Here is a 142,423-nt window from a genome sequence, read left to right on the forward strand (position 1 = left end):
AAGCTCTGCTTAAACTAAACTTACTTAATGGAGGGTTTGATTGTAATGGCAGAGGCCGTGTCAGGCTTTTGCTATATAACAGGGATAACAGGTCCTAAATGGTAAAGTTGGGGTGCTACTTTACTGGTATCCAACTGGTAAACTTTAGTACTTGAAATCTTCAGCAGTGACTTGGATCAGATCAGCTCCTCTTTTACTGACTTCAGTGAAAATTTAACCATGGATTCAGGGAGCAAAGCAAGGCGAACATTTGGAGAAGTAGCCACCCAACTTGTGTGCAAACCCAACACAAAATCAGTGCCCTGAAACAAAATACTAATATGTTTGTCACGTGCCACTTCAGACTGAATTTAACATCAGCTGCTCCAGCGTTAGGAAAATGGATTGTAAACACTTCAAGCCAGAACTTATTTTTCAAATTGTACTGTGAAGTATCCAGCATTTCTGAGGGTGCTGTAAAACAGAAATGGTATGCTTTTAGGAATGCTATTGTCCGACCGCCTGGACAAACATGAAGGGCTTTGAAATAATACATTCTTCCCTGCACACTTTGAAGGTTCATACCAAACCTATCTTTCCTTCTGTATTGAAATATACTTGCAGCCTCAATGCGGTCCTCTGGGACAGTTGTGTTCTGTTACAGCATGTTCAGGTTGTGGGAGAGCAGCGTGTTCTGTGAGGTTAAATACATTTATCTTCCTTAGGACTGGGCCACACAGTCCACTTGAATCTGGAATAATTGTTTATGGGGTGAGGCATCTGTAGAGCAAGGAAAAAGAAAAGCCAAGTGTACAGTGAGTTTTCATTAAAGAAGAAACAAGGTGATGTCAGTGTCAGAGAAATGTAGACAGTCTCTCTAAACTTAAAACAGAAAATGGAAGAAAGTCACATAAATGTAACTGAAACATAGATTTAGAAATCTACTGTGTTGAGCAATGGCACCATGTTTTCTCCGTGTTGTTACTGTCATCACACCTACTGCAGTTTTAAGACAGACAGTTACATCACGTGATGTCCTCAGAATCAGTCAAATGTGTGTTTCAAGAAGAAATCTGCCCAACCGCCTCTTACACTTTCTGTTTACAAAAGGCGGAAGTGGTGATACAGGATAAACCCACCGAGGTTTCCACTCGTGTGGCTTTATGTACAGCTGGAGGGCACCTGAAAAGTTCATGGCACTGCAATTTTGTTTGGTTGCAATAATCACTATCCCCTATCTCTGGATGTACTCAAAGCTCAAAAAATATTAAACACCGGTGCTCTTTGTGCTCTGTAAACTGTAGTACAGTTTGAAGCTTGCAAGAGCTGCAATAAATTATTCACAGTTTATAGGAGTTAAATTCCAGAGCAGGGAGAGGAGATGAACACAGATTGTGAGATGCGGCAAGCTGTGCCGTGCCATTCTTGACATTAACCACCATCCTCCGCCTGTTTCACAAAACAAAGGCCCCCTACAACGCTGCGTGAAGGAAAAAGCAAAGAAGCTGGAGATTTCTTGGCTCCCCTGTGGGACTCCAGGTTCCTCGCAGGGCTGTTTACAGAACAGGCAGCTTCCCAGCCAGAGCGCTGGGTCCCGCCTCGGGCAGGCTGCTGCGTCCCCCCAGTCCCTCCTCTGCTGTCTGGCGCTGCTGTGGCACACCACGCTCCCCAGAGCGGTCTTCAGCCCGTCACCACTGTCCGCCGGGAAGCTGCTTAGGACTGTGAACTCTAGCACCCAAGATGATGATTTTATATATATATATATATAAAAATATATTAAAAATCTCATATATATACACACATTATAGATAGAAAATATATACATTGTATATATATAATCATATATTTAAAAAAATCAAATACATATATATGCATGTGAGAGCTGATGACTCTTTGTCACACGCTGCAAACAGGAATACGAAAAGTCAGAACCTGTCCGGGTCGGTTACCAGCGCCAGCGTGAACTACCCAAACTCCTCAAATGAGATCACAAACAGATAAAAAGCAGGTAAGTCTAACGTGAGGCCACTGTCCTCCCCAGCCCCCACGCTCCTGCCAGCCCCTCCCCCCCAAAGTGGTCATACCCCCCCCTCCCCCCCCGCCGCGGGGCTTGCAAGGCGCGGAACGGGGGGGGGGGGAGGAGGGGAAGCGTTTCCCGCGCATGCGCTATGCGCCGCCGCGCTTCCTGAGGCCGCTGACACCGAGTTACCTTTCACCTACTTCGCTGCGGCGCGTCCCGGCGGGGTAACTGCCGGTCAAGCGGCGGCGCTCAGCGCGCCTGCGCGGCACTCCCCTCGACGAGACCCGCGCTCCGCCGTGGGGCTGGCGGCGTGGCCGGGCTTCCCCCCCCCCCCCCCCCCCCGTTCTTTGGAACACGGACCCCCAAACCTGCCTGTTCCCCGAGTTTCCCCCCCCCCCCCCAAAAAAAAAAACCACCCAACGCAGCCCCCTTCTGAGCCGGAGCGCGGCATGGAGCTCAGCCTTCCCCCGGGGAAGTTAGGCGACACACGCCCCACGCCGGTAGCAGTGTCCCTCGGTAGGGCGCGTAGGCTCTCGCCCCGCAGCCCAAAGTGGGTGCGTGCTATATCTGTCAGCTCACCTCCCCCTCCCACCACCGCCGCTTAATTCGCAGCCAAAAGGTTACGCGCCCGCAGGGCTCGCGCCGCGGATAACCCCGCCGTTGCTCATCCCGCGCGCTGGCGCGCGGTGGGGAGGGGGGAGAGCGCGTGTTTTTTCCCGGCGGGGCTCCCTGTGGCGGCGCGCGGGCGCGGGGTTACTGCCGGTCACGGCCGGAGGGCGTCTCGCGCGCCATCCCTGTGGGGGGAGGGGAGGAGAGAGGAGGGTGCCGGTGCCTCCGATCCTTCAAAGAGAAGTTTTGTTTTCCCTTCGAAGGCTGCTGGCGGAGCGGCGGCGCGAGCCCCTGCTGCCCCGCGACCACCTCCCACGGGCGTCTTTGCGCCGTCCCCGCGGCGCGCGGCGTGAACGGGCCTTCTGTTGGGCGCGGAGTTTACGGCAGCGCTGCGCGGATCGCGGGCGTGAAGGGATTACTCCGAGTGAGAATTTTGATCTCGGATCAAGCCCCAGTGCCCAAAAGGGACTTGAGAAGGCTGTAGGCCAACTCCAAACCATTCTTTCTGGAGGTGGCGGTATGTGGTGGAGAAAAAGAGCGGAAAAAGAAAAATACACAAATTTCCTGCAGCCTTTTCTAGGAGCAAATTGAAGTGCTCACTCACTCTCCAAGAGCTGGGTATCCCTGTGGCGTTAAAACCATAGCGGTGAGGTACGCGTGGCAGTTTTTAAAAGAACAAAAATAAGTATGTTGTCGATGTGTTATACTGAGACCAGATGTGAATCCTGCAGCTGGGCTGAACTTTGCCCTCGGAGGGGCTAAATACATACTCTTCCTTTTCCTATGTATTTTCCCAGTCTTAATTTGGCCTCTTGTATTTATCCCCAATCTTGTATTTATCCCCATGTCGTGAAAATCGGGTGGGGAGTTGACCTCTTTGTAGCTACAGCTCCACCGTTCCTGTGCTTCAAGGGCACTGCTGTAAACGATGGCGAGCACAGCCGTAGCTGGCCCGGCAACCGAAGGCTTGGGTTATCCTTGGGTTTTTTTAGCTCAGTTTCAGGAATGTTTGTAGATATTCCTGACACTGTAATCACATTTTAACGGTCTTAACAGCAGGATAGGCTGTCAAAGCACTACCCAGCAGTCCTCCCTTGGACTAGAAGAGACCAAAATTGAAGGAAACTTAACGCTGCAAGAATTTGTAACATGATACGCGTTCCCAATTTCTGTATACAACTGCGTAAAAGCAACTTAAGAACAGTTTTAACTGTCATTAAATAGCTACAAAAGAGATGAATGAATATTATTTTTTTTTCTTCTTTCACGAACTGCAGATCGCTCCTGTGTAGCTACTTCAGCTGCAGCATACACTCACGCAAACTACACGGTATTGCGCAGCTATGTAAAATTAAGCAGTAAAGAATTTAGGAAGAATGTTTCTTTACTCTTCAAAGCAGCTTCACGATTTGCTGTAGAGTTAAATGCTTCCATTGTTCCTCCCCCCCCCCCCCCCTTGTGTTTTTTGGTGGTTTTTTTTTCACCGCAATCCCACCCGTTGTCCCCCTGATGACTTTCTTTCCATTTCTAAAGCAGTGATTCTCTCTCTTCTAGTACTCTGTTGTTACCCGGTTGCTGAGCAATGTTGTTTACTGGTCATCCCTATGTTGTACAAAGGCACAGATAAATTGGGGGGAAATATTTAGATTTGCTATGCTAAATGGGCTGCTGCTGGTGGTAGGAAATCAACCATTTTATCATTTTTACAGCCTTTGAAGTTATTTCCCCCCTCCCCATCCGCCCCGGTTTCACTGCCCACACCTGTTGATGTAGATTTTCCACCTGCGTTTGTGATCTGTCACTTCGGGGATATTTAAGGGAAACTGCACAATTGCTGTTTACTAAGTACTGAACTGTCTGAGGGCTCATTATACATACCAGTGAATCTTCTGACTTCCTCATGAATACAAAGTTTGCCAAAGCTATAATTTTTCTTTCACTAGTGGGATAATGAGGACATCTTATTTACATTTATTCACACAACTTTATTGTCTCCTGAGTTTTGTAGTAGCTGTGGACTTGGGTACGTGCCAGTGAAGAAACAGTTTTTATACCTTAAAGATAAAAGACGTGTCAACATGCTTGGGAGGACAGGATAATGAGCTTATAATGGGTCTAGGTAAAATGATCTTTTGAAGACTGGCATATCAGACCTAGTATTGCAGTGCCTTCCAAAAGACTCTGCCTTGCATGGATTGTCTTCTGGATCTGTTCTTGTGAGTACTTGCGCTTTCTGTGCTTCCTTTCTCTTCTACCTTGCCATCGGTTGTCACCCTACAGGCCTTTGCCCTTCCATGTGTGACTTCAGTGGCGACTCAGAGTTGCAGCCAGCAATACCAGACTACAGCAGCGGTCTGAAGCATGTTGTGCTTCAGGCAAAGAGCATCTCTGCTCGTCTGTCTCACAGTGATTGTGTTTGAAAAGCAGATAGACACATGCACAGTGTTTTCAAGGAGCATTCCTGTCCTGCTGTATTTCAAGATGGTTTTACATTCCAATCTGGGCAGCTTAAGCTGTAAAAGAGCTAGCTGTTCTTGAAAATGGTGTTTTTTACCCAGGAGTAGAAAGCTCATACTTCTACAGTGTTTCTAACAAGACTGGACATGTCTCCTCAGCTCGGAAACTAAGCCAGTTAGCTGGAATTTTATTGTAAATGGGATTGTTTTTAAAAATAGCACGGATTTCCAATTCAGTTTCCTTGGAAGTGTAATTGGAGCCTCGTTTAATGGAATATTAATTATCTGGCCTACAAAGGCAAGAAGTCCAATTATACCTCATGTTGGGACACTCTCACAAGTGCTGTATGGTAAACACACCAGTGAGGATCTTTTAAGTGTTCATTTTCAGCTTTGCTTATAGAATTAGGAATTTAGAATTAGGAAGTAAAATGACACTCTCATCTCAAATGCGGGAGTTTTTTCCCCGCTAGCAGGAGTATTGTTAGCCTCCTTAGGCCTAGGTTAACACTTCAGTCATGGAACTGGGCTTTCATAGGTAGGTTTTGGAAATGATTTAATGAAATCATGTGTGTGATAAATGAGGCCAGGTATGGAACTAACAGGACTTAATTTTTTGCAAGATGTTCACAGTCTGCAAATACAGTGCTCCGGGTACATGAGAAATGTTTATATGCTGCAACAACTGTCTTCATAGTTGGTGTTTACACAGTACCTGATTACTGGCTGGAAGTCTTGTGCATTACTGCAGTACAAACAATAAAATGCGGGAATTATCATTTGTAATAAATGATAACGGTAGTAAGTACTTTTGCATCAGGCTGGAGGTAAAATCATAAAGCAAAATATCATGAAGAATGAAAAGTCAAAAAGAGGATAAGTGGAAGTGAATTGTTGTAGCATAAGCTTTCCTTTCCAAGAAAAATTGAGTTCTCAGTTCCTTTGTTTTCAAATGGATGTGCAGCATATGATTAAAATAAATGGCTATTATTTCTCTCTATGTGGGAGAAATCTGGGTGTTTTTCTCAACTGAGCTCCCTTTAAATTTTCTTTAAATTCTCAGACTGTGTACCACAGTGTATACACAGGTACCAACAGGCTGACAGACTCACAAGCATACATCCACTTGCATTTGATTGCAAGAGTAGACTTTTCAAGCAATCTCTTTTAGTCCTGCCCAGCTGCTATTTGGGGCTTTTCAGTACAGTGATTGGCACTGTACAGGTCTGAAATAACAGTGAACTGCAGAAGCTTTACTCTGAAATTGTTCTACCGTTTAAATAATTATTCTATTAATGCTGTGCAGCTTTTTCATGCCAAAATGGTAACACACACTGATGAGCACAATGAACAAGCTAAATTCTCTGGCACTAACTGTTCCCTACAGCTTACAGATCTACGCAGTGTCTAAACAGCCTTGTGCTCTGAACAAAAGCCTTCCTATTGGAGAAGTAACTCCCTTTGACTTCGAGAACTGCGCTGAACTCAATAATCTCTTCCTGTTCTATGGCTCAGGAACTGAGAGATTTAATATTGAAAGAAAACAAACAAAAAAATATCTCTGCAGTATGGCAGTTTAAAAACACTTAGTTAGTTCAGTATTGAAACAAATATGGAGCCCAGCCCTCTACCTAGGGAAGCAAGCGTGTTGATTTTTATTACGGTAAGAGCAGGATTATTGCTTTACATCTTATGCAGCTTATTATATTTTCCCTTCAGAGCATGTAGCAAGCTCTGGGCACTATGTAAATAACGATTCTTTCTGTGCAAAAGAAGCGCTGTTCTCTTTTCATATGTAATTACCTGTTAGCAACAACTTAAAGCCTCTGCCGGTGTCTGAGACCTGCCTTTACAACCCCAGCTGGTTGAAGAGACTAATTAGTATACAGACAATAAATGCAGCTATCTAGGAGTTAGAAACACTTGGGTTATGCCCGGGATTTTTCTTTCCTATAAAGATAATATTGTCCTGATAATTCGTCTGATTGCCATTAAAAAATACAAATTGGACATTTTAGTGTTGAACTGAAAAAAATTCTGAATCATATGGCTGAATCCCTGCTCTTTGAATTCATGCCAGAGCCTGCATACAATATAGACTGGATCGAGCAGTCTCAAGCGTCCCCTTTGTTTCCCTGATTACAGTCATTGTGGCACTGGTCTGAAGTTATCACGTATCTTACCAGGGGCTGTATTAGTTCAGCTATTCCCAAAAGAAATACTGGATAGGTGAAATGGAGGTAGAATGCCCGTGCCACAGACACACTATTTGAATTTTTAAGATTTATGCGTTTAATGCATCTTCCTCATTTTTCTATTCAGTTGTCATGGTGGTGGTGGGGAGAATACACATTATTCCAGCCTTTACATTATCTCATTATACAGCATATGAATCCTAAGTGTGGTGCTTGATATAGTCCAGATGCAGGACATGGGTCTTGGCTAGGAGTGCTGTTTTATGTGCTAATGTCAGTGCCATTAAAAGAAGGGTGCCGATATATACATTTTTCCAGAACTGATATTAACAATGACGAAGATATGAACCCCTGTGCAAATGGGTGGCAAGAAACCTGGATTTGGCTGCTGAACTGCAGACGCTTGTGATCCTATTTAATCAACAAAGTAGAGATGCTCTAATCATGAGTAATTTTTGGCATTCTTGGCTTATTACCTAAGCAGTTCTCTGAATTGGCCTCTAACATACTAGGAAGAGTTACAGTAAAGTACACAAGCAGCCTCCCTAATTGTGTCCCCCTTGGGCTCACCTGGAGCTTTGCAGAATGCGAGGCAAAATCCTTTTCCTGAAAAGAAAAAGAGGAGGGTTTTGTTGGAGGTCTTTTGGTGCCAGCAAAACTTGTCTCACCTGAACATGCCTGAAGGAGGAAACTGATGCGGTTTTTTGTGATTCCTGCTTATAAAGGATATTGACTTCTGGTTGGGGGTATGGGTAATATCGGTTACAAAGGTTGTCTGTCAGAATGATTCTTCAATGCCAGAAGGTTTTATTTCTGTGTTAGTAGTAGCCATGCACACTTCGAAAGAGAAGTTCAGTCCAGTTTTAGGTCATAGGGGCACCTTGAATTAAGTGAAGCCCAAACCTTTGGTGGCAGTTATGTTTTGCATTTTACAGTTTGACATTTTTTGTTCCATACGTACACCAAGCAAAAGCAATTAACTCACTTTGCTTTGCATGTCTCTGCCCGTCCTAGGAAGCATTCAACTCACTTTTGTTCAGGCACCGTCAGAATAACAACAAAAAAAGGCTGTTAAAAATAACCAAAAAACCCCTCCCAAGAACAGCAAGATCCAAAACACCTTTGACCTTGACTGGGATGTTGAAGCCTGTGCTGCACTCTGGGTACTGTAGTGCATCAGCACATGAAATCCCTGTGAGAAGGGGACAGTGACTTACAGCTCCAAACCCCAACCACATCTCTCGACCTTCAAAAACAGTGGCCTTGCCCAAGGCTTTAAAAGGGCATGGGCAGATTAGGTAAAAAGGACAGATGTTCTTTCATATCTTTCTGTAAGTTATTTGGAAGTTTCTCTTCACATTAGTTTTAAATTTCTGTTGTGTAGCCTGGGCAAGGTGTTTTTTGTCTGGAGTAAGGGTGTAGGGGAGTGAGGTGTGGGACACCTCGGCTGGTCTGAGGGATCAGAATGCAAGTTTAACGTTGACCTTGAGCAGATACCCATGTACCCTTGAAGAGACTAGGAGAGTCCTGAGAAGAGCTGAAGCAAACAAAATAAGGGTGGCAATGTTTGTCTGGCTTTGACCAGAGCATGAACGGCGCGTGATCAACAATTGTATTGGCTGGCTGGCGTGTGATGTGAGAACGGATTGGGCAAAAGTAGAATGGTAGAGTATATGCATAGATAAGCATCCGGGTAAAAGGATATAAAAGAGCACTGCTTGTAAAATAAAGTACAATTGCTGCAACTTGATGTTCAGTGTCCTGTCCGTCCCTACAACGACATTGAGGCTTTTTGTAAAGGAGAGACCTAAACCTATCTTGTTTTACGCAGTGTTGAAGGATCTGCGCTATATGCATGGAGCTCGACCTGTACATAGCTTTCGTGGGAGAAGAAATCAGATGTTGCTCGTACTAATTTATACCAGGCAGTTTCTTCTGTCTTCTTGCATCTAACTGCATGTGAAAATCCCAGAATCACAGGAGCTCAGCCTGGGACCCTTTTAAGAGTTTGTTCTAGTCACAGTGTAGTTTTGGCAAGGGAGTTCAAGCTGAATCTCCTATTGCTTGCAGATCACTTAGAAAGGCAGCCCCATGTATAATTGCTTATGAAATCTGAGTCTACATACTTTGAAGCTGTCAGACAATTGCCCTCGTGATTCCAAACTTCTATTTGAAAAAGTAATTATTGAGGCTCATATATATATTAAAATAGGATTAATGTAACTAGAAGTGTTTTTTATCTATCAAGTCGACCATCTCAGCAGTTTAGCTAGGAATGCAACTAGATTATTCACTTGTGATGGGTGTGCTGTAACCAAACAAGTGATGCCAAAGGTTTGCTAATTTAACATATCCATGGTCTAGTCTTGTGTGTGTTTCTCTGGGTGAGAATGAGAACTTCTCTGTAGCTGATACTAGTGGAAGTGGGATATTTTCAGACTATGCTGTCATGTCTGGAAATGATCACCTTCCCATTGAGTACAGGTCTTGCTTTGTAGCCTTGTTTCAGGAAGGTTTAACTGCCTTACATAGTTAGCGTTAAGTCAGAAAGGATGGGACAAGAAGTAGCAAAGAAAGAATGGTATGTCAAATTGGACAGAGAAAAGAAGACCTGATGGGTAGAACAGCTAAGCTGAAAATAGAGGAAGAAGAGCCAGACTGGTAAGAAGAGGTTGGTTGAAAAAGAACTCTTGAGGTGAGTTTTAGGAAAAAGAAGGATATAAGGCCAGAGGGTTTTGCAGCACAGCACAGAAGAGGACATGAAGCATCAGGAAAGCTTCAATTTCCCTTTGAAAATGTAATAATTCTGTTAATAGCTGCCTGACCAACAGGAGAACCCACCTCATGTGTGCATGTGTGTGTGTTATAGTGAGAGCCTTTGCTGAGGCTGTTTAGGGCGTTAAGCTTCCAGCAGTTAACCTACCATCTATTTGGCAAGCTACAGAGGCATATCAAGAATGGAGTACTATGAGTAATAACCATAATTTTGCAGAAAAGCTATGGGTTTCGACTTTTGTTTTGTTTGGGTTTTTTTTTTGGGTCACTGGTTCTTACTGTGTATTTCAGCGTATTCAGCGTATTCGTCTTCACTGAGTCTCACAAGGCTGATCTGCATTGCACTGGACGGCATTGTCTTCCAGGAGTAATTCCTGGGCCAATATTCACTCAAAGCTTGACCAAACAGTAGTTTCCTTTGTGCACACTGAATGTGTCCACAGAAGAAGAATAGTGCTCAGCTGTAAATTCACTTTCTTCTTTACTAAGAAGTAGCTTCCTTGTGTGGATAAGCTCGAAGTCGGTTTGTGTTTAAACTAGCAATATAATGGTCCACGGAGATGGAGGAATGCCTTCCAGTCATTAGACATATTTGCAGCGTGTCCCAGCAGTTCAGCAATTTGCTGACCTGAAAAATCAAACTCTCCACTTGTACGAGCCAGGCTTTCACGCTGGTCTGCGATGGTGTAGTGTAACGGAGGGCATTGGATGCACCTGGTTTATCTTGTCACAGAGTCCGGCTCTGTGGGCTGCTGTTAACTAGCCAGGGATGTTTGTACAGGCCAGGGATAGGGAGAAGTAAAGGAAGTCTTTTTTCAAGGGAAGAAGGTAGGAGAAGAGTACAAGGGAGGATGAGGTCTGAACTGGCATAGGCACTAAATGCATTAGTTATTCCCTGGAGATAATTCCCTCTGTCCTGTGTGGAAGCTTGTTGATATTTGGTTTTGTAGTACATTTTTCCTCAGGGTAAATATGGATTATATGGTTTAGAAACCAGTCTTGTCAAAGAGAAAAGAGATAAAACAGTGTAGTCCAAGTAGATTCTCACCCGTGTATAGTTTCATAGTTGCATTAACACCAACAGATGAGGATTCATCCACTTATTTAAAGCTCATTAAACATGTGAGTAATTAATTAAGCTTGTAAGAATTTGAAAAGCACAAGCTTTGCTATGAGAGACTCCGTTTTAACCATCTCTAATGTCTTGCAGCTGGCCATAGACATGCAGGATTTGGATGTCATTTGTATGTGGCAGAAGGAAGCTTTTCACATAGGTTCGTTTGACAGAAGAGTTTGAAATGGTTATTCCGTTAATATGTGCACGTTAGGCGTACATTCTCTAATGCAGTTCCATATAAATCAGTAGTAGTATTGTAGCCGCTGAAACAGTAATCCCTAACTAGCAGCAAATACTGCCATCTTGATCCACGAATATTGGAAAGTCTGAAAAGAAGTTTACCAGCAGTTTACCAAATGGACTTGAACTGATTTTGTAGGAAAGGTAAGGGCTGATTTTGTCCTGTCCGTGACTGGGGACTCTCCTTTATATTTTGTTTATAGCACAACTCAGCTGTGGCTGTAGCTGGTCTCCACAGATACAAAATAATCACTCCTCTGATCCAGAGCAGCAGGGAGGAACTTGGCTCAAAGGTGAGTGACAGTGATTTGTGGAAGTGTCAGAAGTGGGGTCATGTAGTGCATTGCTTCACAGCCCCTCTCTCCTATACCATTATCTGGATGTACTGTTGCATTCAGTCTCTACTTCATGGCCATACGTGGCTCCAAGTCGGTTGGTGCATGTTAAAGAAAGGAGAAAGGCCAGCCATCTGCTCTGTACTGCTGCTGCCAAAACTCCACAGAATACTAACATCAAGACAAAGCTTAGCTGCCGACATTCTCCATCTAGGAAGCGCCAGGGAGTGCAAGTGAAAAGATGCAAATACAAAAACTGGCTGTCTGCAATTCAGTCCCAGGAACAAAAAGCTGGAAGAGCCAGGGTTTTGAGAGTCTCAGGAAAGTATGGGTAAAATAAATGCGTGTAAGATTTGCATACAGTTGTGAACTCAATGTAAGGGAACATGTAGTTAAGTGCAAAGTATGTTGCTGTTGATATTTGAAGGCAGTCCAAAACTAGAGTTTAGTCACTGTTTTTCATAAAAGCAGCCTTGCTTTTTCTTTCATTATCTCCACCAGAGTTTTCCTCAGCAAATGATTTAGGCATGCAGGCCCACACATTCTCAGATCTTAGCACATGCCAGAAAATTGGTCAATGAGGATGTTCTCCACTAAAATTGCAATATAAGTGGCGAAGGGGCGTGTTCAACTTCTGTTACTTGCTAATACCAAAACAGTAAATTCCATACATCAAACAATTTTTTGTGCGTGGCAGGTAAACTGTCAAACAGGGAGGGCATCTATGAACAGCAGTGGGCCATTCAAGTCTTCAGAATCAGTTCCAGTTGGTAGGGGAGCCAACAACTCCTGTACCGCTGGAAGGTTTTGAAACCTGAAATGCAGAGGCTTGCATAAAGCTCTGGTAGCTGTGACAGTACAGGCAGTAGATTTACATTGACATTCCTAAGGTGGCTGATACTGTGCAAAAAAAGGATGTGCTTCAAAACTCCTGACTGCTTGTCCTCCTCTAAGCAGTTACAGCATAGCGGTATTTTTTTATTGTATGTTTTCCTCTGAAAACAGGGCTTCCAGCCACGGTGCTGTAGTTGGTTTGACACCTCCTTTGGCTCCCCTGTGGCAGTGTGTGCAGCTGAGCGTGTTTGTGATGCAGCCGTATGCAGGTGGGTTTTTTTAGTTATGCTCTGTTCCTTTGTAAGGAGAGAGCATCTCCTTACTCTTTGTAAGGAGAGTAGTGTGGAAAAACAGGATGGGAAGATCCCTTAAGAGGTAATTTTCTCCACCATCTTTTTCCAAGGTAGGATCAACTAAACTTAAACTTTTCCTAACAGAATAGCTGGCCAAATTTCCCCAGAGTACTGTGTGAAAAAGTGCCATGGGTTGACACAGTGAAGGAATTAAAGATATATATCAGCGTAAAGATAATAGTGTAAATCAAGATGGATTCCTGCTTCTTGCCATCATTCAGTAGTAGGTTGCAGTCAGTTTTTCAGAATGGCAGTATGTAAGAGGCGTTATACTCCAGCTGTAGCCTTTAGGGACACTCCTGCTCTGGGGCAAGAGCAGCTAAGCTGCTTAATGCATAGAGGATGCTCAATTCTCCTTGAAAAATCATCCGAAGAAACCCCTGAAAGAAAGAACATTTATTTTTCTCTCGGGAAGGAGTTTGTTCTTGTGTGGGCAGGATCATAATGCATCCACAAATCACTGCTGGTTTTGTTTGTACACATGCGGTAGGCTAATGAAGAACAAGCTAATCAGACAGAACTGATAAAAACATTGATAATTATTTTCTGAAAGCTCTGAATAGTGGTTGATACAAAACTGAAAAGTTTGGGGTTTTTAGGGGCATTTCCTGTTTGTTTGCTGTCTTGCACTTTTTTCTACTTCTTCCTAGCTTTTCTTCTTGGTTGTTGGTGGTTTTTTGGTTGGTTTTGGTTTTGTTTTTTTTTTTTTTTTTAACTTCCACTAGAAATGGTGGCAGCAAGGACAAGGGAAAGAAATAACAAAGAAGGTGGAGTCCTTTTATGCTTGTGGTTAGGATAAGAAAAGATTTTTTTTTTTCTGTAGACAGCTGATATTTTTTCATTCTTACTTTGCTAGAAAACCCATCTCCCATTTTTAAAGGCCAATTCTGGGGACAGAAAAGCTTCAGTAATTTCCCAGTTAGCTCTACAACCTTAGTTCCATCTATGCAGCCTGAGATTTCCCAACTGTAATACCCTACAGCTCACATTGCTACATATGATCTCGTATGCAGGAATCCATTCAGGGCACAGTATTACCTTATGTGTGCAATGTTACGTGCTTATATGTCTAAAATGTAATTGCACAGGGAGGAGTTTTGCATAAGCTTTCTGCCGTCAGAGGTTTATTTATCATTAATACTGGAGCATGTGTAAACAGATCACTAATATTACCTTTAAACAGTACCCTAATCATTGTATGTAATGTTTAGAAGAGGAAAACAGGAAAGACATTGTGGCTCCACAGCTGTCACTCCAGAATGTCCCAAAGAAATTCTAGGGATTGTTGGCAGCTTTGAAGGTACTCATTGGTGAGAGGCTGACTCAATCTTTCATTAAAAATTAAAACAACCTAGGAAAATTAAACCTGAATGTCCAAACTCAAAAATTTCTAAAGCAGTCTTGGAGAGCAAGAGTGAAATTCTGAACCTATTGCTTTGAGTGGATTCTTTAAAGTTGCTTCAGAAATTGGGACAACTGCTTCCCATTTAATCGAGGACCAAAATCGCTGGGCAGCTTTTAAAATCTAGCTTTAATTTACTTTTCAGAGTCAGTGAACTGCTTTACCTTGATGCGGTAAAGGGACTGCCAAACATGCAGATGGACGGCACAGAATCTGTCTGTCCCTGAGAGAAACGCACTAAGCCCGATCAGTAGCAGGTTAAATCTGAAGATTGCTGGGAATCATTTTCGCTTCTTTCTGGTAGGCTACAATGATTCACTAGCCCACACATCACTGAAGAGGAGTCCTGGAAATCTCAGTCAAAAAACTTGTCCCTGATTGTAACTTCCTTTAGAAAGATATGAAAGTCAACACTGATGAGCAGCTTAGGGAGGAAACCTGGACAGAGATCACAGGATACAGCAATTGTAATAAAATTCTTTCCTGAATGTTCAATGGAGCAGACAGCTAATAAGAGAAATAAGAAGCCCCAGAATTATTAGTTTTTATGGAAAATCTGGCTAGCATGACCAGGAGCAAGTGCAGTAAGACAGAATGAGGACAGAGAAATGGAGGGGTTTTGTGTTGTCCTTCTCCAAAAGTAGAGTGCCTCCAAAGTGTTGCGTTATTCTTGCTACAGGGGCAGGTGGGAATGTGCTGAAGCAGAAGCATCAGAGTGAGAAGAAGGCCCTCTAAGCTGAGGAGAAACAGAAAGAACGTCTTCCGAAGGAGAAGGAGGATCTGGATACTGAAGTCTGTGAGTTTTGATGCTAGACAATAAAGAGACAGTATTTCACACTTGGGCATGCCACGTGGGGATAAAGACGAAAACTGGCCAGGAATGATAAGAAAGGACATAGCTTAGTTACTGGAGCCTCTGTGGGAATGTACAATAGATTGTCAGTCCATTGAATCCCCAGGAAGATTGTTGATAACCTGACCAGTGGCTGCACAGTCTCTGGCACCAACACTGGAGGCAAGTTAAAGGCAGCATTTGCAGCAGTGGGATTAGTCTCTCCAACTGCCTGATGAGACCACACAGTAGTGGATGGGGCGAATGGAGGGGCACCACAGAAGGTTAAACTCGACTATGTCCTCTCACTGCAGATGCTGTGGAGATAATTAACAGGCACAGGGAGATACCGGTTCTTCAGATTAGGACAAAATGAGCAGAAGCAGGAACCGGCCCATCTCAGAACCAAGAAGGAGACTGTGTCTGCAGAGCAAGCTGGCTACACCCTAGATCCAGCCCCGGATGCCTGCAAGTAGCTGGAGAATGTAGAGGTCAAACCTGCTGCCTTGATAAAAGAGCTGGAAACATTCAGAAAGCGAAGTTATTTCAGCAGGGTAAAATGTAACAGCTGGCAGAACTCAAAAGCTCCCTGGGTTTTTTTATGCAAACCCCAAACTGAACAACCTAGTGAGAGGAGAAGTTAGGGTCTACAGAGCAGACTGCAGCGTCCGTAAGTGTGGAAGTTGGCTGGCAATTCTAAGCAGCTCTGGAAAGATTTGGGTTTGAATAGAGATTTCTGCAGTGTGAGTTTATCTTGATGTGTGGGGAAACTCAAGATTTGAAAAGACACCTTTAAAGCTTGGGTGCAGAAGGTGCTTTTCCAGCTGTATGAAGCAAAACCTAGTCTCAATCCTGTCTCTGGAAAAGTCAGTCTTGGAAAAGGAGGTGTAAAAGAGGTCTTTCTTGCGACCTGGAAAACAAGCATGGCATGGACACTGAAAAGCGCAGTAATGTGGGGTACCCATAAGCTGAGTACAGGCTGGGGATGGGAAGAGAAGGAAATGGTTCTGACAAAATAAAGATAAAAAAAAGTATTACTCTTTCTTTATGGGCACTGTAGTTCCTGGCAGACAAGAGTCCTGTATCCTCCCTTGTCAGAGACATGGAGATGCTGTCAGGAGGAGGGCTGAGGTAATCTTCCAGCTCCATGCTGGAGGATTCACGGGTACAGAGTGAGCAGGAGGAAGCTGCTGTGAGGCTGGAGAGCCTAAAAGCAGACCTTTGCTTGGGTGGAGGCCAAGGGGCTTGCTGGCCTGTATATTGCAGAGTCTAGGTAAACAAAACCTTCCAGGGCCTGAGGGTGGCTTGCTTGCAGTGTAACTCTTTTGTTAAGATTGGAGGTGAGGGACAGCGGACTTTCCTCCACGGCCATCCTGGTGCTGAAGCAGGCTATACAGTTATGGAATAGTCCCCTCCTCCCTTTCCTTCTGGTTCACAGGCTGGTGTTGAACACTTGATGGTGCATTTCCTTCCCTTCTTGATTGTCGCTATCTAGTGAAGGAAAAACATCACTTCCTAAGACTGGTCCCCATGACACTAAGATTTGCACTGAATGCTGTTGTCTACAGCTTTAGAACTGTGAGTAAAAGAAGATTTGTTAATAAGGGACTGACTTTATCTACAGTTAAGATTTAGAAGTGGCACTGCCAGCCTATGCAGTCAAATTTCCAAGCGCACATCTCCACTGATTTAAGGGAGCTACACTAATATATGTTCCCTGTGTAAATGTCTGAAGCTTTAGTAGTAACGAGCCCACCATAGGAGTCCTTCAGGCAAAAGTTCCTCTGAGTTTCATGAGAACTGATTGAGTAAGGATTTTAAACAGCCAAATTTTGATCTCTGTAAGAAACTAGAGTACTGCAACTGATGTGAAATGGCATTTGGGAATTCACCATCTTAACTTACATCTCAAGGTCTAAGTTGGTGAAGTTTACATCCTGGTTGGTCTGTTTTACGCCAGTGAAGATTTGTCCATCAGTACCGAAACTGAAGTTAGATAAAACCACGTTGCATCCTTTTACTTGGCTTACTTTGTGTTTGATCAGGTTCTGTGTCTGCTAGGCTTCACTTTTGTTTTGTGATGAATTTTTGCTTCCTAGTTCCATGCACAAGGATGTTATTAGCATGAACATTTTTCATGGGAGATGAAGCGCATCTTTTTAAAGCATGGGCTTTGTTCACATTGAACTTTTACATTCTGCATAGCTATCCATCCAATCACATTGCTTGGACAGAACCCCTGGCTCATGCAGGCCAGTCTATCCCTATAAAAGTGGTCTGGCAATGCACATGTAACACACACTGAAATATTTCTGAAGGAGTTCTGGTTTGGGCTAATTTTTAAAAGACAGACAATTGTACAGAGGAAGGTTGAAACGTTAACACACAAATACATACATGCTGGATGCCGTTATAAAGTATACCTCAGGAGAATCTGAGAAAGGAAGAAACTTAATATAAAAATAAAATTGCTACCTTACACAAACTTCCAGTATTTTAGTTGGCAACTCTACATATTTTCTTTGCTCTTCAAACTATAGTTTAGATCCATGGTTGGGAAAATCAGCTTATTTCTGGCAAAGTCAAAGAATTGTTACCACCTAAGTATTTGGCTGCATGGTTTTTTTTACATCCAAAACGTAGTAATTTTGTTAACAGTGAGCCTCTCAGAACCTTGCTGTATATAGATATCTGCAGATGTAATTTGGCTTATATTTAATGTTAAGTATTTGTGAGAAATGACAAGGCTATGCTTGTGGCAATGGGCTTCTTAAAATAACAGCAGTCATTTGGCAACTAAACCTCACAAGAGATGGCTTTTAAATCACCTTTCTTAAACAAGAGATACGTTACTTAAGAATATGTTACCCATAACTGCTTAAATTGTGGTTTGCTCATATCTGACCTTCAATATATTTATGTTTTATTTAAAAAACTTAGAAGCATCTTATTAACGACTGGAGGCAGTTTGAAATCTATGTTTATATTGAAAGATGAAGAGGACGAGAGCAAGCTGTTTTGCCCCCAGCAGGCACTGGGATAGGCCTGCGATGTTCTTTGTCCGGGGGGGAATAACTTCCCAGATTTGCTGCTTCACATGGCACAGATAAGCGCTGCAAAGCTTTCCCGCTGCAGGGCACAGTGGAGGATGTAGGGGTCATTAAACCTTAGCTAGTGAGTCTGTTTCTCTCCGGTTGGAACAACTAAACAGGAACTATCTGTTACCTGTTTTTTGTACATAGAAGGATGGGAAGAAAAGTGAGCATAGAAGGTTGCAGTAAACAGCATGATGCAGTCACTTGTACTCACAGGGCTGTAAACCAGGCTGGAGTGACTAACTCCCGTGTTAGGAAATATAAATTGAAGCTAGGATGCTCAGCGAGAGTTTATGTTGCTATAAAATAATAACAATGCAATTATTTCTTATTAAAAGTTAGGAAGCTCCTTCCAGGAAGACCTTATGAAAACTGTCACCATCCACTGACTCAGATACTGCAAATCAAGGGAGAGAGTAAAGCAAGACAGAGGAGATGCTTGAAATGCAGATTAACCTTCAGTTTGTACCCCAAAATACAATAGTGAGGAATCTTGAAGCTATAGTTGTGCTACAAAACTGTCAAGTGATAGACAAGAGGTGAGCAAATCTCTTTGAAAAGTAATTTTCTGAATAGAAGATCTGCTATCTTTCCTGCTTCCTGAACTTAACCCAAACTAGGTCATCTAGGGCTAAAAAGAGCTTGGATTTCCAGATGAAATATTTCAACAGCTGACTGCAAAAGGTGCATTAATCTGTGGCTTGCTTTATTGCTGAAATCTGTCTTAGACCTCTTCAGTTTATACTAAGGCATTTCTTGATGTGATTGACTAAGCCCGCAGTCTTCTCCAGTATCCTGACGTTAGGAGCCATCAGTCTTGCAGGATCAACAATGGTGTGTTTTGCCTTGTAGAAGTTACAAGTATGAGGAAACAACTTCCTCCTCAGCAAGAACACAGTGTGTTTTCCTATTTTCAGTTCCACCCCTTCATTCCACTATATAATGTCTTTTCCACGAGCAGCAATTTACATGTTCTCTGACCTCTCAGTATCTGGAGTAGCTACAGTCCATTTGCAGCTCTGTAGCTCTTCCCTTGTATCCAGCCTTGGACCCTAGTGTGAGTGGCTTGTTCGTACTTGCAAAAGGACATTGTAGTGAGGGAATAGGCTGAAGGAGAAGACTAGCCTTTGGAAAAGAAGAAAGGATCAGGTCTAATCAGAAAGTGCATGTAATGGGAACTGTGTATGGGGCGTAACTGGCAGGCATTTAGTAGCAGGGGGCTGCAAGGGAGGAGGCCATGGACTCCTCTGTGCCAGTCACAGCTGCTTTCAGCCATCTTTGAAAAGGGTGAAAACAACCCACTGTATGCCCAAACCTCAACTAATGAGGGCAGCACATGGCACCTCGGCATTTAAGAAAGAGCAGCAGCCTCTAGGGCAGGAGGCACTGGAGGAGATGTGGGAAGATCTGTGAGGAGATGTAGGAGGTGGAAGTGGAAGAGACACACGGAAGGGAGGGACACAGTCTTGGAAGGAGACACTCCATGCCAGAGCAGGGACGCTCTGGAGGGAACTGTGGCCCATGGAGGACTCATGACAGAATAGGTCATCCCCGGAGGGACTGTGGCCCATGGAGGACCCACTGTGAAGCAGAGGAACAATAAGATGCAAGGAGCAATGGAAGAAAATTAATAAGAAGCAAGGAACAGCAGCAAGAAACCATTACACACTGGATGTCAACTTCCCACATTGCCCAGTGCCTCACAGAAGGAACTGGGAGGGACTGAGCATAGCGTCTATTGAAAGCAAGGGATGTTGAGACTAGGAATAGGGTAGAAGAGGTTCTTAACTGGAGCTGACTTGGGGAGAGTGGAGAAAAGGTATTTCCCTAAGTGTTTAATTGCTTATGTCTTCTTTTTTCCCCTTCAATATGTGAATCAGTGGTTGAAATTTTGTGTTAGTTGGCAAAAAAATTAAATTAAGCAGAATTCCCTGACTGAGACTGCTTTGTCTGCAAAGACCTGTCACACCTTCCACAGGATGCAAAAGCCAACATAATGTTTGCTGTGGCTGTAAGACTTGGGAGGTACAAACACTTCTGAGAAATCTATAGGAGCCGCATGTGTTCATGCACTCTGAAAACTCAAGCCACCCAAATATAAGTATAATCAGTGGAGGAGATTGTTATTCTTGGAAACTATTCCCAGCATGACTATTGACTTTGTGTTTGTACAGCCTAGCCACTAGATCTAACCGTGCCCCCTTCTCTTGTCATCGTTCTTGTACCATTTGTCAGGGCTTGTCTCTCAGTGACCTAACACCACTGTCGTGCAATCAGGAGACTGCAAAAGCAGAGAAACGCTATCCAGTGGTGCTCAAAGATGCCTTCCCACCATCCTACAGGTATTTTAACAGAGCAAACTAAATTAAATGCTCCATTTACTTCTCATGAACAGCTGTATATTAGCTGCTTTGTTGGAAAATGTTGTCCAGATGCTTTAACTGTTGGCACAGATACCAATTCCAGATTTAAAAAATCCAGCTTTCTGACGATATTGAAAAAACCCACACTTCCCTTAGAAGGAACTGGTTTAAGGAAACACCAGTAACAGGACAATTATCAGCTCTTTAGTATCGGTGTAGTGCTGCTTCCAGTGATGTCAGGTCACTAATTCTTTTGAAAACCCTATCCAGTATACCCCCCTCTCTTTCAAACTCTTTGCTATGTGGAGTGAGCCCTAACACTCTGCTGATAGTAAACTAAATGTACTCTTTGTCCTCGTGTTCTGAGTAAACATGCTGAAGCTATTAATTTTACAATTTAAAATTACAATCCAGTAAATGTTTGGAAATGTGAAAAGATGGGAAGCTTTAGTATATGTTGAAAACCACACAGCTGCATTTATACATTAAAGACCCAATTTTTATTTTACTTTTACAACCAGATGAAGGTACAACCTGAGCGAATCCGTTTAAGTCAGTGAAGTCTTATTTTGTCTAGTCCTGAGCCTCTGTGAGATGGTGACCAAGGGAAGGAGCTTGGGCCCCTGCCAAAATGAACGTGTCAGCTTTTATTCAGTGTAGAAGGGTCTGTGTTATTAATTTGAATATTTACTGCAATCTATGAGATAGCATAGTTCATAGTATTGTTTCAGATCATAATCAGTCTGAGCTCTCTGGATTTTGCTTTCAGGTATTTGTATTTCTGTGCCACTCAAAGAAATACAATGGTGGTAGGCTCAGCATCGAAATACAAGTCAGGAAACTTGAAGGTACAGTTCCCTCAGTAACCGTGTATCATCCAGATTGCTCATAATAAGGCAAAGCATTAACAGCAAGCACAATAACATCAACCACTTCACTGCAGAAGAGCAATGGCAGTGCATTATTTCTGTAAAGGGAACTATAATTTAAAGTTGCCTGCCTTTTGTGCATTGCTTGTTTTCATTCACAGAGTATTTTATGCGTTGAAAATGCACTGCTACACTTTTGCAGGTTGGACTGCGGGGATTTTAAGTGTTCCTGCTGTGTACCAAGCAAAAAATTCGGATGGGGTTGCATGATAGCTGATGTTTCTAGGGGAGGAGCCCTTTTGGGAGGACAAGGAACTGTGACACCCTCAGCCATTTGAGAATTTAATAATTGCTAAGATCAATAACACAGGCCATTTCTTGGGTAGCTAAAGCATGCCATCATTTATAGATTTTGTGTTTGGAGCAAGTAAAGTTGGTCACTATGAACCTTTAAAAATAAATTGAGTGGGGTTTTTTTATTAAAGTTTGTCAATTTCTCCAAGAACTGACTCAACTGAATTCATCCTTATTTAAGGTAAGTATCAAAGCATTAGCTGTCGCAGTTCCTTGCCTTTTCCTTCCCCGTAAGTGACACGGAGGACAAATTCTGGTCCTGTCGAAGTGGGCTGCTACTGATTGATTCCTGCCAGGCCAGCGCTCTTGCTACGCTCTGTAGCTGGACAGCTGAGGATGTACCTGCGCCCAGCTCGTCCCGGCTCAGCTCTGAAGGTGCAAGGGCCGGAGCAGGCGTGGAGCTGAGGGCAGTGGGAGCACAGTGACCTCGCAGGTGACTCCGTGCCCGGGGTTCTGCTCTTTCTGCCCGCGGTCCCCAAGAAGGGCCGGCCGTGGGGCAGGCGTGGGAGCCTGATGCGAGGGGCTGGCACGCTCCTCACGCACCGGAGAGCGCGGAGTTCCGCAGAAAGCAAGGCAGCTAGCCCACGCCACCCGTGTCCCGCCGAGGAGTGGAGGGGGAGCCGAGGAGGACATACACAGGCCCGCAGCTTGTTTTGGGCTGCAACGTGCACGCCCACATGCAAATCGCTGCGTCCCCGCCCCCCTAAAACAACAGCCGCTGCGGAGGGGAAAAGGGAAAAAAAAAAAAAAAAGAGGGGGAGAAGAGAAAGGGACAGAGGAAAAAGAAAAAGGGAAAGAGGAAAAAGAGAAGACAAAAAGGAGAGAGGACGCCAGAGGAAAGGGGAAGGGGAGAAGAAGGCTCCTGGGCGGCCCCGTCCGTGGGAGGGGCGGGCGCCCCCACCGCGGGCAGCTCCACGCCGCCCTATAAGAGGCGCTGCGGGGCGCGGGCGGCGGCAGTGGCAGTGGGGGCCGGCGCGGGGGCCGGCAGCGGAGCGGGGAGCAGAGAGAGTAGAGCCCGGCGCGGAGCGGGGAAGAAGCGGCGGGGCGGCTCGGCTCGGCTCCCCGCGGGACCTACGGTGGCGGCCGGCCGGGGAGGTAGGCGCGGCGGGGAAGAGGCGCCGCGGGTAGCCGTCGGGGGAGGCTTCCCGGCTTGTCCCCGCTCCGCCCGGAGCAGGCGGCATAAAGCGGGGGGGGGGGGGGAAGAAAAGCAAATAAGTGTGGTTTTTTTTGTTTTGTTTTTCGTTTTCCGGCGTGGTGCCGCTCGCTGTGCCCAGCGTGTTAGGAGCGTGGCTCGGAGGATGGCTTACGGGGTATAGGGGTATCAGGGGCTAATAGCGGGGGATTTTGTGTGTGTTATTTTTATTTTTTTTTTCCCAATTATTTTATTTTAGCTTATCCTGATCGAGGCGACTCTGACTTGGCAGCGCTCGCGTAGGGTGGCTCACCTTACCGCCGCCTCTTCCAGCCCTGGTGGGTGCTAGAAGATAACGGGAGGGTTTTCATCTCCTTCACTCCTACGTGAATCCTTATAGTCGTGGGGGAAGAGGGGAGGGGGGAGGGTCTTGGGATGAGGGGGAGTGTAAAAATAAAAAGACCGATCCGGCCGCTTTTGTGATGTGCAGGAGGTTCGGTTGCATGCAACAAATCTTGCTTCTGCGTGCCAGACTGTTGTTACGTCTGGACGGCTACATTACAACCTATCATCAGCCTGTTACAAAATAGTGCTGCTTCGTTCTGGAGGTGCACGACTGCCCAGATGCTTAAAATGTATCAGGAAATATTCTCGATTCTATATTAAAAGTTGGTATTAAACAGTATTTTTGCCTGCTTTTAACATAAACCAGGAGTTCCCCCTCCCTCTGGCTGTTGGAGATTTTAAGGTTGTAGAAATAACTTATTTGGAGGATCAGCTTTGATCTTTAGTGTGTTGGAATAGACCTTACTGAAGCCAGGGGGATGTAAACATGCGCTTACATGCTTGTAAACACGTGCTAAGTTGAAGCCAAAAGATGAGTTGTATTTTCTCGAAAGTTATTGATACAGATTAACACATAAATATTCATTTTGGTGGTGCCTTTGAAAATGAGTTGGTGCTTGCGCTGCAGAGCAGCCATGTCTTGGGGATGTTCCATTACCAACAGATGGCTAAGCTTGCTGTCGAAAGTCTTTTGTAATGCAGCAGTCTCAGTTTTGGAAGAGGGTCATAGTAGTAAACATTCAGTGCAAATGCTTTTTGTGCTTGGCCCTTGAGGCACCAGCTTGCCTCCCTAACAAGTGGGTCTGGCGGTGTGTGCCGAGACTTCTCCTGTAACACAGAGCAATTACAGATGTAACAGATACAGATTCTGCTGGTGGGTCTTCACAACTCATTTTTCAAATTTGAATTTTAATTTAGGTAAGATTGATTTGGTTGTAAGGTTGAAGGAGGATGGAGCCAGGCTCTTTTCAATGGTTCCAAGTGACAGGATGAGGGGTAATGGGCACAAGTAAGAACACAGGAAGTTCCGTTCAAATACACAGAAAAACTTCTTTACGGTGAGGGTGACAGAGCACTGGCACAGGCTGCCCAGGGAGGTTGTGGAGTCCCCTTCCCTGGAGATTTTCAAGACCCGCCTGGATGCAGTCCTGAGTAATGTGCTCTAGGCAATCCTGCTTTGGCTGGGGAGTTGGGCTAGATGATCTCTAGAGGTCCCTTCCAACTCTGAAAATTCTGTGATTGATTGATTGATGTGATCCAGTCTGTATTTAGTGTGGTCTGGACAAGTAAGGGCGGGAGTCTGATGCCTTTACTCATGACATGGAGCACCTTGTTTCTCATGTAACCATAATCTGGTAGGGCTGATTATGGTAAGAATTAGAAGTCAACTCTTAACAAAGTGTGGCTAAAAGTTTGGTAGCATGGAACACAAGAGCTGTATGGTAGAACTTAGTCGCACTTTTAAAGTTGAGAATGTCTAGCTTTTAAAAATATAACAAGTTATGCTTTTTTATGCTCACTGTAGGTGTTCTGAGGAGATACCTGCTGGCCTCTGGGCTGCAAGAGATCACAAATTGGTGTCATCTAGCATAAGAGTGTAATAATCAAGCAGCTAGCTCCAGCTGTTTGCAGTAACTTTCCCCTGAGAAGTTGCTGCTGAAGTACACAGCCATATGATATTTATGTGAAACAAGCACCTTGGGTGCAGCTATATGTAAGATTTTGGAATATGCAGCTGTCATGGTAATCTTTTGGATATTGGTTCCAAATTTCCTCTCGATATAGCTGCATAGCAGTGCAAGCGGGTATGTTGAAAGTTTTAGTGATCTCTTCACCCTGTGAGATTGAGGCATGTTTATAAATCGGTTTGCCACAAGCAGCTGCCAGCAAACCTTTTTTGTAATGCTAAATTTGTTGCCAAAACCAAGTGTAGTTAATGCTACTGGTGTGAGCAGAGACTTGGTCTGGCACCAAATTCAACATCTACCATTATGGTGTAGGTAAAGAGTGGCTCCTGGTGAAATGCTGAACTACAAAAGATGAAACGCTGTAAGTTTAAAAAAAGCTCAGTGAAGTTCCTTAGGCTGAACTTCTCCCTGGCTGTGCAAAGGTAAAACAGTCTGCTGGGATTCAGGAATAAGAGCCTCAGTGACTTGAGGAAAGCAGCTGTGGATCTCCTGTGCAGATTCTGGGTTCGGAGCATTCTCATGGTTGATCAAGTGTAATATACACAATTCAGAAAGCAAGTCCTCCCTTGCCTTCATCTCTGCAAGCCTGTTGTATCACCAGTGAGTTCACCTGGCAGAGTTAGACCCACAAAGACAGAGCAGCAGGAGGATCGGTACTGAACTCATCCATCTGTGGCCAAACATGATCAGCTCTGCTAGTGTTTATCACATGCGTTGCACCATGCAGGCGCAGTGTTTCTTAGGGTGTGGTTTCTTCAGAACTTTAATCCAGTGTAATTGAAGGTTGCTAGTGAGCTAGTAAAGGACCTGCTTCATTTTCCCCGACTGCCCGTTCTCTTTTCCTCTCCCCGGCCATTTCATCCTCAGTGCTGGCACTGGAGTTCACCAACCCAGGGTGAGTAACTGAGAACAAACTCTTATCTTTTTGTTTGGTGATTATTTTTTTTTTTTTTCCAGCATCCTGTGTTCACAGTCTTCTCATGGCTTTGTGAGCACTGGTGCCAGCACAAAGATGATGACAGGAGCAGAGCAGAAAGGGAACCAGATTACCACTTTGTTTAAGTAACCTCAGAGCAAGCACCCTTGGTGTTTATATAGATCTCTTAGGCTGGGCAACACACCAAATCCTGAAATAAGTCCGGAGGCCATGGCTGACCAAACACTGGTGTGTTTCTATTAGGCTGGTAATTCTTGATGACCTCTGCTGTGAGAGGGGCTAGTCAGGACCTACTATTCAGTAAAACATGTTTTATACATTCGACATTTTCCTTGTTCATCTGAGGCCGCTAGGGACTTTATGCTCTTTCTCTAGCTCCGACATGGTGAAAATTCACTCTGTCTGAGATTGTCTCATATTTATGCCATCTGAGGATGTGAATCCTGAATACTTGAAAGTTTTCTGTGTAGTTAATGAGCACGCACATCTGCAGCTACTGATATTAAGAGTATTGATAAAAAAAATACCATGGTAAGACTACTTGTAGTGTTCAAAAGATGATCACCACAAAAAAGTTAAAATATTTCGAATTCTGTAGCTACATGTCTTGTATTGCTATTTGTCGTACAAAAGTCATACAGAACAACTCGGAAGAATTACCTTGATATCAACTACTGACTGGAGCACCCTGTTCTCTATTTTTTTTTTTTTTTGGTCTGTTTCTTTAAAGTAGGTGGCAGCAAAACTAGTCCTGTCTCTTACAGCATTTGTCACTGGGGGGCGGGGGGGGGGCATACGAGCTCTCCTCAAGGACTGAGCGCGAGACAGAGTAGGATGAAAAACTGTTGATGCAGCTTTCCTGACACAACAGGCTTACACTGTAGGGAAAAATGGGAGCATTCAGATCTTTATTCATTGGGTTATTAGTGAAAAAGCTTGATCATAGATAATAAGAATGTACATCAGTTTGAATGGCATAAATATCCACATACAAGCTGACCTTTTCCCTCTTCTGTTATTTTCTGGAGGAGTGTTGCTTAGCAGAGCTCTACCTAATGCAATGAGATCAGTGTGTGTGATGCTGACTTTGTTAGGGAACAATTGGTATAAGACAGAAAAAGAAGAGCAAAAGAGCCTTTCCAAGACTGTTCTGGTTTGGACTAGATAGCAAGGTCATTCTCTGGGAAAGAACAAACAAAGTCAGAGCCTCTGGCCACACAGTTCAGAGATCATTCTAGAGGTCTGGTTTCCTTTTTAGCAAATAGCAGGCAGGGCTGCCTCAAAGATAGAGGTGGCTAAAACCTGTTACCACCCTACTTGCTTGGCTCCCTGAAACAATCTGCAGTTTTACTAGCCCACTTCCAAGTGAATGGCTCCTACGGGGAGCAGGCAAGGAAACTGTGCAACTAATATTCATTGGCATTCTTGGTTGTTAGCTTAGTAAAAGCCAAAATTAAGCCATGTGGAAGGTCTCAGAGCAGCAGTAGTGGTGTAGGTGACAAGAGTAGGACTAGTGACCAGGAGAACCTGCTTCCCAGCACCTGTACCCATCTTCTTGTGATGACTTGCCCCCGTTTCCTTTTATCTGCGTTCACTGTTGTTATAACAATGACATGGCAAAAGTTTATACTCTTTATGGTAGAAGTGAAAGTGTGTTTTTTCTCACCTGCAGCAGGTAGCACATCTTTCTAAAGACTGTGTTGCTAGTGTCAGCGACCTAGGTTTAAGTCCCAGGTTTTCAGATGCAGCATCTGCTTTTCCAGTTGAATTTATGTGCCTTGAAAAGAAACAAGCAAATTATCAGACATGCTCTTTTGTCTGAGAGGTGTATTCACGGAGATTATATTGATATGTTAGGGATCTACTGATGGCTCTTTTTCCTTTTCCCTGTATTGTAATTATGTTTCCATAACAAGAGTTTGGCTATGGCTGCTGATAAGAGCAGATGTAGGACCAAATTTGAATGGATTAAAAAAGCATGAAACTCCTCATCCAAACAATAAAGCAGCACTGACCTTTTCTGAGTGCAGACACACGGGTGCTTCATTCTGGTAGAAGTACAGGAGTCAAAATTCAAAATCTACTCCTCCCCTAAATGAAATGTTACTGTTTAATAAACTGAATTGATCCTGTACTTGTATTTTTGTTCTACTAATGGGCAATGTGCTTTTTATCTGATTTCTTTGTTTTAACATATTTTTGATAATTATTCTCTATTAAATCAGAGTAGCAATTCTAACTGCTTTGTTTTTCCCAAACCATTTTGTTTTTTCTCAAACCTATATTTAAATATTCATCCTAAAGTAAGCAATAGGAGTACTCCTACCGTCCTTGGAGAGATCTGGACTCACAAACTGATGCCATCACCTGTATACCATCTGTTTTCAGATTTCTTCAGATCTGATTTTTCCCAGCCTATTTTTTTTGTTCTCCTGATTGCCATATCTTCCAGACCTTCATTCCCAGTTCTTGTGACATGCTTTTGATATTTCACACCACTACGGCTCTATTCCCAATTGTGTTTATCTGTAAAATTGGATATAATTACAGTCAACTGGATTGTCTGTGGGAGTATGCTTTGACTCTAGTGAAACTTTATCAGCACCATTAAGGATATCCTAAGCTCAGCAAAAACAATGTATGTTTTGGATCCTATATCCATTAAAAACTTGCAAAACTTTTGTTTACATTTCTCTTGCAAGTGTATTGCTTTTCCTTTTGTCATTTCATGCCACTTCTGTGCTTACCTGAAGCGTTTTCTGTTCTGAGTCATTTGGTTGAAATTGAGTAGACCACAGCTCTTCACTTCTGTGCATGGTCCCTTGAAACTACTGGAGCAAACTAACAAAGCTCTGTCCTGAATCCTTTTGCATCATGAGATGTAGCTGATGACGTGGACAAATCCTGTCATCCCTCTCTCTTAGATCTATCTGTGCATGATGTTAAAATACGCATATGTTAGCCTCCTTTGCACATCTGTTAACTGTCATGTTGATCCTAAGGATTGAAGCTTCAGCAGTAGGGGTATGGGGTTGTACAGCTGGAGCTAGAGAATATAAACGATTTCCTCTGTGGGTTGGGCAAAATGGGGAAGATTAGCACGCACTTTCTGGCAGTGCTCCCAGCTAGCTGTCCTGTGCCACACCTGCCACAGCAGGCTCGTGGGCTTCCTCCTTATCGTGTGTGCCAATTATTTTCATATTCCTCTATGAATAGCTTTAGAGATAAGTGGTTATCAAACTCCTTATCGTTTGCCAAGATTGATCAGAAAATCATTCCTCTTCATAACAGATAGTCACTTGCTTTCAAAAGTACTTGGACATCTGTTATATCACTTTAGTGAATTACTATCTTCCAAATCTGTAGTTAGATGGTGGCCGTGTGGCAGCAGAGGTTGTCTTGTGGCCCGGTCTGTTGCAGGCTTTAAAGGATCAAACTCTGCTCAAGCTGACAATGGCTGCTGCTAAGTGCTGCCTCTGCCAGTTTATTGCTTTTTTTGACCATGTCATTTCCTTTCATTGTGCTAGAGGCTTTTTCTTGGCTGATGTTTTTCTGCATAGTTCAGGGGTATTTTTGTTTCATCTGCTGTTACTTATACCTGTGCCACAGATAACCAGTGCAGTTGTGTAGATACCGAGCTTAACAGCTTCTCATATGTTTCTACGTTGTGCTCTGCTCTGTAACTGAACACACACACACTGGTTTATGGCATGATGGTCCCAAATGGCAAAAATAAAGAGGAAAATAACAGTAAAGTTTCTTTTGAAGTTACAAGGCAGGCATACACCTCAAATTGTCGTTTAATCTTGTGCTGGGCACAGTCTGTATCCTTGTCTTCTCCCAAGATGAAGAGCAAGGTACAAAACCAAGATGTAGGATAAGACACTCCTTTCCAAAAAAAATTCCTTATGAACGTGATGGCAAAGCTGCAAGGCTTGGTAACTTTGCTCAACAGAAGATTCAAGCGTGCCAGTGATGCTTCAGCCACTCTGCACTAGTATGGCGGAGCACCTATGGGCATTACGCTTTGTTAAACCAGATCTACAGCTACTTTGTCTAAAGCAATGCAGTGCCCAGGATGTGCTGTGGAACAGGTGGTGGTCAAAAGTTTTCTATCCTAACACCCTCTTGTGGGTTTCTTTTCCTGAAAGTTGATGAGGCTGATGATGTTCTTGGGGGAGCTCTAGCTCTGTCTTCCTCGTCCCCCTCAATGTTGCTGCCAAGCAGAAAAGTACCTTTTGCAATGTGAAATGTTTCACCCTTTTTCCTAGTTGCAAAGATAACGTCCTTAAACAGGATGCGTCATCAGCTGGAAAAAGTGACTGAGGCTGTGTAACACAGCTTTTTGCAGACTGTGTACTGATGATACTTATAGTTGTTCAGAGATCAAAGCTTAATGGCATGAATTGAGCTCAAATGTCGCAATTATTATTTTAGCAGGATGTTCTATTATTTCTAGATTCTACTAGACAGGAGCTCATTCTTTGAGAGCCAAAAAAAAAAATCTGCTAATATGGACTATGGATTTTTGGACATTGGCCGTGATAAAGCAAATCAGCTTTTGTGTTTGTTTTTGCCAAAGAGTGGACTAGATTTTGGCTTTTTTTTTTTTGCGGGGGAAAGTAGGGGACGTTCAGTGTACTGTTGAAAGTTGAAATGCTTCACGTATTTCACAACCTTCCAGTGGAAGCTGCTTTTTTTTTATTATTATTTTATAAAATAGATGACTGTGTTTAATCTTGAGTGTTATACTTGACATTTAAGCAATTCCTCTTGCCTAAGTGCATGCCACAGTCTCTTGCATGTGCTCTCCTTTGGCTCAGTCCAGCTGTGGTGCATGCAAGCTTAACATCTTCCATTGCATTGGAGCTGTACTTGTTTTCACCAACGAGCCTTTTGAGCATGCTAGAAGTAATGAGAACCAGTTGTTGTGGTCATTCTGGTAGGCAGACATTGCTTCCCTGTGACAGGTTTTCAAAACAGCTTGGTACGTTGTGTCACAAGGGAAGCTTATAAAAACAAAAACAAAAAACCAAACCACCACCTACTTCTGAAAATGTGGCGTGCTGTAAATGTCTAAGGAGGCACTGAGGGCTTTGGAAAATGTAGTCCAGTTTGTATTATGGAGTACTTTGTAAGCTAGTGCTTGACTCTCTGGGAAACTGTCCCCTGTGGTTTATTTCTGATTGGTAGGGATGAGCCCACCTGTGGCCCAGAAATACACCTTAGGAGTTTGGCTTTGACAGAAGAAGGAAGACATACTCTGAAGAGTTTAGGGCCAGGGATTTCAGGGCTTGTTATGTCAATTCTGGGCCAGGTCTTTCAAAATTATCATCTCCTCAGGTGTTCATAGCACAGCATTCAGAAAAGCTCAGCACATAATATACTGAAAAATCCATTTGCTCAGTCCCAGTGCCGAGGCTGAATACCTTTAGAAACCTCTTGCCATTTTGCCTTAATAGTTGGGAAGCCAGATTTCTGCCGCTAACATGACATTTTACTAGTTTCAACTTCTGCCAGAGCGAGATCCAGGCTCCTTTCTCTGTGTAGTACCTAGTGCAGCAAGCAGAATTGAGTATTGGGCTCAGATTATGTCACTGGTATTTTTAATAGCAGCAGTTAAAGCAGGTTGCGAATAGGTATTTTATTGTCAGGCTGTGCTAAAAGGAGGAGCCCTTTTCCACTGGTTGCCTCCAGTCTTCTGTGAGGTTGGCCCCCCTTAGATAACAAAGGGAAGTAATTTATTCAGTGTTTTGTAGCTGTTGTGTGTGCTGCCTTAAGGATTCTGTGGATGAGTGAGATGCCATGTGCCTCAGTTTTGTCTGGACCAGGGGTGGCAGATGGCTCAAGGGATTCCATGAGACTGTTTCATCAGCTTCCTGACGTTTTGGCAGTATCCTTTAATATTAGTTTTACAAAAATTGACATGCATGTCAGGGAGGGAAAATGAGTTAATCTGGTTGTAGATTATCATGAAGGTGGATCTTAAAGTGTCGGTCATACACGTGATTGTTATTTGGGGGCAGATGGATGGCCACATTGAAAGCAATGTACTAGTTGCTAGAGAACAAAGCCAAAACCTATTTACTACCCAACCTAAGGCCAGGTAGTCAGTGTGTGTAAAGTGATGTAAACTAGTAGAGGATCTTGCCAAGAATTGCCACCCAAATGTTGTTGTTTGTGGTCCTAATTAAATTTGTGCCTGCTGACCCAGAAGCTCTCCAGTCACACTGTTAGCAACAAGGAGTCAATGTAAACCCTGTGACATGACCTGGGTGACTTTGAAGAGGAAAGCACTTCTCACTGAATGACTTTTTAGATGGAATAGGAAACTTGGTGTCCAATATTCATTTGGCAAATGGGAGAGAAATACCTCCTGTGGGGAGGTTATGAAAGACCTGCTTTCGGTGTCTGTGTGGCTCCACTGATAATGATACTCTGTCCCAGGCAGCAGGCTGTAGGTTCAAAGCTCAGACCTCCACTGCTGATCCTGCATTGCGTGTGATTGCTACAGAGTCTAGCAGTGCTTAAACGAGGAGACAGACGTGTGGGATCTGGTGGTTATACACTCATCTCTGCTTTTGCTTTGCTTGTGGCCTCAGGTGAGTTCTTTGAACTCTGTGCTGCTAACAGTTTTCATGGCACCTTTTTGTAAATTAGTTCAGGTTCTTTGGGTTAAAAGATTACTTTAAAAGATCAATACTGTTATTCCTATAAAATTGTCATTGTTTGGGTGGCAGTTTCCCTTCTTTCCTAGAGCTCCAGTAGATGTCATAAGTTTTTTGACTTCTTGAAAGCTTTAGAGATGATAATGTCAGATTTGCTCCTGTGGGTTTTGCAAGCTTTGTGTGAGTTGTTTTTATCACAGAATGGACATTACTTCTGATCCTTTATGCACTGTCTGTTTCTGCTGTGGATATTATCTCCAATTAGATCTCTAGCAGCAGGATAAAGAATTGCTTGCATTTGTCCACAGCTGCTCTTTATCTAGCCTAATCTCAACAGAATTGGGATTAATGCTGGTTTTCCTCCTCCTTTAGTCTCATTTCAAGTTGCATAGATACAAAGTGCTTTTTGCTTTCTGGGAACTGTGGAATACTTGTGCTTTCAGAGCTTCTTAGGACCTTGCGCATTCATAGGTTGTACAAAATGGATGTGGTTGTATAAGAGTAAGTCTCTTGGTTGTAGCTAAACTTCTATGCTGGAAGAAGTGAAATCCTGGCGCTCTGCAGAGAAGTGGTCAAGGTGCTAGACCTTGATTTGGGAGATATGGATTAATTCTGGACTCTTGACTTAATCTGCACCTCTGTTACCCAAATGCCCATCCAGGTCACTACTTCTCTTGATAGTTTGTCTATTTGAGTCAAAATGTCAGTTCACAAGGCAGGCACTTCTGTCATGCCTTGGTGTTCACAGCCCTTATGGGGACCTGCTGTCAACTAATAGCACTGGACAACTATGGAGCACTGGGGGACTTTGGCCTTGGCGCTGGGCTCTGCAGAGTTGACATGGCTGATGATAGTGCTTGCTCCACAAAATGCAGCCAGACACTGCCTAAAGGAAATGAAATGTTAAGACATTTCACAGCATTCCCAAAGAGGACTGCATTTCTGCAGAATTTTGGTGTTTGTGCTTTAGTTGCCCCTTTTCTTCGCAAGTGGGTCTTGTTTGACTTGATAGGTATGTAGGCAAAAGCTGTTGGAGTTAAGCAGATGTACAACTTTTTGTCTGAGGCAGAGAGTGTAAAGTGCTATGCCATGTCTGCTTGTGGGAGAGGAGCAGCACTGGCTTTAGTATCTCAAACCTGTGCTGTGTCCAGCAAATAATGCCCTGCTTTCCCTCATAACCTTATCTCTAATACTACACTGGTACTTTCTATGGCTGCTTGGTCTGTGGAGAGCCACCAGTGGTGGTAGCTTTTGTGATGTGGAATATCTGACTTGGAGAACAGGACAGACGCTGCTACGTGATTTCATGGATGCCACTGAACCTTCATCAACTAGTAAAAGCTCTTACTGCTGACCAGGACTGGGTTTAAGTCATTGTGGGAGACATAAAGGGTCTATAGCTTCTTGCCAGAATCCTGAAATGTTCCAGTCTCATAAGGTTTGGTAAGTTCACTTTGTTCCCTGTCTAAATAGTGATTTCTTCTCTAGGGGAAAGGTTTTTTCGCCCCCAAAAGAAAGCAAACAGCTGCATTGTTTGCAGAAAGCTGCTTTTGAAGGCTGTTTTATGTTTACTTAGTACAGACACCAGGCATGGGGGTTGGGAATTGATTCTCTGCCACTTGAGCTTTTTTCATCTTTAAATCTACAGCTGGTAAAATGCATTGCTTTATATTTAAGATGGATTGGGTCTGGAAACTCTTGGCATGCCAGCTAATGGAGTTTTCAACAGCCATTCTACTTCCTAAGTAGTGGGTAGCACTGATCCAGAAAGAAAGGGCTGGTCAAAGTATGTGTTTCACTGTCACCATTTTCAGAGGTTGCCCTGTAGCCTAACTTTCTCTTAAGAGTAATTTTCTGAATTGCGCACTGAGATGGAATTGCAGCCCTGTAGGTCTGGAGGCCATGTGGGGTTTCTGCAGCAGAGGGAAATGTCACATGCAGGGAGTCTTCTGCAAAGGCAGACTATGGGGCACACATGTGGACCCTGGGCTTTAGTTGTGCTGATGGGTGTTGTGACTGCTGATCTGGGCAAGTAGAGGAGGTCCTAACCTGGTGTTAGAACTCTGGGAAGAGCAAAGTAGGAACCACAGGCCAGATCAGAAGGTACGTGCAGCTTGCTCTGCACCTCCTGCCCATCCTCTGGTGTCCACCGATTATGCAGGCTAAACAAGCCCTTTTGTAATTGTAAGGGTAAGCTTTTCCCTAGAAAGAGATTAGGGGGAAATCTGTCAGAAGATCTAGGGAATTATTTGGATGTCCTGTACTTGATCCCATATGTGTGTTTTTTGTCAGGAATCGGGGAGGGGGGGGGGGACTTAAGACACCTGACAGCTTATTAAGTGTGCACAAGTCTGACTGGCATGTTGGTAGAGCATGCAGGGACCTCTTGATACTGGATCTCCACCATTTATTTGCTGGCTAAATACAAAATGGCTTCTTAATCCTTACTTTCTTTTTGGCTGGCTGGTTAACTGCATGGTCATTGCTGTATCTGTGTGTTGCATAGGGCGTATGCCTGGACTCAGGATGTTATTCCAAATGTGCATTACTTGTTTCAATTATCAGACAGCCCCTTCTAATGATAGCTATTTATTTGCGGTGAGGCAGCAGTCTGAGTTTGCACCTGAGTTACTAGACAGCTGTTAGGTGTACCCTGAAGTTGTAGGCAGTATGTGTCTCCCCTGATATGCTCCATGTAGTCTAAATTTTGTGCTTGTTTTGTGTATGTTGGTGAAGAGGTGTAGAAATGCTGAATGCTAGACAAAAATAGATTTCTGGGTGACGAAGAGAAGTAAGCCTGATGCCTCTAGGCTTAAAATTGCTGCATATTGGTATATACCTCTACTGGAAAACTTGCAGTGTACACAATGAAAAGATTGGATGTCTTACACAATAATCTCTCCGTGACTTTGTTGAACTATTTGTTGCAGTTGAGGGAATTCTTTCTACTTTCATGGAGTAAGTGCTTTATTAAAAGCAAGAGATTGTGCTTTAAAGAGGATGGATCCAGTACTGTAAGCTATAAATCCCCATTCTAATCAGCATAGCTGTGATACTTTACATCACAGAAAACTTACGCTATGGTGATGAATTTTTGCAGCTTTTCTTAATCTAGACAGAAACGGCATGGCTGCTTTAGACAGTTCCAGGTAGGTGCCAGGAGTGATCACTGATACCTCCTCTTGGCTCACTGTTTTACCTAGGTGAGGCACAAAAGCCTGCATTGGAAACTAGGTGGTATTTGTGTGTTTTGGCACTGCAGTGCTAAATGGCAAGTTGGATTTCCCAGCTATGTTGAACTTAGCAGACTAGTCTGAAGTGGAGATACAGATGGACTTCAGCTCCTAAAGAGCTGGGAGTGTTTGGTCTATCAGTTTTCTGCATCTCTGGCTGACAGTTCTTGCCTATTGTCAGCTGGAAGAAGATCTGAAAGGGTGCTAACCCATTTTCCTCCGAGATTCTTAGTTTGCAGAGCTTTTTCTGATGCATTAGTAATTCAAGTGGACCTAGTTAACTTGTATCAGCAGTGAACCAAATATGTCAGCCTCTGCGGATCAAAATCAGAGACAGCTGTAGGCATCAACAGACCTGTTACAGATGCTGTGGCAGAGTATGTCTTTGAAGCTGTTACCCAGCGTGGCTGGAAGAACCGGGCATGGTTCAGGTTTTGTGCTCTTGGGTGATCAGCCTAGTGTTAGACCCTGTCCCCTACTTTAATGTTGGGCCTTAGCTGATAGTGCTTGCATCTGGGTCAGGTTTCCCAGTCTTCAGTCTTTACAAATTGGTATTTTTTGCTTCATTTGAAACTTGTATGCAGGCAAACTGACCTTATTTGAAGGCCAGAGCATTTGCTTTGTTCCCAATAAAGTTTAGCTGGAGTTCAAGCCGACAGCCACAGCTGAGTCTTCCTAGCTGCACAGGCTTCTGATGATCAGCTGAGATGTGTTAAATGATCAAATATGTGCCCTTATCTCACTACAGTTTGCTAGTGCAATGTGAACCCTACAAACTTCATAATGCAGTATTTCTGTGTTCTGGATCCTGCGGACAGGCTGCAATTGGGAGGGACCAATGTCTGGATTTTGGCTGACATGGATTAAACTAGCTACCCTGTGATTAGCTCAGGCATCCCACAGACTGCTTCAGATTTTACCCTGAGCAGAGGCAGAATGTTAAGGCATAGGAGTTGGGTGTATTTCCATTGACGAGAACGCCAAATGTCTCTGGCTGTCCCTGGGATCCTTTGTGCACAATTCCTGTGGCACTTTATACTGTGGATTTTGGTATGAGGCTGTAATTGCTGGAAGGCATTGAAAAGTAGTTTGTTGCCAAGAGTTGACAGTATTGTAGATGGGGGAATATAGTGGGTACTCTGAACACCCTTCTGAAGATAAAATCTGTTGTGATTGTAGAAGGCTGTGCCGTCTCTTCCTGTCCTCTACTTCCATATGCTGAACTTGTCCAGTGGCTGCAGGATTGGACTTGGACAGAAAGGCTTACTATGTTTTGTGGCATGATGGAGAACACAGCAAAGCAAATGGTGGTCTGTCCATAGACTAGTATTCTTGCGGAAAAATGCTTGAAAAGAGCAATTTTCCTAGTGTTCTGTGAAAGATTTTTGCACCAAGTTAGTGGTCACAGAGTGTCTGTGCACTACGTGAGTAGCAATCCAGGTTGCTTAGTAGGGCGAGTAAAAGCATTGTTGCCGAATCCACTGAATCCTGGGCAGAAACAGGTCAATGGAGAAAGTAGAAGACAAGGGTGATCATATTCCCTACTTAGTTTTGTCTCTGGGTTACATGTTAGTTGTAGCTTTAAATGTGTAATACTGACAGGCAGAGGAGGTGCTGCCCCTGTATCCAAGCCTGTAAGCAAAGGTGTGCTTTGGGTCCATGAGCATGCCTGCACAGTCCTCAGCAGCCAGGTCCTCTGAGGTTGTCCACAAAGGGCAGTTTTTTTCCCTGCTGTGCTTGTGTTATTAGCCTGTCAAGTCCCTCACTCTGAATGTGTCTGGGAATTCACTACCTACCAGCCAGATGTGCATGTGTTAGTGTCAGGGCGCTCCAACCAGCAGGAAGCACTGGGCAAAGGTGTCCTGTCAGATCAGTTGGGCATCCCTTTGTGAAGGAGCATCTGTAGAGGTCATGCCAGTGAATTACAGCAGTACCTAGCAGAAGTTAATGAGCCCGCGGTGACTGTACACTCAGCTGCCTGCATGCTGACATGAGGTGCAATTTGTAGGGTTTTGTAGGCGTCTGTTATTGTTCTTTGCTGTACTGGCACTAAGCAGCACTGTTGTCCTGTTGTGATACTACAGTGTAATTATCTGTAGAACTCAGCATAATGGGTTTAATTGTTTTTGTTAGTCATGTTAGGGAAATTTTTTTGTAGCACAGACCTATATTATTAGAGACAAGTTTTTAATCTGCAAGTCATTGTAATAATGGAATTTACTTTTGGATGAGATTTAAAGGCCACAAATGTTCATTAACCGAAAGCTCATATCCAGAATTGCCATTTATCATCTAGTCCTATTCCATTGTAGGGGTGGTCAGAGCATTTCCTGAGGAAGTCCTGTGTTTCTAGCACGTTTATGGATTCTTGGGAACGTTTTTGATGCAGTTTGCAATCAGGCATGCGACTCAGAATCATAGGACTAGGGTACTGGTATGTGGGACACTAGAATCAAAAGCATGTGTGTTCCCAGTTTCACAGATGTTGGAGGGAATGGTTCTCTCACTGTGTGTTTGGATTGGCTGCTAGCTGTCCTGTTAAAACTGGGCCTGTCAACAGAGTGCATTCATGTACATAAATCAGAATTAATTTGATGTGGATTAAACTAAATTCCTGTGTGGACACTTACTCAGAATGAAACAATCTAAAGTGGCCTTAAACTCAAAAGTAAATTAAGCTATGCCAAATTAATTCTGGAAAAAAAGCTTTAATGAAGTCTATGTGCTATAAGCTCACCTTTCCATTTGATTGAGTCTTCCTGGGAGTCTCTTTGTACCAAGCCCATACCATGCTATTATTATTAATAACCACCAAAGAGATGAATATGTTTTTAACCCTTTATACTTTCTCATACTCTCACAAGGTGCATACTGAATGAACCCAATTCACAACAGTGTTGGAGGCCAAGTGCTTACAGGACCTGAACACTGATTCAATGGCAATTTTCCATTCACTTTATCCAAATATGAATGGCTTCAGGGTCATTCTTAGTCACTTACCTTCAAGGAAATGGACATTTCTCCCTTGCCTCTTAAGTGCATAACATTTTCTCCTACAAGTGGTGATGTTGACTGGACTTCAAAATGAAGGCTTTCCTAATTTGGCAGAAGGCTTTTCGCCATTATAAAAGTAAATATGGAAAGAATATTTTTTTTTTAAAAAAGGTTGAATTTTATGGTTCAGTCTCATTCAGAGGGGTGTCTAATTCAGCTTTCAAACCTATATTTTTTTTTTTTCTTGTTCTGAGCTTTCTTGCTCTCGGAATTTTGGGCAGGAAGGAAGAAAATTGTTGTCCTGAGGGTATTACATTCTTTTGTGCCTTGGAGCTCTGAGGTAAGCGACAGTGAGTCTGAATTTGAGCTTACTGAGACCCATGAGTCTTGGCTGGAGTACGTGGTGTAAGAAGGCAGTGGTGGGGAGTGCCATGGGGTGCTGTAGGGTTACATGGGGTCACAGAGTGCAGCCTCTGCCTTTCCCTGTCTTGTTGCCTTTTCTGTTCTGACTGACACAGCTTTTCCCTTTCAACTCTTCCCCCTGCCAGTTAATGCCCAGCCACGACATCTCTGCTGTATACTGCCACTGCTGCTGCACAAAGGGAGCTCCTGGGCTTTGCTGAAGGAAGATGGCTTTCTGGACGCAGCTGGGATTGCTGCTGTGGAAGAACTTCACCTACAGAAGAAGACAGACTGTAAGTATTAGCCAAAGGGGTTTTTTGAGGTCTACATTGTAGCCTTGTAGCTTACTTTTCAAGGAAAACAGGGAGACATCCTGTATCTTAATGTTTTGCCTCTAATGGCCTCTGGTAGAGCAACTGGTATGCCTTTGGAAAGAGCTGATTCAAACTGGAGAGTTATAGGTGAACAGAAACTAGAAGGCTTGAAAGTGCTCAAGACTTCTGTCCTGAATCCCAGTGTGAGAGTGTTGGAGTACTGAAACACTCATGTCAGACCAGGCAGAGAGAGCACATGACTGCTGCGTGCAGCAAGGAAGATGTAAAATGAAAATCTGTGCTATGACCTGCTCTGCAGGTGGAGCATTGCCAGGCTGCAGGGATGTGTGCTTGAGTCTAAAACTTTTGAATACTGCAAGCTGCAACAACAGCAACAAAATTCTGCCATTTCCTAATGGCAGAAGTGGTGGAGGCAGTAGCAGCCATTTTCAGTCTCTTTAATCAGGGAGAGAAAACTATACCTCCTGTTTTGAAGTTACACAACAGACTTAAGTTAAGTGACTGGTGTGAGACATGTTCTTACATTGGCATGGAGACAAATCCAGACAACTGATATTTTTCTACCAAGGTGTGTTTTGATAAATTTAAGGACTGACCTCACCATCTGTTAGTAGTATGGGAACCTACCCATTCAGACAAAAACACAGGAGCATGAATCCAGTATAATGGTGTTAAAATTCTTTTGTATTTGCATTAATGAGACCTCACAGGATGCTCTAACTCCTGCAGACAGCTAAAAGCCAGAGAAAACTCGCTATTTCCCCTCCAGGGATTTAAGGGATAATGGTGTTGGACAACGGCATGTCCTGTACAACAGGCTTGTGCAGAGGATCTGTCCTGTTACATCTGACCTTGAGGAGGTATGAGTAGGGAATGTGAAGGGAACATGAGTTACTGAGGTGGTGAGTGGAAAGTGGTCTCTCTGATAAGCTTTTTCTGCACCCTGCAAATGTCAGGGTTCCTGCCAGCTGATCGGGGCTGGGTTGTTTTAGAAACTCCGAGTCACAAGGGGAGTGAAGGCTATCATATTCATCACTGGAGATGGAGACAGTTTCTGAAGTCTTTGCTCAGGTGTCTGAGGCTTGTTTTCATAGGAGTCGTGTCCAGTGAATTCAGAGCTGGAATCAGTCCATTCTCAAATAAAACCGGACAAAGGGGACTTGTGGCATCGTTGACTTTTCCTGTATACCTCTGTGGTTACAGAGCTGCTGGTGATGGCAGGAATTTCTGTGATTTGCATGATTTTGTCCTTAACACGGGTGCCTTGATCTCCCAGGAGAGGACTGCCCAGCTGAGAGGCTGTGGGCTGTGTCAGCTGCAAGGAGTGAGGCTGTCTGCTCTCTGGACATATGGGGCAGCGTCCTGACCGTGTAAATAGCCTCATAATTTAGAAGAATGTTGCAATGGAGCAGGGGAAGGTAGTCTCAAAACTGGCTACAGCTCCTAAAAAGATAGGCTGTTCTCAGAGATTGCCCATGTAACCTAGGCTCTTAGGGGAATTCTGGGACATTAATGGATCCTCTGGAGCCATGCTTAAACTGGTTAAACCAGGAGCAGATTTCAGAGGAGTTAAGTTTTACACTGAGGCTGATGGCTTTCTTTTCTCAGGGTCTTCTGGAAATAATGCATCAGGTTTGAAGGCTACTTAAAGATGTCTGAGTCTAGCATGCATGTCCTGTCAAGGAAGCTGTATGCTAGCCTGCTGGGCAGCAGATATGCATTTGTATCCTTTGGCAATGCCACAAAAACATGGTAGGCTAAGTGTGTGTCAGTGAAAAAGACCTTCCTGCTTGTAGTTTTGTAATGCTCTTGGATCTGCTCAGCTGTTTCTCGGTACCTTCTGGCAGCTTCTGTATTGTTTCCCATCAAGCAGCCCATAGAGTATGAAACTACTCATAGTCACTGTTCAACACTGATAATAGTCAATTCACAATGAAGGCCTGAGACTGCTTGTTTTTGTGGGGTTCCTGTATCTGTGGGGTTTTTCCTCTTTAATGGTTCCCGTTTGGGCTTTACCTGAAGATGTCAGGGAGGGAAGGCCACTTAACAGAAAATGGCAGAAAAGTAGCAGAATATCTGTTCTCACCATGCTGTTATCATGGCTGCGCAGTCATTTGTCTATTTGCTTTGCTCTTAAGAGACCAGTGTCCTTGAGCTGGGTGTGCTGGTGATGGCACTCTCCCATTTGTACTTACTGAAGATGTAGCCCAGAAACAGTTTGATCCTTACCCTTCTTCCCACTAGAAGTGTAGGCTAGCCTTTGCTTCCCACTGAACCCTCTCCTTGGCTGCTGTGAGTTTGGGCTGCGTTGCGAAAGCTGGGTTCAAAGCTCAGCCTGACGTGTGCAATTTAAGCATTACTTTGTACTGGATAACTTCCAACAGCACCAACAGAGTGTGGGGGGAAGGAGTTTACAGGGGGAGAGGAGGAAAGAAAAAGCACGTTCAGGGGTCACTGCGTAAAACCACTGCTTTCTCTCTGCTCTCTTACATATGAGACACCTCAAATTTGCGTGGAGAGACTGGTCAGCTGCTGGTAGCTCCCTGCATTGAACCTGGACTATAACGGTTGGGGAGGGTGGTTGACAGCGATATGATCGTTTAGTTAGTTCTTGCACAACAGATTTCCTGTTGACACAGTGTAGACTTCAATATTTAATGGTATCCTGCATCATCAGCCAACTGGTATAAATTGGGCACGCTTCAGGGACCAGCCTCAGTAAAATTAGGAGCAGTTTTTTTCTTGGCCAGGTGCTGCCTCTGAAGTTCAACTACTGTGTGCAAATGGGATGTTTATCCTTCAACTCCAGATGGAGCAGTGGTGGCAGAGTGGCTGGAGGTTTGAAGATTCATTTCACTATTTACCAGGCTGGTCTAGTAGTTGCAGCACAAAAGTGGGTGAGGAGACTTGATCTTTCAGTATCTACTTATTATGAACCTGAGTGAGACATGTCCCCTTTAGTGTCTCTGTGTCCTCCTCTGCAAACGCCGCAGTGGATGAAAAGTGCTGTCACGGGAAGGTCAGGAAGCAGTAGGGGAAGGAACCTACTGACCTTCAGGAGCAAAAGGAAGAGAATTTGTTTTTTGTTGAACAGCACAAGAGGCTGGCCAGGGGGTCCAAACTCTATTGAAATGCTACTGACACATGGAGCCTGACCCCGTGCGAGCCTCTGGTGCAGCAGTTGCCAGCTGCCTCTAAGTAGCATTTCGCTGGCTGCTGTGATGCAGCAGTCTTCAGCTGTGAAGGTGCAACTTGGTCAGCCCAAGTTCTACCCCTCCTTTCTCTGTCCTCCCCGAGCCTGTGAATCTGCAAAGTTAGACATGTTGTGTGTGCAGAAGCATACAGTGCTGTGCACGCAGCCCACGTTTGGTTACCTTCATGATTGTGTAATTAACCATAATCAGGCATGTGGAAGAGGAGCTATGTGTGCAGGTGGCCAGGCTCCCCCTTCAACAACAGGGCCACTTGGGCACTACTGTCCACCCCAGCATGATGTGGCTGGGGCTGATATGTCTCTGAGCAAGCTAGGGCTTGATCTCAAGGGCAGCATTTTCTTGCTGGTTTTGTAGCCATTTTAGGGCTGCTAGAGGCTATCGGGCCACATTGGTCACCCTGAGAAGCCTCCACAAGCCCAGCTGACGCTGCTTTTCCCTAGTGGCAGTCATTTGAGGTGCATGCTCCTTGCCTACTGGCAGGGTGCCAGAGGGCTGTGATGTGTGCCAGAGGGCTGTGATGTGTGCCAGAGGGCTGTGATGTGTGCCAGAGGATGGCCATCGATGCTGGCGGAAGGAATGGTTTGTCCTGGTTTAATAGCCACCTTTCTGTCCAGAGGAAGAAAAGTCCTGCTATGCCATGCTGGCACCAGCTGGCAGGGAATCCTGAAAAGGGAAGGAGTAGACGATTTGTTGGTGTCCTGGCTCTAAGCATCTCTGACCTCTGGGAGCCAGACCACTGTTTAATGCAGAAGGAAGAAGGCTGTCACTGTTAATAGCTGTGTGTGTGCTTCCACTGCATTGTTTATTGTAAAAACAGAGACCAAAGATACTGAGGCATCTTCCTGGCGTCTTTGTTAGCATTGTCTCAGTGGTGTTTCTTACCTAGTAGTCATACAGTATACAAACTATATCCCAAACTCATCATGCAGAGCCTGGCACTGTTACCAGGAGTGCCTGGGAGACTCTAATGCTCAATTTTTGTCTTTTGGTTAGGGTTGCCATTTGGTTGGGTGTCAGCCATTAAGAGTATCTGTGAAGAGCCATCCTAGATGGTTTCCGCTGCTGGATCAAGTGGCATTTGTTTTACTGCATGTTTTAATGCATTGTTTTTACAGTATGAGGTTATTTTGAGGTACAGTAGTCGCCTAGAAGTCTCACCTAAAAGTTTGCATGGAGTGCCTTGTGCTGAGTGTCAAGAGCCTAATTTTAGGTGTTAATGGTGTAACACAGGAAAACACATTTGCATGTGGGGATTTTCTCTCCCACTGGGGTGCAGGTCTTATCCTATCTGGCTTGTAATAAGAATGGTGCAGATATCTTATTAGAAAAGGCAGGGTTTTCCAGGAAAGAAGGGGAAAAGATTTCTCTTTATTTGACTGAGAAATCACTCTGGTTTCCCTCTCGCAATGGAGGAAGAATGTAAGAATAGCAGTATAAAAAGCTTCCCGTTTTTCCTTGTTTCATGGCTTACCTGAAATGCATGTTCAGGCAGCCTTTCTGGAGTGGGAAAGGAGGGGTGTGGCTGGTGAAGCTCAAGCCTGGGAAACCTCAGCTTGTGTCTCAAGGTCTAGGCTGAAGTGTTGCTTTGCCCACATGTTTCTGTGGGACATCTCAGTGAATTTTTTCTGTGCTTCAATTTCCTGCCTAAAAAATGCTCCGCATTTAATAGCGGGCCTTCCTTATGTTCTTTTCTAGTCCCTCTAAATTCTTTATATCTTTACCTGACGCTCACTGTCTATCTGTAGGTACCCTGAGCCAACGGGTGCCTACCTTTGGGAACAAACATGAATTAAAACAAACAATAACTAGGTATGAGCTTAATCTTAGTAGCTCTGCTTTCCTGATACCATCTTCTGCAGCACTGAAATGTAAAGGTTTGGCATAGCTGTGCTCAGGCACAATGTGTTAGGGTAGAAGCTCAATGGTGTACTGTGAGAATGGGATGCAAGTACTTCCCACTACCTCTAAAACACGAGGCAAAAAATTCAGCTCATTGCTGGGAAGATTCATTGGGAGGTTTCTTTCAGTCAGGGGACAAAAAGAACTATAAAAAGAAGCCAAAAATAGCCCTTAAGCGCATCCAGTTTAGTCCCATAACTGGCACATATCAATGAGAAAAGCCTGTAATTATTTGCAGATTATCCTCTGAAGCTGGAAGAACAAACTTCTTGGTCCTGGAATGCATAGACAAAGCCAAGTGAGGCATAGCTTGCAAAACTGTCCTGTCTTGCAAGTGGATTGTCCTGGAACCTCTGTTCTGTCCTATATTTTGAATATGACGTCTTAATTTAATACTTTGTCTTTATTGTTTCCAGTTCCAGTTGCTGATCGAAGTTGCCTGGCCTCTGTTTATCTTCTTCATCTTGATCTCTGTAAGGCTTTCATATCCGCCCTACGAGCAGCATGAATGTAAGTACCAAACACAGCAGCTGCACCCAGAATGGTTGGTTGTTGTTTCGTGGTTAGAAGGTAATAATGCAGCTGGCAAGATACAGGAGCAGTGGTTGCATACTTCAGTCAGAAATCTTCAGAGAAGTTTTTATGGCTCCTTTCCTTCCACCTTGGGAACTGCAGCGTGTTCTGGCATGTTAATGTCGCTCCAGGACTGTACGCTGCTGCTGTTTTTCTTGCTGTTTCTATTTTTTTTTTGCATTTATAATGTATTAACTGAGAATTTGCTGTAGAACTGTGACAAGTCTGCAAAACCCACACAGAACCCAAGTCTCATTTCTCATTGTTGATCTATATGTGACATAGCATAAAAAGAAAGCAGTGTTCAGTTCTGTAAGAAAGCAATCTCATTTGCAGGCAGTAATGTGGGTTAATGCATCACGTTAAAGAGCACAAGACCAATTCCATTCTTTCTAACCATTAGACTGTCAACTCTGTATTCAGTAGGTTCAGCAGCCACACATTTGTGGGGAAAAACTGTTCTACTTTTCTCTTTACATCCTTAATGGGCACATTTGTGCTTTTCTTTCAAAGAAAGCTTATTCTCGGTCTGCAAATGACAATCTTTAGGTCTCTGGTTGCCATTTGATTTAGGAAGCATGACTTGTTTATTAGCAACATGCTTTGTCTTACTGATTGGTGACAGCCTTTACTGCAATTAGCTGACTGTGGAAGAGCTCTTTGTTTATCTTTCCTTTGCCTGATTACTGCAAGGTAAGGTTTAAGGGTCAGCACAACATGATTCTGGAGGTCACTCTGAAGTGTTTCATTCTTAAAATGGGTAAAGAACTACCTCTCACAGCGCTTACCCTGTGGTTCTTTGCAGTGGCTGGGCCATTTTATGCTGCTTGCTAGGCTTTCAAGCTAGCAAGGATCCTTTCAAAGCTGAACTGTTAATGTTTGCAGTTTCCCATTACACTTTGGACACTGCTGGTCCCATGCAGTGCCTAACAGGGTAATTGAAGCTTCCCTAAATTAAATCTCATACTTTGCTGCATGACATTTGAATTGCCTTTTCTGACTGAATGTCCCAGTGGCATTAGGAGAGATACCTGTAATGTGAACATGAAGCTAAAGAGAAGCAATAAGCAGTCTGCTCAGCTGGTGTAAATAACTAGCAGCCTCAATGGTAATTTGTCTCAGCTGTGGAAGTGCTGTGTATAAACTTAAACCTAGCAAGAGCTGCCTTTTCATAGAGCTGTTTAGATTGGGCTTGTTAGTCATTAGCCTCCTTGTAAATCCTTTGCTCTGGCACCCTGGTGTCACAAGAAGAGTTTTGAGTCTTTCCCCTGCAGCCCTTTTTCCTTCCCACTTATGTTGACTGATGTTGTTTTGTCTGCCTTATCCCTATGTTGTCATCAGCAATTGTAAAGTGTTGGGCATAAGGTAACTTTTTAATTCACTTTTTATGGTTAACTCCTCTCCATTTTTTCTAAAAGCTGCTGAGAACAAGTAACTATACTTCACTTAAGTCTGGATTGGTTTCATTGAACATTCACTCGTATGCGGACAGATATGGATGTGTTGTATAGTGGAACAATTTTTTGCTGAACTGTAAGCAGAGATAGAAAGAAAGAAACCTTGAGTTCATGGTGAACTCTGTGGCAGCCCTGTGGATGCCTTAAGGGAAACAGGATTGTTATCTGTAGTGGCAGTACTGTATGCTGTTATGAAATCACTTGCAGGTAATGCTTGATGATAGCAGTAACAGAGCTGCATGCAAGTGCTTTGTAGACTCCAGATAGCCTTAGTATTTTAATAATATAGTCTTTTTCAACAAACATATAAGACTTTCAGTTCTCTTTTTTCCTGTTTGAGGAGAAGAACAACCAAGGATTGGGCTGTTTCTGTGGTCATACTTTCCAATCAGGATTTCTTTTTCTAGCAGCTTGGCTTAGTGTGAGGAACCTTTTTGTGAAAACACAGGGGAAAATTGTGCTAGCTTTTAAGTGATAGTTACATGGCTTTCACCAGACCAGCCAGAGAAGACATCTTAGATGCTACTGAGCAAGATTGCTGACTTTTGTCTTGTAGAGCTTGACTTTTTTGTTTCTGTGACCCTTTAAGGTATTCAAAATGAACTTCATTTGGGGGAAAAAATATCAGGCAAAAAGTGACTTTAATCTTTACTGAAAAACTAGATGTTTGCAGCAATGTCATTGAAAACGGTCTGCTGTTACGCTGTCTTCTGTGCAACTTAGCTGACTTAAAACTGGCAGATTTCTGCTTTACTCTCTGAGAAATAGCTGTTACGTTCATCACTGTATGTAAAAAAAATCACCATGAATTCCTGTGAGTCCTTCCACTTTTCATATTGCTTTCAATAGTTTTTTTTTGAGTTCTTAGCCATGAAAATTAAAAGGCCTGGAGAGAGAGAGGGTGATTCTCCGGGAAATTTTACAAAACGAATCTGAAAATCTTAGCATTTTTCCTCTCCCCTTCCAAGCCCCTCCCTCAGCCAATAAGAACAAAAATGCAAAATGAAAAAAAAAAAAAAAAGGCAGAGAGCTCAGGTGAATAGCTTTTCTATTTTAAACAGAACTGGGAACAAACAGTCCCCTGGGTACTGGAAACAATGAACCTTCGGTTCCTTCACCTTTCTCCTGGACAGAGTCCTTGGCTTTCTCCAGGGAGGACTGATAAGCTCTCGGTCTTCTTTCAGCCACTTACATTAACCAACCTTGCTGTAATTCAGGAGCTTTAACCTTTCTTCCTTCTGGGGCTTTGATACCTCCATTATGGCTGTGGAGGTAGGGAGCCAACCCCCTGTGTGATTGCAGGCACACTGTGAAGATGAGGTGGGCACCAGAGGGGAGAATGTGCATCATGTCAAAGCCTTGAATAGCTGTAAGAGATACTGTGGAAGAGGCATAACCTTCCTCTGCACTCCCTTCCCTAGCGTGGGGGTGGGAAAGTGAGTTGGTTTGCACAAAGCAGCCTGACAGCTCATCTAAGGTGCAGGATTATAACAAAGGAAGCCTATCTTCCTGTCCTTGGAGGGTAAGGAATTCACAAGTGCCTGAATGGCATACTGGTGGAGATCTGCTACAAGTATTTTTTTACTACTTTAACTCTTGACCAGAATGCAGAACATAAACAGGACATAAACTCCGGGCTATACCTGAAGTAGGTCTTCAGTAGCAAGAAGAGTTAAACTTCAGCAAAAAGATTTGAAATATGGCAGGCAGGTGCCTAAATGTTACAGGAGCTCTGAAGGGAGCCAATGTAGGCACCCACCCCACAATTGCTGACCCTTTGCTTGGTGTTTACAGTGTGTGTAATTAGGTGAGTGGATTTTGAAAAGTAAAAGGACTGAATGGAGACATTATGGGTCTTCAGAACCAAGACCCTGACTGGGGCTGTCTGTGTGGCCTCAAGTCAAATCCTTGTGTTAGTTAAGCATGCAAATCCAGAGAAGCACAGCTGGTTAGGAAGCATGTGTGTGCATGTGCTCATCGTTGCCAGGCTTTGGAGTTGCCTGCTGTTGGGCATTCCTCAGCAAGAAGTACTATATCCCTGTCAGCATGGCCAAAAACAATGAGGCAATGATGAGAGTAGCAGAGAGCTTCTACAGGCTTAACAAGGTGTAGTTTTTCAGTGGAGGAGGCCAGAGCTGTTTGGGGAACCTAACATTAGCTCAGCCCTTCTTAGTGTTGGCCGTTCTTCTCTCTCATAAGCAATTCGGGGCAGTAACCAGTGCAGGATTAGCATTACGTTTCAAATGCAGTGCTGGGTAGTTGTGACTTCTGTCCTGTGTTTCTATCTCCTAACTCTTGTGTTTTCTGTTCTAGGTCACTTCCCAAACAAAGCTATGCCTTCAGCAGGAACATTGCCATGGATACAGGGGATCATCTGCAATGCCAATAACCCTTGTTTCCGCTACCCAACTCCTGGGGAATCCCCTGGTATTGTTGGAAACTTCAATGCTTCCATGTGAGTCTGCCTGCTTTTTCCTTATCTCTGTTCTTGGGGGAACATGTGGGAAAGGGATATTTGGAAGTTGCCAGCTAGCTGTGTAACTCTACACTATCGAGGGTTTTGCTACTTCTGCTGCCACTGAAGTACCAAGCTTGCTACCTACCAAGGTCAGAGGGGCTAGCAGAGAGCTGGTAGATGTGTGGTATCTCTGAGTCCAAGCAGCTGAAGCTCTTGGTGAATGAAGAGCTCTGCCTGGGTGAGGACTGAGTCAGTTCTCTTTTTGGTTGCTCAGTATTTGGCCCATAAAAAGGCAAGGCATAAGCTCTTTTTTCAGAGCACCTCTTTCCCTGGTTAATGAACCTCTGAGTAGGGTGTAGAGGAGGGGCAGTTGAAGACCAGGTTTGGGGGATACTCCTGACATTTGTCATTTATTATTGGCTAATGTGTTGCAGAAAGCTCAGTTTATGGCCAGCTTCCTTATACCCTGCCGTGCTTGCTGCATTCATACTGTTTGGCCAGTTAGGCTTCATGCAGAGTAAAATGCATCTGCAACCTGGAAAAGCATTTGAAAAGGAGCAAGGACATACTTAAATTATTGTGCTTCTATGAGGAAGTAGCTTACAGGCAGCAGGAGGCCCTCTCCATCCCAGTCCTAAATAAATGCTTTCAAATGCCTGGAGGTTCTCAATGTAACTTTGTTTGACTTTGCATTAGCAGTCATCTTTTATTAGGCTCCTTGGATTGTCCCAGGGTGGTCACTGAAGAAAGGGCTTATTGTACTGGAGAGGGCAGTGGCATAACTGAAAGGGACTGAAGCTTGGAATTGGGATGTAAAACTCTATCTGTGGATGCTGTCTCACAGAGCTGATGACTGCTGGTTGTTCTTGTGTTTTCCGGTCACCAGTGTTTCACGCCTGTTCTCAGATGCCAAGAGGTTACTCTTGTACAGCCAAAAGGACACAAGCATAAAGGATGTCCAGAAGGTCCTGGGAAAACTGCACAAGTTGGGGAACTCCTCTGGCTCAGGTAACAGCATGGTAGAAGGAGCCATCTATATCTGGTACTTCTGATCTGGTTAATTCTGCATGGGTGTAACTTTTTGAAATGTACCATAATGGGAATGTGCATGGTTATCATATACAGCTCATCAAACCCTTTCCAGTCCTGCAGAAGTACCTTAAGCCTCCCCTATGTCAGAGCTTTGTGTGCTCTTTAGCTTCTTTGGTGGAAAAGGGATGGTCTGTAATGCCAAGAATAGCAGCTGTTTTGGATGTGAAATTACAATCCTCAGCCCACTGAAGTCAGTTGAAATGCTGACTTTCTCCAAGGAGTCCAAGTAGTGTGTCTTTTTGGAAAACACTAGTTATTTTGCTGTGTTGTCAGTGAAGCAGTGAATGCATTATAGCTACAACTACCCAAGCTCCAGAGGGAAGTGTGCTGGAAGAACGCAGATGAGGAAAAGCTGATGTTGGCCTCCAGTTTAATCAGCTTTGAGTTTGTATTATCTGACAATGAATTCTCTATTTCCCTTCTTGTTTTCTTTTTTTTTTTTGTTCCTGTATGACTGTTTGGTGTAGGATACTTCATTCTTTGCTATTGTTTGGCAGGATTTTGAATGCCAGGGTCCAAAAGAAAATTCTTTGTTTTAGGGGCTCACACAGCCCCATTTGCCATGAAAAATGAGAATCCTTCCATTTTTAGTTTGCATGAGAAGGTCTGGTGTGCCTTCCTGTCCTGTGCAGATGAATAAGTGATTAGTGTGAGATCACACAGGAAGCTTGCAGCAGAGCTGGGACACGGAACAGCTCTGCCCAGTCCCGGGAAGCATGGCACGTCTTTTGTTATTGCCAGGTCTCTCTGACATGGCAAATTGTTAGAGTTTTTCTGGGTTCTCTTCTGTGAAAGAGTGTTTCTCTTGGCTGCTGTGTTAGTGCTGCATGTGTCTATTGGAAGTGATGGAAAGTAGTGGCTTAGAAAGAAATACAGTAGGGAAATAGAGTAGGGAATAGAGCCATCAACTGTCTTCACCTACAGCCTCCATCCAGGTGGTATTTTAGTGTTTTGTGAAAGTTGTCCCTGGTTTTACAAGCTGTGGTTCTTCCTAGCTCTCTTCATTTGAATGCGACTTAGGCAGGCTCCAGGAAGAAAAATATCTGACCTGGTGTGGTGTGAATACTTTCATGTCTGATGTGTTGTGAGCACACTTTTAAAGCAGATATGGGTGTTTTTACATCCTTTCCTGTGTTGCTCAGTACATTGCAGGTCACTTTGAAATAATCTATATTGTTAGTGACAGGTTGGCAGATGTGTGCTGACTGTATGTACAGGCACAAACTGTGCAAGGGATTTGTCTTGGATAGATAAGTCTCCTCTCGCCCCTTCAGGAGTGTGCAGAATTCTGATGTGATCAGATCTGCAGGTGATACTGCAGACATGACTACGTGGTCTACTGAGTCTTTGAGCATCAGTTGATACTTTTACTTATACATGAGGGACACCCTTCCTTGCTGGTCTCAATATCTGTACCGCCAGGCTCCCCTCTTCTTGTTCTGAGAACTGGTAAGTGGCATCATCATGCTTTTACCTAAATCTGCAGCAATTTTAATGAGGAGAGGATGTGGAGTGAACCCTTTACGCAGAGATGGACACATAATGAACACAGTCAAAATGAGCTAAGATGACTATTTCCCAAGGAGAGGTTTAATACTCTTTTTCATGGACCCTTGGTTTGACTTGGTGGTCTTGTGGGGACAAGCTCTCTCTGTGAAGACAACAGATGTTGTTGTTACTGGGTTTTACACTTTGTGCCCATGGTAGTATCTGCAAGTTAACTCTTCCAAAGAGAGTAGATACTGGTGTTTTGTATTGAAACATGCAGTGAACGTCAGACGTGGACATTTACAAGAAAACTATCAAAACCGTAAGCTGAAACTCTTACTGCTGGGAAGGTTTGAGAGGGAGGAGTGATTCCAAGAAGAAGCATTTTGCCTGGGGAGTATTGTACAAGTTGAAAGTCAGAAGGCTCATGTTCTCTATACTATAAAGACTAGTGGGCTGACTGCAAAAATAGCCTCAGACTAGTCATCAAAGATCATATTTCTATAATAAAATATTTCAAATGTGTAATAAAAAATATCAAGCCTCTGTGTCATTAGAATGACAGACTGCCCATTGTTGGTAAGGCTTACAGGGAACAAAGCCTGTTTGTCCTTCTCATGATATGCTCATTTACAAAGCCTCCAACCTGGGGGTCCCTGCTGCCCACTCCTTGGCTGCCTGATTCATTCTCTGTCAGCATGTGTAAAACAGCATCCTCCGGTCTTACAAGTATTTGTGTATTACGCTTAGCAGTGCTTAGATTGCTGTGCAAAGAAGGGAACTACAGGTCAACCCTTCAGCTGCTGTTGACAGTGAGGTGTGAGAGATGCTTAAATCCTTTCCTCTCTGGGGCATTTCCTCCTGTGACCCTGGGGACTTAAGAAGACAGTAGGAATGGATGTCAGATGTAAGCATGCCTCCAAACCTGAAAGCACTGCCTTTATAAGTCTATTTCCCCAATTAGCAGGAGGGCTAATTACCTGATGAGCTAATAATTGAAAACATTTGTAATGCCTCCTCTGTTCCAGCTGTGGCCTGGACCTGAGGCTGTGTGAATCAGTGATGTGGACAGGTGCAGCTTTGCAGCTTATGTTTCCCCAGTGGGAGGGACTGTATGCTCCCTACTGTGGGATGTGGGCCCTGCTGGAGTCCCTGCAGCTCCCTCATCCCCTTTCACGCTGGTGTGATGTCCTGCTTCCACACATACTTCCCACTGATGGCTTTGAAACAGGCTTGAGGAGGTGATCTTCCATTACTAGCACACAAATTGAAGCTGTGGTGTAGATTTTGTTCTAACGCTAGTCACGCAGAGCACACATGACTGTATTTGGCTTCAGATGTTTGAATCTGTTTAGAGAGCATTTGCCAAAGTCCTTTCACTTCAAGCTGCTTTGAAACAACACTGATGTTCAAGGTGTGACTGTTAGTGTTGTCCAATCTCAAATTAGGCATGTGCTGAACCCCGAGGAAGACAGACTTGCTTAAGATGGCAGGGTGCTTACATAGGTGCCTTCAAGTCAGTGTCTTGGTTAAAGACAAGGCAGGACACTTATGATTTTGTTCAGGCTGTGCTGTGCCCTTGTGCCAACAGGCTTTGTATCTTGGTCACTTCTTATGAGATGGGAGATAATCCCTTGTAACAGGGCTGTTTGTACAGGAGTTTGAGTAGTCCCTGTTCTCTGCTGCTCTGAGCTCCAGAAGAGCTCTCTGGTAGAGAGAGGGAAAGGTGTTATCAGTACAGAACAGCCCACCTTTGCTTCATGTAGCACCTTTTCTGTCCAAGATGAAGTACTAACTGGTGGTGTGAGGGAGTTCAGCACAGGCAGCTGCCACTCTGTATGGGCGCTGCTGTTCTATGGCCACTGTCAGCAAGGTCTGAGCAGTGAAATCTACGTGCAGGCATCCACATACCTTAATATAATCAATTTTACAGGCAGGCGCCAGGTGCCCTCTCCTTCCCAGGGCTTGTTACATCTCTGTCCAGCAATGTCAGCAAGGTCTTCAACACTCATGATAAGGCAGAGTGCAACTAAGAACAGAGAGTCAAAGACCTTGGTGACAGCACTTCCAAGAGAAGTGCATGGGTGCTGGGATTGCCACCTGCAGTAGGTTTGGCTCACTGCTTGCAGGCACTGGATTTGCAGCTGGCCTCAATGCCATTTTAGCAGAGGATAAAGTGTTTGCAAGAAATAAGCTGTTCTTCTGTTTTGAAAGGTGGAGATACAGCTTGCTGTTGGCTCAGAGGCACTCCCAAATGCTTTGTTTTGCAGTGCCATGGGGCAACAAATCAACAGGTAAAATTAAAGCCACCTTCTTTGGTTGTTGCCAACAGCTGCACATATAAGTTGGTCTAGTTGGTATTTACTTCATTGCTCTTAGTTTTCAGTGATCCCAAAGGGCATGTTTCTATTTTTCTTGAAACCATCCCAACTAAACAAAAATGGAGCAATGAAACAGGCTGAGGAAAACAAACCGCCTAAGAAATTGCATCACATCTCAGACTATTATTCCGCACGTGCCCTGCCGTTCCCAGTTGTTTGCTGGATTAGTATCGCTTAAGGTGTAGGAGAAACATCAGCTGGGTGGTATCCTCTGCACAGGCAGATGTTGGGACTGAAGGAGTTTGCAGCCTGTCTGGTCAGTGCTAGTAGCGTTACTTTTATTTAACAGGTAAAGGATGATGGAGGGCTTGGGCTGAAGAGCAGCCTTGGGAGAGGCTTTCTGGTGTCATGTGTCCTGCTGTATGATTATCAGGGAGCTTGGGAAAACAGGATGTTGTACATTATCTGCTAGATGACGTTTAAGGTGATAGCTAACTCCCCCCTTGGTGTCTTCTCCCTAACAAAAATGACCCACGCCCTCAAGCTAAACATTCAAATTGATTCTTGTACCTGCCTACCTCTCCCTAATTAAGCTGGTTTCCTCCCTGACTTCCCTTGGGAAGGATCCTAGCAAAAACCAGCCAGGCTAGAATGAGGACTAACAAACCATATGTCTAGGTGGCCTTCACCTCCGGAAACACCTGCAGACACCAACTGCAGCAGGGTGGCATTCCTGCCATTGCACAGTTCCACATAAATATACAACTGGGTTCTCTAATACTGTGCTCCATAGTAAAGTGCAGGTCCTTGCCCTTCATTTAGGCTGGGGAAGATGTTGCCAAAAACACTGCCCTGTGGTATCGGTAGAGAGATCTTGACTTGTGGGGGTGGGTAGGAAGGCTGCTTTACCTTGGTGGTTTTCAGTACGAGTTACTTTGTGTTAGCCCTCAGGAGAACTTTCCAGAGGGTTCCTGGCTGCTGCTGCCTCTGAGCCCAAAGCATCCAGTCAGGAAGGGGAGCCCAAGACTGTCTGGGAACCAGTGTGATTTCTGCTTTGGTCAGATGCAGTCTGTTGGGATGGAGCAAGTGGAGCAAGCTGCCAATACTGGGTACTTGGATTGCACAAAGAGTTTTGTAGTATGCCATGTTGGTAGGGCAGTTTGGAGATTCAGGTACATGTGGCACTTTTCCCACATTTGCCCAATTATTTTTTCTTCAAGTCACTGGGTTGCTGAGCAGGCATGGCCTTGAGTGTTCTTAGACTTTTTTGTAAGTTCTGCAGGCAACTGCAGATCTTATGGAAAAACCTTTCCAAAACGTTCTTGGGAGTGCACTTTAAGTCTCTTACTACAGGTAGTGGACAAAGTCTCTGTTATTTTTTTCTGTCCTAAACTGAAACTGGGAGGCTGACATTCAAGAGATATGCAAAGGTAGAGAAGATTTCTTACAGCAGTGTGGGTCCCAAGTTGTGTGTTGGGCAGTTAGCTGTAGCTTTTATTAGTGAGGTAGCATGATATTTGCTGAATAACACATTTGCACAGTTACCACTTTCAATAGAGTCTACTCCTGCTTTCCTTAATATTTTGAAGCCAAAGATGAGATTAAAGTAATAAAATCATGTTGATAGAGATTTAGGCACAAAGGTCTGCTGCAGCATTAAATCTGGTACTAGGAGAATCATAGTTGTTTCCCATTGGGCTGTCAATGAACTTTCAGAGGTTTCTTTGTCTGTAACAGCATTGTTATTACATGACTTTGCATAGAGGTTGAGATGGGTAAACAGATACAGCATAACGTGCATCACTGTCCTCTGATTCTGCAGAACTGGGCTTTGGTGCCTGGTTTTGGTCTGAACTTCTCTTCTGCTGAGATGCTTTTGAAGTGAGAGGTTTAGAATTATGCCAGCTTGGATTCTAGGTGGATGCGTATGGATGTGGGAGGGAAAGACTGACATATCTTTCAAAGTGGAATTGAAAAAACCCATGCAGAGTTACATTAAATCTGGCCTTGCTGTAGTGTGTGCACTATACTAGGTGACACGAGCTTGAGAAAAACATTTCTGAGAATTCTATCACAGAAGACTGCATCAACCCTGTTAAAAACACCTGAGGAGAATCACAAGCGTGTCAGCATTGGTCACCTGCACTGGTGAAGGGCTGAACTGGCAATGTGGTTACTTCAAGACCAGCTAACCTGATGGTGCCAGCTAATGGTTTGACTACAGACAGGAAAGCCAGCAGTGCCCATATCTACAATTAGCAACACAGCTATTCCAACAGATACCAAATCACTGTACCTTAAAGGCAGTGTCTTTATCTTGCTGTTAACTTGTCTAGATAAAGCCACAATGATAAAGAAAACAAGAATTGCTTATGGTGCTTGTCACAGTATAAGTAATGTTGACGTGTGCTGCAGAAGCAGGACAGTATTAACAAGTTCTAGGTGCTTTCTTTAGGCTCCTAAAACTCTTCAACCTGGTCTGTCAACACTGACTTTTATTTTGAACCGGTGAATAAAATGGAGGGTTAAGTAAACAATTGCACCTTTCACACTCTTCTATTATCTCCATCTTTTTGTAGGCAAACTTATCAGTACAGCTTGCTAACACCAGCAGTATGTTGCTGAAAACTTACGGTCTGTGTTAACTTCAGTTTGCATTTTTTTTTTTCTGTGTTTTCCACTCTGAAACAATTTCTGGATTTGTTCTCAGTGACTTCTAATCTCAGAATCTCAATAAATTGCCTGATTGTTGAAGACTGCATTTGGTTTATTTAAGCTACAGTCCTGAGGCTGGCCGAGAGAGCAGGATAGAGACTTTCCACATTGAGCTTGGTGTTAGTAGTCCCCTGGGAAATTTGTACCACTGTCATCTGGTGAAAAGTTCAGCTTTCTCGGAGGACTTCCATGGAGCTGAGCTCTCATGAGAGTGGTGATTGTGAAATTGCCACAGTTGGAAAAAGCTCTGTCCACTTCTGTGTATGACTTGGTACTAAGGCCAGAGTGCCTAGTTTGGATCTGACTTCCCGTATCTCTCAAGTTAATATTCAGCTTTGGAGCCTTCTCTAGTAATAATGTGCACTGAAGATGAAATGTGTTACGAACACTTATTACCTAATTCTTGCAGCATTCCTGTGAGCAAAATAAATAAACAGCAGCCAAGGAACTGGAGCCCTCATTCTGAATCACAGTAGGATGTGGCAGTTTTCAATGTAGTCAGGATGCAGTAAAATGTGATGGCTTTGAAATATTGTTGATGTTGAATCAAAGTTCATTTTTAACCAGGCAAAAGGATAGAGTACTGCTTGACTGAATTTTTTTAAAATCCATGGAAGTTCAGTTTTTGTACGCAGCCTTTTTCATGGGAAACAGATGCTGTTCTATTTAAATATTTTTGGTCATAAAATAAGTGAGTGTTAATGCCAGGATCTTGGCTAAAATCAAACATATTCTACCACCTGTTGCTAGATTTCTTTGCAGCTTCAACAAACTGCAACATTCTTTACTTCCAACCCTAGAGATTTTTTTGGTGTTGCTGCATTTTATCAAGTAGTAGAATCATAGAATCATAGGGTTGGAAGGGACCTCTGGAGATCATCTAGTCCAACCCCCCTGCCAGAGCAGGGACACCTTAGAGCAGGTTGCACAGGAATGCATCCAGGCGGGTTTTGAACGTCTCCAGAGATGGAGACTCCACCACCTCCCTGGGCAGCCTGTTCCAGTGCTCTATCACCCTCAAGGTAAAGAAGTTCCTCCTCATGTTTAGGTGGAACTTCCTATACTCAAGTTTGTGTCCATTACCTCTTGTCCTGTCACTGGGCACCACCAAAAAGAGCCTGGCCCCATCCTCCTGGCACCCACCCTTTAAGTATTTATAAGCATGGATCAGGTCCCCCCTCAACCATCTTTTTTCCAGACTAAAGAGACCCAATTCCCTCAGTCTTTCTTTATAAGAGAGGTGTTCCAGTCCCCTAATTTTGGTAGCCCTATGCTGCACCCTCTCCAGCAGTTCCCTGTCCTTCTTGAGCTGGGGAGCCCAGAACTGGACACAGTACTCCAGGTGTGGCCTCACCAGGGCAGAGTAGAGGGGGAGGATGACCTCCCTTGACCTGCTGGCCACACTCTGCTTGATGCCCCCCAGGATGCCATTGGCCTTCTTGGCCACAAGGGCACATTGGTGGCTCATGGTCATCCTGTTGTCCACCAGGACTCCCAGGTCTCTTTCTACAGAGCTGCTCTCCAGCAGGTCAGCCCCCAACCTGTACTGCTGCATGGGGTAATTCCTCCCCAGGTGCAGCACCCTACGCTTGCCCTTATTGAATTTCATTAGGTTCCTCTCCGCCCAACTCTCCAGCCTGTCCAGGTGTCTCTGTATGGCAGCACAGCCTTCTGGTGTGTCAGCCACCCCTCCCAGCTTTGTATCTTCAGCAAACTTGCTGAGGGTGCACTCTATCCCCTCATCCAAGTTGTTGATGAATATATTGAACAGGACTGGACCCAGTACTGACCCCTGGGGAACACCACTTGTCACTGACCTCCAACTAGACTCTGCGCCCCTAACCACAACCCTCTGAGCTCTGTTTTGCAACCACCTTTTCTAACCACCTTACTGTCCATTCATCTAACCCGCTCTTCCTAAGTTTCCCTATGAGGATGCTGTGGGAGACCTTGTCGAACGCCTTGCTGAAGTCAAGGTAGACCACATCTACCGCTCTTCCCTCATCTATCCATCCAGTCACACCATCATAGAAGGCTATTAGATTAGCCAGGCATGATTTCCCCTTGGTGAATCCATGCTGAGTACTTCTGATAGCCTTCTCTTCCTCCACGTGCCTTGATGTGATGACACCCAGAACAAGCTGTTCCATCATCTTTCCAGGGATGGAGGTGAGGCTGACTGGCCTGTAGTTCCCCGGGTCCTCCTTCTTGCCCTTTTTGAAGACCGGAGTGACATTGGCTTTCTTCCAGTCCTCAGACATCTCACCTGTTCTCCAGGACCTTTCAAAGATGGTGGAGAGTGGCCCAGCAATGACCTCTGCCAGTTCCCTCAGCACTCTCAGGTGCATCCCATCAGGGCCCATGGACTTGTGAATATCTAATTGACCTAACTGGTCCCTCACTTGATCCTCCTCAACCCAGGGGAAGTCTTCCTCTTTCCCTGTTACTTTCTCCAAGGCCTGGGACTCCTGAAGGGTCGGCCGGGTAGTAAAGACTGATGCAAAGAAGGCATTCAATAACTCCGCCTTCTCCGCATCCTCCATCACCATGGCTCCTGTCTCATTCAACAGTGGGCCCACAGCTTCTCTGGTCATCCTTTTGCCTCCAATATACCTGAAGAAGCCCTTCCTGTTGAGCTTGACATCCCTTGCCAGGTTTAGTTCCAAGGTGGCCTTGGCTTTCCTTGTTTCATCCCTGCACACTCTGGCGGCATTCTTGTAATCTTGCCAAGGGGTTAGGCCATTCTTCCACTGAGTGTAAACTTCCTTCTTCCACTTGAGCTTGTTCAGAATCTCTCTGCTCAACCAGGCAGGCCTCCTGCATCCCTTGGACAATTTCTTGCTCTTCAGGATGCACCGATCCTGAGCTTGGAGGAAGTGGTCTTTGAATACCAACCAGCTTTCTTGAGCCCCTTTGCCTTCCAGAGCTCTAGTCCACGGGATCCCCCCAAGCAGTTTCTTGAAGAGATCAAAGTTAGCCCTCCTGAAGTCTAAGGTTGTGATTTTGCTTCTTGTTGTTTTGTGTGTAGCGCCCATGATCCTGAACTCTATCTTTTCATGATCGCTACAGCCTAGGGTGCCCCCAACCTTAATGTCCTCCACCAGTCCCTCTGTGTTGGTTAATACTAGGTCCAGGAGTGCTCCTCTCCTTGTAGGCTCCTGCACCACCTGTGTTAAAAAGTTAACATCAATACACGGGAGGAGCCTCCTGGACTGTGCGTGACAGGCCGTGTGGTCTACCCAGCAGATATCTGGGTGATTGAAGTCCCCCATAAGAACCAAGGCCTGAGATTGGGAGGCTATCTTTAGCTGTCTGTAGAAAGCCTCGTCAGCTACCTCATCCTGATCAGGTGGTCTGTAATAAACTCCCACAACAGTGTCCCTCATATTTGCCTGGCCCTTGATCCTTACCCATAAGCTTTCAACCCTCTCTACATCCGCCCCCAGTGAGAGCTCAATGCATTCCAGTTGCTCTCTCACATAGAGCGCAACTCCACCACCACGTCTCGTTGGCCTATCTTTCCTGAAAAGGACATAGCCGTGTCCATAGCCATATTCCAGTCATGTGAGCTGTCCCACCACGTCTCAGTAATTGCAATGAGATCGTGGCCTTGCGATCGTGCACAGATCTCCAGCTCCTCCTGCTTATTCCCCATGCTGCGTGCATTGGTGTATAAGCATTTCAGAGTGGGAGTTGTGTGTGGTTTGGACCCTTGATATGTGATTGTGTCTTGTTTAAAATGTGTTTTTAGTTCAGGTTACAGGTTTTATGCTTGTATCATACTTTGCATATGTTTTGTTTCCAGACTTCTGGAAAGATCTTTTGAAATTAAATGCAAAAGCTGCAGAATAAAAAAGAAATTATACATATTTTTAGATATTAACTAAGTGTTAATGAACTGAGTTTGTTAAAACTACGTATTGCTTATGCCTGTGTGGCATGAAATCCTCAGCTGATGGAAAAACTGGTGTAGCTCTGAAAATTTAGTGGAAGGTAGTTCATGTATTAGCTGAAGATCTTGCCCTACCTTTTCTTACGCTGATCTGGCAGTACTAAGCTGTATGTGGAGGAGATTCAGGCTGATCTGTGACACATATCTTCTGTAAACAGCCACAGTTTCATTCCCCTTCTAATTTAGTTTTAGTTTGAACAATGGTGCAATAAAAAAGCCTTCTAGGAGATTTTAAATAAATACTCTTTCCTGTGGGTTCTGTTTGGGGTTTTTTGCCCCCCTCCATGAACACTTCTGTTTTTCTGAATATATCTTTTTAGAGGCAAATACTACCTGAGTTAGTCCTTAGGTGCAATTTTAGATTGACACTGGCAGAAGGTTTGCATGACTACAGCCAGCCAGAACTTAATAAGGATAAACCTCTATATCTCAGGAGGTCCTTTCCCTGTTGTTCTTCAGCAAGTGCAGCTGAAACATAACTGGACCATATCTGAGGCTGACTGAGCCTACATATATGCTGGGAGGGGATTTGCTGATGGGACAAAGACAGCTTATTGCAAAGACAGCAATATCTCAAGTCTGAGTGATTGTTCTGACTTGTACCAACCAGCTGTTTAGGAAAGCAGCAGCTGTTGTCTACCCAACAAAACGCTACTTCAGAGCAGTAGGGGGGGAAGAAAAAAGTGGTTTTCCTCTTGAGACAAGATGTAGACATGAAAGTATGTTGTCCCAACTTCCCTCATAGCAAAGGCACAGCTGTGTGACAACATGGTCAGCAGCCATCAGATATCCCTGCTCACCTATGTTAGTATCCTGCTTTGTTCACATAATTCCCCACTGCCCAGGAGGAGAGGAAAAGTGTGCTGTAAACTCAAAGAACAGAAACCAAGACAATGGAGCAGCCCTTCAAGACCACAACTTTCACCTACCTGGTCTCTTTCCTTCCTTTTCACATTATCTCTCACTGCTACCTGAAGGAAGTGCAAAGAATTTTACCAGTGCATCCATATAAATAATGCAGAAGACCTCTTCTGCAGTACACACTCAATTTTCTTCAGGTTAACTTCGCTGCTTTGGGACTCTGGTACACAGGACCAAGTTCCTAAAGCAACAAGAGGCGCTACCTTTTTCCACGTCTACCAGTAGTGTTCCTGTCCTCTGTGTAAAACACAGTGGACACTGATACTGGTGCAAGTACTGCAAGGTGTATTTTCAGCCAGCAAGTTATATCAATACTGAAGGGAAGGAATGGTTAGTATATTGACAGTCCAGAAGAACACCAACCTGAAGCACGACCTCCTCAGAGTACCAAGGCAGTGTCTGTTTGGAGCGTCCTGATGTGAACCAGTGGTATAGTTTCACATGTAGGATACAAGAGAGAATCTCTAGCCAAGACTTTTATGTGAATTTGGGCAATCCATATCTACTAAGCATCTGCTTTTCAGTCTTTCCCAAAGATTGAGAAAGTTCTTTAACTATTTGGAAGTGCTGTTGCTCAACAGTCTGATTTATACTAGTGAAGGGGCTGAATGGTTGCAAAGGTTGCTCTAAACTAGGCAGAGAAAACAATCTCTTGTTTTGGTGCTGAAGCTTTTTTTTTTTTCCCCTTCCTTTGGACTTGAGGCCCAAATGCAAAACCAAACTGCTATGCATAATGATAACTTTCCAATGACCAACTAAATTGAAACATAGGGAGCAATCATGGGAGGTTGAAATAATTTAGCTGTAGGTATGTTTCCAGCATAAGTAGACAGTTTTTCTGTTTAAAATAATTGGACTATGATGATTGGCTTATCCTTGATAATTTTTAGCATTTTTTTGTTACCTCTTGAATTGGTTTCACCCTGTGTTCTGGAGGTGGCTCCTGCTGTTTTGTGCTTGATGAGGGGCATTAGGACTTGGTACTAAATCCAGAAGTGACAGGTCTTCCTGAACGTATGAGAATCAAGAGCCAGTATGATCTGCTGACTGCAGACTTGATATTGTGTTAAACTTTAAAAGATGTCAGATCTGAGTCAGGTTCCCCAAATCTGTGATGAGTGAGAGGGAGGGAGCTGTGGCAGGGTGAAGCTTCACACCCAAAGGATGGGTGGCTTTTTTCTCTTCTCATCAGCCTTTATGTAAGGTGAAACAAATATAAGTACAGGACAGTCAGGGCACTTCGATGCTGAACAGCTCTGCCTGCTATCTTGCTAGAGGTTCATGATTACCCATGCCAGTTCTGTGGGGGAAGCCTTTCAAACTGCATAACTGGTGCTTTGATAAGTTTCGAGTATTATGATACTGCTAGGGTGGCTCTGCCTGCTTGTTTTGGGGCTTAGGAATTGTTCTGATATAGGTATCTTCTGTTTGCATGTGAACCAGCAGCCTCCCGGATGCATGCTTGCGTAGGCAGCTCATGAAAACCCTTCTGCTGTCAGTAATAGTCATTTGATTAAAACATCCAGTCCTGCTTTTTCCCGTGACTTGAATTTCCACTGAATTTAGTCACTTGCTCAAGTACAGGGAATTCTGGACAGGGTCCTCCTTGGTCACAGCTCATACTTTCAACTTCTGCTTAGCTCTGTTCTTTTTAATAGCATAATGTCATTGCTGGTATGCTCACACCAGTGTTAGCCATTAGAATAGCGGTATGTGGCTGGATGTGACCAAGGCGTTTGGTTTCCAGTCTGTCTATTGATTTTTATTTTTTTAAAAGTATTTTACCGTGTCTGAGTTGATGTTTCGAAACATCAAAAATCTGCTTATTATCTAGGGCATAATGTTCCTAGTGCACTCCAAATCCAATCTTAACAGCAAACCCTTACTTTCTGCCTCTTTAGAAGCACTTCTCTGTCTCTAAGCTGGGTTTGACCTTTAGAGACCTTCTCCATAGCCTATACCAGCCCTAAATGCGTTCTGTGTACCGCTCCTGAAAATAATTTTGTTGCAATAATAAAGTATTGTATCTAGTCAGATCTGAGGTCTATCGTCTCTGTGGTTGACAAGCCAATTCAAAAGCTGAGAAATTTGTAGTTTGTCCTCATTTTGTGAAAATTAGCATTTTCAACCAGTTATAACTTCCATGCAACTTGGAGCTTTTTTCGTGATTTCCAATCCAGTGAAGATACTTAGGATGTTTCCTTTAAGCCTGCTTCATTTTTTTTGCACTGTTAGGAGCCTCAGTGCTTCCCTTCCCCTCCCCCCCCCCCCCCCCCCGTTTCTTCATTGGCAAGCTGTATTTCATAGTTGTCTCTGCTGATAACAGAACTTGGCTTTCAGCAGGGGAATACAAGAGAATATATCTTCTGTGGGTTTACACAGGGCCTCGGGAGGTGGTCGGGTGTGTCCCTTCATAGACAGAAGCTCTGCAGAATGTGTTTGCTGGCAGGACTGCTGGCAACCAGCCTGTGGTGTTTGCTTCTGTGCCTTGTGTCTTTGCTTTCTGATGTAGAGTCTTTCTGTCGTCTTGTGTGTCATACAGGAGGGGGGGCTGATGGCATTTGGGACTTAAAGCACTACCCAAAGAGCGATATGAGCCTTGTGTCTGCTGCTGACTTTCTGTGCAGGTTGGAGGTGGGATCTCAGCTGGCTTAAATGGGCTCTGCACCCATGAAGCCACCATACCCCCAGTGAAGGTTAACTGAGAACTGGTCTTGTGCATGCGCCAGTACAGTGGTGTCAGCTTTGCCAGAGTGACTGTGCTGGCCGCTTTTTTTTTTTTTTTTTTAAAGCTCCTCTAAGCAAAAATGGTGATTTGTAGAGGAACAGAGGTGGTCCCAGTGTCGGCAGTTCCAAGATGAGAGGGAAGGCCTGGGCCTCTTGCACAATGTTTCCCTTTTTCCCAGGAGAGATCCTAGCTGCTGGAAGTGGACAGCAGGCTGCCTCACCATCACCATTTGGCCTGGCAAATATATGAAGACGATGGGCTCTGGTTACGTTGGTGCTCACTTGGGTATTATCTAATGTCTGCAGAAGCAGTAGGGTTACATGTCTGATGGACACAGAGCAGAGAGCTGTGGCCTACCATAAAAACAGGTCAAGCCATGGCAGCAGAAGGAACAGCCCTTTGACTGTGAGCAAACGAGGCTTGTATTTTCGCACTAGCCGATCCTGCACAACAGGCCTGCTGAGCTGCTTGATTTCTTGTCAGCAGATCAGGGTACGGCTGTCCAACTTGTTCAGAGGACAGTTGTAGCTCCTGCCAGTATCAGTAGGGACACAGGCAGCTCTGAGAGCTGTTCCCACCACACTGGGGGAAGAATGCCTTATGGGAAAAAGAAAATTAAAACGTAGTAATTTCTTTAAAAAAAACCCCAAAACTTAAAAAATGTTATTTTATCATGCTTTCTGGATGTGTTTTCCGAAGTTAGGAATATAATGAGGGCAGATGAAAATTTGCTGCCTTGCCAAGCCCAGCACTGGCCCATCTGAAAGGTTTGCTTTTCACATTGCGTATCAGGGTCATCGGCTCAGTAGGCTGCAATGCTGCAACAGGCTTCTGCATTAGGAGATCCCTGTTTTCTCTGCATGATTGGCAATTCTGAAGTCATTCAGTCTTTGGTTCCACAGTTGAACTTGTTTGAAAGCTCATTTTTATTTTCATGGGAAGCTGCTTCAGACACCTTATGTCTATAAATCAGTGATGGGTAATGAGTGTGACAATCAGCTGAGGTGTTCAAGTGCACCCGTCATGTATTCCTGCAGAACACTTCCCAGATACTTCATTGAAAAATTAATACAAAATTCCAGCAAGCGAGGTAATTCTGCAGCAGCACTTGGTTTGCCTGCTGTGGTCCTCCCACTGTGTGATGGTTTGCTGAAAGCCAAGGAAGGTTTCTAGCCAGTCTTTGTAGTGCCCTCATGTGCTACCAGTACATGGTTTCAGCTGCTGGAGCTGAAGCTCCAGTTACTGGTCTCAGCTCCAGTTACTGGTCTCAGCTCCAGCCCCTTCATGTGCTTGTGTCTTGCAAAAACTCCTGTTGCTGGGAGTACGACCAGTGAACAAGCGATGCCCTGGGTGAAGCAGGCCTGTGTCACCAAGGACCCTTGTGACCTTGTCCTCTGGTCGTGCCCAGGCACTGTGGAGTGGTGGTGCACAGGTTTGACAGCCAGCTGTGCGATCAGTTTGAGTTACTGCCCTTGTGTGGGAGCGCTACAGAGGTGCTGCACACCTACCTCCCTTGCTGTAGAAGCGTGGTTTTACCTGAGTGGGGAACTGGGAGCTGTGAATCTGAACTCTGTGCAGGGAGAAGAAAATGCCTTATTTGCTCACTTGCCACTCTTCCTTGCTTTGCTCCTTCTGTTAACTGGTGGAGACAGGTGCCTCTGACTGTTTTGTGCTGGGAACCCACTCGTTTGTCTTGTCTCCTTTGAGCACTTGTGGAAACCTGCTGACTCTAAAGAACAAAGCTAAAGCTTCTCATGCCCCATCCTGTCTCACTATTTCATCTTGCTGTGATACCTTAATGCTGCTGTTATGAAAATTATTGGGTTGCCCTACAAGCAGTCTCTGTGATGAGAAATGAAGGGTCATAATTTAACACCAGCTTCTCCATTGCCCTGATGCTTGGCTGTGAGGAATACAGGCTTAGCCAAAGGCTAGTAAATCCTCCAACCGCAATGGATATACAGAAATTAACATAAGTGTTTTCTTGCCTTGCATGTTTCATCAGTAGGGAGTAAAATCCACTGAAGATAAATAGATAAAGTAGATGGGACACGCTGCCCTGCTTTCCTCTTAGCTCCTCAATTAACTTATGGCATGAATCCCCTTCTCCCCCTTTCTTCATCCAGTTCCTTGTAGGGACTTACAGCATGGCAAGTAAACAGTAGATCTGACTGTCAATTAACTGAGCTTGTTAGTTTTAAACTGGCTGAAAGACTGGTTTATGGTAGATTATGGGCACAAACCCTTTGGGCAGAAACCTCACAAATTGAAGTCAGACCTGGTGAGCTTTGTACTCTATGATAGATTAAGATATGTTGAAATACCCCTTGCATGCCTTTTATTTTTAGAAGGCAGTGTTCAGGATATGAAAACTGTAGCCACAATTTCCGTGGGGTTTTGTTTTTCTACCCTATTGTTTAATTTTAAAAGACACTGCACCATTAAGTTTCTGGAGGAAGGTATGAGCCCTCTATGCTTCCAAGTGCAGCAAGAAAGAATGAGAGAGAAATTTGAGAGGAATAGTCTTGCTCTGTGACCTGTCCTCACAGGCTCTTTTGTCCCACTTGTCTGTGAAAATTCCCAGTATTGCTGGAAGTGGTTACTGTTTACTGTGAGACCTGTCATGGTCATATGGTCATACTTGTAGTAAGATCAGCAAAGTAAAACTGCTTCCTGGCTGTGGTTTCTCTTGCTCTTTCCTGCATTGAGCCACCTCTTGACCTTGTGAAAGTAACTGGGGATGTGTTTCTAGAATGAGGACACTAAAAACCTCTGGCTGTGGAGAATGTATGGACCATGGACACTTTCTTCACCACACAGTCAGTGCCTCAGTTCTGCATGGAACAGAGACCCCACATAGCACTGAATTGCTATTTTTTATAATGAACACTTTTTTTTTTTCCTGTTCAGTTTAACCAATAATGTAGGAAGTGTGGAGGGTCTGTTTTTCTTTGCTAATTCATGAGGATGCATTGAGCTGCTTGAGTAGGTTTTTGCTTTTCTATTGTCACAATGATTTGATTCTCAAGCAAGGGATGACCAGCCTAGCCCTGTGCTCAGTCATGAAGGTGCTGGAAAAGGTTGAGCAGTCAGGAAAACACAAATCTTAAAAAGATTTAAAACAGTGTATCAGTCCTGTAGGAGATGATCTGCAATCTGAAAATCATGAGTTTCTGGTTTCGGTGCCCAGAATCCAGCCCCCAAGGTTGGTTTGAACTGTGTGGAAAAGAACGACAGCTGTGCCTCTCATGAAGTCAGTATCTGTGAAATGCTGCCATGTGCAATTGTCTAATCCTGACCTGTGACTTCAGAGAGGAAGGGCGTTTTTGTGGCTAAGGCACAAGACCTCCAGCTCTGGGAGCTCTCGGTTCTGCTGGAGGCTTCCTTATGTGACAGTAAGGGAGGACCTTCCTCCCTGCCCCATGTGGGAAATGGAGTTCTCTTCTGTGTGTTTCATGTGGATGGGGACAGTCTCCTGCTTTGTTGCAATACAGTGCCTGAGCTGGAGCTAGGCAGAACAAAAGCATTTCAGCCCCACTGGGCCTGCTGGCATTGGTCATTATTTGCATAGTTTATAAGCAAAGCCTCTGTTTACGTTCTTTGATATTCTGTTGTTGCTCCGTTGGGGTGAGGACTGAAGCTGTAAAAGTAGTCTACCACGAGGACAAGCTACCTCACTATTTCTTCTGCAGACGTTCATCCCACCACCGAATCAGTGAGATAGTTCACATCTGACTGTCTTTGAGCATGGTTGCTCAGTCAAACCTTGAGTTCATCTCCGTATTCCTGCCTGGGGCTTGTCTCAGTTGCTGGGACCCGAGGTTTCGACCAGGAGGCTCGCCGTACCCTGTGATGGTGAGGGGGAGCCTGTGGGACTGCAGCTCCCCCAATTTTCTGCTGAAAATAAAGGGGAGAGGGAAGGAGAGGCTGCATATCCATGTCGGTGAAAGTATGTGGAGAAACTTCCCTCTGGTATTCTGTCGATGGCATTACTCTGCCAGCTGGCTTGCCATAGCTGACCATACCAATGCTCTTGGTCAATCTCAAGTGTGAGAGGAGATGTGCGAGTTAAATCACGTTTTAGCTGAGATATTTTGCCTCACGTTTTTTGAGTAACTTGATAGTGTGTCTGAGCTTTTATAGCAGGAAAATATTGCAGCAGTAGGCCTCTGGTTGTAAAATGTGTTCTACCACTCCAAATGTTTGCATTATTAGGTAAGCTTGGTATTAGCCTTCAAAAGACTGTTTCTTTTGTTTTCTATTTTTGGAGGAGTTCTTTTAACTAATGCTCTTGTATTTCCTTAGGCCCTAGTGGGCAAGCAGTCTTGGAGGAGAATAGCTGTTTTCAAGAGGAAACCTCTATTAACTCTTGTCTTTTTGAAGTATCCAGGGCAGGAATTTAGACTGATTGCAGTGTTTGGTGCTCTTCTGTGGTTTCATGTGCAAATCATTATGCATGCCTCCATGATTGAGGGGGGATTGCATAAGACAGTGAGCCACAAGTGCTGGAAGTAGGACCAGAGGGGGTGGGAGAGAAAATGGGATGGGAGAGAAAATGCGAGGTAAGAAAGGCTGGCTCTTTGCTTAGGGCACTGCAGCAGGACCGCGGTACTGGGATTCAGTCCCTGGGTCTCACAGAGCTTCCATGTGTGGTCTTTGGCAGGCAAGGGTTATGACCAGTGAGCACGGGTTCGTGACCAGATGGCTGGAAGCCAAGCATTGTCCCACAAGCATTTTTGGTAACTCTACATTCTGTTCCCTTCGTGTTTTCCTCCAAATGATGATGAAAACTCCTTCAGACGTTTGTAGGAGTTGCCTTGGAAGGCAGTTTCGATTTTCAGCAAATTCTAGTGCTGAGCAAGTCTGAAAATGCTCAGTGTGACAGAAAGGCAGGGGAGAAATGCCCTGTTAATGCTGGGCTAGTTAATTACAGCTGTGGAAGACGGCAGGCTCTTTGTTACTCCCCATCATGATTATGGATAGGCCAGCAGGAATCCCAATGTAGTTCAGGTTGCTTTCCTGCAATTACCTGTAGAGTATGTCCCCGACCAAGAAAATCCTGCTTCCGTATAGAAAAAAAAACAACAAACCAAACCAAAAAAAAAAACCAAAACCCAAAAAACCAACCCCAAACCCACAAACAAAAAAGCCTGGGCAAACCCAAAAGCAAAACGACAACGAGGCAACAGAAAAGTAGGAGAATTATTGTTGGTTACTTTTTTTTTTTTTCCAAAAGGTGCGTGGCTCTTTAAGAGGAGCTTGAAAAATATTGTAAAGGGGGTCAGATTAAATGAAAAAAGCTATCAAACATCTGATCTCTGCATGCCAGCGTGCCTTCAGCCAGCTACCCCTTTGTCCATCCGAGTTTCCGAACTGTTGATGATCTCACCAAAAAACAAACAAGCTGCAGAAGTGTTTAGGGAGTTCAGCGCATTTAGGAAGCAACCAAGGAATCAGGGTGGGGGAAATTTTCCCTCCAGTTGCGGGAAGCGGGATGCTGTAGCCTCGGCTGGAAAGAAGAGGACGTTTTTATGTTGTCACAGGAGCCGGCTCTTTTCCCAGCCTTTCCCCGGGCTGGGAGAAGGGATGGCGGCTGGTTTCGGTGACGGGGTGCGGTGGGGCGTTTGCGCAGCGTGGTCAAAACCAGTATATCGCCGAGTGGTCCTGCTGGGGGGAGGGGCGGGAGCTACAGAGAGGCGGGCGAGCGAGGAAACAGTCGACCCAAAGTAACCTCCGCGTCGCCTCAGCGGGGGGGTGTGATTTACTCTTTTTTTTTTTTTTTTTTTTTTTTCCTTCTGGTGGAACGAAAAGGCAGGAGGGAATTTGTAACTGGATCTGTGGAGGAGGGAGCAGTGACCGACAGTAACCCCGCGGGCTGCGCGCGGCTCCCCCCCCCCCCTCCCCTCGCCGCCAGCGCTGCCAGCCCCGCAAAAGCACCCTCCCCCCCCCCCCCCCCCCCCAAAAAAAAAGGCACCCTCCCCCCCCCCCCAACGGCAGCCCCTTATGCCAGTCCCTCCCCCCGCCCGCCTTGAGGGTGTCTATCTTTTTGTCCTTTCTTGAGGGTATGGCTCGCCGAGCTGCGCAAAAAAAACAGGAAAGAGGGGGGAGGAAAAAATGTTCTGTTACAGCTGTTCCCCATAGGAGGGGGAAGGTAGAAACCCTTGGGGCTCCCTTGCATTACTTGCCCTGTAGAGCTCGTGTCTTTCCACTGTTCGCCGTGGGCTTGCGGCATCATCTCTTCCTAGAGCAGAGAAAAGCAGCGTGACAGCTGGCTGGTTGGCTTGCCTGAGCCTGGAAATCTTCACCCCGGTAAATCTCATGAAACTCGCTCTCTCAGCTCCTCCTGGCACAGCTGTTTTCCCCACTGCTGCCTATTTAAGCAAAGTAAAGATAGAATTGTTCTCTCTTTAAAAAAAAAAAAAAAAAAAAAAAAAAAAGACAAAACAACCCAAAACAAAACACCACAAACAAAACAACCCAAGTGTGAGGGTCAGTTGTTTAAGCTCCAAGTTTGTGAACTTTATTAGTGTGCACGGATTGTAATTTCCAGATGGTTCCCCTCTGCTGTGGCAGAGATGAAAATTTGTTTTAAAGCCAAGAGCTGAAACGCCAGTGGCTTCATAAGGTGAAGCTTTTTGGGAAAGAAAATGGAATTTAAAAATATTTGCAGAAATGTTGCTGAGTGGTTAAGATTGCTTCCTAGATTTGTGTGTGATCCTGTATCATATCTTTGTCTCTGCATATGTCAGACTTTGAAATTTGTGGTAGAGTACATCTACTATTAACATAATTAAATACACGGTAGTAAATCATTCGGTGGTCTATGCACCAGTTCAGTCCTGTGTTGGGTTACAACACAGAGATTAAGCGAAGCTGCATCTTTGTGCAAGGCTGCTGCTGGAGTAGGTTCCATCCCAGATGAGGGGAGCAGCTTGGTGTGCCTTGCTGCTACTGTGTATGTGTGTGCAAATTGAGCTGAAATAACGATGTTGAAGGGAGGTGTTTTTGAAGGTTCTTTATTCTTTGCTTGAGATCAAGGCATCGTGGATTGACGTCTCTGAAACCTGCCAAGTTCCAGAGCACTTTGCCAGCAGTTCCTCTTTTCCCTTTGTGCTATGGTTTGTGTAATTCCCTCTTCCCTGTTTGTCAGCTTTGCTTTTCCTGTTCAGAGTTTTCACATGAGTTTCCTTTTGGCTTTGCCCTGACCAGAATGTTGCTTGTTTTGTCACTTTCCAGATTTGAAACTTCGGGATTTCCTGGTTGACAATGAGACGTTCTCAGACTTCCTCCACCATAATGTGTCCATGCCATCATCTGCAGTAGAGGAGCTACTGGATGCAGAGGTCAACCTCCAGCAGGTAAAGAGCACTTTCAACCACTAACATAATGCTTCTCTATTGTTTGTTTAATCATAGTGCCAAGATCAACAATGCAGGACCCCTCTGTGCTAGGTGGTGTATAAACACAGAGGAAAATGTAATCCCTGCTTCTCTCTTCCCTCTTGCCCTCAATTTACTCTCTTATTTGGTTGTAAGCTGTAAAAGGATGCTGAGACCCACACACAAATGTTTTGATCTGCATAAGAAAATAGCATGGTACCCTTCAGGCTATAATGAATTTCTTCTTTCCTGTTTTGTTTTGTTTTTTGTTTTTTGTTTTTTTTTTTTTCTTTTACCCAAGTAAAACATCAGTTAGGTTGATAGTGCTGTTATGACTGTTTTACTTTGATTAGAAGTAAAAATGGGGAGATAAATTGGTCACTCAGCATGGTCTGGAGAAGGGTTTCTTTGTGTTGCTCTGCCTTAGATTCCTGTGCAGTGGTAGGAGGTATGCTTTTGGGTTTGTAGCCAGCCCTTCAAGACAGACAGTAAACTTGTATATTATGCAGTACAAGAGAGTTCCGATATCAAATGAAACTCCTGAGTACTCCTGTGATTGCCTTCAGAAACATAGGCAGCAGTCACAGGGGGCTGGAGGGCCCGTCTTGGGATGGCAGTCTGCCATTGTCAAGCTCAGAACATGTTTTTTGCTAGGCTGGATGAATTAGTCCACCAGCATCCTTTGTGATGCATAAGTCCAAACTGGTAGCTTCAGACTTCAAAGGAAGACCTGCAGTTCTCTTAAGGCAGTGCAAAAGGTGATGTGCAAAAGGTGATGTGCAAAAGGAGGAGGAAATCCATTCTGCTTCCCAACTCCAGATCAGATCTTTTCTTTGAAGTGGCGTTGATTAACAGTCCTTTCGGACTTTGTTTTCATGTACTTACAGATGCTGTCCCCCTTCACACACATTGTCTCATTCTTCACTGAATTCTATCAAGCCATCTGTTTTAGTGCAGTTTGATAATTAATCCTACAAGTTAAGGATATATTCTACTAAGAAAAAGTAACGTCGAAAAAATTTTTTTTTTACCCATTTCAGGCTGCAAGTTTTATTTTAGTTGAAACTAATTTTCCAGAAATTCATGCTAGATTAAAACAGAATTGTGCTGTGGTTGGTTGGAGCCACCAGAAGGCTCCAGCAACATCAACATAGTAATTCTTTCTAAGCTGATGGAAAGGTAGAAAGATTTTCAGAGAGACAAAAAACCCCTAGCTCTAACCTTACGTTATGTGGCTGCCATATTGTATCAGTTGTATATGGCAAAGCCAGTGGAAGGAGAAGAAAAGCTGAGCTTTTATCTACATAATGTGTCTGAAGGGTGGTGGAGAGGTAATCAGTCATCTGGTTCTTACCTGAATGCTTTAAGCTTTGTTCTTGTTTGTGGAATTCTTGTGCTGATTCTGCCAGGGCACTGGGAATGGTGGTGTTTATTTTTAATAGTGCTCTGGGATGGCAGGAAGAGCCGATAGAAGCAACAGGGCAGTAATCCACAGAGGAGGGCAGTAGCCTACCAGATCTTTCTTTAAGCATTTTTCTGCTACAGATAATAACTGAGAGGCAGAGCGCTCTCTTCCTGCAGGATGACTTTATCTGACTCACAAGATGGACCGCTTTGATTCTGCTGGAGGTCTGGGGCGGAGATCTGACCTCACCACTGAGCTGCATAGTGACTGCAGTGTTAATAGGCAATAGTTGTTTGGTCTCTGACTGTATGAGTGGGTCACTGCTTCATTCACAAGGTCATATAGAAGGGCCTATTCAGGGTATGCAAGGCTCTCGCAGCAAATACAGCCGCCTTCTGCAGTCTGTTAGCATCCTGTTGTTGTTCAACAAGCCCAGAACTTATGATGTGCAAGTAAGAAACTGAAATCACCAAGGACATAGGACTTTTTTTTTCACTGGTGTTACTGTAGTGACAGTACTCCCAGCATGCCAAGCAAGGTGGTGTATCCAGCATATTGAGTACAGTGGAAATACGTAAAAATAGCCAAAGTCTTGTCTTGATGGGCATGTTGCTTCCTGGGGCAGAGTGGCTCAACCTTGTGTTTCTCTGATAGTGGCAGGTGCCCTCAGAAGGGTGTGGGGTTTGGAAGGAGCCTGGATCAGTAGTGAGCAGGCAGCTATCTAATCAAGTCTAGTATGCTGCTGTTGTCCAGGTGTGGCCAGATAGCTGTAACATGGCTTGGATGGCAGGAGCAGGGGCACAGTGAGGTCCTGGGCCAGGCCTGCAGTGTGACATGTTGAATGGCTCTGAGGAGTAAATAATAATGGCCTGGACGTATGGTGCCTGGAACAAATCTCCCTTGTTTCATACAGCAGGGACAGTCCCAGGAGAGAACAATGTGACCTGTGAGCACAAAGTAGTCTCACCTGTGACCGCTTTCAGACGTGAGCCTGGCATTTTGAGAGTCTGTAGAGGACTTAACCTGTCACTTAGAATATATTTGCCTGTTGAAGACACTGTGGCTTCAGGTGACTTGAAATGGTTACAGAGAATTGGCTTGGTGTGACTGGGTGTTTTAGTTTGAGGGGGTGGGCAGAGCCTTTGTTCTAGGGTCCTGTGCTGTGGGCCTCATTGCATTTGGATAGAGCAACTTTTCTGTGAAAGAGCTTAAAATCCAAGTGAAAAAAGTGGACAGACATAGGGGTGGTGAAAGGATTGTTCACTTTTCTGAATGAGGACCCAGGCACCGGGAGACACTGATTTTCTGTATGTTCACCCAGAGGAGCTGATTCCAGGTCTCCTGACTGTCATTCAGAGCTACAGAAATATCCTCTTTTCAGCATGTATGCAATGGTGGTAGTATCTCTGCTGGCAAAAAAAACCCACCCAAACTTTCAAAAGGCTAGTCTTTTTGATGCGAGAGCTATCTGATTTATTCAGCTGAGTGTGCAACATGGAAACATCCTATTTTTGGCATATGGATGCAGACTAAAGTTAAAGGTTTGCACAAGTGTTGCATTATAAATCTTTTCCCTCTCCTGTCAGTTGCATCTGCTTGTTTTCTGAACATAGTGCGCTTTTCCCCTCCGGATTGTTGGTGCCCTTTTGGTTTTGAAGGATGAAAAACTTTTCAGACTTACCAGTGTAATTCAGTAAGTGTTGACCCTTCTGGGATGTAGATCAATCCTCTTTAGTTGTTACTGGAAGTTGGGCAATACATGCTGGTATTAGAAAAGAACAGAAAGAAGAAACGACGTGTAGAGCTGTTACTACTTGTGCATATACAATAAAATTGTTCCCTCTGTCTAGCCCAAGGCAAACAAAAATTTTTTTCCAACAGAAGACTCTGGATTTGCCTTGTGTTTATCACCTTTACAAGGTGTGCACCTGTTTGACATGTACCTGTTTGTTCAGTAAACCTAAATCCTGTAACTGACCTTATTAAAAGAAACTAGGCCGTCGGGTTTGAAAGGGACTAGTAATAATTCAGAGGGATTTTAATGCATTTGTTTCATTAATAAGGTGGTTGCTTGTGGATTAGGAAACATTGACAAGCAAGCTATCACCTTAAGTAAAATATGCCTGTGAAAGACTTGAGGATCTTTTTTCTTGTTTGTTTCAGCCATTAAGGTAATGGTTTTTTTTTCACTGATACATTATCTGCCCCAAAACAGTGCAAAATGTTTCCCTCTGCAGATAGTAAAGAGATACTTCAGAGATAAGGGGAAGGTGATCCTGATCCAGAACAGCACAGAAAATGTGGCTGGCAGATATATCTAAGGAGTTTGGGACATAGGTCTCTTGCCCTTCACATACATTTGCCAGACTTGTGTCTGGTCACAAGCCTTGTTTTGTCTCTGTGGCTCGGTTCCCAGAAGACTGAGGATTAGGCAATGCATGTACCCTTGGTTGGAAGAAATGGCTTCTGTGGAGGACAGGATCACTGCTGCTCTGTGCGTGTTTGTGGAGAAGTGGAGAGAGACCTGCTTCCCCCAGGACTTCTACCCCGTGTACTCATCAGGGAAACATGTTTTCTTGGAATTGAGTTGTGCATGGGTCAGGGCTGCGCAACCTGTAGAGAAGAATGCCCTCTTACCTCTATCTGGAAATGTTATGAATGGTTAGTTTTATCTAGGTGACAACCGATTTTGTGCTATGAATCTTACATGTGCTTTTCCCACTGTTCCAGGTCATTGTGTCTGGTCACCGAATGCGACTGCGAGATCTCTGCAATAGCTCAACACTGTCTGAATTTCTTACAATCCAGAATCAGACGGTGGCCACGGACTCTCAAGCCTTCATTTGCACCTTGCCAAAGGAAAAACTCCATGCAGCTGAGCAAGCCTTCCGTACTAACCTGAATCCTTTGAAGCCCCTTCAGGTGAGTCCATGGTCCCAGCTGTAAGAGATTGTCATTGACACAGTGACGTTTTCTAGGGCTTTCGGTCTAGGAACTCACCCCTGCATTTCCACAGTGAACTGTTCATTGGCAGTAAGAAAGAAGAAAGAAGGCCTTTATCACTGGAGCATGAACAACACTGCTTCTTCCTGTCATTCTTACCTTTCCTGTTGCAGTGTGGTACTTGTGGAGCATAAATGTGTGTGGTCTGAAGTTCAGTTTGTCAAGAGAAAAATATTTATGGTGCATCCTAACAAACAGGTTCTTGGTTGTCCCTGTGTTTTGGTCAGATGTTGTGTCTTGGCTGGAACGAGACCAGATATTAGACCGGCCTGTGCTGAGTGCTAAAACCATCACCCTCTGCCTTTACTATGGGGCTGCTGAGTGCAGAAGTTTCAACTTCCTTTGAGCTCTCATACAAAGAAGTGTCAAGTTTTAAAGCTTTGTTTCAAAGATTGACCAACCGATCAAGTCCTGAACTTCAGGAAAATACATTATGTAGGGGGGGATTGAAGATGGGAGCAGACTTAGCTGTTTATCTAGGAAACTTCAGTTGATGCTTTGTTATAGGTCTGCAATATCTGGTAAAATACAAAAGTTTGAGGAAGTTAGTGCTGGAAATATCAGTAGAGGGAAGAAGGGATCACAGAACCCACTCTGTTACCCGCTAAAACAAACACTCTATTGTCTACTGTGGAAGAAATAAACACTTTGGCTGTGTGAGTTTCCAGATTTGATGAGCCTTTCAGGACCAAAAGTCACGTACCACTTGCTTGGCTTTGTCCCCAGTCAAAGAGGGTCATTATCAAGTCCTGGAATCCTATTACTCTTCTGCACAGTACCTAGTGGTCAGTTGCTTCTGTCCACAGCTCATCTTCCATTTTCCATGTGTCTTCCATCTGCATTTTTTCTTTCCTTCTGGAAGAGCAAGATAATCATAAGCACTAAGAGATGAGGTAACAGCACTAAAATCGTTACTATAAAACAGATGGGCTGTTTGAAAAGGAATGGCTATAAGCGGTTTCTTATGTTCAGTTAGATGTATATACGTGCATTTACTTCAAATCATTCAGAGATGCTAGACTTTTGGGGACCAAAGGGGCTGAAAATAGCCAGCTACAGTACAACTCAGTATTGGTGTTCTAGGCCCTCTGGAGACTCAGTCTTGCTTTTCTCATTTACGGAAGACTCTAAAATTTAGCTGACAGACGCAGGTACTGAGTGTGTCTGTGTAGCTACATCTATACTGTTTGTTGGTGAAAGAAAGCAGTAATAAGCCACTCTACGCCACTTGGCAACAGCAAAGTAGATAAAGACATTATGTGCAATTTTGAGGGACTTGCAAGAAACTGGCTCATGATCTTGGCTTCAAAGGAAAAAAGTTCAAGTCTAGAAGCCAGCAGTTCTAAACCTGCTGTGTATTGTATGGTCTCTTGTAAAGGTCCACAGTTTTCTGCAGAAAAATTTCACAGACTAGCCTCTAGTTAAGCTGCTGTAATGCATCAGTGAGTGAAATGAAAACCAACTGGTTTCAGTGTGGCCAGGCAAAATGAATAAATTAACTCTAGGATCACAACCAACACATTTGAAACTGACTGTCTTTAAAGGCCGAGAAGTGCCTTGACCTGCAGTAACATCTCTGAACAAAGAGGGAACTTTCTGTTCATGAACAAAGGAGGCTTTCGACATAGCGTATCATTAAAGGCACTGTAGGTCAAATCTTGGACATGCACACTGAAGATAGCGTGCACCTATCTACTACAGAGCCCGTAAACCAATGCCAACATTTTGCCCAGAGATTGATTATTTTTGTTTTTTTGCTTAATCCCCTTGATATACTTCACAGCATGGCATTTCAGTAAGTAAAAGTAAGGGCCAAATCAAATGCAGGTACAACAGCAATTCAGAGGCAGGTTTTTGGCTCATGTAATGGGACCTGGGCTCCACCGCTTGCAGCGTTCTGTGGCTTGTGGAGAGGCAGCATCTTAGTTTGATCAGGTCAACACAACTGGAGTGAAAAGGACTTGCAACTGCATGCAAGATCTGTGTAAATTCAACACCAGGGGCTTGAATAGTAAAACAGGAGGTTTTGCCACTCAATTGTCTGGCCAGTAGAGTGACTGTAGTTTCCTGAGCTATCTTAATCCAGAAGACTCAGGCCAGCATCCACCTGCCTGTTCCTGCCCCTCTGCATTCCCATTTGTTGTTCCTTCTGCAAGACGATGAAGTAAATTACATCACAGAATTGATCCGGATTAAAAGTGACTGACCTGATTGTGTGCTTACACAAACATTTGTGCTGAAACATGAAGGGGAGGGTGCAAGATTGAGAACCCAGTAGTCAGGGTGTGTGTATATGGGCTGAGACCCTGACATCAACACCTGCTTCTGCCAGCTTGAAGTGTGTGTGCATTTGCAGCCTGAGGGAAACTGTAAGTGTTCTAGGTAACTCACAACAAAACAGTAATTATTAGTAAATTATGGACAGAGCATGTTTTTAAAAAGGAAATTGAAGTGTGTCCATGGTGAAATGCATGAGCTTGAAATGTCACAGCAATGTTAAGGAAGCTTTTTTTTAAAAAGAAAGGCAAAAAGTAAACATTTTCTTTACATACCTGCTCATCAGTTCTATCTAGAACAGCTTGCGCATTGCTCAAAGTGCAGTTAAAACAAAGAAGGACTTCTAATTAAAAAATTCCACTAGAATTTCTAGCTCTGCTGCTGAGGCTTTGTATGACTTCAATTTAGCCTGCTCTGCAGGATAAGAAAACAAAGCCAAGCACGTGGAGGTATGGTAGGGAGGTTATAGTGTGTCTCCTTGTTCTTTCTTAGGTAACAACCTATTTGGGGTGGGCTGTTTAGATCAAAACCCAGCAGAATATCTGGGAGTGGTCACAGGGGGCGAAGGCAGAGGATCAGCTTTTCTTCTTGACTATTTACTCCACTAGAAGCTACAAGTGTTTCAAAAAGTCAAATTCCCTTTTCTAGGACTCGCATCTTCATCCTTTCTGTGAAGCCTTTTGGCCAACATTAAGTACTATGGACCATGGGACACCTGGTACAAGCCCCTTTTCTTTTTGAGGTTTCCCTTGCACTGGGTGCAGTCAGTGAGACTGTGAGGCAGGAGAAGCTGGTTTTAGAACAACAGTGAAATAGTACCTCTAATTGGTGTATACACAAATTTCCTTTTTGGCTTTCTGTGCTGGGCCAGCATTTGTCCCATGGAAGAACTACAGAGTTTGGGGAAGGTTACAGGCAACCCTGGTTAGCAAGAGCAATGGCAGTAAGTTAGAGGTGTCCCACTGGACTGGTGTGATGGGTCGTGACTGTCTTACGCCATAAAAATACCTGTCTGTGGTACTGCTTTCCCTCTGCAAATCTCCCCAGTTTTGAAAATTATTTGGGGGGAAGGTTAAATGACTAAGATAATTCAAATTGGTCCTGTGGGATTTCATTTCTGCAGTGCTGTCTAAGAAGGGCTTTTCCAGTGGTGTGGGTCTGTAATAAGTGATAAATATGTTGTGGTTTGTCAACTGTAGTGGTCCTTGGCCTGTCAGTGAGCATGTGAAAATCCAATTGTTTTTTCTCCCTTCGTAATACTGGTGGTATTTTGTCATATTGTTAGCATGAACTAAGCATTGAATAGTAAATACATTCCAGTTGAAAAATGGCTTTAGAAAAAGTCTCTTAATGTAAATACGTGCTGCAACTAACCTTGTGGCTTTCCTTGCTCTTCTGGGAGCGTTTTCAGTCAAGCACAATGATATCATGCTTTTAAGCAGCTGTACTTTGGGACATCCGCTCCCAGGAAATAAATGCAGAAGCTTAAAGCACGTGATTTTTCTGCAAAGTTCAGTGTAAAGTTTCTGCTAAGATCAGTATAAAGTTGTAATAACTGTTTCAGAGTAAACGTGGCAGAGTGTTCTCGCTAAGCAGAAACAGCTGTATGATGCAGACAGTGGTTGAATTTTATCACCCCCGTAACACTTCAAACACATGCATTCTCCTGCATGTTAAAGAGGTGTCTGTCCCTGCTCACAGGAGCTGACAGGTGGACTTATTCAAGGCTTGTCTTGACTGTGCAGTCAACTCTAGTCATCTCAAGTATTCGTCTCTATTTTGAGCCTTGTAGCATGCACGTACAAGCACACAGAGTCCACTCAGTGCAGTCTGTACCTCAAGAGTATTATGATGTTGGCTGCCCCAAAAGACAAGTCTAGATGAAGGCATGACTTACCAGCCACTAACACAATAATAGTACAGGGCAGCTCTGTTCAAAACCTGCTAGAACTTTTGTCTTCTCACAGTGTGCCTAGAAGGGACAGGTGATGTTTTTCCAGCATTTCACTGGAGAATGAGTCATTGCCATGCCTTCTCCACTCCCCCCTCTCCCCTCCCCGGCCAATATTTAGTGCAGAGACCTACTTAAGACACCCTCATAGTGAGACCAATTTTACTGGAGCTGCCATGAGTCTGGAGCATTCCTATGAATGTCATGAACTACTTTAAAGACTCACTACAAAGAGTTCTTTTCCAGGGAAATTCATTACATGCTCACCTGCACAAAGACGACTGGCCACCTGTGACTGATTCTTGTCATTGTCTCTGGAGAGAGATGATATGAGAGGCTCCATGAGTGGTTTTTAGGGTGCAAAGGGGTGGTGGTAAAGAAAGCAAAATTCCCTCCATAGTAATGTTATCGTTGCAAGTTCTGGTGAGAAGAGAACTTGGAGTGCTGTGAGTTTGTTAGGGAAGAAAGGTCAGGTTGGTGGGGTGTGAAAGGATAGGTGGGTTCTCCTCATGTTTCAAGGTAAGGTTTGCAAGCTCCTTGAATCACCATAAGACTTGTATACTCGGTCACACCAAAGTCCTGTTCAGCTCACTGTCCCCCGAGTCCTAGTCAGCAGTGGCTCATAATGGAGGCATGTGAAAGAATGCAGCCATGGGGCAAGTATATAGTAACATCTCCTCAATGTAATATCCTGTTTTTCAGTAGCTTGCAACTCAGACTTTCTCAGATAATGCTGTGATCTTGGTGCTTCATAGCACTTGATAAGCTTTTTTTCTTTAATGAGTTGTTCTAAGGCTTTCTCAAACCTGAATTAAATTTTGGTACTTTCAGCACTGCATAATAGCTACTGAATTTCTCCATTTTGGCTATGTTGGTGTTTGCAGTAGCTCCTTTGGTTTGATTTAAACCGATCTTTTCACTGGAAGCCTCTAGTCCTGTATGATTAGTCTCAGTAAGCAATCATCCCCTGTTCCCATTCTCCATCCCACTTGTAAATTCTACAGATCTCTGTCATAACCTCTATTTGTCATTACAGGTCCCATTGGAAAAATTGTTGTCTATTATTCTTCCTTCAGAAGCCATTCTTATCTTGAATCATACATGTGGCCTTTTTCTGTGCTTGTGTTCTTTCAGAGATGGAGGGCCCAAAATTGCTCATCGTACTTGAGAACCAGGACTGCACTGTGGATGTTGATCTGTCTTATCACTGTAATTCTAAGATCTCCCTTTCTGAGTGACAGTAGTTAGTTCAGACCCATTGAAGGTTGTCTTAAAGTATAACTGTCTTCTCCCCGTGTACTTTACTTTGCAGGACTGAATTTCGTCTGGCACTTTATAACTGTGTCAGCATGAGGCTTTCACTAATCCTTTGCAATTGGCTTTTGACTTTTCACTGTTCTGAACCAATTAGTATCATCAGAAAACTCTTCCTTATCCACCTTGTCCCTGAATCACCTCTGAATACAGTGAACAACACAAATCTGTGTAGAGCTTGGTGAGGTATATGGAGCTGAACAAGCACACCTACTGTTATGCATGAACCTAGGACTTTCTATCTCATCTTGTTGCTGAAGTGGTAGTGCAGATACGTAGCTTCGGTATTTGCTAACCATATTTCTTTAAATATGTCTTGAAGGTCTCAGCCTGTGGGGAATTTGAATTGATTTTCTTTTAGCCTTAATGATGTGTTTTGATTTATCCAAACCTTAAGGACTGTATTTAGTAGTGTCATGGACTCCATACAGGTTAGGGAAAACCTCCCTGAATTTGCAGCTGGCTTTGGAGCAAGGCACTAACTGTGGACTCAGGAAAGTTAGCTGGGTCTTAAATGCCCCAGCAGATCAGTGGAACAGTGCCCATTTACACCAGCTGGCAGTAACCAGGTCTTATCTCCCTCCAGCAATCAGCTAGAACAAGTGAAAGCCTCCAGACTTTGCTTCCAGAAATTGCCCCAGGGAAGATGTGAAAATAAAAAGCTTCAGCCCAAAAGACGTGTGCTAAAATCAAGGGCTTTGGCTGTTCCTCTGTGTGTCACAATGCTGTAACTTTAGCATGCTTTCAAATGCTGCAACGTGTAGCTGCTTACATGAAATCTTAAGAAATCATTTTAGTCTACATTCCCTTGAAAGAAGGATTGTGTCCAATGTTTCCCCCATGAACAGAAGGGAAAAGGAACACCACAAACCAAAACCCAGACCCACCAGTTACGTGTAGAGCAACTGGAAACAAATTGTCATCTTCAGTGCAACTCCCTGCTAGAGCAAACAGTTTTCTGAAAGCTGTGCCTTCCACTTCAGAAACACGTCAGTCTTTCTCTTGTGATTATGGTGAGTGTCAGCTGTTTTATGGAAACTGATTGTTTTAAAATACGCCCTTGGTTTAGATAAAAAATGTCAAGGCCTCATGGGAGAACTTGAGTATTGAAGATGATGATGTACACTGGAGCAGGAGTTCTCTATATCTGAGCTGGTATCTGTGGAGTCCCACTGAAAGCTTGTGTCTACCAACTGATCTTTTCCTCCCTTGTGTAGACTTTGCACTGGCTTGCAGGATTTTAGGTCTGTCCACATGCTGTCCTGTAGGCTGTGCTTGTATTGTGACCTGGAATGCAAGCCATCATTTGCACTGTAAGTGTATATGCATGCATTTAGCACTTTATTTGGATGGTTCTGGTTGTGGCATCTGTGTACCTAACATGTGAGGAAAGAAAGGGGTGTCCCCATTGTATTGTGGGGTGATGAAGCCCAGGGTATTTTAAGCTCAAGAGTGCACAGAAAGCCAGCTCTGTCTTCCCCATCAAACACTTTGCCATGTATACAGTCCTTACTACTCTTCTTTACAAGAATGTTTACAAGAATTTAATTTCTTTGTTTGTGCCCTGCAGTGACTTCTAGTTTCCTTTTCTCTCTTCCTGCAGAGTCGACTTTCTTTCAATTCCTCCTTGCGGGATCTGTCAGAAACTGTAGAAGCTTTGAGAGAGAGCCTTGCGAAGCTTGTTAAAGAGGTAAGGAATGCCTTCATGTCAGGAGGACACATCACTGTGGCTGCATGAGTCTCTTTGGTGCAACTCAAAGTCAGATCCCTGCCTTGTTTTGAAACTTCCCCCCGTCCTACAGCCGTTCTCCCTGTGTCAGCAGTGGCAGCACGCACTTTACAACCCCTTGGCACTTCAAGTTACAAACAGCATATGAGTTTATCAGATGTATGGCTAAAGATTGGGTCCTCATGGGAGGAGTGGGAATTAAGACGTTTTCTGGGGGGTTTGCCTTCTCAGCAGTGGCGCAACTGTTGGGATTGCAATACATCTGCTGCCTAGCAGTGCCTTGAAAACTGCATGTGGAGGTTTGCCTCCTTTCTAGTTTTTTCACTCAGTTGCCAACCATGTCAGGGATGTTACTTGGTTGTATCTAGTGGTCTCTGGGTGTGGTGATGATGTGGCATGTGGAAGAGGTGGTGTGGCTGTTCTAATTTAAATTAGTAGCTATAGGCTACTGTTTGCCCTTTGTCTAACTAGCTTTTGGGGGCAGAGATTGTTTTCCGGTCCTTGTGGGGCACTCAGTGCAACAGCATCACAACACTGGCTCAGAAAGGCTCTGACAAAACATAAATGGCGATTTTCAAAGTGACATCAAAGAGACTGCAAGTATTTGTTGTTGCAGGTGAAACGATGGATTGAGGAAAAAAAGACCTGCAAGCCTAGTATGAGTCAGAAGTCCAAAACTGGGGCTGGTTTGAGCCAGAAACTTATCTTAGTTGCTTTTTGGCTGGCTGTGACTTTCAAGTGCTGCTAATAGGCAAAAACATTCCCTCCCTGCAGCAGAAATCACAACCATCTAAACTAAACAATGCCGCCGCCACCTCCTCCCCTTTGCTAGTCTTCCGTCTTTGCATCAGAGCAAGAGAGCTCAGAGCCGTGAACGGCAGTAACCTCTGAGAGCACGCACAAGAGCGGGTCACTTCAGGTTAGCGCGCACTCCACTCCCATGGAGGGCCGGCTGCCGGGAGCCAGCGCCATGCCAGCCAACAATTCCTGGCATGCATCCCTCCCTGAGTCCCACAACCTGCCGCTGGGTCCCACTTACAGCGAAATTAAAATGATTCCAGGATCAGCTTCAGTTAAGACCGTGGCAGAGCTCTTGCTGCTAGCAGGGCGGCTGCCCTTCAGAGTTTGATTACAGCTGTTTCCCGTTACGTCACTTAAGCTTGCCTTTTTTTTCTTGTCTGGGATAAAAATAATTGAAACCATGTGATACTCAGTTTGCTGATGTGGCTGAAAATGTCCCAGGGTAGCGTGCCTTTTGCTTGGCAGCTGTTTTGGGTAGTACTACCTTTTATTCTGCCCTATTGCTGTGCAAACAAAGGCAGCTTTTTCCTCTGCGTACAGCGTGAGCTGCTCCAGATGGCTTGACCGAAAGTTACTTCTTATTGTCTGGCAGGCTGATTGCTGTGTGAAAAGGAGGGACTTGCTCCCTTGTTTTGAAGGGCAGCAGCTTGAGGGGGTGGAGAGAACTATTGTTTGTACCATGTCTAGGAGCCTTTCTAGCAAAGAATTTTAATTAGAGAATGGTTTGAACAAAATACTTGTCTGGGAGTATGGGGATTGATTTGGTCTGTGTCCCTGGGCTCTTTAAATCAACCTAGGAGGGCAGATGAAACACCGAGAGCAAGGACAACTATTAAGAAACACCTAAAACGCCGGGTCTGTCTGGGAGGAGAAATAGCTGAGTAACCCTTCACACATGAGATACTTGCTTCCAGTGGTGTGAACAGAGCAGCTCTGCATGGCAGTTGTAAAGCTGTCAAAGATGAAACAAAGCTCCTTGCTCAAATTGCTTTAAAATTATGTGTAAAAATGTATTTGCTAATGCAGTCTCTCTGCAAGATGTTTAACACCTCATACATTCATGGGAATTTGCTGCACTTCCTATTTGTGTACCTTTGCTTATGTTAGGGAGTTTATGGTACTTTAGCTAAAGTAGTTGACTTTTTGCTAAGGAAAAGTCAGCTATTCTACCTGATGTACCAAAAACTCCCCAAGGCCTCCCTTTGAATCGAACACTCAAACTGTCACACCTGAAATGCAACCTTGGCCTTTTGGGTGAGGAATCATCAAATCCAAAAAGCCGCGTGAGCATATGTAACCAACAAAAGCTGTTGTGTGACATCTTTTCATCCATGTCCTGTCAGTCACCCCGAGCCTGTGGAGCCAGATTGAGTGGCACCAGGGTGCAGACAAAGGCAGTAGTGAGGAAATCAAAGTACACTTGAAGCAGTCGCTCTGGACATACATCCTGAGTCCCCAGGCTTTAGCTGTTCTCACAGCTGTCTTGCATCGTATCAATGTGTCATGTGTTTTCAGGCAGCTAAAAATAGAGGCTCCTTCTGTATGTGACACATAGTAGCTGTTGTTTAGCATCAAGAATTTTTGTCCAGATGTTGGCATAGCTAAAGCATGCACAGTGGTACAGATGAACACAAAGGGTCAGGTTTGCCTCCCAGGGTAAGGCCAGAGACTCTCGGGTGTGCTTTCCTTGACTGAATGTGGATTGAATTGTTCCAGCACACCGTCGTTTTCTGCGTTGTTGCTGGCTGGCTTTGCCAGCCAGCTGTCCTAGACTTCGATTATCTGCATTTTATTTAAACAAAGGTGGCAAAAATCAATACACAGTGAGCAAATCTGGCAGATGGTCTTTGACTGACTCTGTTATTGTCTCTGAAAACAGGGCAGTTGGGCCACAGCATCTAAAGCTGTTTCTGAGATGCAGCTGATGAGCAGTTACAAATAGGTGTCTCAGCAGCTCTGCTTGCCCTTATTAGTGCATGTTGCTGTTCTGTGCAGCCCAGCAAGAACATCCAAGTTAATGTCGCCTGATATTTCGGTAACAGTCAAGAAATTGGATCGAATGCTAGAAAATATTTTAAAAGGTATAGAGAACCAGCTGCAAGATGTTACCATGACACTATATAAAACTGTGGATTGCCCTCCTCTTCAATACAAAATACAGATCTAGGCCCTTCCTTTGCAAAAAGGGGTAGCAGCAGTGGAAAAAGTTCAGAGAAGGGCAATTAGAGCATTTATAAGTGGAATGACTTTCTCACAAGGAACAAGGGAGTAGGCTGGGACTTGTCAGCTTGGAAAAGAGTTGAGTTGGGGATATGACAGAGGTCTATAGAGTTGGGTGGCCCAGAAAAAAAGAGATAGGGATTGAACATTCACCATCTCTTCCAGTGCAAAAAACATGGCAATGATTGGAGCTAACCATAGCCAAGTTAAGGAGAGGGGAGAAAAGGTTCTTTCCAGTGATGAGCTGGATGTTAAATACTCGTGTATGTTCAAAACTCTAGGAGTTTACCATGGAAGAAATTCATCAAGGATTAGGAAATAGAAGTTCCCTGAGCTGAAAACAGATGGAAGCTGGAAGGTTACTTGGGGGAAGTATCCTATATTCTTGCCCTTGCTTAATTTTTTCCTAACATCCACTTATTGTCACCACCACAGAGGTTTCTGAGATAAACAGACTTCCAGACTGTAGGGACACGTCTCTGCTGATGTTCTTACATCTCTAGACAGGGAGTCTGAGAGCAATGCTCCAGTGTAGCGTGAAACCAGTGCTCGTGGAGGTGCGTTGCTTTTTCTTTTGTAGTGAGCTTGGCCATGCCTCTGGGTATGGCAACATTAACACAGTGAGCGTCTCGGGCTGAGTGCCTGGTGCTTTTATTCATGACGTATTGCAGGTAGATGTTTATGCCAGGAAAAATGAGTCTGGAGGTACCAATTGTGCCTGATAGTTGTGCCTTGTCACCTTGAGGCTGGTGTCAGGACTGCTGGACAGGAGAAGGCTCCTTGCTGTGGCTGGCTGTGTGAACAGCTCATGCTGTTCAGGCTGCAGCTGGGCTTGTTTTCAGGGTTTTTATGGGAATCGTGTTGACAACAGGGCAGTGAAGTGCCGGTGCAGGGACAAGCAATACCTATCTAGAAGGTCAAATTGGCTGCCTGGTGTAAATCAGTGGAGGCTTGCTGATCTTGGTGGAATTGTGCCAGGTGACACTGTTGGGGCCTGCAGCTCATCCAGTCTGTGTCCCATGAGCTGCACTCGCTTTGTCTTGTTCCTTACTCCCTCTCCTGACTCAGTGCACCCCACCCTGCCTGGTGTGTGTGTGTGTTTGGGGGGGGGGGGTCCTCTGGAATGCGAGTTGTTGTGCAACCGGAAGAGAAACAGCTTCCATGTGAGAGGGCAGAGAGGGTAGAAACCACCCACAGCACTGGAGAAGAAAACTGAAGAGTAAAGAGCTTGGCAAAGGCATGTTCCTTGTGCGAGCACAGAAAAGGCTTCCCTCCATGTTCTCCCACTGTGGTGAGGGTAAATGTGCTTTCTCTGGTCTTTACTGTTGATGTTGTGTTCAAAGGGATTCTCATCAGTTCAAAAAGAGATGTGTGCTTTGAAGGAAAGTGGCAAGATCATCTCCTTTTGCTAATCCTGTTCCTAACTCTGCTTCCACTCTCTTCTCCCACCTCCCCCTCCAGCTGCTGAGCATGAAGAGCTGGAGTGACATGAGGCAAGAGGTGATGTTCCTGACCAATGTGAATGCCTCAAACTCCTCTACGCAGATCTACCAGGCTGTGTCACGCATTGTGTGTGGCCATCCTGAAGGTGGAGGGCTCAAAATTAAATCCCTCAACTGGTATGAGGATAACAATTACAAAGCACTGTTTGGAGGCAACAGCACTGAAGACGATGTAACTAACTTCTATGATAACTCTACAAGTAAGCATAACCATCTGCTTCATGGTAGTCATTGCTAGTGTTTCCTGAACTCCCACATATGAAAGCAGGTGGTCCTGAGGGACAGCATACCTTCTGCTGTTTCAGAAAGTCATGTCCATGCTGCCACCTGCACATGCCTTAAGGTCAGAGAGGATATCACCATGCAATGGATTCCCAAAGGCCTTGTGTAGAATCCACAGTGGACTTTCTTCAGGGAGAGAGGGAGCACAGTCATGTGCAGCCTTTGGAAATCTGTCACTTTCTGGACAAATTTTGGTCGTGCTGTGCAGGGGGGTTGTGGGATCAGAACTGGCAGTGTGGCTCTTAATGCTGGAGGCTACCTGGGTGCTCCACGTTTGCTGGGCAGACTGTGGAGGCTTAGACTGAAAAGGGTTTTTTGTAGAGGTTTGCAGTAGAGGAGGGTTTTTGTTATCTCACAAATGCTGTGCTTTCAGCTGTGACTGTCCTTTAAAGCCCACACAAGTGGGGCATATGCCTTCTGCAGTTGTCACTGGGCTGTTCAGCCACTCAGCCTTGTCCTCTCCTCCTCAGCACCCTACTGCAATGAGCTGATGAAGAACCTGGAATCCAGCCCGCTTTCCAGGATTATCTGGAGGGCTTTGAAACCCTTGCTGATTGGGAAGATCTTGTACACTCCAGACACACCAGCCATAAGGAAGGTCATGACTGAGGTAACTCTAGCCCTATCCTCTGATATGTAGAATGAAATATGTCCTCTGGCTTTGCAGCTTAGCTGCTCTGTGTTAAATTGGGTCCAAACACAAGCCTAGAAAGGATTGCCTGCAAAGCACAGCCTCCCTATTCTCTCACCTCCCATGCATTCGCTGTTGAAGGCTCAAGGAGAAAAGGCCAGGCTGAACTCTTTTTCTAGACTTGGCTGGAAGCTTTCCTGTTGGTGCCTTTTGATTATCCACAGACTTTGCATCTCTGATGTGGGGTATGGGAGTGGGGAAGACCTTCATAAGCCCTCAGGTGTCCTTCCTCTCCTCCACTGCAGGCTGGTCAGCGGATCTTTAATCATTTCCTATTGTGGTTTACCTAATGTGCTCTCTGATTCTCCAAGTTCTCTCAGCAAGATTCTTCTAGCACATGGGGAGGGGCTGCCTCTGTGCCCTTCATCTCCAAGGCTCGTTTGCCACCAAGCCTTGAAAGGCAGTGCTCAGCCACAGGCATCCACACTCCCTGTTGTTGTTTTCCTTCCAAGCGTGCTTGATTTTCCCTATTCTGGTCCTTGCAGAAGCTGAGCTGCTGTTTGAATATAAGCAACTCTTAATACTTTGCTTGACAGGTCAATGCACCCTCTTAGCCTGAAGTGGATCTGCCAGCCTTTGGAAATAACCTTCCTCTCCTCTTTGCCGACAGGTGAACAGGACGTTCCAGGAGCTGGGTGTGTTTCGTGACCTCGGGGGGATGTGGGAGGAGATAAGCCCGAAGATTTGGACGTTTATGGAAAGTAGTCAGGAAATGGATCTCATTCGGGTCAGTATGTTGTCCTTGCCAGAACCACCATTGTTGTCTTCTGTAATAAGTGATGAAATACTTATTTTAGATGGTGCTTCAGTGCTGAGCTGGGAAGATAAATCATATGGATAAGACCCCTTCTTGAAAACACGTTGTGATTGTACCAGTCTTGCATTATGCTTGGCATTCCCTCCTTCATGTAACAACCTGCTGCAAACAGGAGCAGTGCATGTTTAACACCCGTTTCTAATTTGTCTCTGTGAGGAAATGGGCTTTTTCTTCTAGTGTTGCCCTGATGCGGTATGAATACTTGGCTTGGGGTGTTTTTGTAAACTGGGGACCTGTGGGGTTGGTGACATGTTCAGCTCCCTGTGCTGATCACTTCTCTGCAACAGTGCTCTCACGATAGCAGCAAAGTGAGCAGTCATACCTAGATCAGATCCTGGAAGGTGTCAGGTGGCCTCGGGTCCCATTGGGTACAGTAAGAATTGAATGGTTGTCATGCTAGAGCAGAACCTAGATGCCTGGCAGTAATTGGCACAAATCGTGTAAAAACTTAATTTGGAGTCACATGGTATGGTTAATTTAGTAATACTTGTGAGAAGTATGGGAGAAGAGCAAACATCACCTTGTGATGATTGCTTCATAATGTGCCATGCATACCAGACCATGAAGAAGGGGCTGGGAGTCTTGTTCAGATTTGACATGCTTTCTGCTAGCCTGTTGGCTCCCTGGAGCATTATGCCAGGTGTTAGACCTGCCTTACTGGGGCATTATCTGCTTAAGTGGCTGTCCTGATTTGAGGCATAGTTCACTGTTGCTTCCCACAGGTGCAAATTTGAGGGGTGGATCTCTGCACCCGGTGCTGGTGTCTTTGGTAGCACAGTGATGTAGAACTGGCATCGTGCAATGGACAAACAGTTGTCTAGTAGTTTTTCTTGCTGTCTCTGCAAGGCAGCTGGTTGGGTGTCACAGTACAACTGTTATACAAAGAGCTCCCCAGGTCTTTTAAGCCTTGAAGTTCAATGTATTGCTGTGCTGAATAGTCTGTGCCCTGTTGCGCTTCCCCATCAACATGACATGCTAGAGTGTCAGAGACATCATTTTTATCACTCCTGTGCCTCTGTTGGCTTTATGAATGTTAATTCTGTAAATGTTGGCATAAAGGAGCTAAGAATCAGGGCCACCAACTGTAAATTGAACCATTTGCTGCAGAGAATGCAGACAGAAAGTCAAGGTTTGGATATTGGTTTTTAGTTGTGTGCTTTTTATTTTTATTTTAAATGAGCCCTGGGCTTTCCTGGGTTTGTATTTTATGTTTCTTGTTAACCGTGCTGGCTCTGGTAGTTAATTCTTGATCTTCCCAGCAGCCTGGTCTCCTCCTCTGTTGGTGCAGTAGCAGGGGTTCATTTGTTGTTGCCTGTTGCAGTTCACACAAGCGGGAGTACTTCACTTGCAATTCCTGGGCAGCTCCCGGGCAGCATCCCATTCAGTTTAGAGATGCAACACGGGTCACTTGTACATGAATAGGCTGAAACAGAGTTACCTGTTTGTGGCTCTTTTCAAGGGGGAGTTTGGTCTTTTGCTGTTTTTTAGCCACTGAGGCTGCCATGCTGCTGGGTGATCACCTCGCAGCTCTCTGGGTTGTTCAGTCTGATTGGCATATTGCTTTCTGCTGAAGAAGAAGAAAGTGCTTTGCTTGTCCATCTCTGGCACTTCCAGCTTGATGCTAATGTGGGTGCTAACTTCAGGGAGGACAACATGTGGCCCTGAGGTTAAGGAGCTTTAATGTTGCCACTGAATGTGAGGAGACTGAGCCCCTTCCCTGCGGGCATGGTGCCCTTCCAGCTGGGGATGGCAGCACAAGCAAACCATGAGAGACCGAATGCGAAGAGAGTGCAGTGCTCGTGGTCCCTGATCGCTCAGATTTCCCTTTCGCATGTTCTCCTTTGCCAGCTTCACCCTTTCTGTTTTCCCAGTTAGCAATGCTGTTTTTGTAACTGTGTGACCCTAACTTTCTGGCTTGCTGGTAACAGCAGAGCATGAGGAAGCTCCTCACCTCTCCTATCCATTCTTTGTTCTGGCAGAAAATCCATTTCCTGTTTTCATCGGTTAGGGGTTTTAGTTTTCTCTCATGCAGGCTTTTGTTTCTTCCCTACATCAGTTCAACTGTGTCCTTTACAATTAATGCTCCCCTCCTGCCTGCCTTTGTATTGTCTGCCCAGAGGACTGGTTTCTGCTTCAATGCCAGGTGCTTCTACCTGGATTGTGCTTGTGTGGGGCGTTTTGCATACACCTAGTGGGGCAGCAGCCCATCCTCAGAAAGCTAGCAGTTCAACCAGGTGAAAAAAGCACTGTCCCAGATAGGAGAACAGAGAGACAGGACATCATGGCTGTACAAGGCTGCTTCAGCCAGCCCTGATGGTGCAGTAGCAAAATACATAAGAAAAGCTACCCAGCCTCTGGTGCTGGTATTTCTGCTCAGCGCTGTGACAGTTCAGCCTTCGGCCACTCCACAGCCTTTCTCCATCCCAGCCGGGAGCAGAGGTTTGTTCAGGAGAGGTGAGCAGAGCTTGGCAACCAGCATGGTCCAACTGAGTCTCTCCTGAACGAGCACCTCCCTCTTCCCTCCTTTGCTGGTGCAAGACCTGATTTGCATCTGCGGGGTTTGCATCTGTTCGTGGCTCTCTGCTGCCCTCTCCATGGGAGAGGGGTGGCACGACACGGAGCCTGCAAAGCACACCCAGTGGTGTAGCTACACAAAAGGGAGGCAAATCCTTTGCAATGGGAGGGTAAGAGGGAGTACCCTACCATGCTGATCTTCTCAGTATGGCAGAGGGCCTCTCCCTGCACCTTTTTAAGAGTACTTTGCCCGGTAGTACTCGTTTTCATGATGAGACAGGAGATCTAACGTTAGTTCTTGACAACTATTTCTGCTTTGAAACAAAACATCTACAGACGCTGCTGAAAGGCAAGGCTCTCTGGGACCTGCACTTGCCAGCTTCCAACTGGACAGTGGAGGATATTGCCCGTTTCCTGTCAAACCATCCGGAGGACTTTGAGACAGAAAATGGCTCAGTGTACACCTGGGTGGATGCCTTCAATGAGACAGACCGAGCTATCCAGACCATCTCCCGCTTCATGGAGGTGAGATCCGGCTAGTGTGGGCACAGAGCTGGGGGAGGGCAACAGCTTGGTTTCCATGCATGTGGTGGGGTATTCCTGGAAAGGGAAGGTAGATGTTCCTCAGTCCATTTCCTGTAAACAACCAGGCTTTAGTAGGGCTAAGTGCACAGCATGTTAGAAAATACCATTTATTCAGGTACCTAAATATAGATGTAAGAACCAAACTGTAGGCCTTGTTCTTGAAGCTCTTGCTTTGGCCGTTGCATGTGGTTTCCCACCCTGCTGCTACTGGGTGACGAGAGCTGCTACTTGCTTTGGCAGTGTAACAGCTTGTATTTCAGTCTGGGGTTTTAGCTTGGGACCGTGGTGAAGCTAGCAGCTGCTTTAAGCTGAGGAAGACCTAGTGAATAACGAAATTTGTTCTGCTTGTTACTTGATCATCTTGGCAGATGAGTGCAAACAGAAACAGGCCTTGGCCTGTCGGGTGCCTGGTCCAAAGCCTTCAGGTCTTTCCACTGATTTTTAGAGACTTTGAATCAGCTGTACCTTATTGGTAACAGAGAAAATAAGACTATCTCTCTGTGGAAACTGATGCCTGGATGGGATCCTGTAGCTAGTACTGCAATGCTACCTAACTTCTTGTCCAGAAAATACCTTTGCTGGGGTATTTCTCTGAGATATGTTTAACTAGCAGCTGACAATCAAGCAGGAAAAAAAGATCTCTAGCAACTTGCTGGGCTACCACGAGCCATTGGAAAGTAGTCCAGCACCGTCATCTTTTCCATTGCAGAGTTCTCCTTTTTTCTTCCTCCCAAACGTAAGCAAAGTACATTCTAGTTTGGTAACGTGTCCCATAAATGTGTTGAAATCTGTCCCTGTCTAGTGTGTCAATTTGGACAAACTGGAGCCTGTGGGCACAGAAGTCAGGCTTATAAACAAGTCCTTGGAGCTTTTGGATGAAAGGAGGTTCTGGGCTGGCATAGTCTTCACTGAAATAGCCCCTAACAGCATAGAGCTCCCTCAACATGTGAAATACAAGATACGCATGGACATTGATAATGTGGAAAGGACAAATAAGATCAAGGACGGGTGAGTCCTAACATCCTGCCTTATGAACAATTTCTTATGGGGGATGCGGTGATGAGGATTTCTAATAGAAAGGTTTTTTCCCTTGGTGCAGGTACTGGGATCCTGGTCCCCGTGCTGACCCCTTTGAGGACATGCGCTATGTTTGGGGAGGCTTTGCCTACCTTCAGGATGTGGTGGAACAGGCCATCATCAGGGTGCAGACAGGAACAGAGAAGAAGACGGGAGTTTATGTGCAGCAGATGCCCTACCCGTGTTATGTGGATGACATGTATGTATGCAGGCTGCTTCAAAAGCTCCCAGGAGGATTGTGGCTTGGGAAACATGGGCTTTTGTCACTCCTCAGGCATAGTTTATGTCCCTACTGCCTCCTTAGTGTTCCTAATCCCTGGAATTAGGGCACCTGCATGGAGGATGTAGAATATGTAATGACTTGCAGAGTCCTTCCCAGGAGGAGGACTGTCTGTACCGGACTTTCACATACTGAGTGCATTCCTGAGGTGTGACCATATCCCCAAACCCGATACAGGCAAAAATAACACTGGGATAAAAGCAGAGACCTGGGCATGGGAGAGTGGAAGGAGGACAGTTGAGAGCAGTCCCCAGGAAAGGCAGGTCTTTGCACCCACTCTTCCACTGAGCGACAGTTGCAACTTCAGCTTCCACTCCGGGGTGGTGGTATGCTCTAGACCCACTGGCCTCACCTCATGGTGGGACACCTCGTGCTGATCCTGTGTCATGCTCTGCACATCATCTGCTTTGTGCAGTGAAGCCTTAGTTGTCACCATGCTCCGCTAGCCCTGGAGCGGTACCTGAAGTTGCAGTGATGTTTCTCACTCTGTTCTCCTGGCCCCTTTCCTTCTTTCTCTTAGATTTCTGCGTGTCATGAGCCGCTCCATGCCTCTCTTTATGACTCTAGCCTGGATCTACTCAGTGGCTGTGATAATTAAGGGCATTGTGTATGAGAAGGAAGCCCGACTGAAGGAGACGATGAGGATTATGGGACTTGACAATGGCATCCTTTGGCTAAGCTGGTTCATTAGCAGCCTCATCCCTCTCCTGATGAGTGCAGGCCTGCTGGTGCTGATCCTTAAGGTGAGTTGACTGCTTTGGTCTGTGGTAGCAGAATCTAGAGCCTTGAGAGTCTGCTTGGTCTGCACTGGCACACTGGGGAGGAGTTAGTATGTGTGGGTTGACCAGCAACTTTTTGGGAGCAGGGTTTTGGAACAAAATGGGGCTGAGTGGCTGAAAACAGCAGGAGGGGCTGTAGTAGGTTTATTGCTTTTGAAGAGGTGACTCCAGTACTGCCTTGCTTCTGGGAAGGCTGTTGGGTAGATTGCAGCAAGCCTAGCCTCCCTTGAGCTGCAGACCTACTTGTACTAGAGCCACCTTGGAGAGCCCTTTCAAAGCCTGATGCACCTGTTGTTCTCCTGCCAGATGGGGAATCTGCTGCCTTACAGCGACCCTAGTGTGGTGTTCGTTTTCCTGTCGATCTTCGGTGTCGTGACCATACTCCAGTGCTTCCTCATCAGCACAGTGTTCTCCAGGGCCAACCTGGCAGCTGCCTGTGGGGGAATTGTCTATTTCACATTGTACCTGCCTTATGTGCTGTGTGTTGCCTGGCAGGACTATGTCAGCTTCTCACTCAAGATCTTTGCGGTGAGTCTTGATGAAATTGTCCTGGGTACTGGGCCTCCACTAGTATGGCACTTAGCAGCTCTCTAGCTTGACACTGATAACCGGGGGGGAGGTGACAGTGGGAGGATAATTTTCCAATGTAAGAAGTCATCAGGGCTGGGGTTGGTGAAGAGGTTGATTGAACCTGCTAGGAGCTGCTGGGAGGGTTTTGTTGGCATTGGTAGTAGAAGTAATTCACCCAGACTAAGCTGTCTTGATCTCTGTACGCTGTGATGTTGTACCACCAGATATGCAGGCTGAGGGAACCAGGTGCCCTTCGCCTGCACAGCACTTCTTACCTGTCTGGAGAGGGTGGCTGGTAATGATCTCTTCCCTCACATAAAAGTCAAGGGAAAGAAACTAGGGAAACAAACAATTCTGGGTGGTGGTCCAGCAGAGACTTCAGGCGTTGCTTGCTGGAACCAAGACTGCTACTCACTCTCTGCAAATACGGTTATGGTCCTTGGGACCTTTGACTTTTCCTGTAAGGCTTGCAGACCATGTACCTTAGCCTTATGCTACAGCTGAGCTGCCTGGTTGGAAAGTAGTAATGAAAAACTGAGTGTGTGTTCATGCCTCCCATTTGCAGAGCCTGCTGTCTCCAGTAGCCTTTGGCTTTGGTTGTGAGTACTTTGCACTGTTTGAAGAGCAGGGAGTTGGTGTTCAGTGGGACAACTTCTTTGAGAGCCCATTAGAAGAAGATGGCTTTAGCATCACTACATCTGCTGTCATGATGTTGTTCGACACATTCCTATATGGAGTCATGACCTGGTACATTGAGTCTGTCTTCCCAGGTGAGGTGTGCTTCCGAGTTCATGCTTCTAAACAGATCATTTTACCCTCCTCATTTGCCAAGGTGCAAATTGGGCCCATTTTTAAGCAGAGCTGCAAAAAGGTCATGGAGGAAAACCACAGATGAGCATCACAGTAAGGTTGTTGCTGCTAATAGCAGTGACTGTTGCCCAGCACAGAGCCTGTGCCCCATTGTGGTGATGGCTGAGCTAGTCCCAGAAGCTTTGCTGCACTTCAGCTGTTCTGTTCCCTTCTCTGAACTGTTAAGTCACAGACCCTGCTGCAGGGAATGAGTTGAGAGTCTCAGCATCATTTGTGGCTGCTTGGCACCTTCCAGCACAGGGCTTTTAACCCTAAAGTGAAGTTTGGGGAAAGAGATGTCTCTTAGCCCCAAAGTCTGGCATCAAGAAAGGTCTCTTCTTAGTCATGCCTAACCTAGAGGCTTACTCGGGGTGGAGTATGTCCCTTCTTGTCCTGAAAGTTAATATAAAAAAAAGACAGATGTAGTCAGGCTCATGTAATGTTTTTCTCTTTAGGCCAGTACGGGATTCCCAGGCCCTGGTACTTTCCTTTCACAAAGTCCTATTGGTTTGGCGAAAAACCACAGGACAGGCAGCACCCTCATCCTGACCAGAAGGGGCCTTCAGAAGGTAAGTGCTGGACACAACATTTTACTGCAGAAAGGCTATGGTCTGCCTTTTAGAAAGGAGAGTCCAAGGACAGCAGAACTGGCATGGCTAAGGTGAAGCTGGCCATCCCTTTGTTGTCTCAGTTTTGGGTATGCTTATCAGGTGGGTGTATCCAGATAAACCCAAGGTACTTTGCCCACTTGATTGCAGGTGGGTATTCCAGCCTCATGGAGTTGAGAATTCTTCCCATTTTTGCTGACCCTGGTGACACTAGAGATCTCCAACTCCCAGATGAGCCCAGTAGATACAAAAGAGCTGAAGGACAACTTCTGTGGAACGTTCCTGTCCCTGCAGAAGCAATGTAGTCAGTTCTTCATATAGGTCATTTCTCCTTGGATCTCCACAGACCTGGGGGAAGTGATGTTTGTTAGAACCTCCCACATAGTTGTTGTTAAAACCTATCGTATCTCTCTTTTGTTTTCTTCCAGTCTGCAAGGAGGAAGAGCCTATGCATCTGAGTCTTGGTGTTTCCATCCAGAACCTGGTCAAGGTTTATCGTGATGGCAAGAAGGTTGCTGTAGATGGTCTCACACTGAACTTCTATGAAGGACAAATCACCTCCTTTCTGGGACATAATGGAGCAGGGAAAACCACTACCATGTAAGAACAAAATAATGCTTTAAGACAGTGGGGGAAGTGACTCTGAATACTGCAGTTCCTGTCAATATGATAGAGGTAGCTGTACAACTGCAGTGTGCAAGCTGGTGCAAACTAGAGTGCTCCACTGAAATTTGCTCTGCTGATTTACTCTAGTTGTGCAGGTGCCTCAGAAGATGCACAGGTACAGGGGACTGAAACTGGAGGTAGTTCAGCTTGAGGCTGTGCCAAATGAATCTGCTGACAGCATTTTCAGTAATTCCATTTGTGATTCTGACTTACCAGTGCAAGGAAACTAGTTGGGACTGAAAGGATGAGAAGCTTTTAGAGAAAAAAAAAAAAGTATTTCCTTCCAGCAGAGTCATGTGGGTGTGCTTTGATCACTGTTAAAACCATTGGAGCTGATTTTTTTTTATCGATTAGTGAGATGTTTCTCAGACTACTTTCCTGATATGGGAGTTCACCAGGGCTTCCACCTGCTCTTCTTTCATGCTGACATATGCAGCAGCCATTTCCTCGTGCTGAAATCTGCTTATCTATTGTTTATCCTTCAGGTCCATCTTGACTGGCTTGTTTCCCCCAACCTCTGGTACAGCCTTCATCCTGGGCAAAGATATCCGCTCTGAGCTCAGCACCATCAGGCAGAACCTGGGTGTCTGTCCACAACACAATGTGCTGTTTGACTTGTGAGTAGCATCTGTGAGATGCGGGGCTGGTGTTATCCAAGAGACGTTTGGGTTCCTTAGGAGACAGTAGTGTGCTTTCAGCTCGAACAGTCCTGTCTTTGTTTGTGTGCGTGGTGTGAGACAGCAGGATGGTGTGAGATTGGTACAAGGACATTCTGTTTATTAACATGTTTGTACATGCCTGTGAATTATCAGCGAGAGCCTATGCTTTCATCTTTCACGTCTGCTCCATTAAACTTAACTAGGCCAAATGTTTCCCCAGTGTCTAGTGATTTGGGATGTTAGGGGTACTCTGTGAAGCACCCTTAAAGGAGGATTATTTACATAGGTGCTGAAGAGCCATACTCTGAAATAGGGCCCAAGCTGAGCACACCCAGTCTGTAGCTCCTTCCTGAAAACTCGGCCTTAAAAGGTGTTTTCCTGAGCAAACAAACATGCCTGCTGTAATCCTAATGCAAGGGATGAATCCTAGTGTGGTGCTCTCAGCTGTGCCCTGAGCCTGCTCCTGTTCCCTAGGCTGACTGTGGAGGAGCACATCTGGTTCTACGCTCGTCTCAAAGGGCTGCCAGAAAAGAAGGTGAAAGAGGAGATGGAGCAGATGGCAGTGGATGTTGGTTTGCCTCACAAACTGAAAGCTAGGACAAGCAAACTCTCTGGTAAGTTCAGCTGGCTTTACATTTCTCAGCTGCTTCCTCAGCACCAGAAAAACTCTCATTGTGTTTCACATCACAGACCTTAGTTGAATCCTCCAATTAAATATATACTACCACACAATTAAGCACTTAAGGAAATCAGTTATTTATTAAGTACCTAATAAGTAGATATTAGTAAACATAACAATCTTACACTATCTTGCCTTATCTAATGACCATAACAAGTCACTCATTTTCTGTATTTTGTACTTGTTTCCATCACTACATAGTCCAGCTATGTGTGATATGTGTTCTCCAAATGCTGACTAATATGTTTGGATTTTGAGTTTAGGTGAGAGTGGCTCAGACCATAATCTCCAAGTCCCTTGCTGTTTGTGAACCATACGTGCATTTCTTATGCTGACTTACGTTTCTTAAGTTGGCATCCTGGAGTAGCCTTCCCCTTTGTTCAGGAGTGGCAGCATTTCTGTATCTCTGTACCATATAGTTGAGGGACTGATACTCCTTTGTCTCTGACTCAACTATCAGCACAGACTGTGCATTTGACGTCAGGAAGGGAGAGCAGATGGCCACAGGTTGGCTTTAGTATTGGGACTGCAATATAATTCCTTGCTGCTGCCTCTGCCACAGGAGGGGTGTCTCTTGGGGACCTATTTCTGCTGCTCAGTCTCTAGAGACCTGTGCTCCAGATAGTCAAATATGGTTAGGCCTCCAAGCTAGCTACTTGCTACTGCTGACGTTGACATAGTATGATTCGCTTATGGAAGGGCTTGCAGTGTGTGGTTTCCTGCAGTTGGAGGAGAGTTGGACTCCACTGAGAGAAGACCATCCAGATGAATAATCCCCTGTCCTGAAGGTGATGGGACCCTAAAGGCTTGAAACAGTAGCAGTGCTTGGTCTTCTCATTATGCTATTCTGCTTTCTTTTGGAGAGCTCATCATCCACTGTGCTGCAGCTATTGCTGTTCTTCTAATCTCTGCAGCAGCCTGAACACCTCTTTCTTCTTGTGCCTGTCAGGTGGCATGCAGAGGAAGCTCTCAGTTGCCTTAGCCTTTGTTGGTGGCTCCAAAGTTGTCATTCTGGATGAGCCTACAGCTGGGGTGGATCCTTATTCTCGCAGAGGGATATGGGAGTTGCTCCTTAAGTATCGGCAAGGTACGTGGTCTTTTTCTCTACTCCTCATGAATGTGTCATGGAAAGCAAAAGAAAATAAATTTGATTCATGACTGTTCTCAAAATAGTAATGTGTTTCTGCAAATCTATTGTTGCCTGCACCGAGGAAGGAACAAAAAGCATGCAGGACAAGGGTGTTCTGATCTCTCATCTGTCCTTTTTCATCCTGTTCATGTCAGCTCATAAACAAAGTTCCTTACTGGGTTGTGAGGGCAGTTAAAGTCAGAAGTTCATCCTTGGTGTGCAGCAGTGTCCTGTTCTGGTCCCTGCAACCAACCTTCCTGACACGAAATTAACCTTGCCTTTGACAAGGGCCTGCAGAGAGTGGGCAGAATAAACCCACGATGGCAGTTGTGAACCTCTTCCATGCTGCTAGCCTCATTCAAAGCAGCCTGGAGTTGTGGCGTCAACCTCCCATCCAACTTCATGGCAAGATCCAGATGATTGTGGCTTTGGCTTGGGAACACAGGTATGGTTGACTTACCAACAGTGTCTTCCCTTGCTTTCTTCCAGGCCGCACTATCATTCTGTCCACACACCACATGGATGAGGCAGATATTCTGGGGGACCGTATTGCCATAATTTCTCATGGCAAGCTCTGCTGTGTTGGCTCTTCTCTCTTCCTGAAGAACCAGCTGGGAACAGGCTATTATTTGACCCTGGTCAAGAAGGATGTGGATTCCTCTCTGAGCTCCTGCCGAAACAGCAGCAGCACAGTGTCCTATCTGAAAAAGGTACAGCTGACCCTTCTTGCTCATAGTCTTCATTCATGAAATCTTAGGCTTATGGGAAGCAGCAGCTAAGATTTTACATGGTAGAATGTCTTAAAGAGAAATCCCTTATTCTTTAAAAGAAATGTTACTTGCTTTTATAGCTACTATGCCAGATCATGTCTGGTTAAACTGTAGCATGGTATGTACATCTCTTTTATAGTATCTTTCGATGCCAGTGGTCCAAAGCTGATTAGAGAGATATAGATGAAGTGAACACTTCTGTAACACTGCTATGACTGTGACTTCATACTTGTATTTCAGCCCTTTGCATTGGTATGTCACTATTGCTTTCTGTCTCCTCTGTGGAGTATCCAGCATGTTGCAGCATTTGGTTGGAGTTACCTAGAGTGTATCATCTTGTGGGCGCCTTTTTGATTAAACAGCAGGAAACAATGGTTGTCTTCTCTTTTATGACCAGGATGACAGTGTCTCGCAGAGCAGCTCTGATGCTGGCCTTGGCAGTGACCATGAAAGTGACACACTGACAATAGGTGAGGCTTGGAAAAGAATGTAAGGTTCGACCCCAGCGCTGACATATCTTTGACCTTGGACAAATGCCTTAACCTTGTGCCCCTGTGTAGCTATAGTCTTGAGACAACTATTAAATTCAGAGATGGTATTTTTAAAAACGTATAGATTGGAGCATTTTTGTTTAGTGAGCCATTTTGGGTTCAAGCTGTCCTGAGAGTTAATAACCAAAGATTACGTAGCTGCTAGGCCTGCTAGCAATATCTAATGTTTGCTGGTGAACTGTACATCAATGACTTGCAGGGCTGCAAGTAGCATGTAAAAGCTCTCCCAAATTCTGCATGTAAGGAGTGGCTTCGGTCAGGCTTTCATCCAAGCTTGTATTAAATGTAAAAAGAAACCAGACTTTCCATGGAAATGAGCTACTTTCCATAGAGATCCCATTTTCCTTCCTTTCCTTTCAAAGTTTCTCAGACTGAGCTCTTCTTTTTGCATAATGAATAGTAACAAGATGAACACCATCTTTTCCTTTTGGTTCTTCTAGATGTCTCTGCAATTTCAAATCTTATTACAAAACATGTTCCCGAGGCCAGGCTGGTGGAGGACATCGGCCATGAATTAACCTATGTCTTGCCATACAAAGCTGCAAAAGAGGGAGCTTTCGTGGAGCTGTTCCATGAAATTGATGACCGTCTCTCTGATCTTGGCATTTCTAGCTACGGCATCTCTGAAACTACACTAGAGGAGGTGAGTGAGCTGAAAATTCTATTTTAACTTAAACTAGGCAAAATTAATCACGGTAGAAATGAGTGAGATGGAGTCTTGTCTCTTCCTGTAAACATTTATTGTGGAACAGGCAGCTTTGCGTTCCTCTGCAAAATGGATTTTCTTCTGCCCTTTACGGGTGTGCTCATAGAAGCGTGCATTAAAAACTGAAATGTAGTACAGGCAAGCATAGACAGATCCTTTGTACTCAGTTGCACTTTGCTGAGATGTCATATGAAGGTTGGCCCCTAATTTGGCATCTAATGACTCTGTAAATACCTTAGAGGTATTTTTAGGGGTGCTTTCTGCTGCACTTAACTGAAAACATACATTTCAGTTCTGGAGACTGTACTTTACAGAAACCACTTAGATGTATGCCCTTGTCAGAGATGTTTTTAGGGTTTGTTCCTTGTGGCTGTGTTCCAACTGACAAGTCTGCCTTTCTTTTATCACAGAAGTGTCAGGCACTTCATCCTTTGTTTATGTGAAATACCTTTTTTTTGTTTGTTTGTTTTAAATAACAAGGGAACTTGAAATGGTGTTGTCACTTAGTGATGTTGCCCCATAGGTCCTCCCACAGCTGTGAAGGGCTTAGCTACTATATGCAATTTGAAAATGTTTTTTTTCTTGTTTGGGAGAGTCTGTGGGATAAGCTCCACAAAGGTGCCTATTCAAGCATGAACAGGAGTGCAAGTACTGTCAGACTAGGAGGAAGATGCGATTCCCCAAATTTAGTAACTAGGTCTTAGTATCTGAGACATTGGAAAGAGCTTGTGTTTGAGATGCACTGAGAACTGATATTGGAAAGGGGGAAGGGCTGGTACGTGGCTACAGGCTAGCTCTTGGAATCTGGAGAGAAGCCACAAAATCCATGTCCCCATCACTCAGGGGATAAACCCTGTATCCGCTGTTCTCATGATGCATCTGTCAGTCTTGTGCTCTCTTATGGTATCTTTCAAAGCAGCCCCACAGTATTGCTGCTCTTCAAATTTTCACTGACACTTCTCATTGCTTCTCAGATCTTCCTGAAAGTGGCTGATGATAGCGGTGTGGATGCAGAAACCTCAGGTGGGTATAGTTGTCTCCTGTAGTGTTGAAGGGCACTTCACAGGGAGGTACCCTTTTGTATGGTATTTGTGCTGTTTAAGTACAAGGCTGACCAAGCCTAGATATTTCAGGAGTAACGTGTCAGTGGAGGGCTTAGCTCCTAGGGGAATAAAGGGTCTAGTGGGTATCATCAGACAAGGAGTGTTCCTAGTCTCACCAGCCTTGGGCAGGTGGGTGACCTTTGTGTATGGCAGCATGTCCAGCTATACAGTGACACATGCCAAGGTGTGACAGGCCCTGTTTCAGACTGAACTGGAACTCTGCTGTGCTAATATTTTTAATGACCTAAAATAGCTATTCTTAGTATACTTCACGCATGTTTCTATATACTGTTAAACTTCTGTTGATTCAGTGGCAGCATGTTTATTTTGTAATAGCGGAGAGTTTCTTAGTGTTTGAGTGGATCATGAATTACTTGACTGACACTATTGTCTACTCCGAGGAATAGGAAAAGCTCTTGACAGGGTCAGACCATAGTAGGGACCAAATGAGTTTCTCCTTCTGAGAGCAGCTCACTGCACTAAGTGCTCGTGCCAGCATTTCTTGGTAAACTAGCGCTAGCAAGTTGCACTTGGAGTCATATGCATATTAAGTGAAAATTTTCTTACAGTAAGAGCAGCCCTGCCATTTGTGGCTAAATGAAAAATGTCTAGTGCACTGGAAGAAGTTTCTAGGACAGCACACAGTGGTGCATAAAACATGTAAAACCAAGACTGCCACTCTACAAATGTCACGTGCACTGGCGTCACTCCAGATCATCTCCTCAGTTTGCACATGGAATATATGTAAAATGAAAATGATATTGTTTTGGTCTTTCTGGGGCTAATTGGACATTACCTGAAGCAGCTCAAGTAATCAATACTACGTTATTTTCAGATGGGACATTGCCAGCCAGAAGGAACAGGCGTGTGTTTGGAGACAGACAGAGCTGCCTTCGTCCATTCACAGAAGATGATGCATTTGATCCTAATGATTCAGACATAGATCCAGGTATTGCTGGGGCTCAAGCCTGTTTCCTTCTTTTGGACGCTCTTGTGTTATGTACGCTGCAGATCATAAGGCTGACACTGCCAAAGGAGTGGTAGTTTATTTGTCTTTAGGAATAGTGGGCGGTGCAGTATACACAGCCTGCTCAATCCTCCCATCAAGGCTCAGAGGGATAAGGGTGAAAATGCATTTATGTGAATTTCTGTTGCTATCTTTCCTTGCTGCTCTCTGTTTTTGTGGTGTGTTTTTTTTTTTTCTTCGTGAGTGAGAGTAGCTGCTCCAGCTATCACCCTGTGTCTCCAACACAGAATTGCCCAGAGAACATCTCTGTAAGCTTTTGAGTGAGGGTCATTTCTTCTTGCTAGCAGAATCCAGAGAGACAGACCTTCTCAGTGGCATGGATGGGAAAGGCTCCTACCAGATGAAGGGCTGGAAGCTCACCCAGCAGCAGTTCATGGCTCTGTTGTGGAAGAGGCTGCTTATTGCCAAGAGAAGCCGGAAGGGCTTCTTTGCTCAGGTGAGAGCAACTAACGTGCAGGGTCCCTCAGCAGGGACAGCTCTAGACCATACATTATATTCAAAGTTAAAGGTGGGCAGAAAACTTCAAGGGAATCCAGATAATGAAAACTGGTCTTCACTGCACATCTGAGCAAATGGGAGCCTGTGCAAGTGAAAGGAGTTACATGGTAGCCAAGTGGTTACAGTATTCTTGCACAGCAAGGATGCAACTGAGGTACAAATCCAAATTTTGCCTTGAGAGCAGCATTTGCAGGCTGAATCCTCTGCATCCAAAGTGAGTGCCCTAATTGAATGCTGGGACAGGTATTATCTTGGTGTCTAGCAATACCTTAGTCTAAATAGCCTTGGTTTTCCTGGGAAACTTTGAAAAAGTTCTGATCCATTAAGTGACTCACATGTAGTTCCTGATGGCTCTAGGAACACTCATTTTTAAAAGGGTTTGCTCTTCCCTTGCAATTTCAGATTGTGCTGCCAGCTGTTTTTGTGTGTATTGCTCTCATGTTCAGCCTGATCGTTCCTCCCTTTGGGAAGTATCCCAGCCTGGAATTACAACCCTGGATGTATGATGAACAGTACACTTTTATTAGGTATGTTTCTTGTGGCCTAGAAATGGTGCTAAATCCTACGATTCTGTTCTCTGCAAACATGAGTTACTGAGTTCCTTAGCAGGCTGTTTAAATTTGTTTTCTGTGCTTAGCTTGGAAGCATATTTTAAGAGTCCTGGTATTTTATTTTTGGACCTTTAAAGGCCAACTCTAACTACTGGCAAAGAGATATCCATTTCTGAATGGTGCTATGACTCTACTAATACTGTGCAGAAAGACCTGGAGTGTGTGTGCTCCTAGGCCAAATATTCTCCAAGGGGAAATCTCCACCCATATCCTTTTCCTGAGCTCTGTTGCTGCTTTTGCTGTGTGCCTGTTATCCCACTGACCTGATCGTGTTTCTCTGCTGTACCCATAGCAATGATGCTCCAGAAGATGCAGGCACTCAGAGGCTTTTGGATGCCCTTCTCAATAAGCCTGGGTTTGGGACACGCTGTATGCAGGGACACTCCATCCCGTAAGTATAACTCCAGGCCGGGAAGAGGAAGCCCAGCCCTGACTTCTGGTCACCCAGTATGTTTAACCAGCTTCAGGAATAGCCATGAGCAGGATTTAAGCCAAAAGAGTTGCAATTACATGCATTTTTTTTCTGCTTAGGACCTCTTAGAGAGTTCCCAGCCCCTCAGCACATTGAGGGAGTGAGGTTTGGGTGCAGGTCCTTACTGACAGAGGTAGAGAGGAGACAGTAGTATCTCCTTCAAATTACTGTTTGGTCCTGAGCATGTAAAAGGACCTAGTCATGTTGCTGTATGTTGTTGACTGTAGCTATTACTATTGCACGACCCTCTGTTTCTAGCTGCGCTAAAACCTAGGTTTGCACAGCCACGAACACCAGCAGAAAGAGTGGAGACCCAGACAGCATGTTGTTTCCTAACTCTGCCACTGACTTGCTCTATGGCCTTGGGCACATAACTGAAGATCCAGGCTGTGAGTGCAAAAGGGGTATACAGAGCCTGGGATGGTGCGTCTCAAGCCTGGAAGAACTGCAGCTCATGTTTACAGGATGATGGGGAGGGGACAAGGGCCCCTGTGTGCTGGCCAGTGGTGGAAATTAAGCTGTATCCTCAAAAACAAACACAGGAGCTGGGTTACTCTACCCATGGGGCATGGGGAGGAGGCTGCCCACTGATGCTGCCTTGGGGAAGAGCAGCATTCTGGTGCTCCCAAAAGCAGGAATCCAAGTCATCCAAGAAATGACTGTCTGCCATGATCTTAGATCATAGACTGTCTTAAGTTGGGAGACAACCAAAAATGATCGAATCCAACTCCCTGCTGCTTTCAGGACTACTTAAAACTAAACCATATAGCTAAGAGCATTGTCCAGATGCTCCCTGAACTCTGTATGCTGTGTGTGCTGGGACTGACTGAAATAAAGCACTACTCAGTGTTAGCCATCCTTCTTGATCTCCTGGGCACTGGGATCTGTTAAAAGCCGCAGAGCCTGGTCTGTTGCTCTGAGCTGTTAGGCTCAGTGAGGTCAGGCTCCTCTGAAAAACAGCCTGCCTCTTCTGGGGACTGTGGTGTCTGTTACTTAAATGGCCTGTAAGCAAAGGCAATCATAGTTGTTTTAAAAACTGCATTTGTGTTACCTCTTTCCTGACACAGAGACACTCCTTGCACTGTGGGGCAGAGGGAATGGACCACCGCTTCAGTCCCAGACTCAGTCCTGGATATCTTCTTGAAAGGCAACTGGAGCATGGAGAACCCTTCCCCATCTTGCGAGTGCAGCAATGAGAAGATCAAGAAGATGCTGCCTGTGTGCCCCCCTGGTGCAGGCGGGCTGCCACCGCCACAGGTAGGAGGGAGCTCAGTGGTAATGCAGTGAGGGGTGCTCCTGGAGAGCAGAGTGGCTGGGTGTGATTCCTGCATGCAGCACTGCACACAGTTTGTTCGACTCTGCATCTGCGTTTTCTGATGGGTGTTTATCTTTTTTTTCCTTGGTGATGCCAGCGTGAGCAAGACACTGCTGACATCCTCCAGAATCTGACAGGCCGCAATATATCAGACTATCTAGTGAAGACCTATGCGCAGATCATTGGGAAAAGGTAGCTATTGAACACACCCTCTCTCTTTTCTCCTCACCAAATGCTGCTTGTTGTATTGGAGATGCCGCACAGATCAGGTGAATAGGCCTGGGCAACCCAAACTCTTCAGCAGTGGGCCAGACACATTTAGCTCCTCACTGTCCTGATCCACAGCTCAAGTGATGTTTCTGCTTTATCAGTGATTCTGTGGCAGCTCTGAAGGGGGTATCCTGAGCCTTGTAGGCAGAGTATGGGGAAAGTCTGGGCACTAACCTTAAGGATTACACCGAAGAGGAGTGGTGGGACATATGTCAGATGTGAGAGGCTATTGCACTCTTCTCTCTGGCCATGTGTCTGCAGCACTGGTAGGTCTGTCTCTCCTCTTGTTCTACATATTATACACTGGTTTTCTTTTCTGTCTCTACAGCTTAAAGAATAAGATCTGGGTGAATGAGTTCAGGTGAGTTACTGCCTTTTCTCTGGCTTGTGTGTGTCTACTAACCCTTAAGCATTGCATTAAGCAGGACAGATCCACCCTGCTTTGCAGCATGTTTTATATGACTGTTAACTGCAAAATGTTGGGGGAGCATATTTAAGAATAAACTGAGGCAACCCACATCACTGAAAAGCATGCCTGCCTTATGTGGAGAGCAGTATTAGCTTGAAAAGATTTGCAGGACCAGCCTACTGATACTCTATCCTGGCAGATGCTTTTCTTTGCCTGCACTGGCAGCAGAGGATAGTGCATTCTTTAAATGGAACAGCACACTGAGCAGTCATAAGATGGGTATTTAACCCCAGAAACAAGGAGCGGGAGACATCATGACTAAGCAGCAGTGTAGGAAGATCGAAGTCATCCCTTCATGTAAGAGTGGACACACTTACCTTGGATATAGTGTAGGAAGAGGAAACATCTGGGAAGGGAGGAGGAGTATCATTTTCTGGAGGTCAGTGAGTAGTCAGATCTTAGCATCACTTTCTGTCTGAACTTACAGGTATGGCGGCTTTTCCTTGGGAGCCAGCAGTTCTCTCATGCTTCCTCCAAGCCATGAAGTCACTGATGCCATTAAACAGGTGAAGAAAATCTTGGAGCTAGCACAGGTGAGCAGCTCTCCTGCATAAACCCAGGATGCACTAACATCAGAGTCCTGTTACTTGGGACATGACTTGGAAGCCATAAAATGAGGATCATATGTACGTTACCTGTGTCCAGTGGCTTCTTCCCATTGCCTCTGAGCTGGGGTCTCCTAGGCTGGTGTCTGGCAGCAAAAGGCTTGGGAACACACTCAGATGAGGCTTACGCAGCCCACATTGCTGATGTGGGTTCTGGCCAACACCAGTTTCAAGCCAGTAGGGATTACAGACGCTTTTGAGCATTTTGTGGCAGGACAGGGCAGGCTGTCTCGGGGAATTAATAAGCGGTTGCCATCTCCTTCAAAACCTCAGTTTCACTCTCCTGTGCTGAGTCTGCCTTGGCTTAGAAGAGAATTTGGGCCACTGCTTTCTTCTGAGACTGCCTGTGGGCTGCAATGCCTCTGAAGGTCGGTTAATACTTATTGCTGGAAAAAAGCAGGCCTGAGGCTGACCTCTTACTGGTGGGACTGCAGAAAGGAAAAGGGGGAGGAAAGCTGCAGTTTCTCAGCTTTCTTACCACCTCAGGCTTGGCAGATACCAGCTGCAGAATGGAAAGAAGACTGTCAGAGCTGTGAAAAACAGTGTGACACCCCCCACCACCACCCTAGACTCCAGGACATGAATAAAGGTACTCTCAGAGGGGAAGTAACTGTCTCTTTGCTGTTTGCAGGGGAGTTCTGGAGATCGGTTTCTGAACAGCTTGTCAAGTTTCATGAAAGGCCTGGATACAAAGAACAATGTGAAGGTAAATTAGCCTGAGCAAACTAGCTGGAAGGATGCGGAACGAAATTATGTGTCCTCAATAGAAGAAGGGATGTTATGCAGGGCTCAGGAGCATGTTGGGTAGCTGATGTGCCTGGTGCCTTTCTGATGCTGATGTGGTCTCTTGCAGGTGTGGTTCAACAACAAGGGCTGGCATGCTATTGCCTCCTTCCTGAATGTAATCAACAATGCCATCCTTCGGGCCAACCTGCAACAGGGCAAAAACCCTAGTGCTTATGGGATCACTGCCTTCAATCACCCACTCAACCTCACCAAGCAACAGCTCTCTGAAGTGGCTTTGTAAGTCCTGATGTGAACATGGTTGGGTTTGGGCTCATCAGCTAATGACTACTGGAAACAGGCAGCCTAGGAGGGTTAAGCCTCACTGATGGACACCTGGTGGCCTGTAGCATTTAGGCCTTAATGTGCTGGCCTTATTTTGTGTGGTTTGGGCAGACGGCAACATGTGCTGTTGAGTACTTGCAGTTAAAGAGCACTGCTGTGCAAGCTTATTATGTCTTAGTCCCTGGAAGCTGCAGTTTCTAAGAACCAGTGTATCCAGACCTTCTGCTGCTTGGGAAGTTCCTCTCAGCCACATCCAGAAACATGGCTCACCATGAATACAGTCATTCTTTAGTCCCAAGGTGCCACCATTTGACTAGGAACTCTTAATAGATCCTGTTCAGTTTTGCCCACTGTCTTAACCTGAGGGGCACACACTACTGCACAGGGCTTACTGCAGTGAGACATTTGACTAGTCAGTTACTACTACAGCCAAAGTCAGGACTCATGCTGTCTGCAGATACATCCTTCAAATCTTAGAGCAGTGCAGATGACAGTCAGATTCCTCTGAACTTTAAAACAACACACAAAAAAAGACAAAACCCCCAACAAGCCCAAGAAATGCATTAAGTGGGAAACACATGGTGGTGTTAAGGAAGGCAGAAAGCCGTCTATTATGCTGAAGTTTCCAACCAATCTCCAGGTTGTGGTTCTGTCCTTGAGATGCCAACAGGCTGTGTATGTTCCCTTTGTTATGGCTGGAGAAAAACCATGCAGTTAATTAAGACAGCCTGATGTGGTCATACTTTACCTGCAAAACAGGGACAGTTAGAAGGAGAAACAGTTTCTGTGCTGCCCTGCATGAACCGCCTCATTTTATCTCAAAGGAGCCAGTACCAGTATACAAACACTTTGCTTTCTTTGTGTTTGTTTTTTTTTTTTTTTTTTTTTTTTGTCCAGGATGACAACCTCTGTGGATGTCCTAGTCTCCATCTGTGTGATCTTTGCCATGTCCTTTGTTCCTGCCAGCTTTGTGGTCTTCCTTATCCAGGAACGTGTCAGCAAGGCTAAGCACTTGCAGTTCATCAGTGGTGTGAAGCCTGTGATCTACTGGCTGGCCAACTTTGTCTGGGATATGGTAAAGGCTTTGTGACTGTGCTAAACTGTCCTCCATTCTGTTTGCAGTGTGTCCGTTGCACTGAAGTGCAAAGTGCAGTTTAGGCCTGTGGACACCACATTAATTCAGTGAATAACAGCTGTGCTTAGGACTCTTGTGCTTACTTTCTTAAGGCAGTGGTTCACCTCAGTGGGACAAGGAACACTGAACAGAGGATGGGAGGGCAACCATAACCTCAATCATCAGCATTTATTATGTCATCTGCCCCAAAATTTTTGCTTGTGTAGCCCCTTGTTCTGCTCTGTTCAAAGTAGGTTTTTCAACCTGTGGTGTCCAGAACCTCTGAGAGTCTATTAACTACTTCTAGAGGGACCAAGAAATGTAAATTCGTATGTACTGGATTGTAGTTCACACATGTGACGCTCCTAAGAGTCTCCCATTGAAAACAGCTTTGGGAGCACTGAAGGATTTTGAAAATGATTGGTTCAGAGCAGAAAGACATCTTTCATTATTTTTTTCATCTGGAAACAAATCTAAAGCCATATTTTTCACCTTCCAGTGCAACTACATTGTTCCAGCCACACTAGTCATCATCATCTTCATCTGCTTCCAGCAGAAGTCCTATGTATCCTCCTCCAACTTGCCTGTGCTGGCTCTCCTTCTGTTTCTCTATGGGTAAGGAATTTCTCATCAGAAGGATGACTGGGAACGCTCTTAGACTTGGATGGTGCTTACCTGATGTTGCTGCCTTTCCTTTTGCCAGGTGGTCCATCACCCCTCTCATGTATCCAGCCTCCTTCGTGTTCAAAATTCCCAGCACAGCATATGTTGTGCTGACCAGTGTGAACCTCTTCATTGGCATCAATGGTAGTGTGGCCACCTTTGTCCTGGAGCTCTTCACCAACAACGTATGTTTCTCCAGAAGCTCCTCACTGTCTTGCACTGCTATATCTAGTTCCATGTTGGTGCCATGTTGCCTTTAGCAGCCAGTTCTCCAGAAGGGCTAGGCCCCGGCCTGTACTGATTAGCTACTGCAGAGGTTCTGATAAAATGGTTAAAGCTCACTTCAGCAATGGTCACAGAATAGTTGAGGTGGGAAGGGACCTCCTGCGATAGTCTAGTCCAAGCTTTGAGCAGGGTCAGCTAGAGCAGGTTGCTCAGGGCCGTGTTTTTAACATTTCCAGGGATGGAGGCTCCATAGTCTCTCTAGGCAACCTTTTCCACTTCTTAATCACCCTTAGGGTAAAAAAATAATTTCTTATGTCCAAATGGAATTTCTTGTATGTACTTCATAAGGGGCAGTATCTGTCTACTACAGGCCATTTTAAGCACTCAAGCATTTAGTTGCTCTCAGTTTTGCCTCCTGTGGTAGATACCTCTCTAACTGTATTAGCAACTTCCACACCTCACTTCAGATTTTCCAAAGCCAGATGCCTACTAGGGAAGGTGCAAGTTCCCCTCATACCTGTATGCAACACAGGATGCCTTAGCAGGCCCCATTTGACCCACACTGATGTGAAGTGGTCCTTGTGGGAGGAGGTTGAGGACACCCTGTGGGTTACCTGTTGATTGTACCACTGCCTGTGGGCATAAGGAAGCAATCTTTGATGGTGGTCCCTTTTGTTACAAGGCTTGTTTTAGCTCAGTAAAAACCTATACATGCATGAGGATAAGTACCTGGCAGAACAGGGATCTCTCCTCAGGCTGTTGTCAGTCCAATCTGTGAGCTAAACCAACTGGAAGACAAGAAAGAAAAAGGATTGGAGCCTTCAAATATGAGATAGGGAGCCACTGAGATAACCAGTCTGTGCTTTCCTGTCTCTTCAACCTCTAGCCTTTCTCTGTGTCATCATTTGCAGACACTGCCTTTTAGACTGTAAGCGTTTGAAGGAATCTCTCCTTTGATGCATTTTGCTTGTATTTATAGCATCTTGATCAATGCAACAACACTGACTCTTCAGAAGAGCCTTGGCACTGGTTCTTGGGAGAGCATTTCTAGTCCTAAACTCTGTGGGGTTGCAGTGTTGGGGGAGGGAGGGGTCAATCACAACATGGGTCACGCTTGGAAGGTGGTGGCTTTCTGCTCATATGGCTCACTAGCGCTTGATTTTGTACTAACAGAAGCTGAACAACATCAATGACATCCTGAAGTCTGTCTTCCTCATCTTCCCCCACTTCTGCCTGGGGCGGGGACTCATTGACATGGTGAAAAACCAGGCCATGGCTGATGCTCTGGAGAGGTTTGGTAAGTGAAATTGTGTATCACAGGAACTGAACAGGGAAGGGTTGAGTCTGCTCTGAATGATCACCCTTTGCTCTTCTGACTTTTCAGGAACTGAAAGCGCACAATTTGCAGCACAGATCTGATCAAAGCTGTCAAGTCTCCACAGCTGTCCTCTTTAGGTTGTTACAAGGACTGAACAGGGCCTGGCAGATAGATCCCCAGAGTTTTGAGTTATTAGGGGCATTAAATAAAAATGCGTAAAGCCAACTGTATGGAGAGGATCATTAGGCCAAGTGTAAGGAGCGGCTAAAATTCTGGAAAGCTGGTTGGTTTTTTTTCTGGGATGCAGTTGCCAGGCCTGAGTCACAGTCTTTCTGGGCTTCACTAACCTTTTGGGAAAGTTGGCCAGTTCTTCTTTGGCAGACTGAATTATCTGGGCCTGAGTCCCAACTTTGCAACAGTAAGAAATGTGCATACAGCCACAACGGGTCCCTTCTGTGGTCTGTCCCTTCCCTCCTTCCACTGGCTGCTCTCCAGTTGCCCTGGTGCCCCACCTGATGAGCTCTGCAGGAAGAAATGCTAGCCCACTCCTATTTCTCTGGAAAGGTGACTTTGTTCTTCATCTCATTTTGGCAGGAGAAAATCGTTTCGTGTCCCCTCTGTCATGGGACCTGGTGGGAAGGAACCTCTTTGCCATGGCAGTAGAGGGTGTTGTCTTCTTCCTCATCACAGTGCTCATCCAGTACAGGTTCTTCATCAAACCCAGGTAGGTTGTCTGCTGCACTTCACCACTGCAGATAGGTCAAGTTTTCATTGGTGTCCCCCATGAATTGGGGAGAATATTAACTATGGAGGCCTGTCTTCTTCTGCTAATGCTTTATCTTGCTCTCTTCAGGCCTGTCTATGCAAAGCTGCCTCCTGTGAATGATGAAGATGAGGATGTAACCAGAGAGAGACAGAGGATAATTAGTGGAGGAGGACAGAGTGACATTTTGGAAATCAAGGAGCTAACCAAGGTGACACAAGAGTTCTGCATTTCTAAGACTTCTTGGCCCAAGATCATCCAGTTCACTAGAAGCCTCATTCAAAGGAATTTAGTGGGGTCAAAACCAGAGCATTTTTATAGTGTTGAATTTGTATGGCTCTACTCATAATTCTCTTTGACATTATCCCTCTTATTCTTTTTTCTTTGTTTTCAGATTTACAGAATGAAGCGAAAGCCAGCGGTTGATAGGATCTGTGTTGGAATCCCTCCTGGAGAGGTAAGCTTATCTGTCAAATTCATTGCTTTGCTATTACTGCAGTATTTAAGAGCAAGAGACAGCAAAGGATAGAGTAAGATCAGAAACAGATGATGTTCAAATTAGATCAAAGGAGATGGCTTGGAAGTTGAAGCAGTTTCTGATTCTGTGTCTCTCTGCCTTTGAAGAAGATACTGAACTCTTAGTGTCTGGGACCTTAAGCCAAACTCTGGTACCCTCCAAGGTTTGGCACAGGTACACTGTGGTGGCACTGCACCAAGGTGACACCACAGTTCGTTCATTTTCCTAGCCTAAAGATTTATACATAAAATGAAAGTCCAGAAGTTTTTTTCTGAAAACGTACTGAAGACTCCCTCCAGCTGACCTGAGAGTCAAGTTTGGTCCTCCCCATCTAGTCAATGCTGAAAATGATGCACCTGAATCTTGTTCTCAGACACACTCTGCTCATCTGCTGTTTTGTATCCCCAGTGCTTTGGACTCCTGGGGGTAAATGGTGCTGGCAAGTCGTCCACTTTTAAGATGCTAACTGGTGATACAGATGTGACAGGAGGAGAAGCTTTCCTCAAAGGAAACAGGTGAAAGACCATGCATCTTTCCTCTGCTTTGTGTCAAAACAGGTCCTTTGCTGCTTTTTCCTCCAGCTTTTACAGCCTTTGTTCCACTTCCAGCAAGTCTAAACTCTGCCCTGCTTTTCCCTTTTTCAACTCCTGGCATCTGTTTCAGCCCTTTGCTGAGTCTGGTAAAGTACTTCAGTGGCTTAGGAAAATTTATTCTGGTAGTCACTTCTGAATACCTGCCCTCTCATGTTTAAATATCATATTTAAAAAGAGAAGGGGACAGGGAGAGAAAAAAAAGAATTTGGCCAAGACAGACGTCTAGGATCCTGTATTTTTGTTAGTTCAGTGATTCCAAAGCCACTGTTTCACTTTCGTCCTTTTAACACCTAAAATAGCAGTATGTACTTGTGAATCCTAACAAAGGTGTTTTTTTCTCTTTTACAGTATCTTGTCCAACATCCAAGAAGTCCACCAGAACATGGGCTACTGTCCACAGTTCGATGCTGTTAATGAACTGCTGACAGGGCGAGAGCACTTGGAGTTCTTTGCACTCCTGAGAGGTGTTCCAGAGAAAGAAGTCTGTAAGGTAAATGAAACACTGCAGAACCCACGCCAGTGACCAACTTCTGCTTGCTTGACCTTCCCTGCAACACATACAGTGCCATAATGTGAAGCTGCTGAAGATACTGTATGGTGAAATCTTGTCCCCTTTTCCTTCCAGGGCAAACCAAAGTTGCTGTGGTTTTTCAGTGCTGCCTAGAAAACTGTGTCAAATTGAAGGGCAAATACTTTGGGTCCTGCGTTCTCATAGTGGATGAGCTTCTCCACTGAATGACTTCTTTCCTTTAAGAGTTTTAAGGGCCGTGTAGCTGCAGGTCATACAGAACCTCACCTGCTGTCAAGAGTTAATTCTTCAAAGTACCAGGGAGCAAGCACTCTACAGCTTAACAGAAGCCTCATGCTGGCTGTTACATCTTTCCGATTGATCACGCTGCATCATTAAAGTGCTGCTATTTCAGCATTCAGATATGGGGTTACACTAACAATCTTGAGGCAATTGATGACAGCTGCCAGTACCATACAGCACCCTTGTCAGTGCTGTTTCCTTGAGTTAAAAGCAGTTTTCAGTGTATGTGTCCTGGGTGCTGCAGAACAGTAACTGCTATACATAGGAAGATGACATCTGTACCCAGTGCTTTGAATAGGGCCAGCTCTGGTGCCTAGGGTATGTCCAGGTAGCTTGAATTCTTCTTGGAGAGTAGTGATGATGGCTGAAAACCGCAAGCCCCTTCAAAGGTTGCTGTCAAGTTCCTCTGTGTAATGTTGCCACCAACCCCATATAAAAAGGGACTCAGTTCTGGATATGATTCAAGTAGTAGCTGAATTTCTTTCCCCTAACACTTTTTAGTCCCCAGGGCAACAATGCTTCCTATTGGCACCAGTAACAACACTCCTGAATAACAAACCAGATCCTCCACATTCTGTCTGAAGGGCTAAGACTCACCACAGTGGGATTACTGTGCGTCAGTAGTGACTATATCCCTGCTGCAAGCCCACAGCAACTGGAAAGCTAGCTGAAGCCAGTGCTGCTAAGAGCACTACACCAGTGGTTAACATGGCTCAAGTGACGTCGATTTCATGCTCACTGACAAATGAGCTGCAGCCATTTGATTTTCTGGCCTCCCAGGGGCAGGACTGCATATATCCTGTTCTAGATAAAAACCCATATCCATGCCATGTTAGATTCTCGCATGAGTGGCCCTTCTGAAAAATGTTTTTTAAAGCCGAAGCTCATAAGAAAAATCTCGTTGTATAATTGTTGCTGTGCTTGATTCAAGATGGTTTTGTCCTGTCTCTTGTAGGTTGGTGAGTGGGCAATTCGGAAACTGGGCCTTGTTAAATATGGAGAAAAATATGCTGGGAATTACAGTGGAGGGAACAGGCGCAAGCTCTCCACAGCCATTGCCCTCATTGGAGGGCCACCTGTGGTGTTTCTGGTAAGTCCGCAACCTTTTCTCATTAATGTTTTCCTTGGAAAAGAGAAAAGTCAAGTTCGAATGAAGACTAGATATTTCATAGCCAACTAATGATTAAATACATCATCAGTCACTTAAATGTGCGCAAAGAGCACATGGAAATAAAGATTCCCTATTTAAATGTAGGTGCAAGCTATAATGTGCCTCCAGGCTTCTGTTTCTGAAAAATTACTGGGGAAGTGGGGATCTCGAACATGATGCCAAACTGCCAGCTGTGTAGCATCTTCACCACCTGAGTACTGCTGCAAAGATTTCTGTACCTACAAAAAATAACAGTCTTCCTGCTGGACACAAACAAATCTTACTGTGCGGGAGAATCGGTCCCGTGTTTTTATAATTCAATGAAAATTGGAAATAAATATTTTGGGGTTCTTTAGAATAAAACCAAGGACAAACCTTGGGATTACTAAAGTTCATAGTGCAGGAAAAAGTAGTCTAGTGCTCTATTTAAACAAGCTAATTGACTTTAACTTGTTCCAGAACTGGATATTTCAACATACTATAATTGCAGAATAAGCAGTACTTCTCAGTTCTGAAAAAGATGTTTGCTAATTCAATATTGGGAGCATAAATTATTTTCTCATTTTGGAAAATGAATCAAACTTATTTTCAACCTTTCCAGTATGCATTATCAGAATGGACAGGTCATTTCAGAAATGAGGTATTTGTTGGTAGAATGTAACAGCATAATCTGCTTTTTTTAATATATATTCTGCAGGATGAGCCAACAACAGGGATGGATCCCAAAGCACGTCGTTTCTTGTGGAACTGTGCTCTGAGTGTAATCAAAGAGGGGAGATCAGTGGTACTCACATCTCACAGGCAAGTAGCAGCCCAACTGCATCCTATTCTGGCTTTTGCATCTATCAGGGCTGGATGCTAAACTCTGCTTGGCTGCTCTGACCTTCCCGGCTGCTTGCGGTGCTAATTAAGTTACTTCTGCCTACAGCATGGAAGAATGTGAAGCCCTGTGCACTCGAATGGCGATAATGGTCAATGGGCGATTCAGGTGCCTGGGCAGTGTCCAGCATTTAAAGAACAGGTACTATTTTCTTTTCACTTACACCGTGGAATTATCTGTATTTTTAGGGAGGTACAGTCAGACTTAATTCCTTATGCAGCTTTCCCATTGCTATTCTGGCTATGGGAAGCACTGCTGGATTTTAAGCTGCACTTCTGCTTCAGAGGCTCTTAACTCCTGTGCTGGTCCTCTTGTTTACAGGTTTGGAGATGGTTACACCATAGTGGTGAGAATTGCAGGGGCAAACCCAGACCTGAAGCCTGTTGAGGAGTTCTTTGGGCATGCCTTCCCTGGAAGTGTCCTGAAGGAAAAGCATCGGAATATGCTGCAGTACCAGCTTCCCTCTTCACCATCCTCCCTGGCCAGAATATTTAGTATTCTCTCCCAGAACAAAAAGAGACTCCACATAGAAGACTACTCCGTTTCTCAGACCACACTTGACCAAGTAAGTTTTTAGTAGCCTGTTAACAGCATCTTTGTGCAGATGTAGGAATAAATCCACCAATTTACTGGACCTATCTTTTCAGGGCATTTAAGCAGAGTACTGAATCACAGGACTAGTTCAGGAAGCCCAGTGTATAAAATGACCTGAGTTAATGAAAATCCAGGGTGATGTGTGACATGGCCTTCTTTCTTGTAGGTATTTGTAAATTTTGCTAAGGACCAAAGCGACGACGACCACACTAAGGACCTGTCATTGCACAAAAACCAGACTGTGGTAGATATTGCAATCCTTAATTCCTTCCTGCAAGATGAGAAGGTAAAAGAAAGTTGTGTGTGAGCCAATTTCAGCAAAGAAATGATGAGCAGAATGCGAACTTCCTTTTCCTGGGATAGGATACTCCCAAAGAAGAAGCTAGAGGAAGAGAAACTGGACACTCTACTGATAACCATTCAATGCAATGCAATTCAATGCAATGAAAACAAAATTTCTTTACAGGGGCAGTGCCTCGTGGAGTCGTCTTGTACTGTTCTCAAGTGAAAGACTTGAACTTAGCTCATTACAGTATAACTCTGAAGCTGTGGTAAAGCACCCACCAGATGCTATGGGCTTTCAACTATACAGTATCTTGTCCTGTACAGTGTGTTTTTACTAGGGTTGCAAAAATAGTTCATTGAGGAATCATGGCCAGTGGTTATTTATAGATATTTTAGACATGCATGTTTTAGTCTTTAAAACAATCATGTCAAGAGTGGGAATTTCCTGGTGCTACATCCATTGCTGGCAATGAATGCACCAAGACAGTCAGTGGCAAGAAAAGGCACCACCAGTGTTGTAGCCTTAGGTTGTGAAAACTTACCTGACCAGCTGCTTTTCCTAGACTGGTGTAGGTCAGTTGGTGACAAATCTGGGGCCACAAAGCAGTGCTGTGTAGACGGGATGGCAAGAGACAGGCCATTGTATCCATACATCTCCATCAGTAAGTGGTGATATGCAGAACTGTGAACCCTGCAAATGCACAGGATTGTCCCACCAGCATCACAACCAATAACCTCTGACTAGGTTTTTGTGTAGTTAAGTACTCTCCTGCTCCTTTGAGGTACTGCAGCAGCTGCATGAACACCTAGCAGGAGGAAGTGGGTGAGAAGCAGAACTAGGGTTTGGACCACAGCAGCAAGCTCGGTAGTTGTACAAGCTGCTAATGCCAAGAGCAAATTCTAAATCATGAGATGACACTCAGATATGTAATATCTGCTCCTTAACCCCTGCTTTGCACCAGAAAGGTACCCATCATCTGAAGTTACTGCTTAGCATAAGCACGTTGCCATTTCTGGCTTTGCCAGATAAAACTAGAAACGAGATGTAGATTTTTTTTTTTTTTTTTAACAGTATTATTTATGACTTTAAATAGGTAGGTAGCATAATTAGGGATTGAAAGTGCTTTCAGTTGATCTTTGTAGCCACTGTATTTCTTTACATTATGCCTGCAATGCTATGCTCTCATTCTATCCATTCAGCGATAGCTACGTTCATGATCTGACCAAGTTCCAGACTCTAGCAATCAGCTGCTATCTGCAATTACTGCAAGTTGTTCACCTAAATTTTTCCTGTTTGGAAACTGATATAACGTTAGACTAATGTGTAAGTTTCTGCTTCTGTTGTGCAGTGTAGTTTCAGTCATTAGGTGATCCCTAACTGGAGAATACACCTTTATTATACATGTGACAAACTGCTTCAGTAAAAATCCCCTTCAAGAACAAATAGTTCAAAATAATAGTGCTACAGTTACATCAGTCAATGATTTTTACATGTACAAGAAAGTTTTACAGAGCCAAAATAATACTGGTGGGGATATTATATGGTAAGAATAGCCAATTCCTGTTCACGTTGTACAACAGTCATGGGAGAGTATGCTTTCATTAATACACTTACAGGCCCCTCTGTTTTTACATTCAGAAATAGGTTCAGTAATGTGGTTTGACCCCAAGTGCAGTTCCTGGGCTATTCCTATATGTCACATCTCTGCCTTAAATACCTGTACAGGTTCTGCACTAGCTCTTGATACTACTCTGCCATGAATCAATCATGGACCATTTACTTCTGTGAATGCCTATAGCAGCCCAACAAAGCAGTGAAGAGGCTGGCATGAGCCTGAAGAAGATTGATTACATATTTTCAGGTATACTTGGTAACACTGACCAATTCAGCATTTTTAATACACAAACAGTTAAATATTTAGCACAAGTTCCCAGTCCCTGCTATGTCCTGCCTTGGGATGAAGCAAGAGCTTACTACGTGCTCCGCTGAAGTGCCTTTTTCATACTTTTTTTTTTTTAATCTGTATAATACATTGCTAAGGGGATTGAGAAAGGAGTGTGATGGGGATTGGTATACCTCACTTAAAACATGCTTTGTTATTACCTTTATGGCATAGTCACCCTATGGGGATGAGTTACAGGGTGATGAATACACCAGACTTCCAGGTGCAGAAAAATTACTTAACAGCTGCGCTACAGCCATGACTTCTCTGTAACAGGCTGCAGGTATGTTACGGTATCATTGAAATGAACAGCATGTATCGAAGGCTTACCACTGCTAAAAATCACTATTACAAATCAGCATTAAGTCACCAAAGTGAAGGGCTGAAGTTTTGCATCGCACCAAATTACTGCATGTAGAACTAGAACGAGTTCAAGGAGGATTCAGATTTGATCCTGAAAGGGCTGTGGTTTGCTCTTTGTAACTGCTCATGTAAATGATTAATTTGGCAGGAAACAACAGTCACATCATAATACTCTTTCCTTAGCCCACCAAAAAAAGATTCGTGATTCTTATTGCCCTGTGACTGTCATGCTCATACAGCCTATCTGTGACAAAATGTTACAGTAAACATGGATATTAACTGAACTATTTCATAGCTCTGATCTGTCTTGTCTGCTGAACAGACAGCATATGCAACTCTCACATGAAGATTTGTCATGGAATAAGTTCAGACAGCCGCTAATTTACTCTCTCAAGTGTGTGTTGGGGAAAAATAACTCTAGGGTCACATACAGTATATGAACCACTCTTGATAATGAAACTGCACTGAGGTGTTAACTTATTTTAAACTATTACTATTGACATGTTGCATCCCTCTTTGTAGTACATTTGTATTTTAGTAAGGAGTTGTATTTTCCCCATGGTTAAACCACCACTTTGTGCTTATCCTTCCCTCCTGAATTATAGTTGGTCCTTCATCCCAAGCACTTTATGCTATCTGTAATGGGATCTATTTTTGCACTGGAATATCTGTTAACTTTGCAAAAATCTAGAGAGATTTCACAACTGAAATTTCTAAGTTAAATCCTTAAATGGACATTTTCATTAAAAGCAAAAAAAAAGTATATATATTTGTATTTGCTAATAACTGTTATGTGAAGTATTAAAAGGCACTCTAATTGCCTTGTATTAAGTAAAAAATAAAGCTGTTATGGCACCATTGTCTTCAAAGTGTCATTTTTCCATATGTTCTTTTGAGGAGTGCTGTTAGCAGCTCTTGTTCTGCCCAGTTTTGTTGTGAATTTTGATGTATAATGTACATGCAAGTTCCAGTATCTCTACAAATTAGCATAAGCCACATACTATTTTCAGGTAAGTGAGGTGGCACAAGATTTGAAAGGCAAGTAAGTGCTACTTTTAAGCTTCCAAAGCTAGTAAATGGAAAGGTCTCCAGCAAACCCCGAAAAAAGTGATTGGTGTAACTGTGAAACCCAGCTGCAGTGCATAACAAACTTACCTTGATGTTTAAATCCCAAGTCAGGTACCTGCCTCTGAATATTTCCATTAGAGAGGTACGGCAAGCTGCAACTATTGATACGCTGTACCTGTTTTCACTGACAAAGCAAAATGTCATGCTTGAGTGTAAAGAATCTGAAATACCCTAAACTTGGCTAATCCCTAGCTAATATCAAATGACAGGAAGATCACTCAAGTTAATGTTACATTGATTTTGAACAGCAGTTTACAAATGAAAGCAGAATAATGGTCTGTGATCTTTAAATTTTTCCTTCCTACTGCCTGTAGTCACGCTGTAAACCAATTAAGTTCCAGAATCTAACCAATTCTTGAAGTTACGCTCCTCAGAAAAATTCATTCTGAGATAAGAAGCCAATTAAAATTTCCTGGGTTTTCTATTTTAATCTAGTGTCCAGCTGGTGCTTTGGGTAATGTGCTTGATTTATCAGCCTCTTGTCAGAAAACAACAAACTTTTGAATAAAGCACGCCTCTGACATCCTGAGTATTCTTCACTCTCAATGCTGGTGACAAGAAAAATAGTTTTACTAAAAAAACCCTGGTTTTAATATATCTCTGTATTTTTTTTTTCTCCTGTAAACAATAAAACAACAACTTTTGCATTCAAGTGGGGAAAAAAAGAAGTCCTATTAATTCCCTGTACCATTTTTGAGCCTATGTTTTTGTTATTAAAAGTCCTCCTTTGAGTTAACTGCCATGAAGCAACATTCTGAATCAAGTAGTAGTGATGGTTTATCAGCCCTTTATAACTTAAAAAGTAGATTTGTAAAATACAAGACAGTGTTTTCTGAAGTAGTGCTTGTTCCACCCTGAGAGTGCTAAAGATGGCTCTGTTGGAGGGAGGAGAGTATGAAGACTTGCATGTAGGAGCTGGGACCTGTTATACTCCCTTAATATTGCAGCTGGATCCTATCCATGCACCTTGCACATATGCTTAATTGCCCACAGCTGTTTTTTTAGTGACCTCCCTGAGATCTTAATACACTTTACAGAAACAATAATCATCATGAGGCAGACTGCACAAAGATACTTCAGTAGAGATGTGAAATCAGTTGCTTATTGCAAGTCGGTGATTAACCTGTGGAAAAGCCTCCCTAGTGCTCTGCCAGTTAGTGACCTTTAAATTGCAGAAGAGGGTGCTCCATACCATTGCACACAAAACACAAGTTTGACTTCTGAGCCCGTGTGCCCTCTGTGTTGCCGCTATTCACTCTAGTTTACTGGCTCTAAAGCAACTATTATCAAGACTGTTGTTGACCTGCTGAATACTGTGCTTGGAGAATGGGGTTTATAATTTCACAGTTTAAAAAAAGAGCTTAAGCTGTAAACACTGAAAATTCATGCTTTATCCAAATTTATTTGGCTTTTAACAGTCTGGCAAAAAGTATTTCCAAGAATGTAAGGATATGTAGATCAGCTGAGTTCAACTACACCATTGAATAAGAAGGAATAATCCCATTTTGGCACCATAAACAAATACTAAAATACTTAAGGCAGCGCATTATGTGCGTAACCAACAGTTTTGAGGAAATGTTTACTGAACACAAAAGGAAAGGGCTGAAGTGAACTATAACAAGATAGTGAATAAATGCTCTTTTTGTGGCAGAGTTCATTGGGTCCCATCACCTGACCAGCTTCACTGCAACACCTCCTAGGGGCAATGTTTCATGTTACTCAGAACTAATATAAAGCATCCCAGTGAGAAGTCTGATTAAAACATAGCTGGGTAACAGGTTTGTGGGGGCATCCCTTCTTAAACCAGTATGCAATAGCAAAGATGTGGTAATGACAAGAGTCATTAAAGTACATTATGAAAATGATACCAACCCTGAGCCAAAACGTTGGAAAACAGCACTTAGTAGGTTTGATAAGTGATCTAGCTATGCAGAAAAGTGTTGGGAACTGAGAGGTTACAAAATATAGGTGAAGTGTGGTTCATGCCATAAGTGATATGGCTCAAGTTCTTTTTCCTGTGTATGTAGGAACATCACTGTAAACTTCTGTTTAGCAGTTTCTATCAGGGTGCAAAATTTTACAGATTTACATTGCTAGTGATCGGCATTTTGCAGCCATTTATTGTAAACTGAAGAACACTTGGGTCAATTCATGAACGTATGATGATCCATGTGATGGCACTTCCATCTTGTCCTTTCTGCCACCAGTTACATCCTTTAGAAGAAAGTTACTTCAGCGGCGAGCATTGCAGAGGAATCAGGAGCATATTTTGCTGGGACTCCAAGAATCTGACACTGTCCCGCACTGAAATTAAATGCATATTTAATTAAGACAGTAATACAATGAGAAATAATATTTTTCTCAGCATGCATGCAGGTAACACTAGTGAGTTCTCTGGATCCATCATCTCTTACCAGCTGCTACCACTCTGGCATCTTCATGGGCACTGTGCCTTCCCGCTGCCCGGTGATCTGGGCTCTCGTTCCACCAGATCACGTGGACTGAGAAAGTACAAATAAAGTCAGCTGAATACTGTTATGCTGCAATACAACATGTACAGTAAGTCCTAGCAGTCTGCCTTCACCTGCTAGGTGCCTTCCAGTTAGCAAAAACAATACTTCAGTAAGTGGTGGGATGATCCTTTGCTGAGCCTGTAAAAGCTTTGACTTTTTAACATCAGATCTGAGAGTCTTTTAAAGATAGCAGCACCTGGCTTAAGCCTGTAACCCAATATACAAAGCTGGGTTCAAGGACTGTTTACAGTCCTTTGGTGATCTACACCAACGTTTTCATCAAACCAGCCAATCCTGATCCAGGACAAGGGCTTGCCCCTCCACCTCTGCCCCTTCCCATGCCAAAGTCTGTATCAGAAATTGAGCAGTACCTGTGTTAAGTAATCCATACTCTGTGTGGAAAACACCGATCAGCTTGGTGTAGCCTGTGTTGATGTGAGCATTGATTGCAGCTCGAAACGCTTCACCCCACAATGCTGGCCCACCAGGCTTCATCTGGAAAGTAACCCATTCATATACTCCTGGAAAAAAAAGGCAAAGGTGACCTCAAAGAACAAAACAAATTAATATGCCGGTTCTCAAACAGTGTGTCATGGCCACAACAAATTCATTGTGAAACCAGTACTGTAATTCCCTGCCGTTTGGGGTCAGCAGGAGGTGAAAGTGCCCCTTCGTGCCCAGCATGCACAACATCTCACAGCATCCAAGGGCTCACAAGAGCACACCAAGCAGCTTGCTAACTGGAGCTAGTTCAAGTGCAAATATAAGTATTGGGGACCCTGAGGAACCAAAGGCTTCACACAAAGCCCAACTTAGCAATTTTTATGGTTGCCTGGAAATTTGGGGAGATTCAGACTACTTTGTAGCAATTGCAAGTACTCATACATGTTTGCAGGATTTGGATGGCTGACTGAACAATGCACGGTGGCCTTTTCTAAGGCTGGTGATGTTTTCTGGCATTGAAGTGGTTTATGACATTATAAGCCCCTTTAACTCCTGGCAGTTGGTCACAGCAAGATCTGAAGGCATAACCAAGAGACCAGGACTAGCTTAGCATCCCTTCTCTGCCAAACAGTCTCCCTTCTTTGTAGACAAATGGCATGAGCTGCTGAAAAACTCCAGTCCTGCTACATGATGTGCTACCCACCTCCTTTCCATTCAGGTATTTACTCTAGATCACAATTGCTGACACCTTAAAAGAAAGCCAGACACTTGCCATGTGGCAATGTATGTCTGGTCTCATTCTCCAGCAACGGGTTGGAGATAACTTAGAATGGGAACAAAGTGTTTGAAAAGTCAGCTCTACAGTTTTAAGAGAAAAGGGAACTGCTTTCAAACTGAATTGTAACAGCATAACATTCAGGATCACGGGGAAATAAAGAACAAGGATTCCTGCATGTATGCACATGCTGAGGACTAAAGCAAGGCCTGTTTGATATCACTCCGTGCAACAAAGTCTGCAAATGCTGATAAACAGCCAATACTATTAATACCACATTTGCTACAGAGAGAATTAAAATACATCAAGACGGGACATCTACAGCTAATCTAAACGATTGTTAGAAAGTATGCTTGACGTGCATATATCTTGGATAAAAGTAGGGATTATTTTGCCTTTTTTTTTTTCCTTACAACTATTATATGAAAGCAGCATTACCATAAAGCAAATTGATCAAAAACACCTGTGAAAGAGTGCAATCATTGTCTTAAGTGTCTCCAGGAAACGCGCTCTCACTGACAGATGGACAAAGCAAGTCTGGGATGACTGCTCTGACCGCTGCTATGGCTTTGCCATTTGGCATGTTCATTTAGGCAATTCACACACATTACAACCTTAACGATAGGGGCTCTAGTCAGCTACTGATATAAGTTAGTGTAAAATCCTTCTTAAAAACTCTGTCCCTCACCTGTGTTATGTCACCTTTTTCACATGGGTGTATGTACACGCAGTTGCTACGTAAAGGACTATTAAACAGTGTAATACCTCGTTTAAACTTTAAGCCATTTTTTGTTAGTCTGTCAGCATCAGTAACTTTAATCAGCAAAAGAGAAGATAAGCTCACCCCCTTCTTTTGGAGGCTTCCCAAGCTGACACCAGGGTACCAGATAAGCAACCTCATTGTGCTGCTTTTCTATCAAAGGGAGAGCTGGGGAGATGAATTTTCCCTGCCAGTCTTTGTCATTGGCTAGCGCATGCCGGACTGCTGTTCTGTGGGCAAAATTGTCTATAAGAAAGGAAAAAAAAAAGAAAAAAAATATGAAAGAAATGCACTTAATGTCACATCAAGCTCAATCAAAATGTATAATTACAAGGAGGCAAGCTGCACTTAGGTAAGTTTGAAATTGACCTTTTTAAACAGCGTATTAGCTCGAAGCAGATGTGGTAAGTTTTCTTCAAATTCTGCAAAAATCTTTGCTTTAGCTCTCGTATTTAAGTGGTGTCAAGCCAAACCAAATTTTCCAAGAAAGTTTATAAAAAAGTTAAGCAATGTTACTGTTATGAAAGATTCATATATGGCATCCGCAGGGACTACTGGATGTGGCAACAGTTACTGAAGATAAGGAGACTCAGAGAAAGCACAGTGGATAAGGAAGGAAAGTGGGAAAGAAAATTCAGAAGGAATATTAACCTATCAAGAGAAAATGAAGAAAATATGAGCTTTGGTTTATATAAAATAACATTAAAATTGCAAGTGTAGAAGTAATGTTTGTTTGTTCAACTACACAAAAAGTTATTAAATGCCCACAATCTAGAGCTTTTCTTCTTTTTCCCCCCTTTTTTTTTTTTTAAATTAAAACCAAATCCACAGAATTAAGAGTCTCTGAATTTCAATTGGTTAGGCTACAGTGGAATCCTGAGCAGTATGTTTATGCAGACAGCTTTCAACAATACAAGAGAAAAATCCATCATTTGAGAAAGGGAAGAACCTTGAGAAATATCAGTGTCTTGGGACCAAGAGAAAAATATACCAATTATTTTTAACTACTAAAAAGATATAAGCAGGGGTCTGATGAATCAAGAAGAAAGGCTGTTGTACCTTATACACACCATTAGGAAACAAATAAAAATGTTAAGTTTTTCCTTAGTTTTCCATTTTAAAAGTTTCTCACAGATTATTAAAAATTGGGTGGTTTTTTTTTTTTTTTTTAAAGAAAGAACAAGGCAAAAAAGTTCTGAGAAGCAGGACAATTTATTAACCATAGATGCACGTAAACTCATAATATTCCCGTCAACAGACGGCTGGTCCCTTCACTCCCTCCAGGATAAAAGCGGTGATTCTTTATTCGAAACAACTGCCGTGAACATGCTGGATTTCAACGAGCAGACTAAAGACTTCAGAAACAATATTCTCTGTCTCAGCATACAGCTATACCCTGGACTGCAGCAAGTATATGAAGAAATGATACCAGTGAGCCTTCCCACCTCTCCATAACCCAAGTATCAAGTTTCCCTTGGGCTCTACAAAGAGCATAGACAGCACACCTAGTTTCTCACATAACTGTAGCTTTTCTTGGCTCCCTAGCACCTTCCAGGTCAGGACTGACTCCAGCAACATAAAAAGTTGATTATATTGAAAAAAACCTGTTGCCACCAAGGCTGAAACAGCAACAAAATGCTTTGTGTGCCTGGGACGTCGGGGCTGCTGGAGTGGCTTCCCACCTCAGCACAGCACAGCTGCAGAAGGAGTTTAAGCATGCAAACTGCATGCTCATTTGTTTTAGGGGACTGACTGTTAACACTGAACTAAAATTTAAGAACAATTATACATGCATATAAGCACACAGAGACTGCATATAGATTGCCTGCATTTATATGTATTATGTTATTAAGCAGGCCTCAACCTTTTTTCAATCCATTTTGAAATTCTGAAGACATTTCCGTTTCAGGAACTGGCCCGAAAAAATATTTACCATGAACAAAGCACTCTGCTGCAGTTCCTCTATTACACTCGCTTTGAGCAGAGACTGCTGTTTAAGAACAGTTGTAACTCTCTCATCCCAACACGTTAAAATTGTCCTGACAGGCTCTGCAGCATTCTTTTCAGTAATCGGTACAGGAACAAATTTTTTTTAGACATTTCCTTACAGTAAGAGCAACAAATAAAAGCCGCGTAAGCATTCTCTTTGCCTTTTTGCCTAGGAGACAGGGAGCATGGAAAGAGCAGAGCAGTGCAAAGGGATGCTGAGCGTACCGTACTTCCAAACGTGGACAACCTTATTCATCGCTCCCAGCTCTGCAGACCAGAATCCCACCAGCTCCGAGTGAGCTGTGCGAAGATGAAAGTACTTGTTGACCATTTCCACAAACTCCTTCATCTTCGATGGCTTAATATCATAGGTGCGAATTTCATAGAAAATGCTATTATTTTGTCTGGGCCCAGTAGCAAGGGATGCGAGTACCTGAGGGAAAATATTAAGAAAAATAACTAAAAATAATTCTCAAGCCAGAAAACCATCTTCTGTCTAATTTGTACATTTTTTTAAAAACAGTGAGAGTCTATAGGTGCATTTTTTTTTACTGGGGGCTGAGAGAGGGAGTACTTCATGATTGTGTGACTTTTTTGCTTGGAAATAGTTCCCAGGTGCGTTAGTTGCCGCAGCTCCTTTTGGCAGTGCAACAGACCGTGATGTGTCTTTTACTTGTGGCACTCAGTTGTTTAATTATTAGCCTATAACCAAGCAGGATTTTCCTTTTCTCATACTCCTTCCTCAGGAAGCCAGCAGCAGGATGCAACAAGTCAAAGCAATAAAAAGAGAGTTGGCTAAACATACTATTCAAAGGTGAAGCTGCTGCTGCCACTGAAGCAGAGGCAACATCAACATCTGCCTGCGTTGCCCTTGCCTGACCAACTCACACTACTGCCATGTTCTCTAATTAGAACCTTACATCATTAGTAGCAAATTACGTATTGTTGGCAAAAGAAAGAAAAAGATACCCATGCTTGGGAAATGACTGATTCCTTCCAGCACAAGATTGCTAAAGTCTGCATCCTTGCCCTTCGCTGGCTGCTTCCCAAAGCCCAGAATATGCTTACTTTTGCAGCTGCCTCAGTAACCTGGAACATGCTACTCAGCTCTCAAATAAAACTAGAAAAATTAAGGGCAAACCAAATCTTTGGCCTTAGCCTGTATTTGCACAGAGGTGGCTGCAGGATGGATTTTGGACGTGACTTACTCCATGAGCATCAGCAGGCATGCGGACCGTACAGCTCAAGCCACAAAACACTGATGGCCAAGACCAAAGGTCTTGTTTCCTAATGACCCCTTGGAGTATCACACATCTAGTATTGGTCACCGTGTGTCACAGCTTCTTTTAGCATTTATAGTTGCTAAGTCCCCACAGGACCCTGAATGAACAGTAAGTGATGGTGAGCAGCCACGACAGCAGTGGGCTGTCATTGACACATCCAGTGCCGAATTTCTGCGGGAAAGGAGACACCTAGGCGTTTTCTGCCACTCAAGCAAATACTGGACCACTGCTGGACCACCTCTCCCACCCAAAGAACCCGTCACACGATCCCAGGAAGACCCTGGCCAACGCTCATCACGCGGCGTGCCCACGTTTGCGAACAGGCCCGTAACAGGGGATGTCGCGACAACGACAGCCCCAGCCGCGCCGGCAAGAGCCACGGGCGGGACCGCCGGGCACCGCCCGCCCCCGCCCCGGGCTGCCCCAGACCCCGCCCCCAGCAGGAAAGCCCCGCCCCCATACGCACGGCCCCGTCCCCGCAGCGCTTAGCCCCGCCCCCTCGCCGCCCCGGGGCTCGCACCGCCAGCCCCGCCGCCTGCCTCCGCCGGGCCCCGCCCCCCCCCCCCCCTCGCAGCGCCCGGCCGGTACCTGGGGACGGCCCCGGGCCCGGGCCAGGCGGGTGGCGGCAGCGAGGGGCCGGCGGAGCGCCCCCGGGGGCAGCATGGCGAGCAGCAAGCTGGTCGGACGGCGAGCGCGGCGGTCCGCCGGCGGTTGCGTGGGAGGGCGGGCGGACGGCCGGACGGCCCTGGGGCGGTGTGGAGCGGGGCGGAGCGGGGCGGGGCGGGGCGGGGCGGCCGTTGGGGCGGCCTCCGCAGCCCGCCCCGCTGCGTAGGTCAGCAGCGAAATGAACCGCGGCGAAGGGCGTGTGATTCCTGGTTTTTGTTCCGCGGGAGTGGGATGGGTGGGTGAGTGGGTGGGTGGATGGAGGGATGGATGGGTGGGATGGATGGATGGGATGGATGGATGGATGGATGGATGGGATGGATGGATGGGATGGGATGGATGGATGAAAGAAGAGCGTACACCTGAGAAGAAACGCTCATTCAAGTTACCAGGCTTCAGTGCCTGAAATGTGGTATTTCTGTCTCTGCCTGAGTGCTTGAATACAATAAAAAAGTATCCTGATTGCTTGGGGAGACCTGGGACTCTCCCCCACAGGTTACCCTGGGGCAAATCACTCAGTAAACCACCAGCCCACCAGCACTTGCAGCATCAAGCTTCAAATTGTATGGGCACAAATTCTCTACCCGCAGTCCTCCTCCAGAAGGAAGCCCTGTGGTGTTTTTCTGTACCATTGTTTTGGGTAAATCCAAGCTTTCTGCCAGGGCTGTACAGTGTGAAGCACTGTCAGCCCATTACAGCTGTATGCCCAACTGCGTAGTTCCTACTACCCCACAGTTACCTAGGAGTAGGATTTTGTGATGGCTGAGACTGTACCTTTGCAGAATTAAATATGGGCCAAAACAAATGTCAAGATAAAATTTCCATTGGTGTCAGTGCCTTCAGTGTTTTACCTGTGGGAGACAAATCAGCTCCTAGCAAAGGGTGGTTTATGGAAGTCTACCTAAATTAACAAGACGGTATCCTTCATGATTCCCCATAACAGGGGCAGTGCATTCCTTTCTCCGCTCTGAGTAATCGATGTTGAGGGCCTCGGCATGGAATTAAGGTGAAGAGAGAAATGATGGATTCGTGCCTATGGTTTTTTTGTGCTTTTTCTCACAATTATGTACATTTTTTCTCCTTGTTAAAGACAAGCTCAGGAAGAAAGATTATCTAAATTAAAATGAGATAGAAAAAGTAGTTCTAACAAACTTATTAAAAGAGTGATGTGGAAAGAATGAAGCATATATGTTATATGTTCATTTGCAAGTGGTATTCTTGGTTACATTTTTTTTATATCAGAAGAACTAGCATGATACATGCTAAAGTGTTTTTGCAATATGGCATGAATAATTGTCATGGTTTCTACAGCAGGAGCACACATGAAATGTGATTACTGATGCAGTGATTGCCAGTTTAAGATTTGTTTAACATGCAGAGTTTTCTTCACTTGTGAACAAATTGCATTTTGGCTGAAGGCAGGGAATGAGATAGCCAACTCTGAAATACTTAAGGTTCTCCTTTGTTTATCTTGTTATATGGATGAAGTAATGGTGTTCATAGCAATGTTGTGCTGGAATATCCCTTCACATTGTTAAAAGCTTTTATTTTTATTATTTGAACTTTTCCTGTGTTTGCTTTCTCATCAGGAATGATCACACAAGCCAGGATTTGAATTGAGTAGTCATAAAAAGCAAGTTTTGTTCTTGCTAAACTGAATAGTCAAGAAGAAGCTTTGCTTTTATATTTCTTTTGTGTAGTCAGTTAATAGAAAAGTGAACATGATTTTCATATTTGAGCAAAACAGTTCAACACAGTGCAGAGTAAAATGTACAAGAAATGGCACTGGAACTCAGTGATCTTGTAGAAGAAATAATAGTGGGTAGTATCTGTTACAAATGCTTTTTGATGGGAAGTTTTAATTTTGGTACTGAATTGATGAATCAAATGAAATTTTCAATTTATGTAGCTGTGACTGCCAGAGCTGCCTGAGTTGAAATGGTTTATTAAAAACTTTTGTTACTGCTGGAAGACAAAGTTCCATGGAGGCAAAATGCAAGAAGGCGATTTGTGTGTGTTAGTGCATTTCTGTGCTGTACTCCCTGCATGCAACATTTTCATCCATTTTAATTTTCCCATGGAACAGGAAACACTTTAAGTCTGATCTGTATGTGACTTGTGAATGTGGGCAAGCACTGGATAGGATTTTTTTATTTCCTTTGTACTCTAAGTGGAGATGGTGACAATGAAAGAAAGGTAACCATCTGTACCAAAAGACATAATGCTTTCAAGAGCAGCTTAAACTTCATCTGTGATGTTTGCTTGAACAGAGAAAGTGACTCAGAGTTTTGGAAAATGAGAAAGCAGAGTACCAGCTCCTTTGCTAGGGGATATGTTCCCATTTGTGAATCACAGCTTTCAGTTTCCTACTGCATGAAGGGTAAAACAAGGAAATTTCCTTCTATTTCTCCATAAAACCTTCATCTTAAGTTTCTTCCTCAGAAAGGCGATTTTCAAAAGCACAGGAGGGTGTAACCCACTACTCGTTTTCAGTGGCAGTAAGGTTTCCATCATAGTGCAGTGCCAGGGATACGCTTGAGAAAGGTGTGCAACGAGCTTGTTCAGTGTAGGTGTAATACACGGGGTTTCCACTGTTGTGTTTCCACAAGTCGCTCATGCTGAGTGTTGCCCTTCCTCTCTCTAGTTGTGCTGCTGGGTGAGCCAGCAACAAGTGGTTTCCTGGTTTGCACACAAGGCAACATTCCTGAATATGATGCAGCCTCTTGGTGCGTTCCCAGTAGGCCAGAACATGTAAATATCCTCTGGTTTCCATTCTCTCAGCTGTTCCATATGAAAATCTGAATAACAGCTTATCAAACTTGGTATTTTCTGCCCTGTTTTTACTAGCCAGTTTGCATTCCTCATCTCATGAAAACAATCTGCATTGTATATAAATATTTATTGTGTGGCACTGATGAGAATACCTACAAGAACCAGAGTCGTCTCTGTGTTTATCATTGGTAAGAGTCACGTTTGTGTTCAGGGCCTGAGGACATGCTTGAACCAGAGGCACGTTCCGGTGCCTTCCCAGGCAGCGAATGAGCACTCAGAAAGTTGATTTCATGTTTTCGCTTTGCTGGAGAAGGCAGTGGGAGAGCACCACAGTGCTTTATCTCTCTGGGAAGCAGGTCTGTGTTGTCCACTCTGGATTTATCCGCTCCATACCCGAATATGCCCTGACGTATGACACAGCCCCTGATCACAGCAGGGTGGAGTCCATCAGCTGTCTTGGCCTGGCCAAGAGACCACAGCCATACAGAGCTGCACAGCAAGAAAATACAGGGCAGACCAGGCGCTTAGGACTATCTGGAAGGAAATTAGAGAGCTGCTTCATATTGCTTGATTTTTAAAAACATGTCATGATGCCTTGTGTCATTGTTTATATCATCATTAGGAGGAGATAAATTTTCACTGGATCAAACGTTCTCCACTCATCTTGCAAGTAGCTGTAGCACAAACCCGGTAACAGGCCAGTACATCTGTTTGAATTAAGTTCAAAAGAAAATATTCAGATGTGTTCCCTGTTCTTTTTTTAGAAGATGTGTTTCTTAGAAGCTTGGTGAATGGATTTTTCCTTTCTTTTTTTTTTTTTTTTCCTGGGAAATCTGTAATGGTTTAATGATTCCAGAAGAAGAGACTTGTTACAGATAACACACACACTGAAACCCTCCCATCATTTTTGTATAGTAAAATGCTCTTATTCCAAACCTTTGATTTAAAAAAAAAAAAAAACAACAGCACTTCGCTGTCAACAGGTCATAAATATGATATTTAAAGTACCTAAAGACTGTATTAATTGCTTGTGGGTATTACTTGCCACTGTAATTGCAGTTGTTCCGCTCAGAATATCTACGTGGGTTTTGTGAATGATATTTTTTAAATTTGAGAGTGAAATATTGGGTTTAGTCACTCCCTTTTTAGTTAATGAGGCAAAAAATGAATGCTCTGCTTGCATGTTTTCACAGACGGAGTGACATAAGGTAGCTTCTGCCACTATGGGTATTTCAAGCACTATGCAGCTGAGATCTGGGAGGTCTGTGCTACAAGGAGCGTGGAAAGGAGACAACATGAGTATGCAGATGAAGGTTTATACGAGGAAGACCTAGCTGGGTTGACTTTTCACTTCACAGGTACTAACTAGCTCAATTAATATTTTCCCCAATAAAACTAAGATCTGAAAGGATGCTCATAAAATACCCAGATCCTCTTCCCTATGTTACAATTCTTTACAGCCTTCTCTTATTTGCTTCTCTTCTCTGTATACAATTAGCTCTCTTCTGGAGGTGCAGAGTGAGATTTTCTCTAGGATTTAGCCAAGGTTGCGCTTGTGTTCTGAACCCAGGTTTGCTTGCAGCGAAGTGAGCACAGGATGGGATCTATGTATGGGTTTAAGGCAGGCTCTAATTTCTCTAGTATGAAAGCAGGTAAAGCCAGGTGGCAGAGATCAATCTTTCAGGGCCACCCCACCATTCCTTGGGCAGGTATTTTCTGGGTCTTCTACTCAGTCTTCTACACACAGACCTGGATGTGTTTAACTTGGAAAAATACAGGGTGATTTGAGCTGAGGATGGAACAATACTGTGCCTCCTAAACTGTCTGAGGCCTTGTGTGAGGAGGAGACAAGCAGAAGTACCTATTGCATCAGATTTGTATGAAGGACGATGGAGCCCAACACAAGACAGCTAGCTGGGGAAAGCACCTTCTTACCTTGCAGTCCCATGCCAGGCCCAGCCCAGAGGTGGAGAAAAGACATGGTCCTGGGCAGGCATAAGAGAGGGGGGAGGCTAATAGGGACCGCTTTCCTTTCTTGGGTGATTTCTTTTACCCTTTCCCACCTTGGATCCAAGATGAATGCAAGCAGGCCCCTCTCAGACAACTGCATCCCCTCACGTTGTCTTGTTGTTGTGTTTGTGCCAGTGGGAAGCCCTGACTGACCCTTTTCCCTATACTGCTGAGACGGACCCCTGCAATGCCCAACGTGGAAGGGGAGTGTTGCTGGTTTACTGTAGGCCTGGTTAACCTGGGTGGAGAACCATCAATGCTGGCACACAGTGAGTATGTCATTTCTAGGTATTTTGTTCTTTATCTCTTTATCTGTGATCCACAGTAATACCAGTAATACTAGCTATGACATTGACCCGCACAGCCTGCAGCAAAAGTCCCAATGGCTGTGTTAATGAAAGCAACTCCCTGATGGCTGTGCTTGGCCTCCTTGGGGTTAGAGGCAGCAAGTCTTGTTGCTCTTTAGTTGTGAGCAAGCTCCTCTGCCCTAATTCAACTCCTGAGTTTGAGATTAAAAGTCCTGGAGGATTTTTCATCAATGAAAAGTCCAAAATAATGAGTGAGCTTTCTAAGCAAGGCTGAGTTATCAACTGCAGTAACTCACCTCACCTAATTATTGATGCATTGCTTAGGTAAATATCTCTTTCCTGTAGAAAAACAGTCTTGTCCCACTTGCCTGGAAAAGTTGTTCCCTCTTTCAGTCTCTGTAAATAAGCTCTTTCAAGGTTTCCTTTGCCTGGAATTGCATTTAAATGAGTACTAATAATAGACTTCTATTTCTGCCTTAGTTGCTCTTCCCTCAAGCCCTAGAAAACTTGCTTTTCTTGGTACTGCAAGATGAGAGGTTCCCCTGTTATACAATGTCTCTTGCCAAAATTCAGGAGGCAGTGCTGCTCTTTAGGGTAATGAGCTGCAGATCTGTATTAATCACACAAAGGAAATTTGCAGCAGTGCTTGTCAGCTACCTCTGCATCTGTCCAGCATGGTGTCATCACCACGTCTGTCCTCCCAGCCTGAATCCTGGTGCAATGAGCACAACTGAAGGCTTCTGGACTACTTCATCTACCTGTGAGTGCGATATGGTTAACACAGGTTGAACGTGCTGAGCAGGGTAGAGCTCAGTTAAATAAAACAATGGGCTAAGAAGATGGAGGCTGGGAGCAGAACAGACAAGTTCTGCCACTGTGCTCCTCAAAGCAATCCCTAGAATGGGTACTAGGCAGCAAGAGCTGTGAGATACACCTCAGCACTCCTGCTACCACACAGGAATGTAGTACCTGAATAAACTGCAAGTAGACAGATACAAATTGAGCAGATGTGCAAGGTGAAGAGTGTTTGCAAGTGGACTTGGCTCACCCGGAGATTGTAATTTATATTAGTGCCCACTCCCTTTTACAAAAAAATACAGGTTTCTTTTTGCTTGCTTGCATGTGGGTCTCATTCTTTCAGTATAGAGTAAAAACAAGCAACATTGGTGTCTTTCAATGTGCCCACACTATCTCAGAAAGTGCTGTGAAACGGTGCTCTCTGTGATTGTTATTGCAGAGAGATCTCTCTTATAATTTAATGTATTAAAACCAAAACAAACCAAATCCTTCTCTTTTTAAGTTAGGAAGCCTATAAAACTCCATACGAAGTTTTGATACAAAATCTCTTGGCCAGCAAAACTTATCAGTAAGTGTTTGAATGGTTCCATGTGGATCTGTCCTGCAGTGATACAAAGATAAAAAGAGGAGCTTGAACCAGAAAGCATTTTGATACTCGTAATCATCTTCTAGGGAGGAGGACTACACCTACTGTAAAGAGAATCCTCCCAACAGGCTCAGATGGCTTGATACTAGGAAATCCATGAGTCACAGCAATGTTAGGAAAATCGGTTTAATCATTCACTTGGAGGGCTTCAGCTATCAATACTTACCCATGAGATTCCTGGTATTCTGAAGTCCTGCACTTCCCCACATTTACTTGGAAGTTACCGATATCCCAGCAGTCTGATGTAGTCACTCTCGAAGAACTTTGATTTTCAAAGACACCTAATTTTAAAAATGATTCTAAAAGAGAACACGCATCCCCATGGAAGTCTGTCATAACAGTGAGTTCTTCCACCAGACTTTACAACATCTGCACAATCTCTAGCTTTATAGTATCTGGTCATGCTATGCTAAGTCAAGCAAATTGTTATTTCCAGAGCTGTCTGTCAAGTGAAGGAGCTGTCAATTGGGATTCAATTTGCCTAGGATCAGACAGACTGGCAGCAGCAAAACTTGCATTTGAACCCAGGTATTTCTAGCTCCGGGTCCCAAAAATGTATGGTCTATAAACCCGGAATATTTTCTTCACGCTTGGTGACAGGTAGCTGCAGTAATCACTGCACATCAACTCTAATGAGAAGGTAGACTGTTGCACTTCTGCTTTATCCGGCAGGTAGGCCTATCTCAATACAAACAAGTTCCACAGGCAACAGAACTTACGAGGAAGGCTGAACAAAAGCCAGGGTTGTTTTAATTTAGAGAAGAGGCGACTCCGGGGTCATATGATCCTTTTTCATGTAATTACAAGAATGCTTCAGGAGAGAAAGGCGTAATCTGTTCTCTTGGTCCGTGGTGGATAAGATAAAAGCAGCAGGCTGAAATTACAGGAAGGGAAATTTAGATTAGATGTTTTCCACTTGTTAAGATAGTGAAACATTTGAAAAGATTGCCTGGGAGAAAGTAGGATATCCAGGCCTGGAAATAATAGGGATGGTTAAAATGGTGTTCATGCATTCACACAGATGGTACGGGCTAGAATAACATTTTTAACCTGTGGAATATGGACCACAGGGTAACAGTCCATGAGATGTGCAGGGTTCATGCATGAAAGGGCAATGGGAAAACAATTTAAAGAAACGCCTCAGTCTGCAGCCAGCAGGGATGTGGCAGATCTCTGCCCTCTCCTCTGAGGGATTATTTGACATGTTGGGGGCAAAATGAGTACAAAAACCATTTTGTAAAATGGTAACGTTTTGACCAAATGCGTGACTACTCATGCGTCACCATTCCTCCTAATCACCATCAAGTTCTGAAATGCCAGGTGGCTTGCAGCCTTTTCTTTCCTGATTAAAGAAGGTTGAGACATTTTTGACTAGCTGACTTTCTGGGTTCCCACCAGACATCTAGTCTAAGATAATGCCAATTTCTGAGAGAAAGTAGCTTGTATTTATACCTGGAGATTTTCACAGTTTGTTCGTAACAAGCAGCTACTGCCAAGAGCCAGTCCTTTGTCACTCAAAGCCCACAAGAGCCTTCTACATTTTGAGTGACTACTGAAACAACCAGGGATGCCTTTGGATTAAACATTGCAATGCAGATCTGCCCCCTATATGCCATGAAGAAGTTCTTACTAGGATTGACGCAGACTCAGGAATGGGTGGACAACAATGAACACCATGCCATAACTTGGTTCATCTGTTTTCTTCCTAATTCCTTCTCTCTCTGTGATGTTGAGGCAGCAACCTGGGCATTTACCAAAGAGTTGCCCTTTGGTAACCAGGAGCTCTTCCCTCTTCCAGCAAAGAAAATGAAGGAGTCCTCTAGTTAGACCTGGCAGAATTTCAAAGGGACCATCTGTGTTATTGGTGTTGAATCACCAAGAAGACTATGGCCTTGTTTGCCTGCCAGCAGGGCACATGAATCACAAGGAACTTCTACCAATGGTAACAAAAACTACAGTGTTTTGTTAAATCTCCATTCCTATGGATTCGCTCTTTTGGCCCTACCTCATGCACTCCTATCAGTATTTCCCATCTCCCATTTGTGTCCAACTGGATACCTCTGGCAGGCAAAAAAAGCACCTAGATGAGTGGACCACTTGCCAATGCTGACTGCTGCCCAAAGGCATATAGTTCTTCCGGTCTTTTGCCTGGAACAAGCATTAATAAAGTGCTGATTTCCATTAAACTAATTTTCCCTAAGACCTCTGTCCTACTTTTGTTTGAAATTGGCTAACCAGTTCAAAAGATAATACGGGAAACAGACACATGAACAAACAGATAACAGGTAGCATAACCCTGTAAGCTCTTGTTTTCTTAGAAAACAAGGCTAAAACAAGCACTGTTTAATCAAATTGTTGCTGCCTGTGAATTCGCCAAGTCAGGTACTCAAGAGAAAGCCTGTGCCTCAGAAACATGGGGGCCAAACCCAGCATGCTCCTTGGGGGGTCACACAATATGAAATCCCTGCCAAGGCTACTCTGATTCAATCCTCATTGATCCAATGTTCAGCACTGCTCTCAGACTGTGGACACAAGAGATGAAGACGCCTTTGTGGCTGAAGGACAGGACTGAGTTCAGATGGACTGGGGTTGGTCCTCATCATGGTGCCTTTTTTGGGGACTAGAGGGTGAAGCTAAGGCGACGGGATGAAAGATATGGCAAGGGGAGAACTGCAGAATCTCAGTACAAAGTATTGCCTTCCAGGACACTTTTATTAGCCTCCTTGTCATGTGATTCATAGCAAAAAATCGGCTTTTAAAAAACATCACTTGGATTGAATCGGGAACTTTTTGGGTAAGGAGAAATGCTTAGAAAGCATTCTGCACATTTTTGTCTCTCCCACAAGGTAAACAGTAGTTATATTCATAGTTTTGGGTGGTCTGTACTGTACCTTATGTACTGCAATATGCTCTGGTCTTTGAAAACATTCCACTGTGTTCGTCTTCAGAGTGGCTTTCATCCTCCAGTCCACTCCAAGGAGATGAGTTTTCCCCATCGTTGTCCAGTCTGTCACTACAATATTATTTGGATTACATAGTGCCATCCCCTAAGGCTTATTCCAGTCCATGCAGGGAGTTTTCAACTGCTGGCTTGTCTTGCCATCTTTAGAGAAGACCTTTGTGGCTTGAAATCCATTAGTTATAGACAACAGGTTGTGTGGTGTGCATGCTACCATCTTCCAGACCTTCTATGAGCTCTGATCTTTACGAAAACCCATGCTTTTGGTGGCCATTAAGACAGATGATGTCAATCTGTTCACTTCCATGACCTTCCTCTACCAGATCTCTAGCCACACACATAGGCCATAGTAAATTTTTGGAGTCAATGCCCAACCCCTGCCAATTCTTGTAAAGCATCCCTTGGATCCCAGAGATTTGGCCTTATTAAATCCAAACACAGCTTTCTAAAGAGAAAAAAGAAAGACTCTTTGGCAATCTTTTTTTTGCCATGTTACCTCAGTGCACATAGCACAATTCTTCTTTTTATGTGTTTTAATGTTTTATATCCAGAAAAAGCTGTTGGTGAGGTACCTGCAAATCTTCAGGCTGCATCAAGTGCAGCTGTATGGCTTGAGGCCCACAGCCTTGATACAGAGATTGCCTTTGCAATGTTCATGTTGCATTCAAAAAATGCATTCCCTTCAGGAAATGCAGGGAGGATGAAGGAAATGCATAAAGCATTCCTGTCGTGCCAACAGATGATATGGTGGGTTTGTGTCATCATAGGTGTGCCGCATTTGTTTTCTTTGGAGAGCAAAGCCATTATTTAAATAAGTCCATTATTTAAGCAAGTTGTTTTAGCAATAATCATGTTCCTCATATAAGATGCAGAAGGGTTTTCCATTGTTCTCTTGGCTGTTGCTAACCTCCAGTGCAAATCCGTCTGCCTCCCATAGGTGTGTCTAAAGAACTGCTGCACAAGGAATTCTTGGGAAAAGCTGGATCTTTTTATTTTACCTACAGAAAACAGTGATCTTCTGTTGGTATCAAGGGAGCTGCTAACACTGACAAATACTGACTTGCAAAAAGAAGCAAAAATCTCCCATCCAACTCAGATAATCCCTTCAAACTCAATTCCAAGATGTGAGTCAGATTTATTTATCAGGTCATGGATTGAACGGCATTTCCCATTCAATCAGGGGGAAGGAGGGACAAACCTGAGTGCCTCAGAATATCATTCTTTCCTTCTTCAACCCAGTTCCAACAGCTCAAGCTCAGGCAACTGAGGGAAATTCAGGCCTTCCTTGAGGGCTTGGTTCAGCAAAGCTCACTCCTGAGACATTTGGGCTGACTGGCTCTTTTGTGGCCACTTCAGACGTGGTAAATACACTGGAGCTCATGCTTCAGCACTGTGATTAACTAGTGTCTAAAAATGTAAATGCCAATCTGAGATATTTGGTTCCCAGTTTTATAAAGCAGTGGTGTGCCTGCCTAATTTTATGTATGTGACTATCTTCAGCGGGACTGAACCATGTGTTTTGTAGGGACCGAGAGGCGCCAAGCTGAAAGGCATCTGGTTTATTGCCATGCAAAGAGCAGCCTTTTCATATTGACTGTAACACTTGCTTGCATCTGTGGTTTGATCATGTCATTTAACTTCTTTACCTTGGTTGCTTCATCTGAGAAGTCAGATTGCTAGGGTTTGCCTTTTTGACAGGTGATGTAGGAGGATTAATTCATGAGTGTGTGCCCTGGACTTCAGAGAAGTCTGTCAGTATGAAAAACTATAATTAAGAATTGTTTGTCCTGTACTTGAAAACACTTCCACGGCAGTCTTATCCTGAGCACAGCTCACTCTGCCACTACTGCTCAAAGCAGTAAAGGCTGAATGTGCTCGGCAGGATCAGACTAAAAATAAACCTTTAAGACAGCCATTGGAAATCCAAAGTTTGAGAAGAACCTAAAGCTTTTAGAACCAAGGGAGACTCCAGAGGCCAAAGCAGTCAGTGATAGCTTTCCACCAGCTCCAGCAGGCCTTGAACAAGCTTGTATCACCCACAACTGTCTCAGATAGTTATCACTTCATCACCATACATAGCTCTTCATCTTCTGCTTCTCTCAGAAAACAAGAATAAGCAAGCTCTTCAAGCCAGGAGACAAGTCTTTCTGACATCAAGGAAAGGAAGAAAACAGCATATTGCCTTGGCATCAACTATCAAATATATAGCATCCTAATTTAAAAATATAAATGGAAAAGAATTGTGATGGATCAGAATACATACTTGTGGGATTGAGTGGCTTTTTACTTTGGGCTGAATTTGGACTTGGATTTGATCTTGAGAGAAGCTGTGGCATTGTAAAGCTGGTTTGATGGAGTCGTAAAAAGTCAGTATGACACCGGAGGAAAAAAAATCAAGGTTTTGGATATAGAATAAAGAAGGATTTTTGGATTTGAAGGAGTCAGAAGCAACACACCTATTTCACCTGTAGACGCTGGATCCAAATAGAGATGGTGAGTGATAGGGAGTGGGAGATGCCAGGCAATGCCCACCAACGCCCTTGG

General features: G+C 44.3%; 2 protein-coding genes and 1 long non-coding RNA gene across 3 annotated transcripts; 1 reads left to right on the top strand and 2 right to left on the bottom strand.

Moving 5' to 3' along the window:
• Positions 1 to 22,463: 22,463 nt before the first annotated feature.
• Positions 22,464 to 121,686, top strand: ABCA1 (ATP binding cassette subfamily A member 1). Its single transcript, XM_082497233.1, has 50 exons — positions 22,464 to 22,923; positions 39,374 to 39,520; positions 45,093 to 45,186; positions 49,020 to 49,161; positions 50,051 to 50,172; positions 71,618 to 71,739; positions 75,896 to 76,087; positions 83,314 to 83,400; positions 87,922 to 88,162; positions 88,715 to 88,854; positions 89,546 to 89,662; positions 92,603 to 92,791; positions 93,654 to 93,859; positions 93,951 to 94,127; positions 94,729 to 94,951; positions 95,294 to 95,515; positions 96,123 to 96,332; positions 96,867 to 96,975; positions 97,443 to 97,614; positions 98,166 to 98,297; positions 98,814 to 98,953; positions 99,968 to 100,105; positions 100,637 to 100,857; positions 101,315 to 101,387; positions 101,909 to 102,111; positions 103,149 to 103,197; positions 104,113 to 104,226; positions 104,592 to 104,740; positions 105,205 to 105,329; positions 105,706 to 105,804; positions 106,953 to 107,142; positions 107,298 to 107,392; positions 107,799 to 107,831; positions 108,367 to 108,472; positions 109,176 to 109,250; positions 109,398 to 109,567; positions 110,510 to 110,687; positions 111,226 to 111,341; positions 111,430 to 111,574; positions 112,788 to 112,911; positions 113,527 to 113,656; positions 113,786 to 113,906; positions 114,090 to 114,152; positions 114,621 to 114,727; positions 115,154 to 115,295; positions 116,572 to 116,706; positions 117,464 to 117,567; positions 117,695 to 117,787; positions 117,968 to 118,211; positions 118,407 to 121,686. The coding sequence occupies exons 2-50, from the start codon at positions 39,455 to 39,457 to the stop codon at positions 118,545 to 118,547; spliced, it is 6,786 nt and encodes a 2,261-aa protein (XP_082353359.1). The 5' UTR covers positions 22,464 to 22,923; positions 39,374 to 39,454; the 3' UTR covers positions 118,548 to 121,686.
• LOC309683043 lies at positions 74,907 to 75,927 on the bottom strand. Its single transcript, XR_014270183.1, has 3 exons — positions 75,873 to 75,927; positions 75,610 to 75,778; positions 74,907 to 74,927 (listed from the first exon to the last, which is right to left on the bottom strand). It is a non-coding gene; the product is annotated as an uncharacterized lncRNA (long non-coding RNA).
• A 1,581-nt stretch (positions 121,687 to 123,267) lies between the features above and the next one.
• Positions 123,268 to 130,438, bottom strand: NIPSNAP3A (nipsnap homolog 3A). Its single transcript, XM_082497172.1, has 6 exons — positions 130,312 to 130,438; positions 128,666 to 128,873; positions 126,536 to 126,697; positions 124,844 to 124,993; positions 124,374 to 124,460; positions 123,268 to 124,263 (listed from the first exon to the last, which is right to left on the bottom strand). Exons 1-6 carry the CDS (start codon positions 130,384 to 130,386, stop codon positions 124,187 to 124,189), a joined length of 759 nt encoding a protein of 252 aa, XP_082353298.1. The 5' UTR covers positions 130,387 to 130,438; the 3' UTR covers positions 123,268 to 124,186.
• Between the last annotated feature and the right edge of the window lie 11,985 nt (positions 130,439 to 142,423).

The sequence above is a fragment of the Vanellus vanellus genome, assembly GCF_965231255.1.
Source record: "Vanellus vanellus genome assembly, chromosome: Z".
Lineage (NCBI taxonomy): Eukaryota > Metazoa > Chordata > Aves > Charadriiformes > Charadriidae > Vanellus > Vanellus vanellus.

What these genes read in the sequence shown, in the direction of transcription:
- ABCA1 (XM_082497233.1), top strand. Translation starts at nt 39,455, where the DNA reads ATGGCTTTCTGGACGCAGCTGGGATTGCTGCTGTGGAAGAACTTCACC. An exon ending in GGGGAACTCCTCTGGCTCAG is followed by an intron (nt 50,173 to 71,617) that starts GTAACAGCATGG and finishes GTCACTTTCCAG; the next exon opens with ATTTGAAACTTCGGGATTTC. An exon ending in GAACAGTACACTTTTATTAG is followed by an intron (nt 105,330 to 105,705) that starts GTATGTTTCTTG and finishes CTGTACCCATAG; the next exon opens with CAATGATGCTCCAGAAGATG.
- NIPSNAP3A (XM_082497172.1), bottom strand. Translation starts at nt 130,386, where the DNA reads ATGCTGCCCCCGGGGGCGCTCCGCCGGCCCCTCGCTGCCGCCACCCGC. An exon ending in GGGCCCGGGGCCGTCCCCAG is followed by an intron (nt 128,874 to 130,311) that starts GTACCGGCCGGG and finishes ATTTTCCCTCAG; the next exon opens with GTACTCGCATCCCTTGCTAC. An exon ending in TGTCCACGTTTGGAAGTACG is followed by an intron (nt 126,698 to 128,665) that starts GTACGCTCAGCA and finishes CCTTTCTTATAG; the next exon opens with ACAATTTTGCCCACAGAACA.